The 144,179-nt window shown below is 37.3% G+C and overlaps 3 protein-coding genes and 1 long non-coding RNA gene across 11 annotated transcripts; 2 read left to right on the top strand and 2 right to left on the bottom strand.

The window, feature by feature from the left end:
- Nucleotides 1-38,838: 38,838 nt before the first annotated feature.
- On the bottom strand, nt 38,839-83,009 carry LOC125692435 (uncharacterized). Of its 6 annotated transcripts, none has more exons than XR_007376652.1 (10): nt 82,947-83,009; nt 70,188-70,449; nt 59,646-59,783; nt 59,421-59,547; nt 59,128-59,220; nt 58,801-58,981; nt 48,418-48,594; nt 45,291-45,610; nt 41,371-41,475; nt 38,839-39,315 (listed from the first exon to the last, which is right to left on the bottom strand). It is a non-coding gene; the product is annotated as an uncharacterized LOC125692435 (long non-coding RNA). The 6 variants fall into 6 exon arrangements; XR_007376653.1 differs by lacking the exon at nt 59,646-59,783 and adding an exon at nt 49,580-49,670; XR_007376651.1 differs by lacking the exon at nt 59,646-59,783.
- A 12,805-nt stretch (nt 83,010-95,814) lies between these two features.
- On the top strand, nt 95,815-102,807 carry CTSO (cathepsin O). The gene is made up of 8 exons (XM_048942942.1): nt 95,815-95,992; nt 96,819-96,924; nt 97,173-97,306; nt 98,407-98,574; nt 98,984-99,105; nt 99,532-99,695; nt 100,113-100,205; nt 101,062-102,807. Exons 1-8 carry the CDS (start codon nt 95,855-95,857, stop codon nt 101,094-101,096), a joined length of 960 nt encoding a protein of 319 aa, XP_048798899.1. The 5' UTR covers nt 95,815-95,854; the 3' UTR covers nt 101,097-102,807.
- A 173-nt stretch (nt 102,808-102,980) lies between these two features.
- On the bottom strand, nt 102,981-115,577 carry TDO2 (tryptophan 2,3-dioxygenase). Its single transcript, XM_048942940.1, has 12 exons — nt 115,465-115,577; nt 115,022-115,127; nt 113,996-114,086; nt 113,060-113,130; nt 111,678-111,805; nt 108,184-108,370; nt 106,835-106,942; nt 105,747-105,858; nt 105,570-105,627; nt 105,202-105,281; nt 104,555-104,645; nt 102,981-103,743 (listed from the first exon to the last, which is right to left on the bottom strand). The coding sequence occupies exons 1-12, from the start codon at nt 115,497-115,499 to the stop codon at nt 103,590-103,592; spliced, it is 1,221 nt and encodes a 406-aa protein (XP_048798897.1). The 5' UTR covers nt 115,500-115,577; the 3' UTR covers nt 102,981-103,589.
- Nucleotides 115,578-115,684: 107 nt separating this feature from the next.
- ASIC5 (acid sensing ion channel subunit family member 5) lies at nt 115,685-138,309 on the top strand. 3 transcript variants are annotated; one of them, XM_048942933.1, is made up of 12 exons: nt 115,720-115,831; nt 122,261-122,374; nt 123,954-124,167; nt 127,010-127,316; nt 128,910-129,141; nt 130,381-130,500; nt 131,302-131,451; nt 131,989-132,136; nt 132,830-132,886; nt 133,712-133,880; nt 136,310-136,401; nt 137,020-138,306. In XM_048942933.1, the coding sequence occupies exons 3-12, from the start codon at nt 124,128-124,130 to the stop codon at nt 137,217-137,219; spliced, it is 1,515 nt and encodes a 504-aa protein (XP_048798890.1). In that variant the 5' UTR covers nt 115,720-115,831; nt 122,261-122,374; nt 123,954-124,127; the 3' UTR covers nt 137,220-138,306. The 3 variants fall into 3 exon arrangements, with proteins under 3 accessions (XP_048798889.1, XP_048798888.1, XP_048798890.1); XM_048942932.1 differs by lacking the exons at nt 122,261-122,374; nt 123,954-124,167 and having other exon boundaries at nt 115,685-115,831; nt 131,305-131,451; nt 137,020-138,309; XM_048942931.1 differs by lacking the exons at nt 122,261-122,374; nt 123,954-124,167 and having other exon boundaries at nt 115,685-115,831; nt 137,020-138,307.
- Nucleotides 138,310-144,179: the final 5,870 nt, after the last annotated feature.

Below are 144,179 nucleotides of genomic sequence, written 5' to 3'. Positions count from 1 at the left end.
TATACGGCATGGAGTTTGCAGAGGCAAATTGGAGCTTTAAAATTATTTTTTCCTCCTAATATTACTACACTGCAAAGTAAATGTGCAGTACAAAAACAACAACAACAAAACCCAACAACAACACCAACAAATGTAATGTATGTCTAGGAGTAGCTAAGAAATTACATTCTTTGAATCACAACTACAAATTCTGAAGGAATTATGGAGCAAGTTTTCAGAGAAGAAAGCTTTCCAACTAATCTGTAGATTGGTTGCAGGTAGCTCTTTTTGAATACTGACTGTTTCAGCTGTTTCATTCTTTAATAATGTTAAGCCAGATAAAGGGCAAGGTCTTGGGTTTACCTTAATAGCTGCTTGTGAATATGGTGCATTTACAAACAGCGTTCCTGCCTGCAAGGAGAAAACTATTCAACAGTTCCATTCAGCTTTATTTCACAAAGAGAAATATTTGCAAAGAAGCTGAAAAGAATTCATTTGCAATTTTATACAGATGACTACAAAGTTTCCAAGGAATATCCTTGGAAAGTATATTTATATTTAATTGGAAAGTCCAATTAAAACGTTAGACATACTCTGAAGGAGCAAAAATGCCTCTGGTGTCAAACTTCAGAGACTGACTCTAATACATTTGTACGGCTGTTACTTTTCAAAAATGAGTTTATAGTCATATGAAAAAATAAGTACTTTGATGTACTCTGATTTAAATATTACCATGTAAGCACAGTTTGTCTTAAAATGCATTCCATATTCTTGGAGAACTGAAAACATCTCATGTTATTTAGAGAATCTTCTGGTGCACAGGATGTATATCACTAAAAAAGATAAGCTTCCTAAAAGAGAGAGGAGGCAAAAAAGCTCCCTGGAAAACCATTGAAACTTTTTAGCCCCTCCTGGATACATGTTTTATAATACCAAAACCTGCAATTCACATTTTTGAGCTATGCCTCTGTTGTTCCCATTATCAACAATTGCATTATGTCAGCCTATATTTCTTTCTTTAAAAAAGCAGAATTTTGTAGCTGCTGCATCAGTCATACAGAGACTTGACTGGGTGCGTTAAATATACCTAGAAGAAAATTAACGTATGGATATAGCACTTGGCTGACAGTTAGAAGACTCACTTTTTCATCATCTAAATGTACACCACATAGTTGTCATAATAAATCAATTCTGTATGCCAAACCTCTTTCCAGTGGAGTAAAAGGATTTCAGTACAGTATCCAACTTCCATGGCAGTTGGAAAGCAGTCAAGACTGATTGTTGCTTGCTCAAATAAGACAACCATTTCAATGTATAGAATTAAATTGATTTTATACCAGATTTCAAAGCAAAATCACAGCAAAAAATCAAAGCAAAATCACATCAAAAAGCACCAAAATGCAACCAGTTCTGTCAGACACTCCCACAGACAAAAAGTAATCATTTGGTACCAATAACAATTTACAACAGCAGTTGCTTTGAACTGACATTTCAACAAGGTGATAAATAGGAAAATTAAAAGTACTGCACAAGTAGTTTCTCTGCTGGAAAAAGAAAGTATGGGATGGTACAGACTTGCACTTTCCAGGCACCATTTATACATAATTAAATAGTACATGCTGTGTCACTTATGTGGAAACTGTAGATACATACAGTCAGCCAAATTTTGAATTCTCTACTCAACATAAATGCAATGTTTTTATTTCAGTGACGAGACAGACATGTTGAAGAACATCAAATTATGTTATGCTTATTATGAAGAACAATAAAATACTGCATTCTTCATTCTTTTCTGCACAAAGTATTTGCACATATATTTATACCTATAAACATAACATGACACAGGATTCTGTTTTAACATCACTCAAAATAATTAAGTAATGTGTATGTGAGTTATTCAAATGCTCTGGTGACCATTTAGGTTAAATAAAATGTCTTCCATTTTCCTTCCTGTTTTACCCCACAGCATCCTCTCCCTCCCAGTCCCTCTCCTCCTTCCCCCCATCAATGTATATAGTATTTCCTCCTTCTTTCTGAATGACATATGGCATTATAGGTAAATTTTTAGAGATCACAGATAATAGGTGATTGTTACTGAAATTGTCAGTCACTCTCCTTCCCTACTCCCTGTTACATTGGCTCAGCCACCTTGTAAAGTTTCACCTTAAAAGACAATTACTCCCTTGAGCCAGTAAAGTTGAGCTCCTTAATACATAGCATATCACTTCTGAAACTCAAGTGGAACTATTCAATGAACTGAGATGCAAGCCTTTCCTCATTACAACTCCTTTTTAGAGGATTTGTAGTGAAATATTTGGACAGATTGTAACAATTATCTACCTTCTACTACTACCAGAAGTAGCATGCTTGTGCTTTGTGAATGATTCCTTGTATCCGTAGCTCTTTACACCAAAAGTTTCACACGTATGCTTCCAAATGTAGGCTATCAAGACTTTTTACTATTCTACCTATAATTGTAACTAGGTATCTGGCCTCATAGATTTGGAGCATTTCAAGCAGTAACAAAAAAAAGAAACAACAAAATTACTGTACAGTCTTGGCACAAAAAATTCACAATAGGCAAATCTATAATAATCCTTCCTCTGAATCATCAGAAGTTGGGTTCTCATGAACTCTGCCACAGTAGCAATGCTTCCACACTATTGCTTCTGTGATTTGTGTCAAGCCAGGTCAGTGTTTCTCACTTGAATAAGGAAAAAAATTGGGGAAAATTAAGAAAAATTACAAAATTTAAGAATAATTGATAATTTTTCTAGTGGAGAGAAATGGAAAACTGAAGGAGTCTATGTGGTTCAGCATAGCTACTAATTCACTAATTAATTCACTCCTAGAATGAGACGGTAACCAACGATACAGAGTTATTCAAGGTGGTCAAGAAAACGAATAACTGCAAGGAGCTGCAATTCTTCCCTTACAGTAACCGGACATTGTGGCAGTAAAGTCATAGCTAAAATTCAGTAAAGTGATACACAGTGCTGTGCTACCATCATATGCACATCATAATCTGAATGTAAACCTACCTAGCACTGAATTGAACCATTGCTTTCTGCCTCAAAGCAGCTTATGGTACAAACTCACAAAATCTGTCATCTGATATTCTTTAAAAAAAGAATTCATTTTCGGAGTTCCAAATCATTTTTCTAAGGTCAGAAGGACACTACCTGCTTCATGTTTTAAGTTGTTGTTAAGTAGTTTTAAGCACAGAAAATCCACTCAAGAAATTTGCTTATGTTTTTAACAGGAAAAAAAAACACTAAAACAGCATAACCAAAAGACTACAGATTACACTCAAAGGAAAGATAAACAATACAGCACATTTTCCACAATTATTTGCAAGAAGTAATTTCTTTATATGTGGCTGTATATATGGAAGAGAACACATAGAGCACTGGAATCACTTCTCTAGAAATTAGATTGTCTGTTTAACATTAAATAGGAATATTCTTATATACTTTGTACTGGTATTGTTCCCAGTTCTTATTATATGCTACACACTGTAATTCAATAATCAAAAGCTAAATACATATGAATAGCTTTCATCTGAAGCTTTATAAGCATATATAAGCATATATAAGCTTTCATAGCTTACAAAAAAATAAAATTAAAAAGTTCAGCTCTTCTGTTTTGAAATGCACGCACTCTTGCACATTTGAAAATAATCAAGTGACTATTCTTCTTAGCGCTAATTCCTTCTATCAAGTTGGGTTGTTTTATCTTTTAATTATCCTTTTCCTAGGTTCTGACATGACAAGGATAACAGAGAAAATGGTGTGCAAATTCTGCACACTCCTCTTATTTTTTCTTAGCGCTCCAATATTGCACAAGTTAGAACAACATTTATTCAGTTCTCCACAGACAGCATTACTTGAGACAAACAACACCCATAAATTTAGTCCTCAGAACTGACTCAGCAGAATAAGATGTAATATTGATTTAACGCAAGTAAGAAAAACAATCAGGGTTTTTACTACATTTTAAATCACTTTTGAAGGCTACTGGTAGCAAAGACTTCTCTGTTCTCAACCACAGGTTCTGGTCTCTTCTCATAAAAGCACCACACAAATGAGAATCATCCACTTCTGAATTAAGGCTCAAGCTTCCATTTAATTTTTCCATTGGAAGCTGTGCTTTCTGTGACACATCTCTGAACGCCTTGAGATATTGAGATATATCAGATTGGAGAGCAAAATGCCTATTACAGTAGTGTATTTGGGGTTATTTCACCTTTCTTACTCTTTTCTAGCTACTTTTGCTGGACATATCTTGGCTTTTCCACAGCTCCAAAAAGCACCGTGTTGAAGGACTGCTCAATACATACACAGAAGACAAACTAGAAAAATTGATAAAAAAATAAAAAGGAAATATGGAGTGCATTGCTCACTAGCAAAGCAAGTTGGTGACTAAAGCAATTAGATAACAAAACAAAAAAATTCCAGCATTATGTAGTATTCCTTACTGCAATCTGAACCCTTTGATTCTTGCCCAGTGTTAACCAATTGTTCATCCATGATAAACAGTTCCCTTCAATTCTGCTGCTTCCATTTAGGTATTTGAGGGGAAAAAAAAAAAGCATTCTCTGAGATTTTCTCTTTAGGTCAAATAAACCCAGGACACTCCATTTTTATTTCTAGAAGGGGCTCCAATAGTTCTGCTCCTATTTCATTTTAATTTCTACAGTTTTCAAAATGTTGTGCATTGGTGCAGCATGTTTTATATCACTGGCTGGTTCGAATAATGATTATACATTATATGTCTCAACAAATGCCTGGATTCCATGATGCCTGATTTTTACAATACTATCTAAAATGTGTGCATATAAAGGGTCTACTGATGCTGAAAGTAGTCCTATAGGTTTGCAGTGACCGAATGACTTCGATAAAATTATAAGTTAAATGTATTTCTTCTTACATTAAAACCAAGGTGTCATAATGTGCAATAAGAAATGCCAGTTAATGTGGTTTAATGTCAATATACTGTCAATTTGATCTGCAATTTAAAGGCATACTTCCAATTATTTTGTTAATTACAAGTGCAAACACTAGTAGATTGAAGCAGATAAGTCACTAATAACACTAAATGTCCTACCTATTTGATGTTTAATTATGGCCAAAGCTAATTATATCACAGGTATGGAAAGCTCCAAATAAATAAATAAATAAATAAATATCAGCCAACCTACTTCAGAGAATGTCAGAAAATCTTTTCTTTTTTAAATATAAAACAGACATGGATTCATTTTCACTTGGCACTTCATCTTAACACCACATGGCTATTACAAGTTTAAGATCTCTTAATTAGTTTAAAACAACAGCCAAACAAAAACAGAACAAATAGCTGTAATCTAACTTAATGCAGGTTACAAACATATATTACCAAGTTCCATAGAGATAAGCAAGGAACACTTCAGGAAACAGAAGTTTTTTTCTGACCCAAACGTTGGGTCTTTCTTCTCTACTAAAGCTTTAAGTTTTAACAATCCAAATGGATGAGATGCTCCTTCTTACTAGGATGCAGTTTGGATAAATCCATCCAAATTTCTTCTTGCTTACACCATGTAACATGAATGAATAAGCACATAGGACACTACACCTTGCTCCTGTGATCCCACTGTCCATACTGTAAGTCTGTTTAATATCCACTACCGCCCTGTTCCCAGATTGCATCTTTTGGAAAACACAGAGCAACACGACTGGACTGGTGAGAAGCACTCTGTGTCCTGAGGGTTTAGTCCTAAAGATACGTACATCATTCATTTTGTAGCTCAAGAGCCTGTCTTTTCTAACTCAGGTCACTACCTGCTGAATTCGGAGTGGTTTTCAGGTAGATACTCATAGGCGGATGAAAGATCAATTCTTCATGGCATTAGCCATCTAGTTAAATAGCACAAATTTGCAGGTGCAATTCTGAAGCTCTCTGAGGCCAGGCAGCATGGAGAAAATTTGAACTGTAACTCTGAAAATCCAAGATTTGACTTATCTTTACAGAAAATTTGAAGTGGAGCACTGTTCTACTGTTCGGATGTATTTGATAGATACTAAACTTGAAAATACAGAAATAGAAAGGAAAATTAAGTTCTGCATCCTGATAGGTTCCTCTCCTGTTACCATGGCAACCACCCTCGTACTCAAAACAGACAAGGCACTTATTTCATCCCCCTGTCAGACAACATTTGCATTTTATTACGTTTGTACTAGCTGGAACATAGAAACTAAACCCTCAAACAAAATTAAGTCCACAACTGGAATGATAATAATTAAATCAAATTCAAAATAAATTAATATACATGATAATGAGTATTTAAAAAGTGAAATAAGAACTTGTATTTGAATGCTATGAAATTGCATTTATTGATATCAGCTGGAGAAATGAGACTATGCATATTCCACCACTGCATCAAAGACAAAATTTCGTCATGATTTATTTTTCAAGCTCCTATCCTATTACCAATCAGATTTTCAGATGTAGTGCCTAAATTAAGGCATCCCTGTTGTTTTCCTGGGGCCAAATTTTGTAGAAACATTTGGGTGAAGCTGAAATTTAAGACTCCTTTGGCTTTGGTGAAAGCTGAAATGTCTCTGGGTTTGTTTAGATTAAACTCCAATTCTCCTTCCACAATACTAGAGGGATTCAGAGTCAGTGTTGCTCTGCAAATCTCTAAAGCACATCACTAGCTAATCCAAGTTACGTTAAACGATACATAAATTTGTTAGAAAGCATTTTAAAATTACAGCATCAAATTAGAACCACAGTTAGTACACTACATATTAATTTATTTCCAATGAGAAGTATTCCTATTTGTTCTTGATTACTAACAAAACGGCAATTTTTGAAATTCCTTTCAAAATTTTACATGGGTTTTGCTTGAGGAAAGACAGTTCAAATTCTGAGCCTGACTGGGAAATGTTCCATTGCAGTTAAGTTGTTCACAAAGAAAAGTGAAGAATATGGCTAATAACTTCAATGATTAGTGAGCACCATATGATTGCTCCATCACAAAATATGAAGAGTAAGAATAAAGATTAAATTTTTCAGATAATTATCCATGTAGAAAGAGTACGTTGAAAACATATGTTAAATCCAAACAGAATACACTCACACATGCCTTTAGCTCCAATAAGCATTCCATCTTTAAGAGCTAAAAACAATTAAAATGTTTCATTTCTTTTTGACACCAATCCTAAAACTAGAGCACACTGTATGCAGCATTCCAACATTTTACATTTCTTTCAACTACTATCAATAGCCAGTGGCAAATGAAGATTGTGAAGTCTTTACTTCTTCTTTCTCCTCTTTATTATACCCAAATTCTTCTTAAAAAGACCTTTAATAGTAATTTACATCGACAAAGGCAAAATCATGATTTGCCAACAGGAATTTAAGTGATAGTATTCAGTTCAGGAAACAGTAACAAGGAAGACATATCTGTGCTGGCTGCATTATGTCCCAGTATGCCCAGTGCTACTTTTCTCTAGTAGCACAGTAAATGCAGGCTCTTGTTTATCACTGGTGAAGACGCACAGCTGATGGTGGTGACCATTTTGAAAAACCACGTTTGGCAGCTAAGAATGTGCTCTATTAAATAGTGTTATTGTATCTTCTGTAGTTTCCATATACATATATAGAAATATAGAAGATATTGCATTTGGAGCTATCCATGTAAATTAGCCACAAAAATAAACCAATTAATTACATTATCCAAATCTTTGGAAACAATTCTGGAAACCATTAGTTCAGTTAACCAGTCTCACAGTATGTTCATTAGGATTCATGTCTTAGGGTGTGAATCTTGTGTCAGAAGACTGAGTATTTCACAGCACCTTATATGCAAAAAAGGGTATTTTGTTTTTCTGACTGTTCGTCTCCTCGTTTAGTCACTGGCCTTTCTGAGACTTTATGTCTTTACAGGAAACCTGAAACTACAAACTTCTACTACTAGAAAGTTCATTGAGATGGTACTAGTAAGAAACAGAGGGCAGAAGGAAAAATTGGCAAATTGGAAATCATGAAGTATTTCATGTTTTTGTATGTTTTAATAATGCTTTTCTAAAAATTGCCCTGCTAGATATGCGGGCATGGCACAAAAAACGAGTTTATTTATTGATAGTGATGGCTTTTTTTCAGTGAGATTTTGTTCAGTTTGCTCTACCACACCATGGCACAGGAAAAGACAGAACGAAACAAACATTCTAATTAAATACTGCCAACTCATCAGATAGAGAAAAAATATAAATACATTAAAACAAAAAGAAAACAAAAAAAAATCACAGGACAGAGTTAGCAAAGGACTGACGTAAACAATATAATTTTGCAAAATTGAAGAGTGCCTAAAAAGTAACTCGGATGAATTTGTGCAGCTCAAAAATAATTGACTGCATGAGGAAATCAGAGGACACTGAATAAAATATTACAATTCCAACATTTAAATATGTATTTATACTTATCTATATCATGAACTTGATATAATACAATCTAAAATATATTAAAGCAGCAACTTACATGCGCTTAAGAAATTTTTCTGATAGTTAGCATTACTTAGCCCTTAGCCATAACATATCACCAGCACATATGAAGTATATCTACAGTTTACTGAATGTGTTCTGTGGTGCTTTCTTGCTAACATAATAAATAACCATGGAGGAAATAAGCATTATGTAAAACAGCTAATAGAACAGCTAAAGGTTATTACTTATGGGCAAGAAAAGATTTCCTCAGATAAATCTTTGACAGGGAGTAAAAGAGGCAGCAATATCTAAGCCTTCAAATTCCAGTTGCTATAGCAACTGGCTGTATTTTTAGCTATCATAACTTCAAAAAAGATGTAGAGAATATCAGTGCTGGTCTGTACCCCCTTTTTCCAAATTAAAGTCCACATGTTGCTGCCACACTGAAAATTCTAAACAGCAAATATAAAACAGCTCGCATGTCATTTTGCCAGCTTGGCCTTAAAGCAGAGGAAAAAAAATTTAAATTAAATCATTTTACAGGATCACTTTACCTTCTAATAGGATTAAAGAAAAATTACACCTGGACCTTTAACCTTCATGGATTTTGCTCCATTTAGAATCGTTCTATTTTTCCTTCTGCAGGCATTGGTAGTCACAATTTTCTCAATCTTTTGTCCTTTAAGGTCATAAACATTTCATTCCCTTCTGACTTTTCAGCTCACAGTAATTTTTCAAGTCCCAATTTATCATGGACAAATAAGGAATTAAAAGGTGGTAATCCACGCTATCAAAGAAAATTCCCTATTAATTTTCTTTTGGATTGGGTATAAGTAGACAAACTGTTTCTTGTTTAGGAGAAACTTCTCATCATTTACAGAAAATCTTCTGCAAGACAAGTTGTCCTTTAGATTGTTTTCAGCTTCCTTCCTATTTCTAACCCTCACAGTGTGCTGATATATTGCTGAAATCCTGTTTCCTAACACCTGCAGAGGGGGCCAAGACAAATGCTGATCTTGGTCTGTTACTTTCATTCATCATACTTGTGTTAAGTTTTGCCTTTTTTCTTTTTTTAGGATTTATTTGTTTTTAACCAAATGCTTACAGCCCAGGAATCAAAGCTACGGCAAGGTAAGAATAGAAAACAAGCAGTCTTGCTATTCATAATAAAAACTCCACAACTGCATCATAATCACAGAGAAGGTGCAATTTGTATCTCAAAAAATTGGTAGTTAAAGTCAAGGCAATCATCACAAGTAGAGTATGATTTCTCATCATCAGAATCTTAACCACAGCTTAAGCTGCAAAATGTTACCTTCCCTGTGGCCTTTCTCTTCAGCACAGCAAAATATCTAATCAAAACAAGATCCTTCAAACATGGCTGCAGCTAAAATCTGAGGACACAAATGCCTCAGATGAGTCAAGTGGGTTGCTGTAAAAACGCTGCTATAGAAATAACAAGAACTACTGAGCAATACACAAATCTGCCACAGAATCTGCCCTGCCTAGTTTTAGCCACAGGCTCAGGCAATTTCCCTTTGGGTTTGAGCCAGTGCTACTAAGGAGAGTCAGTACTAGTTGTTCTATTTTTTTTTCCCCCTTCCATTTTCTTCCTCTACTAGTAGGAAAATTTTTAATGAAAGCTTGCCATCTAGGATTAGCAGAAGTAACAGTGAGATAAGTCTGCCAGATATGTCTCACCTGACTTTATATTAGTCTACAATCTGTCTTTAGATGGTGACACAGAAAGCAATCTGTATTTTAAGATTTAAGGGTATTTTTTCCTCCCCAGTGTTTTAAAAAGATAAAGTACTACTGAAGTACAAAAGAATACATCATTTACATTGAGTTTTATAGACAGCCATAGAGACTTCTAGAGTAATCAGAAAAAACATAGGAGTTTGTGTTCTAAATTGAAATGAGCAATTATACACTCCAAGGTTGACTATAAATAAAGACTACAGGATGAGCGAATGGAAAGTGTGCCAGCATCTTTCAGCTTTAAGCCTTCGGCTTTTCAAATACAGGCCAAATATATGTCTACATCTTGCTAGCCTTCAATTATATTTTCTGACTTGCCACGAGGATTGAACTATTTTGAAAAGTCATACTTGGCACAAGAACGTAGGGCAGAAATTGGCTCTTGAGAAATATTATTCAAAGACCATCTCAACTCAGCCAAATTCATTTGTGAAGTTCAGTGAGCAATGTCATACAATAATTATTTGCTGAACTTAAAATGAATTCACTTTGGCACCAGCTCTCATCTGTTTAATTCCTGAAAACAAAATGGAAGTCAAGATTTACTTCTAGGAAGCAGTTTCTAAGTGCTTAAGAGCAATTTAGCAACTTTCACTGCTCCTACTCTACATCCTTTTCAGCAGGCACTGCTTCTTGGATGAATTCTTACATTTCCAAGCAAACGCTTGGAAAAATATATGCCAGATATTTGTTCATACATGAGTAAGGCTGAAAGTAACAGCTGAAAGTAAATCAATGGAGGAAAACACTATTTCATCACGTGTGCTTCAATAAACTAGAAAATAAGATGACCTGAGACTTCATAACATAGTCGTACATACAAATATATTTATTTTGAATAATGTGATTTAAAATCCATGGAATCACAGATTGAATTTGTGCGGCCAGAAAATGAGAACCAGTACAAGAAACTCCATGATACTATTCATTTCTTAAGATTTAAAGTCAAGCTGCCTATTTGAAACTAGTTTTTGACATCACTGTGTAACTAAAGATCAGAAGGAGTACCATATGATTTAGGCAAGACGACAGAACAAGCATAATGAGGATGACAAATACTCAATATTTTATATTTACAGCAAGCTATTTGCAGTTAAATTTATGCAAAGGAAGAAAAATCAACTCTCAAAATATGGGTTCAGTGGATTTTAATAAGTGCATCTGAAAAAGTAGTAATCCACATTTTTAAAGAAAGCATTTTTCAAAAGCAATCTATCAGTATGTCTGTTTTACAAGGGATGTATCCACGATACACATTCGTTTTTTTTAATAGGACAATAAATTCCACAGGCCAGAGACTTTATTTTCCCACATCCAAACCACGTCATTAAAATGCTAGGAGCAAAGGTGGCTGTGGTTTTGTGACAGAAGTGGATGGACAGCAGCTCACAGCAACGCTGCCTTGAAAAAATCATTTTCAAATTCTGTAGGAGTCGGAATCTAGATTCTGGCTTTGCTTATCACTTCTTCATACCCCGATAGTTTGAAATTGTAATTATATGAGAAGCTTATATTAGCTGCTTGTAGTTAAGAATCAAGATTATTAACAATCAAAGAGAATCAAACATGAGAAACTACTGTGCTCCATCTACGCTGACTTGTGTGAAAGCACAATTTAACTTGTATCAGTGGAGGCCTACCGATGAGTTCTGAGAACTGATGCTCCTCGTGAGAAGTATCACCACTGTTTCCATAGTGCCTGGGTACTTACAGTGCATTTGGGAGAAGGCTCAGCAATCACCCACAAACAAAACATACATCTCTTCAACCTAACATCAGGGCACAAAACTATAGCTTTTTGTCTCATCTTCCAAGGCTCAAACATTTGTGGCATATTAGTAAAACAGAAAGAGCAGGAAAAAAAATTGAAATTTTACCTATAAAGGAGAAGTAAATTCTATAAGTCTCTGAAACAAGACTCTTATGTGGAGTAAGGAAAAACAGTAGAACAGAACAATTTACACAAACCACCTCCTTTTGTTTCCTTAAGCCAAAAAAAAAAAATATATATATATATGCAAATAAAAGTTCTATTTGTTCTAGAAAAAAAAATCTTTGATCCACAGCTGAATGCCAAATTCCCATTTATCAGAGCAGCATGAATCAAAGCAGGTTGTTTTGTCTTGCTCCCATTGAATTTTGGTTAAGGCTTTGTTTTCCCTTAGTTGTCATGGAAACAGGCAGAGCATATTAAAGCAGATACAGCATTGCTGACAAAAAGAAAAAAAAAAGTTGTTTCTATTCAGGGTGTCCTAATAAATGCTTTGGAAGTATTAGGAAAGTGTGGCACTCATACACAGTATTTAGAAGCGTATTTTTTAGAATCAAACGCCCAGCTACAGTTTAGTTAAATATTTCTTACTCTTCACACAACTCAACGAATCACCATTTTAGCACATCCCAGTGTTTGCAATGAAACGTATCTTCTACAGAAAAAAGTAAAGAGTAACAAAAAAGAAACTCGGGGAGAAAGGGAAAAAGACAAAGAGTGACAGAAACAAAGATTGAAAAAAGAATGATGCACAAACTCATTGATTCTGTTTGTAAATTCTATCACTTTTATACATAAAAATTCCTTGCCCTTACAACATTTCAGAAAAGGTGCAATAGCCTACTGACATTCCTACCATGAAAAAACTCCCAAATTCCTTTTCTCATGGCAAGTTCTTACTCTGACTTGTTAAAGATTGAAGGGTTATAAAACATATGGCTGTCTAATGCTGTCAAGACAGGTGAAGGCTGGAACACTCAAGGTACTCCCATTAAAACAGCCATGGAACAAATATGCCATTCATTCTGCTGTGCTAGATTTTTCCTGAGAGTTGTCACCAGCTGGATTATTCCACACCCAACATATAACATCTCTTTCCACAGCATCCTTAGCAAAGCCCTTCAGCGTGAGCAATTTATCCATCTGCTCACCCTCAGCATAACTCTCTTACCTCCTTTTTAGACTTCCACTGTGGACATCCCTTTCACTTTTCATCCATGCCAGTGGAGTCACTGAATGTTGTGAAGGCTGTGAAGGAGAGATCCTCGCAGAGCTGAGCAAGATGAAAGCCAGACACTGAGTAATGGGTGGGGAGCATGAGAAACATAAGTACCAGCATGCTCATCCGAACAGCTATGCATCCTGTGCCACGTGCTTTGTCATTCCTGCCCCTGGAAGGCAGCTTCTACTACAGCAATCTCTTTGGAAGAATCCCAGTAAGCTTTAAGCCACCCCATGATCAGCAATTTTAGGTCTGCTTCAGTTTTGTCCTCCAGGTGAGACACTTTTGAAATCACCTATAACCTCCATTACAAGCAGGAGGTTGTTAATTGTAAGAGATATCCCAGCTGATACTGGCCCTGAAGAAACTCCTCAAAAATGTCACAACCTGGAGAAGATGCAGCCTGATCAAAGGCAAATGTGGCATGAAGATGTCATGATGTGGGCTACACCATGCAGGATTGTGAGGGACTCATTTGCTTTCAAAAATTAACCATCATCATGAATTCGTCACCCATGAATCTGGGGTTACCTTGAATAACAAGATGGAGGAAAGACTTCCTTTTGGTTCTTACTTTTGGCATGGCAGAGATGACGCTCATAAAGTGGACATTATTAATAGAGAGGAGAGTATTAATAAAGAGGAGAGCCATGAGAGCACTGCCCAAGGATATCCAATAGCACTGCGCAGGCAGAGGAAAGCAAGATGACCCTTGTTCAGGTCCCTCAAGAGCAATACAGTCAGTAAGGCCATGCCCTCTTCTCTTCTGCAGCGTTCTGTTTAAAGCCACTGAACTTGAAGCTGGCCTTGATGCTTGCCATTTTCAAAGAAACATTAGGCAAATCAACCATATAATTTTTCATATAATGCTGCATCTGCAGAGTTAGGAGGCCTTGATCAATAAGTAACACATCACTAACTTGCGCTCCAAGAGTACTTGCACACTTAGATAAGAAAGTCATCTCTGAGTCTGAGAATGTCAGATTCCAGGATTAAGAACATCTATACACGAAATACCCACGTAAAATAAAGAAACCCTAAAAATCAAATTCCTGAATGTGGAAAAAATAAACTGTGTTCTCTTTAAGTTTCTGCAAACATTTGTATCGATTGCAGTACAATGGATAAATAACGTGGATAAAATCAGAACCAATGTACAAAACCTTTTACATCTTAACAAGAAGATACAGCCTGTTGCTAGCAGTATAAGAATCCTCTTACACCATGGAATATACGCTCATGGAAAGATGAGTGGCAATTTATTATAACTACAGTTCTAATATTTAATCATATGTAACAGGACTTAAATCTCACAATACCTACTAGGATGGGATGAAATCCCATGTTTTCTTCCTATGTGTTTTAGAATTATAAAGCTTTTGAAACTGAAACATGGAAGCTATGTCTCAAAGTTAATAATTAACTTTCAATTTGTTTATAAAATAAGAAAATCAATGTAAATTTTTGAAGACTCTAGCTACCTAGCTACAAAGTTCTCATCAGAAGTGTATTATCCTGCAAAGGAAGGATTTGATAATGATAGAAGCATTAAAAAAATCATAATTACAGGATGCAAATAGTTGGCATTTAAATCACTTGGAAATTAATATAGGAGACTGCTTAAATTCCGAGATGCATAACCCTGGCATAGATACTTTAATTATATACTCATGTTTTTCCACTATATGCTGTGCTCTCAACTAATCCAAGTAAAAGCAATTCAGAGCACTAGGATAATGCAGTTAGCAACACTCACAACTTACTGCTAGTGAGATTTTGTCATTGCTAATCTGAAGTTCACTGTATGCTCATAACACTGGTTTTAGGATTCACACAGGATTACTGAGGATATTTTGGTTTCACAGAGGAACAGAGGCAGCATAAACACTGTTGTTAGCTGTTTGCTAACTGAAAAGTAGCTATTGGAATGTGGCCTCACGATCTGCCTAACTGGAATTTGAAGTCTGCCCATAACAGACAGCAGTAGTCCTTAGAAGAAGTAAAGACTTAAAATTGCTACTCTCCTATGCCCGGGCTGTCCTCTGAGTTAATATGCAGCGTGTTAGCAAAGCAGACATCTGAATTTCTATTTTTTTTTTTTCTAGATGGAGGCCACTGAATAGACAATACATTGTTCTAGCTCTTAGACTTCACAAAAGCCTAAAGTTACATTCAAATTTTATTATTCTTAATGCGTGTCTCATGTTCACATCACCAAGTAATTATTAGCAATATTTTCGCAGTGAATGCCAGGTGTAATTTGAATCCCACAAACAAAAACACATACTGCAGACAGTGGTTTCACTGAGAAATATAAGCATCTTATCTGCGTACAATTTCACGGGTCTCTGTCTATAACGAAGAAAACGTAAACAAAGGGAAAAGTAAAAGCATAGTGAAACATCTGCTTTATTTCCATACTCTTCTAATTTTTGTAGAGTTTTGAACAGAACAAAAAAATATTTCTCTGCAAATAATTCAATACTCTATTGAAGTGGAGATGAAAACGAGTCACATTCCGTATTTTGTCAACAATTCTCAGTTTGTAAACTGTCTGTGAACTGATAAAAACTTGTCTTCCAAAAAACAAACCTTCAAAAAAAATGCAAAGTACAAACTAAAAAATAACCTAGAAAAAAAACTTTAACAATTTGCTTCAGACTACCTTACAAATAATACAAATACATGTTCAGAATCTGAAATTCAGATTATGCTCAATGTCAAGGTGAATCACATCACATCTCAGTTCTTTAATAGCATAAACTGTGTGTGTTGCAAATAACATCTTATTTAGCCACATTTCTCAAAAAACTTCCTGAATTTTCTACCAGCAAATTCATTTTTACCCTTGCAAGCTTGAATGCATTCAGTGTTGTAACTTCTCTGTGTTGACTTGTGAATATAGAAACAAAATGCAAAATTAATATAACATCTCTTTCCTATAGGTAATTGTCATACGTGAAGTGGTCATTAGACAGGATTCTTTATAATTCTGAATGGGGAAAAGATTTACAGTCATACTAGAATACAAATGCATTAAAATATGGAAGCACATGCATATTAGCTGATTCTATTTTCAATATAATTGGCAAATTAAAAAAAAAAAAGCATGACAATAAGTACCTTGACATCCTCTGACTCAGCTAAGAAAAATATTTATTTCACATTTAAAACTCAGTATTTTATATATTTTATATATATGAAGTATTACTTCTGTATATTAACTAAAAGTAAAAACATGGCTGCTCCGGCCTGAGGCATGGCTAAGGACAATTTCAGAGATCCTGCTATTTCCTTATCAAGCAGCTAGCTGATCACTTCAACTTTCCATGAAGTTTTTATTAATGCAAAAATTAAGTGTAAAAACAACACAGCACTGTGTTTTGGAAGTATTTAATTTTGAACTATTTGAATAACAAAAATGCTAGTGAAAATGCTGCAGTGGAATCCTTCCAATGATGTTTAACATTATCTAGGACCCTTCAGGCAGCTGCAATGATTACAGTAGCTCTGGTAGTTGCATAATTAATAGCAAATGGCAAATGATGACATATTACCTACACCAGCTCTTGTTGTAAATCCCAAATGATAAATTACTGTAACAGATTTACCTAAAAAACAAATAATTAGAAAAAGTATTTCTCTGCAGGGGAAAAAGCAAATGAAAAGCAACGAAACTGCTTGCAGGAAACTTAATATGCATTATCTACTCATACCAAATACTATACTGATTTTTTTAAAAAGCCTTTCTTCCTGTAATCTACATAAACCAGAATACAAATATGCTTTTAACTTCTAAGATCATTCAAATCAATTTTCTCACTCACTCCGACAGATTTCTGAGCCAGATGGATGTGGATCAAGAATGTAGAAACATATGGCAGAGAGGGTAACCAGTACCCTCCTAGATGCATAAAATGACTTGTTTCAAAAATCTAGGATTATAAATAGTCACTCTCTCATATTTTCATATTTTTAAAAGGTTGAGTTTTGCAGGACTGTTATTTATTTCATTTTTCTTCAGTGAAGTACTGTCATAACGGAGTTGAACTGATAACTGCCCAGAATAATTTCAGTGCTTAGCTACAATATTTTGGGCAGAACAACACAGCAAAATCATTCTAAACCACCACATGCTCCGCCACTCTCAAATAGTGAAGAGGTTTTATTTCACTCACTGTTTAATCATTACAAAGTGTTGAATGTTGTCAACTAGAACCAGAAACAAAGGGCTTTGCTTTAATTTACATGTGGCAAACGATATAGAGATGCACTTCCTTTATTCCCCCCCCCCCCCCCCCCCCGAAATCATGGCTTTAGAATAACTTCTGACAATTACTTTGCCATGCACACCTCACTCCTCTATTTGCAGCCCAGCCCAGCAAGCTAACTCAACAGATCACTACCTAATTCATCTTCACTACTGAATGGGAAAAGCCTGTGTACTCTCCTGCTAATTCCTTCTCCAGTGTCATTCTCCACCTGTCCATCCAAGTATTTTTTCAGGGCTAGCTTTGGGAAATAGACCACATCACACTTGAGTGGAACCAGAATGCTCTAGAAGAAACCTGTACCTTTATTTTGTTATTTCCTCTTGATGTATTCCTTATCAAGCTCTTACTAACAAATGTCTAACCACCACGTCAATTAGCAACAATAAACCAAGAACATAGCACAAAAATTCCTAGCAGCATAACTAAGCTAGGTAATTCTATGGAGTTTCAAAAGCACTTAAGTATCTGAATATCCATGTTTTCATCTTGAATTGCCACAGCAATAAAGCAGTTAATGCCTTGTCAGAGAGCTACACATGCTTTCTGGTCTATACTTGACTCACTGTCATTGGACAGAGTAGAATCATAAAATCATTCCAGTCGGAAGAGAATCTTAGGATCAAGCCCAACCTGGCACTACAGATCAATTGCTAAATCATGTCCCTAACTACCACGTCTATGTGTCTCTTAAAGATCTCCAGAGATGGGGACTCCTTCACCTCCCCGGGCAGTCCATTCCAATGCTTGACCACCTTTCCCAAGTAGAAATTCTTCCTGATATCCAATCTAAAAAGGCCCCTGACACAAACTGAGGTCACTTCTGCCCCTTGCCTAATGGAAGCTCCTGCTTTCTCCTCTCCTGTTTGCCCTCAATGAAATGACTATTTGCAGATGGGTATGTATTTAGCATATCCAAGCCAGCTTTAATTTAGAGAGTTTAATCAAGCAGCTGTGAAACACAGGACAAGTACTTTAGACAGTTGCCTGCATAGGCAATCAGGGAGATAAACAAGCTTTTGAAGAACAGGTGACATCCTGTGCTGCTGTAGTTAAACTAGAATTGATAGACCAATCACACTTTCTAAACACAGCACAGATAAAGTCAGTATATCAATATCTGCAAATGGACCCAGAAGTATCCAAATAATCCTTCAGAAAAACTGATAAAGAAAAAGCACACTTGCACTTGATCCCATTTCCTATACTTCTCTCTGAAGTGCCTACATGGTCAAATGGTCTTAGCTACCCCTCTTCACCACTGATGGGCATATGACATGGCACAATTATTCTGTTGTACCACTCCCTGTTCATAGGAAGCTTTGTGCACTGGCAGCTTCAATAGAGCAGCTTCCAATGAAGTTGAAGGAAAGTGATTGGTGAAATGAGGTGTGAAGACATGGAGAGCTAGACTTCACCCTCCTTTAACTCTAACACTGCAGGGATGGGTTGATTTCATCACTTTTGTTGTAGGTTGTAAACAGTAATGTGTAAATATAACATTACTTCTATGGCTTTGCTGTAACTACAGATTCGTTCCTTTGATGTTTCTTTCTTGATTTAACTGGCAAGCTGAAAAAAGCCATTCCCTCAGGGATGGCATTTTGAGGAATGGAACATAACTGAGCCAAATACGGTTCTATCGTTTGATGTTAATTTACATACTTCTGGGCATTAGTATTAGTAATGTTTTTGAGGAAATCACCTTAAACCAGGCATGTCCAACCTGCCCTGCAGCTGCTTCCTGCATCACACTATTCTGGTGGGGGCTCTGCCCTGCCAAGAGGCCCAGCCTGGCCCTGTGTCCTTTCCCATCACTTAGTGACAACCACACACTGCTGTGCTATTAATGCCATCTGGATTGAAACCAGGAGACAGAGAGGGTGCAGTGCAATGTCAGCTCAAGTTATAGCAAATAATTTCATGCATTTTGATAAACAGTCCCGTGAAGAGTAAAAAAAATATGCAGTTGTGTTTTCCATTTTGGCAAAGGCATTTGAAAATAGATTTCAAGATGACTTAAAATGCCAATTTTTCACTATATTTATGATTCAATTTCAGTTAAGATAAACACATTAGCTATCAATTTTCAATGCATAGACTTGCAATCAGATATTCAACTCAAAGAAATATCTGATCACCAATTACTAGATTCTTTAAAACCTCTTACCAAAGGAAGAAATTCCTTACTTTATAATCATGTCTTATTTATGTCACCACTTTTGGGCAGCACAGTATGTACATTTTTGAACAACTGTTTTCAAGAATAAAGTATAGGAAGAGTAAAGTTTAATAAAAAAATCTCTGACAAGCTCCTTGAGAATTGCAACCTTTCCACTGAACCAGACTGATGCATTAATTTCACAAAAATGAGGTCAAATACCCCATTAGTTTTGTTGCTATGTTTGAAAATATGTATTTTTTAAATATTTTTATTATATGCATTAAAGTTATTACACCTTATATCCATGGTCCAAGACGGTTCCTCTTCACTCAGCACAGCCCAGGCAAGCCAAAAGATTGGATGCGCATGCCTCAAACAGCTGTAGCCATAAGGCTTTAAAAACAACGTTGAAATATGATTAAGTTCTTGCATGTTCCTTTTTTCCCCCCTATTGTATGACAATGACTGGGCTTAACATTTTAAATTTTCATTGCATTGTACAAACAAGGTACATAATGGTGAACATATCCATTTTTTTTTTCATTATTATGATACAAAAGACAAGTACTCAAGAGTATAGAATTACAACTTGCTAGCAGTTAACTACAGGTTACCCAGATTTTTTCTAATTGACTTGATTCTACAAAGCACTGTGTTGTATATGTACTGCAAATGTTCTTTCTGAAATCAGTGTTAAATCTGAGTTTGGACATTCATACAAGTAGCTCATAAGCTGAGGAAACAGGGTGGTTTATTCACATGGTTACTTCTACATTAAGCAGGATTTGCATGTATGCAGAAAGTATGCTATGTTCTGTGGGACACAGAAAGGATTGAATGTATTGAAAGCCTTGCTGAGGAAAGAAGTCCAGATGTTTCCAAACAGTGTAGAAAACGATGTTCATTATTTGGACATTCAATACGATAAAAAGATATGTGAATTCAGACCTCTTTCCTGCCAATTTAGTACTACATGCATAATGCTGTTCTTTCTTTAAGCAAAATGATAGGCTTTTCCACAGCCATAACACTGCCAGTCTTTGATTTTTTTGGCCAAAAAAAAAAAAAAAAAAAAAAAAAAGATAAATATGAGAACAAAGAATCCCAGATTACAAGGTTAAAGTGTCTTCTTTTCCAGACAGCTCACAGTGATTATCTGCCCCCTACAATTTCATGTGTAGAATACCACTGTTTTCACCAAAGTACAACTGTGAAAATGCAAAATTACATATTTTATGCAACAAAATGCCCCAGGTAACCCCTAAAAGCTTTTTACTACCTCTGCTTGTGCCAGCAGTATTATCAGTGCTCTCCGGCACACAGCAGACATACTCCTATTATATCATGCATGGATATTTTTCACATAGGTTCTCAAAGCAGATGTTCAAATAATCTGTAACATTCCCTCAGAGACTGCACGTTAAATTAGTGCCTTCAGGTTGGTATCACTAGGTAAATTTCTGCTTCACAGGTGAGAATTGACAGACTAATGCATTCAAACCACCTCTTTTACTTTTCCCTTAGCAATATTTAATTTAAAAAAAATAATAAAAATAAATTTCTCAGGTAATGATGGTACAAGAAAAAAAAAAAAAAAGGATCAACAGCTAGGTAAACTGATGCTGAAAATGTGAAAATGCAATAAATCCATAGTGTAGAGAAGAACGGATTATTGTTTCTTTAATCAACTGGCTTATTGATGGAAAATAATGATTTGTCAAGATCAATACTAGCTCTGTGCTAGGCAGTAATAAAAAACTCAAGTGCTAGGAATTATTAAAAAAGGAAAACAAAAAACCCACATCATGAAGTGATAGCAAAAACCATTATGCTTCTAATCCCCTCGAAAACTGTATGAAACTAAGAAAGAATATAGAAGAACTACAAAGAAATCAAGCAAAGGGAAGTAATGCTTTTCATAAAAGCAAGTGGGTAGCATAAAACTATTCCACTTGATAAAAAACTAAAAACCTAAAAATCATAAAATGCATGGAAATGGTACACAGCTGACTAGACTACATACATAAACAGAGGCTGTGAATAAAGAAAATGATCAACTGAGAGACACAGGCCTGAAACAAACCAAAGGATGTGATTTAATGTACAGTGCTATACTGAACAGTGCAACTCCCAGTCAGAAGACATTGTGGATGCAGAAAGTATTGTGGTTTAGAAGGAAGAAAATGCAAGGAGAAGCGTTAAAAATTACTAGAGAGAGAACCATATCAATACTAAACACACAAATACATAAGTTGGATCGAGCTCAGGAAATCCTGTGAACAAAGGTCTAGTCAGAGAGCAGAAGAATTCCTTCAGAAAGTCTCATTCTGCTCATTTTATTTTTTGTTCCTCTTTAAGGCACCAGCACATGCCCCTTTTAGGTCAGGATATCATGCTACACAGATCCCTGCACTGAACCAATATGGCCATTTTCACATTCTAAACTTTTTCAGCAGACAAGGATCAAGTTTGACTAAGTTTATCCTGAAAAAGATAAATCCCTACAGGATGGAATTTAAAACTAAACAAGGAGATAGAAAGGGATCTAAGAAAGTAGATCTGTGTCTAGTACAAAAAATACTAACACTAGTACAATCAAACTTTATTGTCTGGTCATTTACAGGGCAAGAAGAAAGTCATATTCCATGTCCTTAAACATTCCTTACACCAGGGAGAGCAACTCAAGAACTGAGAAGTTTCCAGTGACAGCTTTAACTAGACAGACTGAGAAGTCTGCCTTTTATTGACGGGTATAGATAAAACAGAACAATGACATGAGATACAACATGGCACTGCCAGTGATGCAATGGTCAGAACATTCACATGGGAACTAGGAGAACATTACCAGGCACTGAGTTGCTGATCTCACTTGCGTTGTCACAGGGTGTGAATAATGCAATAGCTAGGCAGACTAGCTAATAAGTTGCTGCATCTGAAATACTGCTGCACTGAGAGACATGAATATTAGCAGCAGCACAGCACTGCCTGGCTGCTGGATGTATGCTGGTTTGCTTTCAACACTCAGGAGACGGGAAAACAACTGGCATGGAGGAACTCTGAATTTTTCAGATTCCAGATGTATTTCCAGACTACTAGACTGTTTACAGACTTATCTGCCTCTAATGTGAAAAATTTTGGCAGGTCTTGGGTTATTTCAGTACAGATCTGGGCTTCCTATTGAAGCTTTGGGGACTGGCTCCTGTCTGAAAGTTTTGCTGTTTTGACAGGTTGGTGTGCTACACCTACACCTACTTTTATGGACTGTAACGCTGTCAAACAGGAGCTCGCTTCTGTTTCTGAGATGTAAGAATACACATAAAGAAAAAAAGGAAAGTCTGCAAACACGTGCATGGGCATAGCAACTCTAAAGCTAACTTTTTCTTTCCCTGACTACAGGCATACAATGCTATTCCAATATAGTCAAAGAGAGTTGCTACCACTGAGAGTTACAAAAGGCATTCTTGCTAAAAACGAAACTGAAATATGGATATGTAAAGATATATTTTTTAAATTCAACTAAACAAAATGAGTAGTTGTCACAAGAATATCTCACCGTTATCTGTTAGAATTTTCCAGTATCTGCTATCTTAACAAATAGGTCCTCACATTTTCTAGCACCACAGTATTGCTTTTTATATTATGGCTCATTTTGGAGGTTCTTTGCTCTAGGTCCTTTTGAAGTCTGTGTTGCTGTCAGAAGCCAAGATCTCTAACAGCTGCTGCCAGCTCTGTGAAGTTTGTTTAAAACAAAGGATGTTGCTTAGCAACATCACATCACACACTTGGTACCCTACAGTATCTCGCATTCCTAACTGCTCTGCACATCCTCACAACTTAAAGGGACACTGACAAGAATGTACACAAAAAGTGTACTTAATTCTGTCCCCCCATAATTAGATATATGAGGTGAGAGAAGAAAAAATTGAACTTGCTGTCAAAAACACAATTACTTGAACTTCATTTTCAGCAATGTTTAATTTTTATCCCAAATCAGTACTGTCTGCTTTGAACTGACTGCAACAAGACTGATGTTTAGCTTAACAGTACAGTAAAAAGCTAAACCTTCTTGAAGAGTTTTGATTAAAAAAAAATATATTACAATGTGTAGGTTGCTTCAAAAGTAATACCTCCCATTTATTTCCATGGAAATTGCAACAGATACAAAGAGCTCAAGAACAACACTTAATAGAACAAAACCTCAGCTAAAAATCCTTGTTTTTCAACACACTCACCACCATCAGCTATGCATTTCCCAGCAATAAACAAGAGCCTGCAGTAAACAAGAGCTATGCGTGTAAAAATCTGCACCAGTGGAGGTAACCCATTGTCACTACCCACTGCTGAAATGCACCACTGACCCCTGTACTCACATTTACTGTTTGGTCTTCATAAACGTTCAGCAAGCAATGATGAATGTCATTGTGTGCCATCTTTCTCTGTGTGGCAAAATTCAGTCACACCTTTGCTATCCAGCCTGTCCAGATCCCTCTGTAAGGCTTTCCTACCCTCAGGCAAATGAACAGTTCCTCCCAGCCTGATGCTATCTGCAAATTACTGAGAGTATCCATCACTTCTCTGGGAAGCCTGCACCAGGGCTTCACCACTCTGAACAAAAAACTACCTCCTGTAATCTAATCTAGACCTCCCTTCTTTTAGATTAAAACCATACTCTCTGGTCCTTTCATTATTAGGCCATATAAAAAGTTGGTTTGCCATCCTTTCTATAAGCTCCCTTTAAGCAGTGAAAGGCTCCAATGATGTTTCCTTGGAGTCTTCTCTTCTCCAAGCTAAACAAACCCAGTTCCTTCAACTTTTCTTCATGTAGACGTGCTCCAGTCCTCTGATAATCTTTGTGGCCCTCCTCTGGACCCACTCCAACACTCCACACCTTCCCTGTACTGGGAGCCCAAGGCATGGATGCAGTATTGCAGATGGGGAGTCACAAGGGCAGAGTAGAGGGGGACAATCACCTCCCTTCTCCCTGTTGGTCAGCACTCTTTTGATACTGACCCATGACACTGTCAGCCTTCTGGGCTGCAAATGCATGCTGCTGGCTCATATCCAGCTTCTTATCCACCAGAACCTCCAAATCCTTCTCTGTAGGGCTGCTATATTAATCCCAAAGCATCATGCACCTAGAAGCTCATAAGCACCCAGATCTAGTTCTAGACATGGCACAGTGGTATTGTCTTCTCTTGTGCTTAGTAAACTTGTTTCCATCCCCACAGACTTCTCAGAATTTCTCAAAGCTGGTGTAAGGCCTACTAAAGTCAGCCAGCAAGTGGGATCAGTGTACTCATAAATTTACCCATCATGCCACTTCACAATGTCCCACTGAAATTTCTATAGAAAAAAAAAAAAAAACAAACCACAATCACCTTTACTATTAAGTTTATGCTTTTTTAAGTTTCTTTATTAAGTTCCTTCATTTCACACAGTGCCATGTCTCTGGCTATTCTCACTCACCATTGTTATCTGATTTACAATTCCTCTTCTTCATTTCTCCTTTTATAAATTGATCTTTTCTCCTCTTTATCTTATACTCTCTTGCACTTGTTTTAAAAAAAAAAAAAAAAAAAAGAAAATGAGAGACACCCATGCACAAGTTTAATGCAAGTTCATTCCTAGCTCTGTTTCTATTGGACTCAAGTGAATGCATACTAGTTGCAATTGTGTAAAAACTGAAGCTGATACTGCTCTGGAAATGTCTCTAAAATAAACAGTATTAGCTTTTTTGGAGACCATTCACAGCTATTCAGTCTCTTGCTAAGTCACAACATAGCATTATAATCCATATTCCTTTCAATTTGAACACATTACCCAAGATATTTAAGGATTTTCTTCAAAACAGGAATTCAGCTGAAACTTACAACTTTCTGCAATCAGCTTTCTTTACAATTAAGAAGAAATACCTTAAAAATTCCTGTTATTTCAAGTAAACTCCTTCTAGGTGGATGCCCTTGAGGGAAATGCAGACCAGAAACAAGAAATGAGAAAGGTACTAGGAAAACCAAAAGGAATAAGGAGGAAGAAAGACATTAGAAGAGGCGAGGAAAACTACTTTGCTCTAAAGACATTTGAAGCAGAATTTGACAGATGAAAAATACCTACAACTGAAAAATAATGAAAGACATAAAGCATCATTACCACCATCACAGCTAGCTTCTTCTAGCACTCACTTGAGCTTTTTTGCTTTTGAATTTATTTACTGCAAGAGTACAAGAGAGGCTAAGAATTTACAGAATAGCCTTCAAAGATGATAAAAGTTGCTTTTTATTATTTATTTTCCTCCACTATGACATGTTCAAAGCTCAGGAATTTAAATAGACATAAGAGATGTAAAAATTATGCAAATGCATATGGAAATTGATTGCAGCCCTCAGACACCTGGAGGGTCACCAGTATAACTGTTACTGCACAGCATTCAAAGTTAGAGATTAATAAATAAAAAGATAGTGCTTATAGCACAGACAAATGCAAATAAAGTTATGTATTTGTGAAGGTATTAGTCATTATACTTGTTTATGTGCATATCATGAAATGCCATTTTCGGAAATATTTTGCTTCAGAAGTTCATAACCTTTCTATATAATTTATGACCAACCAAAGCAAAAGGTGAAGCTACATAAGAACACTGTAAGTAAGCTAAGGTTTGGACTTAAAACATTTCTCTTGGCATGCATAAGAAATACCTGACTTTCACTTCTACCACTTTTTCATGAGCTATAGCCTGAGTATCTGAGCTAGATTTCTACATTTCTGTAACATTTGAAATTACACAAGTAATAACTTTTCTTACAGTATTTCAGGTTCCTTAAATCGTGACTATGAAAATAATATTTCCTCCACATTGCAAACTTGTTTTGAAAAGTTTTAATGTTAGCCAACGTGAAGCCACAGTAAAAGAAAACAAGGAGATTGCTGTCACTTTGTTCTTCAAAGCCCCGTTCACTTGTTCAAATGATTTAACAACAATGGTTTGCATTTGTCTGGCTTTTTTTTGTTGTTTCTTTGTTGATTGATGCTATTTTTAATAACGATTAATGCGAGAAATGAAAAAGGTATATCCTAGAACCTTAGGAACCAGGATTGTGAGAAAAAAAAAAAAGCTGAGAAAGTAGACTGAAGCACTACTTGGCTTTTTAAGTTTTCTGATATGAGGTCTGGGAAGTGAGAATTTTTACCTCTTAGAAGGAGTGGTCATTGTTCAGTGGAACCTCTTCCAGAAACAGTCATTGAGTTCCTCACCCTTATTAGAAAATCAGCAAGCACAGATCAGCTCTCAGATCTACATTTTGTATTTATCTCCCTTTCCTTCACCTCTTCTTGCTGTCAGTACTAGATCTCATCCTTAGGGCAACAATGCTCTAATTTGTATTTTACTGCAGTCTTTGTATGTGCAAGTATAACGTCAGTACTCCCTCTACAGATAATACCAGTATGAGGAAAACGTAAAGATTTAATCTGTCGTCACAAAGCAGATTCAAATAGGATTGTGTTCAGCCTCTGAGTTACCCACATCTTGTATTTCCCCAATGCAATCTGCAGCAATAAATTTTATTACATGTAACTTGAAACATTCAAATTAAATACACCATAGTACTCCTGGTGGAAGAACCTACCAAAAATCCCAGGAAATTCTTTATAGTTTTTGAAAGCAAGCCAGTCCCTAAGGCTTTCTCTGCATTGTGGCCCATTCCACAACGATTACATCACAAGAGTGCTCGTGTCTAAGATTTTTCTACATGATGACCAAAACAAAAACAAGAGAAAAAGGGAAAAAAGCTCACAAAGAAAATAAGGAGAAAGAATTATAAATATGCATTTGTTCTAGCACATTCCTATCACATCTAATCAAATTTCTTCTCCCCCTCAGTTCTTTTTCACGAGGGAATGATTAGCCCTCAGAAAGTTGAAAGTTTGCTTAAAAAAAAAAAAAAAAAACAACTCTTTTTTTCCAATCCTCATCAGATTCTCCAAAGAAAACTCAAGCATTTCAATGTTACAAAGTCACTAATTGACAGCTGTTGTGAAAAGGGTCATCATACCTCTCTTTTTCACCCATCACTGAATTGTATGTTTCAGAAACAACTGTTACATCAACATCACATGTAAGAGGGCTCTGATAGAAGTTAAGAACCCTTATCTGCATTTATGAGCAAAGGCTTGTTTTAATTTGTCATTTGAGCTACCTGCTAAAAGAACAATTAAAAGAGATTCCTTTTTTCAACTACATCAATTACATAAGCAGTTACACTTCATTGCTGTTCATAGGACATTTCTCTTGTACCTGAAGACTTGCAACCTATTTAACGACCACAGGAACTTGGGTCTGGATATTTAAAGCAATCTTGGTTTAACAAACAGTTATATTTACAGAAATGCAGCAAAATAAAACAAAATAAAGACAGTAACAAATGCCTTAAATGTAGACATAGTTAAAACATGTTACAAATGGGTTCACGCCAGCATAGGCCCATGAAAGGCAAGTCCTTCCTGACCAACCTGATCTCCTTCTATGATTGAATGACCTGCCAGGGGCGTGTGTATGAATGAATATGTATATGAGTATGTAATGAATATACAGATGCTATAATTAAAAAATACACAGGAGTGTGACTAAGCAGGCTATTACACCAAAAAGAATAGATAGAAAGCTTACCCTCATCCTGGGCTCACTGGAAAACTCCAAAAAGCAATCCTTCCCTCCCACCAGTCAGCTCTTAAATGGGTCAAGGCGAGGTGCAGCCAAGATCTACCCCTTCTGGCAGCACAGGAGAATTGCCTTCACCTGTGCTCCCAGGGCTGACTTATTACTTGCCTCAGGTGGTCAATCAGAGGTTCAGGCTGTGATTCCCATACAGCATGAGAGAAGGGTTGTTGACATAGTCTACCTAGACTTCAGCAAAACCTTTGACACTGTCTCCCACGATATTGTGGAGAAACTGGCAGTCTGTGGCTTGGTCAGATGAGGTCCATGTTGGACGTTAGTAAATACTTCTTGTCTGAGAGAGTGGTCAGGCACTGGAACGGGCTGATCAGGGAGGTGATGGAGTCACTGACCCTGAAGGTGTTCAATAAATGTTTAGATTTTGTACTGAAGAACATTCTTTAGGAGGGAAATATTGGTGAAAGGTGGATGGTTGGACTGGATGATCATAGAGGTCTTTTACAAACTCGGTGATTCTGTGACTCTATGAATATAATTCACAAGATCTACTTATTGTTAGAAAAGCAAGTTAGCTTCAAAAAGTAATAATCTTGAAATCAATTTTGAACAAAATACTACACAAAAGAGAGTAAAACACCAATCAATGTAATTTAAATAATCTCTTAATATCTACTCCACCAACTCACTTCTGCTTTTTTCTGCTATATTTATTCATATAATTTGCAATATGTAAACATAGTTTGAAGATTTCTTTGGTTACGTTCTATCTCTATGCTGTAGTGTGTGTTGCTGTTATTACTGTTAGTAATAACTATTAATAATAAATTTCTTTAAGCAATGCTGTAACTTGTGCTATATGGTTACATTTTTGATCATGCAGATAGAAATGTAATTGTAAGTGAGGAAAAGTGTATGTACTCTGCCTCCTCCACGCTTTGTTCCCTGGACAAAAACAGAGTAAAAAGAACCAGTGTGATAATGGACTGTCAGATTTGGTGTGGCATAATGTCCTGATGATAACCATTTAAAACATAGAGTGCAAATACATTTATCCAGCTTTTGGAAACACTGCCTATAGTACAACTTTCTCCGGTAACAGCAGCAGCGAGAACAGAATGTCAATTAAAAGCACTGAGCCATATTTTATTTGTATAATCCAGGGGGGAGCATTTAGAACATTCACTCTGTTGTATCTGAAGTGACTATTAACAGTATTTCTCACGGTTACAAAGATAAAAGGACTCATACTTTTCATTCTCCTAATCCCATTTTCAGAGTGTCAGCTCTCAGAGTCAGTCAGACAGTATTTCTTATATCTGGATTCTGCACATGCATAGGAACAGAAAACTTTTTTTGTTTTTGTCCTACAAAAAGTAGCTGTTTTTCTGTATGGGCATTAGATTCTCGAGAAATGAGGATAAGAACGTTGTACATAGCAGTGCTTTATCTTTGCATTAGCCAAGGCTATTTAGGGGTCTCCTGTGCACTTTCAGCAAAATCTGCTTATTGGCCATAAATACGTATTTCTAGCGCCTAGAAGGAAAGATGAATTGATTCGGCCCAGGATCTCTGTTTGGACTCAGACTACTCTCAAACTTGAGAAGACATCCAGCGTACTTGTGAATGCCACAGTTGTAGTAGTCTACAGATGACAGGCCATTAATTGAATACAATAAAGAATCTTTCTTTTCATCCTTGTAGTTCAGTCATCACCTTCTGCATAGACAGCAAGATCACACAGTCCTCCTAATTTTTTAACAGATAATTCAAATCAAAGCTGCAAGAGTATCAGCTAAAATAGGTAGACAGAAAGAATTAATTTGTGGAACACTTCTTTGTGTTTTCTCGTATTTCTCATGCAAGTAGGTTGAGCAGCTGGTTTATCTTCAATGTCATGCTGCTAAATGCTTTAAAACATAGTTGTTAAGTAATGGCACTCTTCTCATCCTCAGGTAATGTAGTCATTCCAAGATGCAAAACAGCTCTGACAGATCAAGTAGCTGCTACATACATCTTTAAGACTGACTCTTAAGGAGGGAGGAAAAGTTAGTATCTGGAAACAAGAATTGTCAGTCTCATGGCATATTTCTTTAATCAGCATGAGGACTTGCTCAGTATGTTTCCTGATATAGGATATACGGTCTGATAATCCTTAGCCAAGAAACTGACTGTGGCACTATGATCTTGCTGCTGATGTGCACTGCATACAGATTACTTGAACTAAATGAATCTCCTCCATTGTGTTCTATTATGCACTTCACAGAGATGAAATCAGACAGCTGCCTTTGCCAGCTATATAATTCACTTTGTAGGCATCTAACCAGAGTTCATCATATAATCATTACTAAGTAAGAATGGAAAAAATACTAAAAGTACAAACAATATAAATTCACCTTCTAATTCAAATTAAATTGGGTTAAATCACACTTCTGATGAGTCTTATTCATCATCACTGTACATTACCCTAGTGCCATTTCCCCTTCATTATTAATGTTTTGGCGCTGTGTACTGCCACAGGCTGTGAGGCTCTGATTTTCTGCATGTGTCTGACTGTGTTTTCGCTCGTCACTGGAAAAGTAATTTCATAGTCCCTTCAGATCTTTATCTAGATGCTTTCACCCAATCACAGAAGGCCAGTGGACTGTTTGGGCAAGATCTTCCCTTGGTGAAGCTGAACTGGCCATCTTGGATCACCTCCTTGTCTTGCATGTGCCTTAACATAACTCCCTGGAGAGCTGTGAACTTCCCAGGCACAGAGGTGAGGCTCACTAGCCTGTAGTTTCCCAACTCTTCATTTTTCCCTTTATTAAAAAGCAGACAGATGTTTTCCTTTTTCCAGTCACTGGGGACTTCACATGACAACCATGACTTTTCAGATATGATGGTGTGTGGCTTGGTAATGACATCGCTCATTTCCTTCTGGACCCTGTAATGTATGTTGTCCAGCCCCATAGATTTCTACACATTTAGTTTCATGAGATAGTCTAGAACTTACTCTGTTCTTACAGTGGAGGGAACTTTGCTATCCTGACCTCTTCCTAGAGGTTCAGGGATATGACAGATGTGAGAAATCTGACTGCCCATGAAGACTGAGGCAAGGAACTGGATAACGTCAGCCTTCTCCATGTTTGCTGTATCTAGTTCTTCCTTTTAATTTACGTGAGGCTGTACACTGTCCTTGATCTGTCTCTTCTGATCATAGTACCCGTAGAGTCTCTTGTTAATTTCCATATCCCTTGCCAAGTTCAATTCCAGCTGTGCCTTGGCTTTACTGATCTGGTCTCTTCATGTGCAGATGGTATGTTCAGAAGAGAATTGGAAAATTCTGTAGAGGGAAGAAGGATAGATGATTTAGAAGACTACAGCTAGCAGTGCTTAGCAGCAGGAAAATATTCAGTGTTCTGGATCTGTGTTTCAGAAAGTACTTTCAAATACGGAAAAAATGGCTAAATTTCAAGAAGTGATCTTCTTTCTTCGTAATGGCCACCACTCAATAGCCACTTAAAATTTAAAAGCCCATAAAATCTGCCATTAGATGGAAAACTTAGAAAATAGAGTAGCACTGTACTTTCAAATACTGCACTGGTAATTACATATTGGATGGCATAGCTACTGCTGCTTATTGACTTCTTTGTTCTTCATCTGCTCTAAGTGCTTAAAGGATAACAGAAAATGTCACTGCTTTCCCTGAAGGTAATTGGAAAATCTAATTTATCTTACAGACTGTCAGTGAAGCAGAGAACAATAAATTAGGGAGTGTATTTTTCTGCTCTTCATGAACTATCACCTGTTTGCAAAGCAGCTGTCATTGATGGCAGCATTTTAAATTAGCAGTACACGTGCAAAATAGCATGTTAGTTAAATTTGGCTTCAACTATACCATTGAGTCAAAGCTGATCTGAAAAATTTGCAAATTGTAATGGTATTTATATCACACAGGCATTTCATAATTTTGAAACTTCTTATTACTGAAATACGTAATGACTTTCAAGTGCATGTATGTACAACTTTGTTACCATTCCATTCAAAATATTGTAGGTCAGTAACAATACAAACATGATCATAAATATAAACTTAAAAGTATGAATCATTGACCAATTACAGAAAACTTAGATACTTTAGATAAAAGCTAGTTTGATCTCCCTCTAAAAGAAAAAAAAAGAAAAAAATTGAGTCATCTTTAATTTCTCTGCTTTTTTTTTTTTCTGATAATAAAAAAAAGCAGACAAAAGAAATAAACATGAAAGCCTGATTTGTGGAAGACCAGCCTTCCACCAAAGCTGTAGAAGCTATACCAGAGTAAACTTTGTGCAGCAAAAGTAGAATTAACTGAAAACCTGCTTGTTTTGTCTTTATTTTGATTTTAATTTATTATGTTTGTTTTGGCAGGGTTTATCGGTTTTGATGGTATTTCTGTTGAAGCGTGCAGTGAAATGCATCATATCTTGTAGAGGGTGCTCCCCCACCCCCCCACCTGTAAGTCTGTGTAATTTACTCAGGGGTCACGGAAAGAAAATTGGAATTGATTTAACTAGGGAAGGCAATATAGCTTAAGAATTACTGAATTCTTAAGAATTACTGAATTCTGAATTACTGAAAGCAGAGAGAGTAAAAAAAAAAAAAAAAAAAAAAAGTATAAAAATATTTTTCATGAGACCTTTGGAAGAATATTGAGGCTGGAATCCAAAGAATAATGCATTACAGTTTCCTGTAGTGTTATGTAAGGTGTAGAACAGAATAGACTAGTAGTTTGTGCACGTGCAATTTCTATTTGACTTTCCCTGCTTGTTTTATTTTTCCCATATTTAGAATCTGCGATTTCAGGATGTTTCATTCTGCAGACTCCATCGCCGTGCATCTTCTTGATGTCAAATCTCAAAGCACTGACTACACAGATGCTATAATTATTTGAAAGGCCACGCATATTTTCAAGCTTTTTTCATTCCTTTACTGAGGGACAATATATAACATTTTACCTGTTGAAGAAGAAAGAAAATTGCCTGTATGCCCTATTAATGAAAAAACATTTACTTTTAGGATTATATTAGTTGCAGTCAAGAAATATTAAAATGCCTGGACATGTAAAATACCAAAGACCAGAAAGTTTTCTGAGAATTCCTCACTCAAAAACAGGTGTGTGATTTAAAGGGCAGTTTTGCAGTGGTGCTTTCTGTGTTTTGTGGTATATGCATATCGGCCTGTGTGTACTTAATTTAGTAGCTGCGACAATCTGTGCTGAGTGTTATCTCCATAGATTTCACAAGCGTGTACTTCAAGAAATTAAGGGTAGGTCTGAATTCTGAAATTCATTCAAGAAGAAATAGAAAAGCTAACGATTACTCAGTTACTTATTTGTCAGTAGGCTGACAAATAACGTATGCAGAGGACAGCTGAAAGCAAATATCAATACAGGAATTGACATCACAGCATGTCTCCTTATAGAGTTTTGAAAGAACATCAAGACTGGAGTGAGAAGGGCAATGGATTACAGCCTTCTGAAATATTTATGTTGCAGGTGTGCACACAGCTACTGATTTCAAAGTGTGCTTCTGTGATGTGGTTGGGGAGAAAAAGTTGGGAAGCAAGGAGTGAGTTGTTCTGACACAATTCCACTGCTTTCCCAGGAAACTGAAGTTGTGGAGAGCTAAGCAAATGGAGGGAAGTCTGTCTGTGGAGTATGGCAGGAAACAAAAGCTACAGCTCCTATGTGAGGAGCATAAGAAGGTTGTCAGATTGTCCCCTGAAAGGAGAAGGACAGAGGAACTCCACCCAGCTAAAATTTATGTTAATCATGAGCTTAAAGGGAAAGCTACATCTCCATCCCAGGTTTCATCTGCATTTCTATGCTGATGTATATATTTGCATATGTAACACGTATATAAATAGTTCAGATGTGTCTTCACTGAGTTCTGCTAAAATCTGTCATTGAATGTCTGGCTCAGGTGCTGTGCTAGTCTTTATCCGGTCCATTTGTACTCTCTTCTGTAGAATAGCTCCCAAATCAGGACCTCTGCAGTTTCTTCCTCACTGCTCCAATTCAAAGAATTCACTAAGCTTATCTGCAATAATCTCATCCTTTCTCAGTTCTATCTTTATATCATGAATAGCAATTGATATTGTAGGCAATAGCAGGTTTTTCCTCCCTGAAGCGTTTGAAGAAGTATTTAAAGCCAGTTTTCATCCCAGTATCTCATTGCTCCTCAAACTCTTTTTTGCCCTCCCAGTTACAGTTTCAAATTTAATCTGCTGGAATTTAAGTCTTCTTCTTTAGTCCGCATTTGATTATTATTATTATTATTTTATATATGTGTATATTCTACAGATTCTCTTCTTATTTCTTTCTGGTGCATAGATTTCCAGCTTTTGAGTGGAAACATTTCTGGGTAAACTGCTTCAAATTTTCACTAGCTAAGTGAAAATTCAGGATTTAAAAAAAAAAAAAACAAAAAAAAAAACCCAAAACATTAAAACATAAGAGCACAACCAGCTTATTAAGTAGTATATGAAAATCTGTGTTGACATTTATGAGCAAACCTTATCTTTAACAAAAGAACTCTGTGGAAGTAGAAAAAGAAGAAACAATCTAAAAGCCATGAGCACATACAATTGAGGATAAGGTGATTTTAAACAATCAGTTGAAGGAAAGCATGCAAAAAATTTACAGCACAAGCTACAGACTTTGTAAGGAACTTTCCATACATTGTCTTTCACCCAGCTTCACTTATGTGTGTCATACAGTACAAATATAGTATTATATTTTACATCCATACCATTTTTACATCTAGAAAAATGTTTCTATAGACCAATGCAGGGGCATGAGTTAAAATCATATTTCTACATCTTCTGCCATCTGTGTATGCATAGACAGACTGTCAGCTGACCTCATATTTTTGTAGTACACTGAATTAGTAGCATGAGTTATGTAAATTCCTCCAGAAGCAGAAAAAATGCAGTGAATTGCCCTTTAACACTGCAGAAATAGTAAGGCAGACTTTACAGAAATAGCTGTGCTATTTTTATCATGCCAGATAGCATGTGAATAAGTTTCACCGTATCTACAATAAGATATGCCTTACCTATAGAGTTTGAGGATCAAGTGTCAGAAGAGATCTGTAAAATAATTATGAATTAATTGCTATCAAAATGAATAATTTACACTATGGCAGAGACAAAACAGATTTCCTAGGTTTTATATGGCTCTGCTAATACTGATACACTTATACCAGAATGAGGACTTCTGTTTTCTGGGGTTGAGTGATCTGAATTTTCTTGTTGTCAGTGCTGGGGAACACAATGACCAACTCTGCACAGAGAAAATGAAACTGGCAGACAGTCATAGCTGTGCCTGGATATTACAAGATCGGGGTAACCTGACTTCATTACAGTGCAGAGCAAGTCCAGATACCTGTCTCCAAACCTATGACAGAGCTGCAGATTGTAGGACTCCAGCTGCTGAGGAGAACAGAAAGGGAAATAATAATTAATTTTAAAAAACCACCAAAAACACACAAAACAACAACACAAAGAAGAGGAGCTTTTGCTGACTCTAGAAACTACTGAACTGGATAACGTTGGATAACACATCTCCAAATATTCCAACTCATTCTCTTCTTACTTAATTGCTTTGGAAACAAGAACTCAAAGAAATGACCAATAATTTGTAAATTAAAGACAAGGCTGATCACCTAAAATCTCTATAAATATTTTTATCGTTGCAATTTTCTTTTCCTTAGAATGTAGATTTTGTCAAACATGAAACTGGAACACTGGAATAAATGCGCCCTTTACACAGGGTCTTTTTCAATATCTGTCTCTAGCACCAAGGGATATTTGCTTGAAGTTTCTTATCCACAGGCATGTAATGAAATGGCATAGCTAAAGCATGTTCAACGTTTCACATACACTACAGGACAGGAAAAATGGGGGAAAAAAAAAAAAAAAGCCAAATATTTATTTCTGAGAGAATGCAAGCAATGCTGCCAAGCTCAGCTCTGCCAAGTGCTGAAGACATGAGTCGGAAGTACCAGGTATAAAAACAAAAACAAACCCCTACAAATAGAAATCCCATTTCCACAATACCAAAGGCAGTGAGTGACAAGAACCCTTATGAACAAGTCCTCACCTAGCAGACACAGAAGTGGTCCTTTATTACACAGTTTGAAATGCATTTTAACATTTCTACATTCAATCATCAATAGCTTTTCATGGCTTAAAAGACAAAATTAACAACATGATAGATAGCTAATGACTTAGAGAAAGATATTTTCCACTTTTAGATCAGCACATTAACAGAAAGTTAAGACATTGGCTGTAGTCTTGAAAAGAGCATTCAGTGAAAATAGAGCAAGGAATAAAAATGAATGCCTGCCCTTCTAATGTTATGAGATGTTGGAAATCTTCTAGATGCCTGACAAGTCAAATCAAGGAAACTGCAAATACAAGAGGCTCTACTAAAAAGACAAATCAAAGCACAGAAAGCAGATTACTGTGCTGCACTGACATATTATCCAGCTACACTGTTCAGTTAGGTACTGCAAAAACAAACTCATGTGAGCAAAGTGGCGGACTTTGCATTGTTCAGAAGGCTAGTAGGGGGAGTGCCTGGGTTTCAGTCTCAGAGCGTAAAGGAGTCCAAGATGTCTGGTTGCTCTTCAAGAACGAAGTCACATACTCACTGCACTTGCCAGCAAGAGGTAACAAAGTGAAGACTGGATTGCTGGATTGCCCAGAAGCTGTGGCGTATCAGCCACAGCCCCACCTAAGCCAAGTAGTAGCTGTCTGAATATCACTGCCTGGATCACTCCTAGGAAATACAGCAGCATCTGCAGCCAGCAAATTGATAGAAGCAACATAACTTTATGGATGAGTGGCAGCAGGGAACTAGTTTACTTAACTGCACTGTAGGGAAAAGTGATCAGTGCCCAGCTGACATTTTATGGGCCAAATTCTCAGTTTGGTTTTACTTATATTATCCCCATGCACATATATGAAATCTTGCAGTCGTAACAACATAGCTAGGTAGTCACAAGTTCAAAAAAGCAGTGAAATGCTCTAGAATTCCTATGCCTCAGGATCTCACACATCTCAGCTTTCTGAAGTCTTTTGCTACCCCTTTAAAAATCTGCTCTTGCATCAATACCAGGTAAAATACTTGTTTGATAGCTCTGGCAGCTCCTCTTTTCTCCCCCACATCATTCGGTATTCAGAAACTCAGCAATCCTTTTCCTACATATGTCTCCTGGAGTGCCTATTTTCTAGGCATTTTCTGAGCTTACTTGGCATATAAAGTTCAGGCCATAACATACTGGAAAAAAAATGTAATCATGTTCTAATAACCTTGTCCCCAAAGTACAGGTCTTAGACTACAGCATATAGCTTCTACAGCATGTGGCCATAAACCAACTTTTCCCTCAGCTCCAAAGAATGACTCAGACACAAGAGTGGGGATACTTCCCCCAGTTGAAACTGGTCTGCCAGGCACCCAGAAGTGTAAAATTCATTGTATCAGGGGGGCTGACACAGAGGAGCTCACACCATTGCTTGATTTAGGAGAGACAGGAAAGCTCAGTGAAAGTTCCACATTTCCAGGCTTGTTTTTGTGATGCATAACAACTAAAAATACAAAATAGAAATAAGTAGAATTATGGAGAGATGAAAAGAGAATTATGAAAAGAGAATTAATCCGCAGAACATTAACAGGAACCACAGGACTCAGTCTTTCTAGTTAAGAAGGGATCAAAGAGAAGTTCTGCATTAATGTGGAACGCATTAATGTGTTGTACAAATATGACTGCCTAAAAGTAGTATTCCACAAAGCACAGAAAACAGAATCAGTCTTTTGATAAGCCTTTTCATGCAAGAATTTCAAAGCTCTTTACAAATAACTGAAAACCATACAGAAAACCTATCATGTAGACTTACTCTTTTTGTGCTTCTGAACTAACTATAATGAAATGTGTGAGGGAGGTGAGAAATTTGATGGTTAGAAGGCAGGTTATCACTAAATAGTTGTCAAGTAGATTAGTTCAGACTTGAAGTCTTTTCCTTCCCCACGCAACCAAGAAGTCCCATTTTTTAAAAATAAGAACTGGAGAAAAAGAGGAATTGTATTTACTGTAAGTTTGCTACTCTGCAAAACAGTCAGTGATTCTTAAGATTTAAAACCACAGCGCTCTTCATGTTAACTACATCAAGATTATCAGGATGAGTCATTCTTGTGAAAATATTTACAAACAAGCTATCGGGTCTTTTAAATAAATTCTGTTAAGTTTAGTTGAGGAAGATCTTAAACAGTTTAAATTATGAAGTCCAGCAACACAAAGTAATTAAGAAAACAATTCCAGATAAGATCACAAGTGCAACACCATATCCAAAACAAGTGATACTGCTTGCCCTTTGGCAGAGGAGGCTGAACGCTTCAGTTGTTTAGATGAAGACATAAAATTCTAGGTCTCCTACTTATCTGGTTTATCATGAAAAATCACAGTATATGAGGTTTTGAAATTATCTTTTTGGGGGATATTTCAATATTTGCTAGTCCAGTGAGAAGATAATTTTGTAGCTCAAAGCTGTGGGGAAGATTTTAGAAGGCTTAGTCCCCCTTTTCCATACCTATAAAATGAATGTGCAAACACCCATCTTCTCCTTTATGTTTTGGTAGGTAAGCTTCTTCTGAATACAACACATTGGTTTTGCACCCAGACAAGAAAAAGAAACGACAGGCAGCCTACCTAAGAAAAGTCATTACTATGCCTTGATGTCAAAGAAGTTGTCTGCTGCAGGACATCCTTGGTTTCCCAAGTCTCAGATGGGGAGACAGCCTGGGATGTGCCATGTTTCCTCAAACCTTCGTGGGCCATCAGGATTTGCAGTGGAGCACGATGTAGCCCAGAAAAGGACGCATGATTATATTTTCCCTTACATAGAAGACAGATGCAAATGAGACGTGCACCAGTGCAGCAAAGCTTCCAGGAACCGCTGCTGAGATCCAGAGCCAGAGAGGCAAGCAACTTCACTTCAAACAAAAGGGAATAACAATCGGCTTTGTAAGTATCAGTAACTGCAAGTTGGATTTTGAAACTTAACTATTGCTTAGTACATTGGCCTTGTAAATGCACACAGGTCACAGACTGCTAATACCAAGATTTCAAAGATCTCAACTGATTTAGTTTATTTCTTCTTAGAAGAGCTGGGTGTGTCCATCACTGATGAGAATAATTTCTTTCTTAATCTGTAGAGGTGACTGTATGAAGTCGTATTTCCCCTTACACCTCCCTTAAACCTTGGTGTTCATGTTTTAGAGTAATTAATTAAAAGGCTTCAATATATATTTAATCTAGATACTGATAAAATATCACCTACTCCTGAACCTCTATGCAAATAAACTTACAAAGAGGAGCTCTTCAAGTTTCCTTTCGGCTCTAGCATCTTGGCAACAGAAATTTTTAAGCACGTCAAACTACGCAAGAAGTATTTGGGTGCTATGAAAGGCTAATTATAAGCTACACCTAGAACTCATTTCATTACTATGATTAGAATAAACTAATAGTTTTAAATATTAATTATTAGTTTATTTTGACATGAATGGTAAAGTCTTGGATGCTGAATTTATGCACAGGACAGCTTAGCAAATAAATTTCCTGTTTCAAGAACAGAATTTTCCAGGCAAACTGCTAAAATAGTTATCCATTCTATTGCAAGAATTGCATGCGTTATATTTAGAAGTCTTAGAAACTGACTGTAGGTGATCACGTCTATATACTGATAATTTTATGAAGTTGCTTCTTGTTACAACAGCAAAAAAAATATTTCTTAGAACATTCCTTCATTAAAAACCACATCGACTACCTTGTACTTCTGTCTGTAAGACAAATTAGTGCGTAACTTAATGCAAGCATATTTGATGGCTATCATTTTGTCCTTTTCATAGGTGGAAAATGGAATAGAAAACCAAGACAGACAAGACAAAACTGTAGAACAGATGTAATACAACATATGTATAATACATATATACATATGATGCATATGTATGAACCAACATATGTACACATGACTACCGTATTTCTAGCTCAAAATTCCTTGCAAGTGTGAAATGAGTAAACACAAAATTTTTCTTTAACAGTAACTCAACAAAATTTTAATCTAAAACCCTGGAAAGATCAAAATTATCTCAGAACAATTTATACTGAAACCACCACCCATCTTCAGTACCTGGTCAGTACTAACAAGGGTAAGAATTTCGGTACAGTGTGACAGTAGATCATGGTATGTTCATATACATATATACATTTATAATGAACTGAAACAAAGTACAGAAAGAAAGCACTGAGTTTCCAAAAATATATTAGCTAAAAATTCACAGGGGTAGAGCTGCTGGATAATTTGGAGAGAGAAAAGGTTAGCAAACAATGCTATTCCTATTTACATTAAGATAGAAATGAAAATTAAGATGAGTTGTGTACAACACTGAAACTGAATTATTTCTGCATGCAGGTTAAAAAGCAACAGTTTTAATTACACAATAAAACAATTACCCATAAAAGCAGAACAGGAAAGACTGAGAATTGCTGCAGGAAAATAAAAGCTGAAGGCTCAAGATTCATTTTTGTAGGAATTCAGAACATTCTGAGCAAGTTGCTCCTTTTGCTAGCTCCTTTGTTTTCCTCTGTTGTTTTCCTTAAGTCTAAAATAAAACTGATGGACAAGAAATGCTAGTGCAATGCTATTATCAACCAGAATAAACCAAGCACACTGCTACTAACATTAGGAAAGACTGAAGTGTACCCACGCATAACTAAATTTATGGTACTGAGAAGTAATAATTAAGGTGATTACTGTAGGAAAAAAATGACCAATTATGTAATATTATAAAATTAAAAATTATTATGAAATAATTTAGGCTACTTCCAGGGAAAAAAAAAAAAAAAGAGAAACAGGAGAGAGAGATCGTCATATCTCACATTATTACAGTGAAAAAGCTTAGCTTCAGTTTTTAAAAATTTAACTGACCAAAAAAAAATGTCATTTTAATATACTGTACTGTCATATGACAAAGTTTAAAATGTTTTACCTGATGCATCTTTGTAAGTTTGTAACAAAAAGCAGTCTGGTAGGTTGAACCTTAAACTCTTCTGAAGTTGTTCAATTAATATGGTATAAATGGGTTCAGGCTGCCCTGAAATGGGTTGGCAAGAATTGTTACTTTTATGCCTTAAGATACAACATAGAGAAAAATTAAAATAGAGTTGAATCACAGAATCACACAGAATCACAGAATCACCCGGGTTGGAAGGGACCCCATATTGACCTGGTTAAAATACACTTAATACACTTAAAGTTTTTAAACACTATAACAAAGGAATGTTGGTTTTTGATTTTGTTTTTTGTTTGTTTGTTTGTTTGTTTTGTTTTTTGTTTTTTTTTTTCTTTTCTTCACATAGAAATTCAGAATTAAATAGACTAAATGCTTGGGCAATGAAGCCACTGAACTAAGGACAATTGTCCAGTTGCTGTAGGTGAGGTAAGACATTAGCAGTGAAGTGATGAGACTCAGGAAAAAAAATATTTTACTGTGTGGATAACTCTGAAAAGTTGGTTTTAAAAAATTAAAAGTGACATTTAAAAAATATATATGAGCGCAGATCGTGTGCTTACACGCACAACAAGCTTATGGCACAACTGCAGTGTTTTGAAAATGTCCAAAATGTCATTTAAAAAAATTCATCAAAAAAACAAATGCAATTAGCAAAAACAAGGCAGATCACCAAAAAGTAAACAAAAAGGCAGAAGACCATTTCAAGTAAATGAAGACCACTGTGAAGAACCACAGAAGACATTTCAATACCACAAGGAATTACATTGGGAAAGAGAGATGTTATTAATCACACATGAAATCCCTTTTCTACTCCTTGTTTTACAACACAATCTTCCATTGGCCTTACTGTCAAAGGTGAGTGACAGAGGTTTGGGATATTCCTTTAAGCATTTTCTTTTTGAATGTATAAAAGGGTTGTTATTTCCATGCATGAGAAACGTGAGGTCAAGAGTGACCTAAGTTCTCTCCATAGTCTTTGTATCAGCAAAAGCAAAAAACTCCAATCTTAAGATCAGCAGATGAATGATGGTATGACTATTATTGTCCTGAACCTGCTACATTACCTTTTACTACTGCTTACTCTTCAAGTCAAAGAAGAGTAGTGGAGTACAAATTAATATGCATCTGATTTTAGTGATTGTGAACATCCATAATTTATGACTGAAGTCAATGGAGTCTAAGTTTTTTCAACATCAGAAAGCAATCCTTCTTTATTCATACCTAGCTTTCATCTCTGATTAGCACAGACATTTATCAAGTTTATTATTTACATATTAGTTATGATAAGAAATCAATAGTGACTGAGAGCGCAGAAGTCCCACATATTCTATTCCACATAATTAGTTATTTTGAACAACAAAGTCTAAATGGAAATATTTTGATTCTGAAAAGCTACTGTACATAGACATGAATCATGTAATGACGTTATCCATGATTTCTGTAACTAGATCCAATAACTAATACAAAAGCAAAAATAAATCATTTCATCCTTTTATAATACTGTGCAAGAAAATATGGACTTTCCAGACTGTATTTTAAATGAGAACTCTAGAGATTCACATGAAAACAAAGTTCTTAAGTGAAAACTGGACATAATAATGTTTTCCACACTGAAAACTACAGGAACACTCAAATGTATTTCTACCCACCTTCCATATTGTTCAGAAAGTTTTTCCTCATATAAAATGTTCACCAGTATGTCTTTATTAATTAGAAAAGAATGCATGTGTTGGCACTGTGTTAGCTGTTACAGTCTTCTGTTCATGAAAAATTTTAATGATGGCTAGCATAAGGAATGTGGAAATAAGATTTTTCTTTTACTATTCTCAGTGCTTTCTAGAAGTAATGTCATTTTCTTTTCAGACTTTTTTTTTTATTACCAGCAAAAAATGTATCCTTGCTTCTTTATCAGAAACACTATAGCGATTCTGCAACACAAATTAAAACCAAAGTGGATTATCAGGATCTTTCCTAATTCAAAGAGTCGAACTTGATGAAGCAAACGTGACTTCCTAGCTCTTACAATGAAGAGGTGTGTGCTGAAATCTTAAAAAGGCTTTCAAGCAAAAGAAAACAAACAAAAAGACTAATTCATTTCAGGGCCTGTAGTAATTTATAGAATATATTCAGTGTTTTACCCTTAGCAGAGTCCTCCTTACACAAAGAAAAATGTCACCTAGAAAAATAGGTTAACAGCAGGCCTTGTCTCTTTAAAGATATTGCTGCTGCATAAGATGCATGCAGTATTATTTCTACAACCTAATACTAATATATAACCTAATAACCTAATATACTGCAATAAAGGAAGTTTCAGGGAAAACCCAAAAAGTCCAAAAAGAAAGTGGCTGTCAGACCTCTTTTAAATCCCTCAATACTCTGCTTCATCGGACTTCTATTTCTCTACAGAGTACACCTGGTTCTATTCTTGCTTATATCTGCAGTGACTGTAATTATGCCTCTGTCCACCACATCAGCCCAGAACAGCAAAACATTTTTGAACAGAAATACTCAGAAAATAAACCTCCACCAACAAAAACAACAGCAACCAACTGCAAAGAATAAACAAAAGGCCCCCTCATACCCCTCTAACAGGAGAAGCACCACCCCTAGTTAATGCCATGACAACCTTTAATTTTTGTGCCAACTGAAAAACACTTTTTTTGTTGTTGTTGAATGGATGGAATGACAGTATGCAATCTTGCCAAGCAGAAGATGATCCCATGCCATAGCATGTAATTAAAACCACATGGTTCCCATAGGAACACACCAGACAAACAAATACTTCAGTGATGGGCACAGCAAAGGAATATCAACAGAACATGGTAACTCAATGCTTAATAAATGTTGGTCATAAGGGAAAGGTTTCCAGAACTTTTAAATAGTGTGAAGGTATGATGAGTAGAGCCTGACTGACAAAAAATATTAACTTATGAGTTTCATTAGTTTTTCCAGAATTAATATTTTTTTAACAAACCCACAATGTGTATAATAGACAATTACATGTTTTAAAATGCTTTTACTGAAGAATTAATTTTACGAATTATTGCTTTTTTTTTTTTCTTTCAGATTTTCCTTCCTTCATACTGATAGAACAAATTGTTTATTCTGGAAAACCATTTCAGAGTATCCTGCATAGGACTTCTTCTATGCAGGTGTTATTTTTTCATCATGCATCTGACTAAGCTGTGCTTCCACTCCGAGTAAACCCTTTTAAACACTGAACTTCCTGCAACAATCATAGCTGCTCAATCAGCACAGACTCCTCTGAGCAAGTACAGTTGATATTTGCAGGTTTTCACGATATCCTGAAATCCCATGGAAGTATTGCAAGGTCATTCTTTCTGAAAAGTATGGAGGAAGCCAGAGATGGTGGGGAAAACACAGGACTGAAGGAGAGGAAGAATAGGATATGTCCAGGAAACTGTCTGTCATGAAAATGGCTGTCATTTATATTTCAACTTTCTGATGAAGCCTCTTAACATAGTTAAATTATTCTCTATGATTTCTTTATACTAACATACTTTTTTTTTTTTTTTTTTTTTTGCCATGATAACAGCATTGGAAATCTGTAATGCTTTAATAAGCTAAAATCTGTCACAAGAATTAATAAAAATAGGGGCATGTTTTGAATAGTCTACTCACTGCTGTGTCTGTACTTATAAAATATCAGTAAAGGAAGAAAAATACACGCAGGTCTGCAGCCCATAAATTTTAGGGATTCTTTCCTAATGACGTATCTTTGCCTAACAGAAGGGGAGAAATATCTTTGTGAAAATGGGTTATCCACCTACATAGCTCTGGCACAAAGACTGAGCAGTACAGCAAGCCCTTCTCAGGAACTCTGAACGTTAGTATGCTTTTCAGATATTCAAATCTGGCTGGATTTATGAACTCACCCTTATTAGCCTGTTAGAAGCATATTCAGCTCATCTTCTTCCTGCTATGCTTTTCTGATCGCTTCTGCTGAGAGGATAACAAAAGCTGCCTCTGACAACACTGGACACTCCAATCTGAGCTGAAGGCTGCCTGCTAGAACGGGTGTTGGGAAGCAACAGTGCGCAGTGAAACTGGCAGTTGGATTCTTCAGTTCATCTGCAATACTTGTAAAAACCTGAGCAGGAGGACAAGTAGTACAGCTCTACAGCACAAACTGAGCAGAATTATAGTACTTTTGTAAATATTTCACTTCTTCGAACCTTGAAAGTTAGAAACCTACCTGCAAAACAAAGACAAATGGTTGATACAGGCTTCCTAAACGGCTCCACACAACTTAGCTGCAAAGCTAGTTGCATAAAAATGAGTAAATAGCCAAAGTTATTACAATTTTCATCTCTTTCAGTTCCAGCTGCAGGCTTGGACACAAATTTTGGTACATCACTCTGCATTTTTATTAGGCAGTCACGTAAGACTGAAATTCACCTCTCCACTCAAGAAGACGGACACAAATGCATGAATTTTAGTTCAAAGGCATAACAACAAATATAAACCAGCTTTGTAGTGAATGGCTTAACTTAGATTTTCTTCATTTATTTCTTCTTTATAGACAAACCTATAAAACTCTATCACGCAACCACATTATTTCTTCTAAATGCCATGAAAGCACGTTAGAAATCATTAGTTTTCATGGCTTGTTTTCTGATAACAGTGAGGACGACAGGGTACAGAATTTCCAGTGTTTCTTTTCATTCTAGGGATAAGATCTTCCAAATTAGCAAAGAATTGTGGATGTTTGATAGTGCTCAGGCAGCCCAGGAGTAATCTGGGAAGGAAAGGAAAGACTTTGTGACCAGAGTAAGATTTTTTTCTCCAAAAATATCTGTTAGAATCCTTCAGATTCTGTACATAAAGTATATAAATGCAAGGATATAAATGCAATATATATAAACGCAAAGGATTTTATCCAGATGGAAATACTTTTATTTCAGTAATTTTTAGTAAGAACTAGTCATAGAGTTAAACTGAAGATCATTCACAACACTGAGAGAAAAACCATTATCAGTAGTGTTTCTAACCCACATACTCCAATGGCAACACACTCTGCATAAAATACTAAGTTCAAAATGTGGATCCTTTCACATGGACCCAGCTTATCAGGCAGTCACAAAGGTCTTGCTCCCAACTCAGAGCTTACATGCTGTTTAAAGGTCCAACTTAATGTCACCTCACCTCTGATAGATGTCATCCTTAGTCGAAACTGAGATGAGCAGGCAATTTGTCTACCCAGAATGAACTAAAAGCAGGTAATTTGTTATGCCTGTTAGGAGAGACGTGGCAAGGTATCTCATCTCTCAGTCTACAGCAAAAAGCTTTTGAAACATGTGATAGTTAACTTTTAAAATGACCAGAATAAAGAATAAGGGCTGTAAATCACAGAAGAAAAGCAAGAGGGAAATTAGTGTTTCATTTGCAAATTCAGGTACGACTGATGTTCAGAGAATTCAGACTGAAAGGTGATGATTAGAGTGAGTACTTGTAGGTACTCATTTTCCTTAGAACTGCCACAGGTGTTTACTTTAGAGTATGCCAGCTTAAATGAATTTCACAATAAACTGTTCATTTATGAGATGCGTGCATTTCTTCCTGCTGAAATGACCTCATGTCACTGTTGTGTATTTAGTGATAAGAAGGTCTCATTCCAGCAATAAAGTCATGTGGAATGCATTACTCAAAGGCCTATTAAGTATAAAATATTCAGCATTTATTTACCAAATTGAAAGAACAGAGTCCTTAAAAGGTTAGATTGTAGTGCAGAGACTAAAATATATCTAGTATCCCATTGATTTGACAGTCTGCCATAACTGTCTCAGATAGTCCTAATTAGAACACAATACATACACATATGCACACACTCACACACAAAACCTTCTGGGAAAACATTACCAATTACTTAGAAAGAAAAAAAAAAAAACACCAAAAACTGCTTATGAGAAAATGCTTTTGACAGCTATTACACAGACTGTTATAATTCTGCTGGATACCTACTGTAAATGGAAGGTATGCATCTTCCTCAGACTAGGAAAGGTAATGTTAGATTGAATAAAAATCAGTCAGCATCTTAGTTCTATCCACCCACACAACACATTGCTGACTTCAGCTTTTGCTGAACTTTTCATCTTGAAAAGAGGAGGAGGAAGACTGCTTGCCATTTCTCTCTATCAACATAACCCATACAATTTATTCAAATAAGAATCAGCATTCAAGAGGGGAGAAAATAAGAGGCTTTCATGTCTTCGTCGCCACTGAAAATATAAGAGCTCCACCTTGAGGCAGAACCTAGAGGATATCAGTACGAGGTGCAGTAAAGCTCAAGTGTGACAACGATCACATTAAACTAAAAAATAATTTGACATTATCTGAATGTCCTTGCCTTCTTATTTTCTTTGCACAAAAGAACCCACGTGTACACATCTGCATGTTTTCAGACAATTTCAGCCCCAAAATTAAATTCATGTCAAACACGAAGTTTAAAGAAGGGCTTCCAAGCATAATAGAATTCAAACAGAACACAGCCTGACAGAAGTATTCCTTCAGGAATGGGAAGTACTCCAGTTTCTCTTTCATTAGTGTACAGAAGAAAATTTCGGACTATTAATAATCTATTCCTCCTAAATTAGCAGTAAAAAAGATTAAATATCAATTTTTCACTTGAATAAAATATTCTGTATTCATTTTAAATACATGGAAAAGCATTGTAAGTAATTTGCTAGTAACTAATTTGCTAGTAAACTGTGAAAGCTTCAGTACTCAATATCAAATTGCTGCTTCTTCAGGCTGCTTCAGCATATATTATATTTTGAATAACAACCTATAAAGCATTTAGAATCTTTCTAGTTAATCCAAATTACATCAATTAGATGAAAAAGTTAAGGCATATCAGAGCCCCCCTCACATTTAAAAGGATGGTTATCAGGATAGCAAGATAGATTTTTTGTAGTACTAATGCCAGATTTGGTTGAAGATGGCTGATGTGGTTGCAGAGCCGCCCTCCATCATATTTAAAAAAAACATGGCAATCTGAAGTACCTGTGCAGGCCGGCCACAAGCGGTGTCCCTCAGGGGTCGGTCTTGGGACCGGTGCTCTTCAGCATCTTCATCAATGACAGATGATGGCATCGAGTGCAGCCTCAGCAAGTTTGCAGATGGCCCCAAGCTGAGCGGTGCAGTCGATGCATTGCAGGGAAGGGAAGCATCCAGAGGGACCTGGGCAGGATGGAGAAGTGGCCATGTGAACCTAATGAGGTTCAACGAGGCCAAGTGCAGGGTGCTGCATTGGGTCGGGGCAATCCCAGGTATTGATACAGACTGGGGGCAGATCTCCTTGAGAGCAGCCCTGCGCAGAAGGTCTTGGGGTCCTGGTGGATGAGAAGCTGGCCATGAGGCAGCAGTGTGAGCCTGCAGCCCGGAAGGCCAGCTGTGTTCAGAGGAGGCACTGAGATGAGCAGAGGACTGGACCAGCTCTCCTGTGAGAAAAGCTTGAGGGAACTGGGCTTGTTGAACTTGGAGAAGAGAAGGCTGCGGGGAGACCTCATTGTGGCCTTCCATTGAAGGGAGTGTATAAACAGGAGGGCAAATGGCTGTTTACAAGGGTGGATAGCAATAGGACAAGGAGGAATGGTTTTAAACTGAGACAGGGGAGGTTTAGATATTAGGTTTTGGATATTAGGAGGCAGTTTTTCCACCCAGAGGGTGGTGAGGCACTGGAACAGGTTGCCCAAGGAGGCTGTGGATGCCCCATCCCTGGAAGCAATTCTAGAACAGGCTGGATGTGGCTCTGGGCAGCCTGGACTGTTGGTTAGTGACCCTGCACACAGCAGGGGGTTGGGACTGGATGAGCATTGTGGTCCTTTTCAACCCAGACGATCCTATGAAGAGTACCAATAAACGGAAACAGTATTTGTAGTAGAACAGCAGAATGAGCTGTACTTGTAAAAGAAACTGATGACAAAAAAAAAAAAAAAGATCATTAGTGAAGTAAACAGCTATAAAGCAAAGACAGCAGATTAGTACCTAACTTGAATAAAGAGTGGAGTTTGCTGTTTCAGAAAAATAGAAAAATGGACTGACAGACTGAGAACTATGTAAACATGCAATAAAGTGAGTTTACAGATAAGAAGAGAGATTAAAAGAGGCTTCAACTCTGTATTATTTAACTAGTCTAGAGTTCTGTCATTAAGATAAACCTGACCTTATCTAGTACTCCATCTAGCGGTTGGAACCTTGCCCAAAACAGGGGGGCTGGAACCTGATGACTCTTGCCTCTTCCAATCCAAGCCATTCTATGATTCATAGGGAAAAAAAAAAATAAAATCCTTGGGCTAAGTCTTTGAGTCTATCTTTATTCTCCCATGTACAGAAATTCTTGTCATGACCCCACCAGCACTGATAGTTTGGTAGGACTGCAAATTTCAATACTGTTGTTGTTTCATACTGTAGATTAACTGAACCATTTTATAACTTATTTGCATCAACTAACCTTTGAAGCCAATGAGAGACTTCATTTATAAACCCATTTGACTAGTCCCAAGATGACGGGAACACGAATCAAACTTTCAAACTGGATAAGCAGGAGCTACAGACATTCCAAGATTGTTCATTAATTTTTAATAACAATCAATATACAAAATGCATTTCAGTTCTCTTAATCGTTGATAGTCCAAACTGTGACTCTTCTCAGAAGTTATAGGGTAAACTTATTAACTCTGTGTTCCAAACTACTAATTTCTAATTTTGTTATCATGTTATCATGATGTAAAAATGCAGTACAAAAAAAACATTTAGGTTGCATTTCAAATTATAGATGCTGACTGAATTTTAAAATCAATCTCTTTTATGGCTTATTTTAATAAGTGAAACAATTTTAATTCTATAAAGCTGAGCAGCCTCATATAAATTTAAGAGTGCAACAGATGTTTCTGCTGGCTCATTTAGACTGCTTCTCCTCACATTCCTCTCAGCTGATGAAGTGCCCTTCTCTGTTACAAGGAATTCCTCTTACATCACAGTGGTACAGCTGGTTAAAATCACCATCTGTTCTCATAAATGCCTGGACTGTGTTTAGCCACGCTATACAGAACTTGAGAATTGGTACTGAAAGCTGGAGACAAACTCTTACAGTACACTGGATGACATCCGAACACATCCAACAGTTGAGCAAAGGACCAAATACTATAAAAAGTCAAGGTAGGATTGATTTTTTTTCCCTCCAATCAATCTTAGTTTGCTTTTTTTAAATGGCAGATCACTATGTTATTTGTAAGAGAAGGGAATAGCCTTCTTAAAATCTCTTCCTCCCATGCCTCCCTCTCCCCTTATCAAAAAAGGGAAAACAATTACACTGATAAATCCTGTCCTGTTTGGCAGACTGTAGTAAATCAGATTTAATTCAATAACATTCTTTCTGTTGCCACTGCCTGGCAAACATTTATGCTCATCACCATTTATTTCTAGAAATGTTTCAGGAGCTCTCATGAGGCTCAATTAACTTCATTGTTAAATGAGCCAGTGAGACAAAACACATTAAAACCTTTTGCAACTTAACTCTCACTGCCCACAGAACTCACTTCTGTTACGTGCTTCAGCTCTTCTATCTACTAATATTTCCACTCCTTGGCTCTTGGCTGTTTGAGCCTAAACATCTGTTTTCCCACAAATATATATGTACCTTTTTCTTTTTCCACATTCAAGAATCATTTACTTTGGTAATCACCTAATCGAAGAAAATGCATGTATAGAAGCAGTAGCACTGAAACATTTCAACATATATTAAGAAACTTACAAGTGCCACCTTCCTCACATTTGTTCACTTGTGCTGGAGAAAGATGATCATCCACATGGCAATGAAAACCACTGAATACAAAACTGCAACTTAGCTACATTCCATTTTTTTGTAATGGCAATGGAACACCAGAGCAATATTGCAGATATAATGGAGATCTGTTTGGTTAAGACACCATCCAAGCACACTGAGAGTGTTCTCTTTACTAAAGAACTCTGCAAAATGTCGTGCTTCACACTTACACTCTGTGCTTCATTTCCACCTCTTCTTTCACAACAGCAAAGATAATCAGCGTGTAGATTGCAAAGTGATTACAACTTTTCTTGGACAGTGGAACAAATATACATGGATAATAATATAACAGTGTATATTATAAGCATCTCATATGAAGCTCTAATTTTATGGACATTTTTTCTTGGGGATTCATCCTTACCTTCTAAATATTAGACAGCTTTGGCACAAAATATAAATTCCTTTTTTTTTTTTTTGCCAAATAATTGCCCTCATGCACGTTAAGTTACATGAAATCTGGAAGGCAAGAATGGTTCATAGTGCTAAAGGATCTAGCCCATGCATAAGTATGATGGTTAGACAGATTTTCTGTAATTGGTCTCTGTGGCACAGAACACAGTGAAGCTTCCTCTTCACAGAAGCAAATGAATGCTTCTATTTTTCTGACTTTACTTACTGCTTGTCAACAAAGTGAAAACTGAATTAATATCTGATTTCCTTAAAGGAGAACACTTATGAACAACATGAGCAACGCATAAAACGTTTTCCTTAATGGTACAGAGTGCTATGAATATTCAGTTTTTAATGAACTGATATTAATTTCTTATTGATCAAGAGACAGAGGTTAAATTTTACAACTAGTCTGAAGTAGGAAGAAGGTGAAATTAAATTCTATTCAAATGCAATACTTAGTCCTTTCAAAGCTGTTTCCTGGATTCTAAGGTTCAAATAATTACCGACTAATTACAATTTTATTTCACTAGACTTGTTAAAATTCTCAGCAAGTACCTACCTTTACATTTATAAAGTAAAAAAATATATATTTTTTCAGGACAATATACAGATAATTCACCTTTTCAATAATAGACTCTTTTGAAGGAAGAAATCATGATTTTTCTCTCTAAGATTTTTTATAGATATGTAGATCACTCCAGAGTTGACGAATCCTATATTTTTTTTTCCCCCCGTGGAAACTACAACAGATGCAAAGAGCACAATAACACCAATTTGATAGAGCAAGTTCTCAATTCCAAAACATAGCTATGTATTTTCATCAGCAGTAAACAAGAGCCTGCGTGCCACACGCATACAAAACTGCACTAGCAGAAGTCACCTACTATTGCTGTCATTACCCACCACCCCACTCCACTGTGCTCACATCTGCTACAGAATTGCAGGGGCTGGAAGGGACCACAAGACATCATCAAGTCCAACCTCCTGGCTAAGTAAGCTTCCCTACAATAGAGAATTTCAATGCTAGGACATTAATACCAAAGAATGAGTTTTGCACAACTGGAATAACCAGAAGTTTGTCAGTTCAAAAGGAATCTACCTTCCATTCTTCTAGGAGATTTTATTAATGAAAAGCACGTTACGTAAAGCAGAGGGAATTACATATTATTGCTTTTAGTTTGGTATTGTTTATTAGCAGACTTGACTTCTCTAGAGGAACAGACAGATTTATGTCAATAATTAAAATTTAAAAAATAAAAGCACCTCCAGCAGACATTCATTTGTTACTATCTGATCAACTACATGTATATTCTAAGTGAACAATTTTAGTGTAATTCTCTGGTCAGTGCTGGCCATTGATTTGAGCTACATCCCTGAGTGTCAGTTCATAAATGGAGAAGATAATAGTCATCATATCTGCTTGAAGTTATACACACTTCAAAGAAGTGTCCTTGGAATTACAGTAGTTCCTTTAATTCTAGGAGTCTGTCCTACTTAAATAAGTGCTATTGGTAAGTAAATGTCTGACAAGTCTATCAAAACACAGGCAGAGCTAACATTAACATTTACAGTAGTGTCAAGATGTTGAGTCTACCTGTCAGATGGTAGTCTTGGCTAAGATAGATGCTTAAAACAAATCTACTTGCCTCCAGCTCTCCTCTGGAGTAGTGTAACAATCTTATTGGTGAGCCAAGAACCACATATACCATACAAAAAAAAAGATACCACACCTTGCATTTTGTTTCAGTAATTGAGAGAAAGCTAACTCCACTTTTGTTACTTTCATTATCAGCTCTGAAATATTTGCTTCCAGCACAAATTCAAATTCTCCCTTCAAGTGTTCAGAAAATATTTACAGAAGTAATAAATTTAAAACAACGAATAAGACATCTCCCAAATTCAGATTATCAAGATCATCAGTTTACTGAATAATTCCACTTAAAATTTTGAATTTGTTCTTACAAGGCATGTCTTTGAACCAGTCTTACCCACGTTATCATAAAGATGGTTGACGGTTTTACGTGGCAATGCTACTTACATATCACAGGCTTACCTCTGAAGTAATTGTTAGGATATTGATTTGTAACAGTAACAGAACCAGGAAGATCATTTTCCTTTAAGAAATGCTATTTTGCAGAGAGAGGTAAATTCAGAAATTATTAGAGGATTGCTCCATTCTGAAGTATTTAAACAGCTAGAATTCAGGCTACAAACACAGCACTTAGAGACTGGTATTTGGCCTATCACACACTTAAATTGAACCTTTAGAACTTCACAGATTGTTCCAATTTTAAAATTTTCTTCACAGAAAATTAATGGAACTCACTTTCTGATTACTGTATTTATTATGATGCAGCAGACTCTCTTTGCAGGTCTGCCAAAAGACTGCAAATAATGAAGCTGTAAAATGCATTGCTATATTTAATTTAAAAGCCAATTATTACACACAAAAGACTGAAGTTCTAAACTATAAAAATTTTATACGAAATGTAAGAAGGGATGTCAGCATAAAGAAGTAGAATACAGAATAGTGTGAATCTTCTAAATGGAAATATTTCATTGTATAGACAGGATTCAAATAGCGGCTTAATAATAGTTATATAATCAAGAAAATAATTATTCTACAGCATTTCCTGAGAGATGTGAACAACTCTTTGTTAAGCATATTTTCTTTCACATCCATGAGAATGCTGCAGTAAATTTAGAATGGAAGATCAGCTATTTTCAAATACCTTATCAATCTCCCCAAAGAATGACATAATTAAAACAGAAATTCTGCTTGCAATTTTTTTCTTCATTAATTCCAGATTTAAATATAAAGTTCATTATTCAAGGTTTTCAATAATCTCGAATCAGGGAATCAAGCTTAAAAAAAAAATAAAACTCGTGATTATCTGAAAAGAAGCATCATAATGTGATACGACCTTGCTCAAACATCTTGAGTTTCAAACATTAGTAAAATCAGTACTAATATTAGAACTGCAGGAAGAATATTATTAAAGAGTATTGAACAACATTAATGATTATCATGTATTTTATGATAATTTTATTGGCTAAAAGCTTGGTAAGAGAGCAACTATTCTGAAGAGAGACACGTACATCTACAGTGAATTAGTGGAGCCCCTGCAAATTGCTGTGGATATCCAGGCAACCATTCATCTGCTGCTATTAAACTAAAAAAAGAACAGTTACCTTGGCAACTGCTGTATCTGATATTACACTGTGTTATTTCTAATACAAAAAAAAAAGAAGAAAATTTTCATGGTCTTAGGACTGGGTTGCTGAGGCCAAATGAGTTTCATATTTTCATTGGCAGTGTCATTAGAGATATCACTGCAGACTTACTAATGAAGCTCTCCTGATTTTCAAATAAACATGAATCGAAAGCGTTTTCATGATATTAAATCAAATGACATCCAGGTACATTCTCCATCTTTGGAGAATCATTTGCTAATATGAGTGCTTCTCCAAATGCAATGCCTCTTGTTTCATTCTGTCAGCCCACGATGTCAGAGGCAGCTGTCAGTAGCACAGCAATACAGGTTGAACCTTCCCACCAATGCTCCTTTACATGTTGCTGCTGTGTGACAGATGTCAGCAGAGGGGCAGTTTGACAAAATGACACCTGACCTGGTAGTGCAGATGAAGCAACGGTGTGTCACTGAATTCCTCCACGAGGAAAATCTTGCACCCACTAACACTGATTGATGCTCACTGAACACTGACAGAGATCAAACAGTGGGTGGTGCATTTCAGCAGTAGAGCAGCATGAAAGACCAACCTTGTTCCAGATAGTCATGAAGAACTTGCTATGGCATAAAAGAAAAACAACAACAAAACAAAGCATAGCTAATGGTAGTGACTGTGCTGCAAAATAGTGTTTTGTGACTGAAAATTTGCTCTAACAAATGGTGTTACTGTGCTTTTAGCACCTGTTGTAATTTCCATGGAAAAAAAAGAGACAGCACTTTTTGAGTGATGTCTGTATACACAACATAGGACTTGAAAGGAGGATTTTGTTTCCTTAGTACTCAAAATATACAATTAAGCTACATATTACCAACCAAAAATAATCCATAGAAAGGAGATCAGTGACTTCAGGACATGTGCCTTTCCCATGGCCTGAGGAAACTTTTGGCATTAGATGGACATAAGCAGAAAAGAGTCACTTCCTTAGCCTGCCCTACAGCCACAGGGACTGCTTTGCATCTTCCAAGCTGCAAACTAAGGGCTAAGCAACCTCTGCCCTTCCTGCAGCCAGCACTTCCCTGATGTACTGCAGTGTGTGTACAGGGAACCTTGGGCGGCTCTTAGCTCTCCCACCCACTGCTCCTTTCTGTACTCAGAAAGTAGTTGAGTACGGAAGAGGAGTTGAAGTACTTGTGTCTTTAAAATGAGAAGAAAAAGCCAGTCTGAACTCAAATACTTGGCTTACCAATATCATGTTTTCAAAAAACTACTTACAGACATTTTAAAATCACCACATACGAGCCCCAAAACGATGCTTTTAAACATCAGTCCAACTACAGTTAGCTCAAATTATCTAAGCTTTTTTCTCCCTGAGTATAGCAAAGTGATGCCTCAAATTTAATTTACACAATAATTATTAAACTAGATTTCTCTGAAGACTCATACAATACATTCCATGTTTCCTCAATAAATAAATGGTTATTGCATATTTTACAGTTTATACAGAACTGTTTGGAATGGACTACAGGATACTAACTACGGAATCATTTACTGACCACATCACACAAATATCACTCGTGGGTTAGAGCTCAGGAGATTTTAAGGAGTTAAAAAAAAAAAATTATCAATAAATTACCTTTCCCAAAGGAGTTTTTATGGAGTCTGAAAATTAAGAAATTGAGAATGAGGACGTGGTACATCAAGAATTATGATACAGGATACAAAAGTTTTCTTCTACTAATGCCACTGATCTGTCAGTTGTTGATAGTGCAGAAAATAGCTTTGGTACCTGGAACTTGTCAATGCTGTCAACAGAGACAAGTGAGGCATTATCAGATGGACATGGCGTGGAATGTCTCTTCTGTTGAAGGTCTGAGGATACAGTTTGCACATGGAAGCCTACCAGTAATTGTGGCCATGGAACTATTCATTTCACAGGTTACATTGGTACTGTTCAAAATTATTTCATCCCAATGTACACCTATAGTCAATGAAAATCCTAGCCTGAAACAATTTAAGCTTTTTGAGGGGAACAACAAAGTCAAACAAGAGGGCCCCATCTAACCTACCTCAATTCTTTCTCCCACGTGAATGAGCATTTGCTATGAGCATATTACAGTTCAAAGCTTTTGTTCAGAATTGTCCATCATCAACATTTCACTAATTTGCACAGTCATCCTAACTCCATAAGCATACTCCTAGTGCAGACAAATTCAGACAAAGGAGATCACCTTCAAAAAACATTAAAAATTAGGAAGATGAGTCAACATTTGTACACTTCTGATCTTTTAGATTAAAGAGGACTGCTTATTTCCACACAAAATGGAGATTATTGGTCTGACTGGTTTCATAGGGCATTACAAAAAACAACTACTTTTTCTTCACAGTATATGCTACGGCTTCCTTTGATGGGGGGAAAAACAGAATGACAGTAGTGAACACAGCCTGTATTCCAGTCTGATAAACTACTAAGCCACACTTCCACTGTTTGCAATATTATTAGAAGTGCTGTTTTGCACAATCACTGGTGCCAGAGGACTCAAAATCAAATCTGAAGTCATTACATAAAAATGATACTGCAGAACTCAATTTTAACTTCATTAAAAGGAAGAAAACAGCTGACAAATGGAGCCATCCACTCTGATGTGTCTCAGCTTCAAATAATGCATGAAACAATTGGAAACTCAGCCTTAGGGTTGCTGCTGCTCCTTTAAAAGTAGTCAGTGGTACTTACAGAGTTAAAAACACAGAAATGTAAGACTGCAGAATTAAAAAGTTAGCAGGAAGTCGTGAACCTCACTAAAAAGCAGGTTGAAGCCAAAAGAATTAATACTGCATGGAACCTTGAGCAGCGTTTGAAAGGGAAAAGCGAAGTCTTTTGTTAGCACAAAGCAAGGACAGCACAGCGTTGCCAGAAGGATTACACAGCCCTGAATAATTTCACAAAGTTATGAAATAATTTTAGCAAAGAACGAAACACAAAGAACAAAACCTAAGTAAGTTTTCATCAACTGGCAAACTTTAACATTATCAGCTTGTTCTTTCTACCCATTTATAAAGCCGGTCAAACCCACTTCAAAGCATCCTGAAATCTAACATCAATCTCTGCTATGGCATATATCTTATTTCTGCATTAATTCTTTTGAACTTGCATCTAAATGCTCAAGACAAATGCTTCAGAACATGACTCGCACAGCGTAAAACACTGCTGCTTATTATAAAGTAAACCAAATTCAGGTTGTATTGTTTTCCTGTTCAGTATCTGATCTTTTAAACCACTCATGTGCTTTACAAGCTTCAGATAAACTACATGTGTTATTTGTTACCTCCAGTGAAAAAAAAAAGAAGTCAAATATCTGTCCTGTCTTTGTGTACTCCTTATACAGCACTGGCCCATCAAGAAAGTAGACCAGGCTTGGTTGCAGCACTGCTTCAACATCAACAGAAAAAAAATAAAGCTCTCTCCTTAAAATTAATAACAATCACTAGCTGTCTCTGGAAAACCACATGAATTAGAAATTTTAAACCAACCAGTTTTACAGCATCCTCTGATTTCGCTGCCTTCTACACAAGCCATTCTGACATCATAACTCAAATATAATATTCTAAGGGAAAGAAAAGCACACTTCTAAACTACAAGCAAGGTTATGAATACTTTTGACTAATTTAAAATAATTTATTCCTTTCAGGCTATTCGTACCATTAAAAATACCACTGTTCCAATTTCACATTAATTCATACAGACTTGAGGCAGCACAATTCCTTTTCAGATACTTCTCATACCCCCGTCCCACTTTTCCAAATATGCATATGGCTTATAGTCTGCATAAAGTCATATTACATACTTTGAGGTCATCTCCTACCAAAAATTGAGGGCTTACTCCAAATCTGACAGTTTTTAGGAACCCAGAAAACATTCCTCTAGGAAGAATTTAAGTTAATTATTTCTTTTACTGAAATTGTTCAAAAATTAGTACCTTTTCTGCTCAAGTGTTCATCTATTTCTTCTCTCATGCTTCACTTGAAGTCACAATTCTGCTTACAAGACTGCAATCAATTCTGCAATAGTCAATTACAGTATCTCAAAGATGTAGGCTTTGGTGAATAATAAAGCAGTCAATTCAACCTCCTGCAGTCCTGCTTCTTATTTTAGTATTTCTGAAAATTACAAAAGACAAATACTCAGAAAGCCAGTTCCTACATCATATTTTATTCATGGGATCAAAGGCAATTTTCAGATTTTTAACGCAAGTGCTGAGTTGTCGCTGCAATACTCACTGCAGATTAACCAAGAGTGATTTTACCTGCACCAGTGTTGACTATGGTTGTAGGACACCAGGGAACTCTGCCAGAAGTTCTGATTTATGCTGACTGTTCACTGGCCGCTGTGATTCTTACTAAAGTGAAAAATACAATGAAAAAATTGTCGCCAGTGAGAAAAACAAACAACAAAATACTACAGTTGTAATTTTTTTTTTAAGGCAATGTTTCAGTATTTCAAACAAAAAAAAAATATCCACCAAATAGATACTATGAGAAATGTTACAGAAACTTCAAAGCTAACACACGATGGAAACATATATATATTTATTAGCACCTAATTCTTTTCCTTCGGTACTTAAATCTGCAGCATTACGGTCATTTTGCCAAAGTCAGACATCAGAAGTGTTGTTTGGTTTCCACAGCCACTTTCTTTTACTTTTTTGATCCTCACAGGTGAATACCTACAGAGAAGAGTGATGGAATCTGGTCAGATTTTGATAGAAATTGTGCTGAAAGAGTCTCCTGATGTTCTAAATGAAGACAGCAGCAGCACAATTACCTTGTAGTGACTTCTTTTAACACCAAAAACTAAAATGAAATTGTCGTCATGAAATCCCTCCATTATTCCCTGGAACAATGCTTGAGGCATTATGCCTGATTCTGTCATTATCACAGCTCTGCACCTCATAAATGTAAACTGGGAATAGAAAGAAAGATGGTGCATGATATTAAAATCTGCCATTTTGAGAATAATGTTTCAAAACAGATCACAGGGCTCAGATGATGCCTGCCTGCCAGTTCTTGCAGCTTTCAGTATCAGTTTATAACATCACCAGCAATTTCACTGCATAGAATCAAAAACAGGCAGGTGCTCCTGTTCTCCATTTTGGCTCACCTGGAAGATATAGCTCATCAGAATGTTGAACCCAGTCCATTGTTTTAATTGCTTTAAAGCAAGAAAAAGAAGCATCCTTACTAAATTATTCCTCTTTGCCTCATGCAGTTCGGCTGTGCATCTCTAACACAAGAATCCCAAACTATCCCCTCATATTACATACAGCCTGGCAGTAGCAAAAATACATTATTTTCTAAGTAGTTTTCACAACACAAAAGCATTAAAGCTGCTCTTGAAAGAAGATATTCTCAAAAGCAATTTAGTTTACAGAGCTTTTCTCCCACACTTTGTCTCCTTTCCATGCTTTCTTAAAATGAAATGTTATACACTCTTACTCCATTTTCGCAGTTACCCAGCTAAAGAGGTGAACATGCCAGCTCCATCTAGTTCATAGATCACAGCTATCTTTTGGAAGCAGGTGTAAATTCGTTTTTGTTTTGTTTTGCTTTGTTTTTGCATTAAGAAACTAACTGAAGTGAATCTTGCATAAAGCATGGGGCTAGAGCTGTACACACAACATACAAAAGCACAGAGCTTAGCAAGGCCTACAGATTCTGCACTGGACACTGAAACTCCTAAATGCTAAGCTTTTACAGAATTGAAAAGCTTCTATTTTTCTCACTGTAATTCCATTATAAGTACTGCTCAGAATCCAGTGAAACTTAAAAAGTTACACCACCACCAATACACAAAAGCCACTGATAGCAAGCAGAGAAATCCATTGCACGTAATTTCAATCGAAGTAGAAAAAGGTTCACAAATGAAAACCCTAACTCAGGAGTACCCCACGTTAGAGCTGTGTAGGCCTATTTTTATTGTAATCAATTCTTCTTGAAAAGATTGCTCACGGTTAAAAAGCTTATTTGCAATCACTTTGACAATATGGCTCTATTTGTTTAAGTTTCATAGGTAGAATCCATCGCTACTCTTAGTATTTAACTATAATTGGATGATATTTATTCAGCTAGAACATTTTTTCTGACATTTATATTACCTCAAAGGACAACATCACCTTTGGAAATTCTATTTCAGATTAAGCTAATTGAACTTTTGAAGGCATGGAAATCTTGTCATGAATCAGCATGGCTGTTTATGACTTTGAAGGGGTAACATATCATAGAAATTGACTTCTTTTCAGCCTCAGTGAAAAGGAATCAAGTTGCATGAAAAAATAAATTAATTCTAGGCAAGACAGATCCCTAGAGGTACATTCTCTAAATGCTGCACTCCCATAACACACACACTTTGAAGACAGCTTTTTTTGTCTTTATGGAAAGGCTAAAGCTATTCTAAGCTAAAATTTATTGCTTTTATTGAATATCTCAGTCTAATAATGAAAGCATTTGAAGAACTAGAATGTATAGCAATGTATACATTATATGCTCAAGGTAAATCATTAAGCGTATGGGGAAAACTGAAAAGCTTTGGAAAGTCTCTGGTGAAACTGATTGTGGAATATAAGCCAAATTACCTGTAATTGATAGAGCTTCTTATTTAGAAGTCATTAATCTAAATGCAGGTCATGTGAAGTAGAAAACAAGCATTAAATACAATTTCCTGAGTGAAAAGAATGGGTATTCTCTGACCAGCCACCAGCAGCAATGTACATTGTTTACAAGAGCACTAAATAGCTACAGAAAACAGTGCATGAATCACAGAGGTGTGTTTCTTCTTAAAAACTATCTTTTTCACTGTCTCTTACAAAGCCCACCATCAGTTGTTTTTTGTTTTGTTTTTTAAAAAGCAAGTTGTTACATGCTATAACAATACCATTATTAACATGAAAATTAGAGGTTCCAAGCCCTTTAACTGCAATACCAAAGAGGTTCTTTCTGTATGTGCTCAAATCCCTAGAAAACTTTAAAGTCAAATTAGGCACTGCAATACCAGATAGTTATCACAGTCAGGCATCCCAACCCATAGCTGAAGCCTGAGTTCTTTTGAGGTTCTGGCTTTATAAAAGTATGTTATTCCTTTGTATGCAAACTTGATGCATAAAATTAAGCTTTCCATGGCATGCAAAACAGTGTATCAAGTTAGGCCACATAATATTCAGAGAATAGGACTGTCATTTTTGTTCTACAGGAAAAGTCTATTCAAAAGCTATTTGGGATCAAACACACTGGTTATTTCAATTACTTTGGCAGTTTGAGATCATATAGCAGCTGGTAAATTTGTGACAGGTCTCTTGATACAGTATTTACACATGCTTTTAGATATCATATTTTCATCAGTAACAAAAACTTTCTTGGTACTACTCTTCCACCATAAATTTTAGTAAAATAGGATATGAAAGAACAAGTACTTGCCAACACTAAAATTAACAGCCTTCCGTTTCAGTATACAGAAATGCAATTTTACAGCCCATTCAGCATAAGGATGAAAGATTGCTAGAGTCTACTAGAAGAGTATAAGTTACCCAATACACTCTTGTAAAATATCCCCAAGGACTACAATTAGTCTTAGACTGGTTGGGTTTGGAAAGAAAGCCTAAAACTGTCATTTAAGTAAGGCTGAAAAGGAGCTTCCAAAGGAAGAGGTTGGTTGCCAAAAATTTCATAGCTCTTGGTCTTGGGTTAAGGCTCAACTGAGTTTCTAGGTTTAGGGTTGAGAAGAAAGGCAGTTCTTACAGCTGCAGCATGAGTAGGGCTAAAAAGGGCTCCAAACCAGGGAAGGCTGCTGCCAAAACAAATTCCTCTGGGTCCCAGTTGGTAGAATAAAGATTCACTGAGGACCTGAGGTTAAGCTTGGCAGAGATATTCTAGGGATATTCAGCATGAGTAGGGTCAGAAAGGGGCTGCCAATGCAAGGGGGGCTGCCAAAGGAAATCTCCCCCAACAGCTTCCTCCTCTGGACCATATCTGATGGTCTTGGGTTAAGGCTATGGTTGGGATTGGAAATGGGTTTTAGAAAAAAAGAGATTCCAGAGCTATGGTTTGTCTCATAATATGGTTCTGCATGTTACTGTAATAATCTAACCAATTTCACAAGAGTTTCCTATTTCCCCCAGCTCTTCAACGGCATCTCAATTTTGATAAAAGTCCCTTTCACATCAGCAGAAACAAGCTCACGGACATTTTCACATATGTAACCCTGAACTCTTTCCCCCTATACACTTAAGCATTCTCACAATCTAAGGATTTAAATTTCCTAGATATTTATAGCTCTGCAGAGATATAATCTTACTAATGAATGGCCTAAGATCAGAAGGAAGAAAAAACACAAATCGTGAAACCTGAGATAGCTGCCAATTTTTTTTTTTAATTTATTATTATTATTATTTTTAATAAAACACCTAAAATACTGATTCTCTCATAAGGAACTTACAATTCTATTTTTCGCTCTCTTACATCCGTAGATCAGGAATAACTCATGGGGAATGGGAAAACTCAGATCAAGTCAAAAGTTAAAGAAGATTATAATACACTACCATCAAGATTGAAGCATAGAGAATAAATTAGTTCGGGAAAGCAATGCCCCACCAGCTGGCATTAGACAGAGAGTAAGAACCTTCTACCTGTTCATTCTTGTACCTTTTATGAGTAATAAGATTTCAAAAACAAACTCATAACTAGACTTACAATCAACATAAATTTAATCTACATTGATTTTGACAGATAATAGCAGACCAATGAAGCACAAAGTTCCTCCATTTCCCTTAACATCAGGGTCATCAGCACGCCAAAAAGCTTAGGAAGTTCACATTTCCTATATATTTCCTATATATTTCCTATAGGAAATATATAGGAATATATATATATATTTTTATATTTATTATATATAGGAATATATATATATATATATATATTTTTTTCTAACAGACTTCTTGTTAATTTATCAAAAATATTTATCAAAAATACCTCTTATGCTTATGGAAACGTTGAATAAGAATAATACAGAATATTACTTCACAGAATAATACTTCAGCATATATTAGTATGAACAAATTTCTATTCTCTTCATAAGCTATGTACAGTTACACTCCTATTATTGCTGTCTCCTGCCTAGTTATCCTCTTTCTCTCTCTGCATATTTTACAACCAAGATGGAAAGAAAGATGCAAGTTGGGTAAGAAAATCACACACAACTGATATTTTATATAATCAAATAATTGTTTGAATTAGAAGGAACCCTTAAAAGCTATCTGGTCCAAATACCCAGCAATGAACAGGAATATCTTCAGCTAGATCATGCTGCTCAGAGCCCCGGCAGCCTGACCTTGAGTATCTACAGGGATAAAGCATCCATCACCTCTCTGGACAACTGTTCCAGTGCCTCACCACCCTCACTGTGAAACACTTTCTTTATATCCGATCCCCTCTTTTAGTTTGAAACCCTTTCCCCTTGTCTCGTCACAACAGACCGAGCTAAAGAGTCTGTCCCCTTCCTTCTTATAGATCCCCTTTTGATACAGAAAGGCCACTCTCACGTCTCTCCAGGGCCCTCTGTTCTTCAGGCTGAAGCTCTCCCAGCCTGTCCTCACTGGGAAGGTGATTCCATCCCTGGGATCATTTTTGTGGTCCTTCTCTGGACGTGGTCCAACAGGTCCACGTCTCTCTTGTCCTGAGGACTCCACATCTGGACACAGTGCTCCAGGTGAAGCCTCACCAGTGCAGAGTATAGAGCAGCTGTGAGATTCCCCTCCACATGCTGACCACACTGCTTTGGATGCAACCCAGGATATGGTTGGCTCTTTGTTTTGTTTAAACCTTGCAAAGCTTCCACTTTCTAAATCATCTCAGTATTTACTCTTCTATTTAATTATTCCTATTCACTTACATCCTGGAATACTATTACCTAAACATCCTCGTCCTTTATTATATAAGAAATCATGAATCTAAGTTGACAACGTACATATTATGGATTAAGCCAAGATTTCTAAATGCTTTCTGACTACTTCACTTCTCAGTAGTCACCAGTAATTCATTTACTTTCTTAAAAAAAAATTAATTTCTGAGCTGTCCAAACTCTAACGTCATCTCCTAAATTTTCAATTATACGTCCTTCATAAAGACATTGTTTTACATTCATTTTTCTAGCATGTATTCAGCATACTAAACAGCTTCAAATTCTTGCTCTAGTTTTTACAAGCCAAGAAAATTATTAACATAAATAAAAAACTGGTAAAGAATATACACATTAAGCCAGTGTTCCTACACTTACGTCATTCTTAAATATGTGTAAATAAGTAGAACTAGAGTCTTGATGTTTAAAACAGGGTTACTGAAATGTATGGTTATCAGACAAGAGCATTAGATCTCTTATTCTTGCTTAACCTGAAAACACAAGCTCTCAGGTAAAATCTTAAGGAAGCATTCTGCAAGGACAGATTCAGGAACCATGCAAAACAGATGAGAAATGGCTTGTCCATTGACCACTCTACAGATTCTCCATAAATTAGATGAACATTATAACCAAAAATACAATTTTTAAGCTTAGTTCAAGAATTTACTAGCTCTTTAAACATTTTCTATCAAAAGGCATTTCTATCTTCATCTGGCTGTTGTCTTTTCATTAATATGTCATCATCTTTCCTGACCTGCTGAAAGACAACAGTTGTTAATGACAGCTGTCAAGATTTGTGTCAAGCAGTACTACTGAAAAAAATCACAGCAAATAATCTTCAAGAAAATGATCTTGTTTATGTTGTGATCTATTGTATACTGTCTTTTATCCAGCGACTTAAAAAAAAATAATTCACAGATTAAATTGAATCATGACCCATAGTAAAGTCACATTCTCACAACAAATAAAAATGCCTCATTCTAAATGGAGGGAGAAACATTTGATAGCTAAATACCATTTCCCATAAGAACAACAGCACCCATTGACTATGAATGATGACAGACCACTGGTATTAAAGTCTGATTCCTGAAAATGAATTTCAGGATCTACTTTGCATGGCTTCAGTTTCTCAACAAGAGAAGAAAAAACAAAGATCTTTCTCCTTGGGCTAGCTGTATTTTTTTAATAATCAAAGTAATGATTTAATTATTGTGATGTTTGCTTTCGTTTCAGCAATCTGTCAGAACTTCTTGGTTAAACTTTTATTCAAAGGAGCTTAATTCTGTATTTTATAAAAAATAAATGCCATGATCTGTAATTTCACACAGGAGACTTGGATTTAAGACACTTAAATGATATCTGGATTAAATTGCTTCAACATGAGATATGTAAGTAAGCAGCATGTCTCACATACTTCATAATAACCTATTTGTAGGTTGACTGTCTCATCCATTCTTCCACAAAGGCAGCAAGTCTTCTTATGGTCATCTCTATGCCTATGACTTCCTCCAGAAGCTTGACAGCTTTATACATTTTGAAACACCTTTCCAATATTCTCTGTGTAATAGTTTCTGTTATAGTGAGGGAAAGTTATTTGCACATTAAAGAAGCAGTAGTTCTGGGTAGCTTGGGGCTGTATGTTTCAGTTATTCAGCTACACCAACAAAAAAACACCCTTATATAAACTCAATGTTTTGATTGCTCAGTGTATGGGAACTGCTGAATAAGGCCTGAACCTCTGATTGACCACCTGAGGTGAGCAATGAGTCAGCCAGAGGAGCACAGGTGAAGGCAATTCTCCTGTGCTATCAGAAGGAGTGGAGTGACTGCCAGTGGGGAAGGATCTCTTTTGGAGATTGTTCCTCTTGGAGTCTTCTCAGTGAGCCCAGGACAAGGGCAAGCTTTCCAACCATTCTTCTTTAGTGTGGTAACTTGTTTAGCCTAACTTTCCTGTATATCTTTTAATTATGACATCTGTATATTCATTGATTACACAGTCAGGTAACAGGCAACCTTCCTGCATTTCTCTTGCAGATGAGTAAAGCCAAGCCAAACCAAACAACAGCTCCCTTTTCAGTTTTCTTTCTATTTTCCCTAGACAGAAGTGACCCTGAGACAACTAGTGCCTTGAGACAGTAGCAGGTCTTTTCCCTCTGTACTAAGAAATCAATGGTAACATCACTGAAGAACTTATTCCCTTTTAAGATGTGATGGCTTCTTCCTTCATAAGAAAGGATAAAAGTTAGCATGGGTGTTCACATACAGCAGTCTTGAATACAAAGTTGTGCTACAGATAATCTATGTTCCCTAACACAATTAACAAATACGAAGGAAATCTTACATTCCCGGAATCTTTTGATAACAGCTGACTGATAAGATGCTTTCTCCTTCAGTTAAAATGTGTTTATAGCGTGGAAAGTGGGTCACAAGCTAGTAAGAAACAGCATGCTAAAGTAAAACTAAAAATGCTGCTGCACGAACTTGAAGAAAGTAGAACACTCACAATCGAATAGCAGTACTCTTTCTGGGTCATTTTTCAGGTAAAAGGGAGGTACAATTACAGTTGTGAAAGTACATTCTAAGGAATAATGACCCCTGCCAGTAGATCAGTGCCTTCTAAGTTACACTAGGCACAGTAATTGCACTGTCACAAGCCTGTAACTACTGTGCTTTCATTTTATTTTACCACACAACAAGAAACAGAAACCTCACTAACTCTGAATACACTGCAAGACCCTGCCAAAGCCTTTACCTAAAAAAGCCATTTAAAAAAAAAAATAATTTCTTATAAAAACTTAAATTGTCTTTGTTAAGCTTTCTACAACACACTTTTCACATGCTATATTTCACATGAGATAGAAATAGTTTGTTGAGCTAGAAATATTTAGATTGGAGTAGTAAAACTGTTCATGCTAATAAATGAAGACTGACTTCAGGAACCATTTGCTTGTCACTAGTTCAGACACCACTGTACTGCACAAAATTATGTCTGTACATTCTGATTAACCATTCCTCAATCCAACAAACTTTAACATACTCAGGATCTAGACTGACAAAGACTCAAAGAAAAGACACCTACGTGTAGAAATTCTTTACTGGCTACAATTGTTCTATTATATTTTAAAACTCCCATGCCACATCCTTGCTCAGATACTATTGAGCTTAGTTTATCCTTTATGGAATACTTCATTCATTCTTTATTGAATGTCTAATTCAAATCATAGAAAAACCAGCATATCCACAACCTTGTTCCTAATCTCCTCTCTATACACCTATAAGAGACTGCCTCCAGTATTTCCAACAGTCCATTTCTTTACCTGCTCACATCAAAAAGAACCCACTGCCAAAATGGTTTTAAAACATAGTTTCATTAATTCTTTCCTCAGACATATTAAAAAATTAGATCTGCTATGGGCCATATATACCTGACAGCCAGGCATTAAAGTACACCTATATTTAACTTTCTGTTTTCCCATCCCAATTGAAACATTAGGCTTAAACATTTTAACCAGAAAACAGAATATGTCATTCCCTTGGAGCTTGGGCTTAATCATGTCTTAGTGGGTGACATCACGAAACTAAGAAGTAATGTGACATTAAATATAGGAAAATGCAGACATGCTCCTAGGACATTCTAATATTCCTTCCAATAAAACTTCATTGATGGTTAGTCAAAATTAAATATTCTCATTGGAGACTCTAATTATACACAGGCTTTTAAAAAAAAAAAAATCATATAGTTCTTGCAGTGCTTGCTCTAGGGATTTCATCTATGCAGGCTACATGAAGCACTAGCATAATCCCAGTAGATGAAACCACCTCCTGATAATTAACATGTGATAATCCACTGGAGTGCAATTTTTTCCAATTGAATTATTAGTACTTAAATTTCCTTTACTCACAATCCCTTCTGCTAGCGTGTGGTTAATCACTTACATTAGAACCTCAATTTCTGTTACACCATAGTGCAAAATGAAGCTCCAGCTCTTCCCACGGCAGTGCTGCCAAAAGGGAGGTGGAAAGGAACATTGCACATAAAATCAGGTTGTATATTCTGTTGTGATGTTTGTAAGCCAGTTATCTATCTAAATGCAGCCCAAAAAGGTAAATGTAAAAAGTCAGAAATTTAAAAGAATTGCTGCTTTTATAAGCAACAGCTTCTTGCTTAACAGCAAGAAAGTTTCACTTTCTTAGGCTTATCAGCTGCATGACCACAACTTTCCTAAGACATCTATTAATTTTACTGCAGTGCTAAGTAACAGATCCTTTGTGGCTCAGAGACATTTCATAACAAAGGCAGTTTCAGCTTTTTAGCAGGACTGACAAGACTGACAGAAATTTTATATTTTACTACAAAAATCAGTATTCACATTTTGAAGTGAACACATCTACAGCAAATTCTCCTGTTCCCCCTTGTGCCTGAGACCTCACACCCAGAATAGAAATTAAATGCAAAGACATGAAGAAACTATGAATCTAAAGAAAAAGTACAAGGTCAACAGTACCCTCTAGACATTCAAAATTCTCTCATTTGTGTTTCTTATGTACACCACAGCTCCTCTGAAATTACTCCCTAGCATAATGGCTTTACAAAACTGTCAATTTCATGCATTTGAGAAGTTATTCAGCCTTCATATTGCTTAGTACGTGCCAAGGTTGGTAAACGGGAACAGTCAGCACAGATTTATCAAGGACAAACCAAGCTTGTTTAGACAACCTGCATACCTTTTCTCATAACATGGCTGGATTTGGGGATGAGAGGAGAGCAGTGGAGAATTCAGCAAAGCCCTCAGTGGTGCATCCCACTGTGCTCTCCTTTGGGATCTGTACTGTTTTAATATCTTTCTTGATACAGCAGAACATTCACTCATTGAGTTTTCAGATTGCACCAAATTGAGGTGACATCCCCAGCTGATATGCAGGAAGGCATAGCTGCAATCCACAGTGAACAGGGCAAGCTGGGGGAACAGACCACCTGTAATCTCATGCAGCTCTGCAAAGACTAATACAAAACCCCATTTCTGCATAGAAGGAGCTCCTTGCAGTAACATAAGCTGGGGGTGACTAGCTGAGAAGTGGCTCTTTGGAAGAAAAAAAAAAGATGTTGGAGATCTGTTTAAAAACAAAACAAAAGCAAGGCAAACACAAGGCAGTAGTGTGTCCTGGCAGCAAGGGATGTCAAGAGCATCATGGGCTGCATTAACATGATCACGATTAGTGATTTACTCTCCCCTCAACTCACCACTCAGACCCTATCTATATATCATTTCCAGTTCAAGTCCTCCAAAATGCAAGCTCAGCAGAAGGCTACCAAGGAGACCCAAGAGCAGCTTTCCCTGGTGAGGTTATCAGAAAGACAGAGCCATAAGAGCACAGAGCTGGAGAATGACAGACAATAAGCATAAACAGAAGAACACTAACCTGAAAGACTTTTTCTTTTAGGGCAGTTTGAACAGGCTGTCCACGGAGGCTGTGCAGTCTCCATCCTTGGAAGCTTGTCCACATGGATGAAGCCTTGAGCTGACCTCAGGACTGGACTAGCAACCTCCCAAGATACCTTCCAGAATTAATTATGCTATGATTGTCTGAAATCAATTCACCAGATCACTCGTACGTATTGTCCAATACAGATCGTCAGTGCAGATGAATGTGACCCGAGAGTAACACTCCAGGTATTAACATCCTATGAGGAACAAGATAGTTACCAAAACAAAGAAAATGCACTTAAAAATCAAGAAGTACAAAATGTTTATAAACTACCATTGCATAATACACCTAATAATTTTAAAAATAGGAAGAAAAAATGCATGATGAAATGCAGAAAGTATTAAGATTGGTACAGATTCACCATAAGAAAGATTCCTATAGTTTGTAAGATAAGAAATACATTATCATACAATGGCAACCACAACAAATGCAGAAGTAGCAACAAGAAAAAAATATCTGTAACAAGATATTAATGTGGAACAACAAAAAAACCCACCAAGAAACTAACTCTCTAAGATAGCTATCAAATAAAATGAGAACATATCATTTTAGGGTTGTGAAGAATATTATTCAGCGAGGTTTACATTTTCAAGACTTAATTTCACTAACAGAAGGATGTAAAGAGGTGCTTCATTGGACATATAAAAACAAGTTCTGTTGTCCAACAAGACAACTAAAATTTATTTCTCTGAATATTTCTATTACTCAGTTAACAAATAATAAACTCACCAGAAAATGAAAGGAATCAAAGACTTCATACACACATATTTAGCAGCATTTACTTAATACTGCAGTCATAATCTTGACCACAAGTCTGCTCCCACTCCACTGAAATATTAGTTAAAACTAAGAATTATTCATATGAAGTTGGTAAAATCCATACACACAGCCCCACATAGCTCTCCCTAGGAATGCATGACATTCATTTGCTCTTACGTACAACTGTTTCTCTAAAACTATCTGGACAGCATGCACATAGTCTCCAGAGAATTTTTCATTTTTATGTTTAAAACACCATTCTACAGACACTATTTCTCCTACTGAACCGTGACATACAAAAGAATCTTATAGGAAAAATAATTCCAGGAAAAAAAATAAGAGCTTCTTTATATTTTATATTTGACATCACTCGGCAATTAAAAGCTGTTGAAACCAGATAGCATTCATCCAAGGGAGATGCACATTCAGGATGATATTGCTAGTTCAAGTAATAAATGCTGCACGACCTAAACATTAGTATTCAAAGTAACCAATTTTGTATCTTAATGAAGAAAGTTTAAGAATAAAAAGGCAACTCATGGAAGCATTTCAATAAAAGGATTCAAAATCCATTGGAATGAGTCTGAAATTATTCAATGGAGAATTATCACTTCTTGTTGCCTTCAAAGCTTTTAAATTATTTACCTTCACTTTGCATTATTTTGAAAAACAGTAACAGACAAAAATAAAGCTACCCTTTGTGACTACATGAATGCAGAGGGTACTTTGCAGATGCACTGTATTTTAACAGCATCTCAGTGCACGTTGCTCATGGTGCCAACACTGCAGCATTTTGCTTTAATAAAGGCTCTTGTTACAGGAAGTAGAGACAGATGTTCTCATTTTGCACCTGGTAGAACCTGGTAGCTTGTTACCATTCACTGCCTCCTTAAATCATTCCCTTAGGTATAAAAATCATCAGACCTATTTCCATTCAAAATTACAAGTATTATAAGGAAGCGTGTTAGAAATCTGTGAGAGCGGAGGTTCAAATTGCCTTTAATCTGTAATTATAGCAACAACTGTGAATATGAACTCCCGAGCATTTTGGAGGAATGTGGCTTTATAAATATCAATCCTTTGTTTTTCTGGCTACAGAAAACAGCCACTCAAAATTGCAACAAACCAGTAGGAGGTGGGGGGCAGGGGATACACGTGCAATATTCTCCTCCCTTATATTCTGGACAATAATAAAATTCCTAGTTTACTCACAACAAATAAACCGCATTACCTTCCATCCTCTCACGTACAAAAAGGGAATTCATTAAGGTGAAGTGAATAGATCACAAAACACATCTGACAAAGTCTACCAGTGCTTAAGCACAAATATGAAATAGTTGCCCTTAGTGTCTCAGATCAAAGAAAACACATTCGTTTTTGATATATTCATCACTGATTAGTAGAAACATTGTCATGTAGTATTCAATTCAGTGAAGTATTCAGGCATTTACTTTAAGTATATGTTCAGAATCTAATTGAAAGTGATTATCCGTATGTAGAACATTAAGCACACGTTCAATGCATGGAGCTTCAAGATCTTCAGAAAAAAATATTTAATTACGCTGAGTGCCTCACTGAATTTGAACTTTGGATTGCAAACAGGATAGTGTGTTTCTCATACAGCTGAACATTTTCCCCTAATAATTCTTAATTCTCTATCCACATAGTACCAATCATCAGCCATTCACTCAATCTGTGGCATCCTGCTATTTAAAAGGCTATAGGCACAATGCACACAAACACCATATTTGCCATGCCTTCACAAGTGGGACTAAGCAGCGAGGATTCACAGAGCATTGAGTGCACAGAAGTGCTCCTAGGAACTGACTGGAGAGGGAGGAAAAGTGAAAAGGGAACGTAACACATCCGAGCACGCGTGCTGCAAAGAAGAACACATTTGTCAGAGGAGTTACAGTACACACAAGAGCATTCTAAAATGCAAAGGATGGGTTTTACAAGTCTTTTACAGACTTATTGTATGCTTTGCACCACCATTTTGTATAATCTTTGCACTTGATGGTACACATCTCCTCTACGTTTTCTTTCAGGAGGAGTTAAAGTAAACAACTTTAGGAGAGGCATTAGGTCAGCACATGCTCTAAGAATTTGAAGGTAGCTAAAGCTGCTCCAGCCCTCACTTTCAGTCTTAAGGCAAGATAGAAATATACATGTACAGTGTAAACAAGTCTTTATTTCAATCCACATTAATACTTACCAGATGCAAGGGGATCAATGAAACACTCTGAGGCTACTGTTGTGGCCAAGTCTAATCTCTCAAGGGACTGCCTGAGAAATCAAACCCTTATGCTCATAAAACAAATAAGCTTGTGTGGAACTGTTCTTAGTAACTGCAGAATTCAACTGCTGCGTGACTCCTGACCATTAAAAACAAGCAAATACTGTTCCACCTTCGATTTTCACCCCTAAAATAATATCTGAATTTAAGTATTTAAGTCAAAGTAACATAATTCAACATATTTACCGTATTTGTTAGAATTTGGAAGTGACCAGAAGGAGACCATAGGTGTTTTTTTTAACACCCTTTTCATTTATTTCAGAAGTCAAACAGGTGTTTCTTTGCAACAAAAGAAACTCCTCTGTTAACTTCTGCAGCAATTCCATAAACTGTTTCGGCTCACACACAACTTCAGCAGAGCCTCACACTTATGCTTGGTGTAAGGTCAACAGAGAAATATCAGTGTATAAAATGAAAGGTGCCCTGTCAAAAAATAGCATAAGTGATAATCAATGCTCTTGAGCCCTTGTGTAATGCAATGGAGCAATAACAGCAGAGTAGCAAAGTCCTAGTCCCAAGTGAGGATTTGCTCACATGCACCAGCCGTAGGCACAGAAATAAAGGAAAGAAACTGCTTACCCTTTGGAAAGCCTCAGGTATGCAGGGATCTCCAACAACCACTTACTGAGGTCTGGGAAGGGGCAGATCCTGTTTCCACACCTTCCAGTCACTCAGGTGCACTGCATGCACTGAGCTCCCCTGGGTTGGCCCTGCCTTCCCATCAGGTGGTCAACCACTGGTTCAGGCTGTGACTTAAGCATTTCCACTACACCTTGTAAATATGAAACCATGGAAACAAGGAGATCAATGCAACCTGACTCTACCTGCTGTAACATGAACAGAAAGGAACAATTCTTCTCTATCTGATTCAGCTTATACTCTCTTTTAAGTTAGCAACATATATATATATATATATATATATATATATATATATATATATATATATATATATTTTAGCAGATGATAAAGCAGAATTCTTCATTTCCATCAGAGAAAATAATACAAGGGCAATTCAAGTAGCTCCAAAAAATATGAATGCTGGAATGTAAAGAATTGTCTTTACATTTGCCACAGAATGAAGGATTTAGATAAATGTGCACAGCAAATTACAGCTCAAAGCTTGTGCGATTCTTAATGCGTGACCATAGTATACAGTAGGGAAGCCAGTAAAGTGAAAATAAGCTTAAGCAACACAGATGAGCATCTCTCCTTTAGCATTTTTGCCTGATAATTGCTTAACGGCACATTTCATTTTACTTTCTATGTAGTAAATGATACTTTTATGACAGCTTTAAAAATTGAGCGTTACAGATGCAAGTTGTTGTTCCAACCATTAAAGATAAATTAAAAAAAAAAAAAAAAAAGAAGAAGAAAACAAGCACCAAGTTCTGGTTTCAGAAAAAGGGCTCATTTGCTCTTGAAACACATACAGGATAATACACTAGAAAATGAGTAGAGATTTCCTAAGATTTCCTTCATCAGTCCCTTTGGAAAAAGACATGATTTCAAAATCTGACTTCCTAGCATCAAGGTATTTAGGTATCACACTTCTCAGAAGTGAGCAAACATTCAATTTAGCTTTAGTTAAGCTAAGCTAAGCTTGCCACCTGCTTGAGTAATTGGCATTTAAAATACAAACTCAACAGAAGCATTTGTAATAGTTCATTTTACAGTACATTTCCTTTCCTCTCCCCACTAACAAATTAAAAATATCACAGGGATAGTAGGGAATAGAAGCTATAGGCCAGTTGGGGCAAGAAAAATTTGCAGGTTAAGTTTCATAATTGTAATACTCAGCACAATCACAGAACTTTTTCATATTACCTGTTCCCTTTTGCAAACAATTTTTTCTTCTCTTTTTTTTTTTTTCTTTTTAATAACCATGATGTTTCTTAAGCTATAAGAACAGATCCCAGTAACAAGCTGGCTCGATCAGTTCCTGCTTCAGTCCAGATCTTGCTCCCAGTTTGGTATCACCACTAGTATATTAGTAATATGCATTCTCAATTGACATGCAGATGTATGACTGCATCACCATCTCATGCAAGATGACTGGCATCTTGCACAGGAATGATTATACACTGGAAAAGATTGGCCACTGAACAGGAAAAAGACACTAACCTGTAGCCCGCTGCTTCTCAGCATGCTTGTTTGTAGCAGCAAATAGCAGATCAAGCTTTGTTCTGTGCAGGTTTCATATTAGATGTCTCATCTACAGTTTGCATCAGTGGATACAAGACAGCAAGTCGAGATTTATGGATTAAGAGAGTAATGGCACATCTCATTGTGCAACTACTGAGGAACTTTGTGCCTTCCATACACACAGAATAGTTTTCTACTGAGTAAGGAATGATGATTAATGGGCTACTGATGTACAAGTATTTTAGACAGCCATTAGAAGGGAGAAAATAGTGATCCAAGGATAAAAACCTTTGATTTCTAGAAACCATCCCTGTTGCAACATTACACCATTCCTGTGATGAATAAACACCCATTCTGATCAAATATTACGCAAGGATGCCTGCATTTTTCTGATTGCATCCTAATAATTAACTATTTAGAGAGAGGAAATTTTCTCGTGAAGAGATAAATAATGAAAAATAAGTGCTTACATATGAATTGCTTTGGTTTGTTGCTTTTTTGTTGTTGTTTGTTTGTTTTTTAAGCCACAAAACCTTATTTTTCCTTTCCACCATAATGGTAGAAGGATTAAAATGTACTAACCTACAGTCAGAGCTGAGTGGAATCTTGCTGCATCTTTTTCCCAAAATTCCAGAGACTGGCTTTCACAAAACAAAAGCAATCAAAAGAAAAATAAACACTCTGAAAAGCACAAACACATCTGCTCGGACAGCTAAGAGAGCAAAAGAAACATGAATACTGAGATTCTAAACAGCTTTCTAATCTCACAGCTAGAGTAACGTAGATGTTTTCACAGATACAGCCACAGCATTTCAGTAGTATGTTAATCCCACCTGAATTTCAGATTAAGCAAAAAGATGCAATGCTTGATCTATATTCAAAAGACTATTACAAATGCAAATATATCCTGCAATCACCCCCACTGTCGATTATTCTGAAGGAAATCAGGCACTGTGGATAATTTCAGAATAATAATAATCAGATTGATAATAATTCATCTGTGGAAGGCATTGCCCATAGTCTTAATGAACCACTCCTATGCTAGAATATTGATTGTAAGAAAAGCTACGCATACACTATAAACAATTTAATGAGGCATGAAACAGCAACATAAGGTTATACCTTCTTTCTTTTTAACCTTGTTTCCCAAGAAACACGGTCCTTAGGGAAACTATCCCTTTCCAACACAATTCCAATTTATATATACACTTTACAGGCAGTTTGTAGGATTTTTCTTGCTGCTATACCTGTAAGTTCAGGAAGGCAGCTGTTGCCATTTGTTCTTCCAGTTTGGGATAGAAACATCTCTTAAGTGATGAGAACATCATTTCCCCAGCTGGGCAGTTTTCAGTCCCACCACCGATGCCTTTATTAAGCATAATTCTGGACCATCCCTCCTCCTCTTCCCAGAAGCTCTCCCCAGCCTATCTCAGACTGAAAACTACACCTTAAATACCATATTACTCTTCATAACATCTTCCTGTCCTATTCTATATTTCTTTTCTTCTCTTCTTACAAAGCATTCCCATATCAGTGACATCCTTTCTTCCTCCAATCCAAGCCACATCTTGTCTCAAACAAGTTCCCCAGTATTCCTTCCAGTATCTGCTGCTCATTTTTTGTAACTTTTATTATACACCCTCTTGTCCCCCAGACACATTTACAGATTAGAGAATCTTTCAAAAGCTTCCACCACTGCTGTCAATTTTGCTTTCTTGCCTGTAATCTGAGATACATCTATCATTTTTTCTAGAGGTAACACAAGAAATCCACAGTACCTCGTAATCACAGCAAGCTTATGTAGCGAAGTATAAAAATATTGCTCATAACTATTGTACAGAAAAGTATGAAGTTCCAGGAAGAAAAAATATTCTATATTACAAAACAGCTGTAGGCAGAAGTAGTTCCCAGTTGTGCACGAGAAGTGACCACAGAAAAATAGCTCATATAAAAGAAATATGTCTTCATATTTTTAGAACACTTTTTTCCCCTGTAATTTTGAAATACTGGCTGTAGATTTTTTTTTTATTTTTTATTTTCTTTTTTGTTTCCCCTTCCCCTCCCTTCCCCCCCCTCCCATCCACTAATTAGCTGAATTGTTTCAGCAGAGAAATAACAAATGAAACATTTCCAAAGCATAAATCAGACTTGGTATTGCATTTGCATGAAATTCTGAGCCAACACAGGCAAGTTTAGCTGGCTTAAGACATGAGAGGTTAGATACAGCCTAGGTCTCTGGAACCCCAACAATGTGCCTCATCACTAGAATTTACTTCCATCTTTGCTGTAAACCAAACTCAGGAAATATGTTTGTATGAGAGGTTTCTCATTAGATAGAAAACATTTCAGGTTGAAGTCAACAGTAATAGCATAAAGAGTTGGTTAACAGTCTATTGCCAGTGTGGAGCTCTGGGCAAGGACCCTGGGCTTCCCTGGGGATGGTGGCTGGTCTTCCAGCCATCTGGAGGAGTGAACCACCACCTCTTCCTAAAGCAAAGGTACCATAAAAGCACAGGTGAAAATCCACTGGCTATGCTCAATACCACATTACAGCTTCCTGTAACTTAGAAAGTTTTTTTGAGTAAACATTACCATCAATTTTTTTAAAGTATTGACTTCATGACAAAACCGGCTGATCTTAAAAAGAAGAATTAATTGGATTAGTAAATATTTATTGATCATTTGACTTGGAACCACATTTTCACAGCCTTTTGAATCTCATTAGCTGGGAGCAAAAACAAAACATGACTCCACTTTGTACACCTGCTGAACCAGCACTCCCACTTGAAACATGTTATTATCAGAGCTATCAACGTAACTTAAAATTGAGACAATAAACAGCAAGAATATGCAAGAAAGAAAGAGATTGACCTATAACTATAAAAACCCTACACAAATTATCTGCAGTTAGTATCAGTTGGTCTCTCTGTACACCAAGGATGGAAGAGGAACCGTCAACATCTGAAAGATGTTGACTTACAATGCACCACTGTTTGTACAGTTCTCTGCCAAGGAGTTTTCTATTTCCAGCAAATTTCTGTTCTTTCTCCTTCTTTGGTCTGAAGCATTGGAATGGTACATTCTGTTTATCAGAAGTTTTTGGAAAATGATATTAGTACTGCTGTCTGCAAACAGCACTTAACAGCACTTAACTGGGGGCTCTGTTTTAAATTTACAAGGAATTCCAGCAACTTACTGCTATCCACATATAGCCTTCTAACCTGACCTTGATGTAAAATTTCAAAGCAGGGAAAAGGAGAAAGTAACAAAAAAAAAAAAACCCTTTCACAATTTCCATCTACATATACTAAGCTTAAGACTCTCACAGAAGAATTCCAATTAATGTGTTTCTGAAATACAATTAAAGTCTGAAAAGCTACTGTGAAACAAAAGTTTATTTTCCTCTTCAGCTGGCAACTACTTAAGAGACAAAAATTCTAGACTTCTGGGCTAGTCAGCTGTGGAAAAGATATGATTGTAGTCGTATGAAAACCTTCCCACTTTGCAGCGTCTCATGGAATTTCTCATGGGAAATATAATGAACCTTTAATTCCCATGGAAAAAAGTCAAATGTTCCAAAATTTACAAAAGCCAAAGCATTGGCTATTAAGTGTGTATGGAAGTAGAGGAAAGGGAAGGGAAATAATTTGCAAATTTTTGCTCTGTGTCAGTTATCAGGAGTAAGAAGGTGGAGTGCATTGCTGTACTTTCTATTTACTCAAGCAAAGAGAACGATGCAAAAAGTGCAAGTGAGAAAGAAAATGGGCAAACCTGCAAAGTCATACCATTTTGCACCTAAGCAGAAATTTTAATCCTAAAAAAAACAAACAAACAAACAAACAAAAAAAAAAAACATTTTGGCAAACAAGGCACTTTGCTTTACCCTAACATCAATGACAGAAGGCTGGGGGAATGGACAGAGGAGAATTAGTGGCCAGTCAGAGCACACTGCAGAATGCACACATCAAGCTTCTTCATGCTGTAGCACTTCTTCCCCAGCTCATACACATAACAAAAAGGAAGTTCAAAGAATAGGTTATAGAAATGTGCGTTGATGCCATTCTCCCATCCCATGTAAACTTTTTTGTTCTGTTTTTTTCTATTTCTCTAACTACTCATATTGCAAGTATTGCATTGCAAGTACGTGCACCTTTAGAGGAAGGATATAACAGTGTCACCACAGAATGGCTCATGGAGATGCAGCAAAGGACTTCGGAAGTATCTGAAATTCATTTGGGTCCTCCCACATTACGTGAGTTATCAATTAACTAATTAAACCATTCTATTCCAGACCTTGAAAGGTCAGGTCCAGTAAAATGGAGGACAGACACTGAACAGCAGAAGATCCAAGGTAATAGCAGCCTTAATTCCTTCATAATAAACAGCTTTATCAACTTTTTCGTCAGTCTCTCTCCTAGATAAATGTAGACAATGAAAAGTAAATCAAACACAGAATATTCAAATCAGTGCTTTAACTACATTATTAATGACTAATTTAAACAAACACCTATTCTGATGAAAGAAAATACCATGATTTTGAAAACCTGCCTTATCCTACTTGATTACTCCATTTCATAAAAAGTTGAAAAGTACTAAAACGCTGGCCAGAAAAAAGTTTGTTGAAAACACAGAAAGATTATTAATCTTCTGTTCTATTTAAAGCAGATGGATGTGGTGAAACTGGGAGGTAATAGGTGTGTATAATCAAGATGTTATAATCACAATTGTATAATCAATAGATATCAAGATGTTATAATCACAATATAATCAAGAGAATTAGGCAAAGTAAACAACGATCACAAAAGAGAATAAGTGAAAGAGCTTACCCATCGGCTGAGCTCACCAGAAGACACCAAGAGGGGTGATCTCCAGAAGAGATCCTTCCCCTCTGGTAGCCAGCTCTTAAATAGGTCTAGGAATTGCCTTCACCTGTGCTCCTCTGGCTGACTCATGGCTCACCTCAGGTGATCAATCAGAGGTTCAGGCTGTGACTCAGCAGTTCCCATACATAGGTGTAAATGTCAACACTTAGGAATGACTTTAAAAATAGAAGTTCCTGCTAAAAGTGTCACTAGTTGTAGGAGATACGCCAGCAGATTCACTTCAGAGGTCATGTCATTTTATCACTGCAGCATATAGAATGAATACTCTAGTGCAACAAGCAATATCAGTGTTTCTTCTTAAACTGTTTTGTTGGGTTTGCCCTTGGCTTTTTTTTTTTTCCCCTCCATATACGAGTAAGCTTCGTAAGAGGGCTCTTGCCGATATAGCTAATATTTAAGAGGGAAAGGAAATTGCATTCTTAATGATGCTCCATCACAGAAATTTCCACTGAGTGCAAAGCAGACTGGGAAGTCAATCAAAGGTCAAGCCCCTGAGAGGTCAAGTTCCTTGAATGAACACAGTTCTGACGTTTAATTGTTCTCAGGCAGAGCTCTGCAGATAGGTCAGCAGTGAATTTCATAGCTGACAACATCCACAGAAAGAAATCACTCCCAAGGCTGAGATGGCTATGCACCACTTAGCAACAAGATGAAAAAAATAAGTAACTGTGGAAAGCAAGACGCTTTTGTCTCACCATTTAGAAATTTGTAAACAAAAAAACCCACTTGTATCACTAATGCATCTCACTCTCAAAAGTCACTGAAATGCACAACGAAAATAAAAGAGATTGCACAACAAAAGAGATTCACAGAGATACTACAAGAGAATGAAGAAGTGCTTGAAATAATATTGATGGTAATAGCAACCTAAAAGTTCAACTTATTTCCAATAGCTGAATGACTAGAAATTATCTGCCCCTTCAAATCAGTATATTAAGGGACTGGACAAGGCACGTGGATTATAAAATTGCCACTCATGCCCATGGTTGGCACTTAAACCCCATTCTTGACTCCAAAGCCCATAATACTTTATGACATTTCAAAGATGCCTAACAATCTTAAATGGGTAAATTAATGCATATCAGAACAGAATGCTCTTTGGAAAAAGTGGCATGCTGTTCAGTTGCAATTTACCAGCTTACCTTTAAAAAGAAAGAGATGAATATGACAATGGGAGTTTTTTCTGAAGATGGAATTCCAACTCAACTATACAGAAGGTTATATAATTGCTAAGAAAACTTAGGGCAGTGGAAAAGCAGGAATCAATTACAGAGCATTATAACACCAATAATCATCTGTAAAATATGCAGAACCATGCAGGCACCTTTGCATAGCATCCTCCTTCCATGTGGAAAGTGGAAAATAGAAAATAAGTTTTCTCTTTTCTCAAAGCCTGAATCAAAGTACTCATTCTATTCACTTGCTCCTAAGCAAGTAATTGACTTGTACTGCTCTTGTAGATTAAAAAAAAAAAAAAAAGACAAGAAAATAACACATTGAGTAAATTAGCAACAGCCCTCAGAAAGTGCTAATGAAGAATCCCTTACTTCTTCAATTTTCATAATGACAGGATACATCACATTAATAATTCTGAATTTTGAGAACTCCCAACCCGCAGCGCCGCAGCCCTAGCCTGCATTCACAAGGTAATGTATTTGCATTCAGATTGCCACCTGTGTACCTTTATTACTTAGTGATCAAAGAAGGTCAAAAATAATCAAGTATGCAAACCAGCTCCTAAGCATGACTATCTGAAATGTTTCCTTTCTGTTACACAATCGTGGAAAGAATATAATTTCCATCAGCACACCACTCTAGCAGTCTTAAAAAGAGATACAAGCTTTCCATGCAAGACTGTAGCTGAAAACAGAAGAAAAATATAATGCAAAAAAGATTTCGTTGTATTTTTCAGCAAAATATTATTTATAGCCATACGTAAGTGTTGTACCATCACACCAGTAAAATGAGTCCCTTGGTTGCTCTTGATGACTTGAGGTGTCCCATAGGCAGCCATCAACTTGGTGAGTGCCTTGATGGCGTATCCCTGGTTTGCTTTTGGTACTGGATAGGCCTGCAGTAGCCCACTTGCCATCCATGTACCAGGCACCTTCAGGAATGGGATATTCCCTATCTTGATTTCCCATCTTGAAAGGGACTCTTCTCTGGTGGAGTGACCAATGTTTCTTTTGGTACATCGCTACGATACATCACTGGACCTAGGATCTTCTTTCAGTGCTCATAAAGACAGACTACTACTTTGGCTGAGATAGGTGCCACCGTCTGTGCTTGGGCCATCCCCGTTTTAGGAAGCTGGGTCAGATCTTTCACCCACCCCTTAAATCAGCAGGGTGGTCTTAACTACAACCTCCCATCTGGAGGCCTCAGTTACAGAGGAACGGGCATCCACTGTCACATTCTGACAATTCTGAAACTTTTGATTGTCCTTCAACTACCTCCGTGGAAGAGGACACGATCAGGCTGGCAACCAATTTCCACAAACTGAATTTCAGCTTGGATTAAGTCATTAAACACATAGCAATTGGGTAGATCAATATGACAGGAGGATCAGCACAATAGAAAAGTGCTATAAAGGAAGGAAAGAAGATTGCTTACCTGTATCAGAAGATTCCAGGTTTGCAGGAGAAAGCTCCAGGGAGGGATCTCCAGAAATAAATCTTTCCCAGCGGCAGTCAGCCCTTAAATAAGGTCTAAGAGAGTAAGAGAGGTGCAGCCAGCTTCCACCCTTTCTGATCACGCAGGTAAATTGCCTTCACCTGTGCTCCCAGGCTAACTGGGTCCTTTCCTCAGGTGCTCAATCAGTGGTTCAGGCCATGACTCAAAGGTTCTCATACACTTGGCTTTTTTTTTTTTTTTTTTTTTTTTTAAACTTAGCAGACAACAATGTGGAAAGGGATAGCATGAATTATTCTTGAATTACATCCTATTCACTGAGAGAAAAAACACAGCACAGAGAAACTCAGCAGCTAAGCAAAGACAAATTCTTATCCAGTGCATATGTATTTGGACAACTTCTAGTTCAACAGCATGGATGTTGTCCATGGTTTGGACAGGTACGCCATTTGCTGAGCTAGCTGGATGGCCAGGCCCAGAGAATGATGTTGAATGGAGTTCACCATCCTGTCCTCTCTAATAAATGTACTGATGACCTGGATGAGGGCATTGAGTGCACCCTCAGTAAGTTTGCAGATGACATGAAGTTAGGATGAAGTGTCGATCTGCCTGGCAGTAGGAAGACCCTACAGAGGGATCTGTGCAGGCTGAGTAGCTGGGCTGAGGCCAATTGAATGAGCTTTAACAAGACCAAGTGCCAGGTCCAGCATTTCAATTCCAAAAACCCTACCCGTTGCTGCAGGTTTGGGCCAGCATGGCTAGAAAAACAAATATGAGAGAAGAACCTGGGGGTGTTAGTAGACAGCTAGCCAAATATGAGTCAACAGTGTGACCAGGTGACCAAGAAGCCCAACAGCATCCTGGCTTGTATCAGATACAGTATAGTGAGCAGGATTAGGGAGGCAATCAACCCACCCACTGAGGAGGTGTTTAGTATTCACCTTTAAAACTACATTTTGGGTCCCTCACTACAGGAAAGACATCAAGGTCCTGGAGTGTGTTCAGAGAAGGGCAAAAAAAAGCTGGTGAGGGATTTGGAGCACAAGTCTTACGAGGAGCAGCTGAGGGAACTGGAATTGTTTAATTGAGAGAAGGGGAGGCTCAGGGGAGACCTTATTGCTCCCTACAACTACCTGAAGGGAGATTGTGGCAAGGTGGGGGTTGGCCTATTCTCCCATGTAAGCAGCAATATGATGGAAGGTAATGAACTTAAATTGAGCCAGGAAAGGTTCACATTAGATAGTAGGAATGATTTCTTCTCAGAAAGAGTGGTAATAGATTTAAATGTGCTGCCCAGGGAAGTGGTGGGTCACCATCCCTGGAGATTTTCAGTAAAATTGTAGATGTGGAACTTAAGGTCATGATTTAGTAGGCATAGCAGTGATGGGATGACAGTTGGACAAGATAATCTTAGCGTTCTTTTCCAATCCGAATGATTCTATCATACTTTTCTACATTACCAATTACATGCAAACATACCATGAATTAAATTCCCAAATTAACCAATGTAGGCGTGGGCATGATTCCACACAAAGAACTCATTTTGTCAATTTTGTTTGCAGAAAAGACTGAAATTCTGGGAAACAACAAATTCTCAGTTACCTACCCACACAAGATTACTTTATAATGTGCAAATGAATCAAAATAATATAGACTCCGACAGCTCAGAAGCAAGGGCAAAGAGCTTTAAAAGTATTTCAGTCCCAGGTGTATAAACAATCTGTTTGTTTTCTCTGTTATTGCAGGGAAGGATACAACTTCCTGTCTGAATGCCACACTAGCATGAAAATCATGTTTTGTTTGTGCCAGAACACTTCACACTAAAGACTACATACATGAAATACAGTGATCATACTTTATATGTGAAATAAATGCTCACACAACCCAGGAGTTATAAAAGTAGACAGTAAAAAGGTACTGTTTTAATTAATTCATAGACATTGTTTATATATACATATATAAAATGTGTACATAAATAAAAAAAATATGTTTGCCATCTCAAAGGTAGTATCACAACAACAAATGAACACATTTATTTTCTAGTGGAAGCTGAGAAAGTCTGAGGGAATTCTCCAACATAAATAGTCTCCCTGAATAAATATAACGCTGAAAAGTAATTTTACGTCTCAGAGCTATCTGGAGAGAAATGAAGCTGTTGGCTGGGACTACACTGAACATTTTTTCATTTTAGCTTGATCTGACAAATAAAAGATACATTTAACTGAAGGAGGAATGAGCATCCATAATCAGGTAACTATGTCATACACCCCTTAAGGCTAACCGCTTGCAAAACAGCAACTGGGCTTTCTGGAGGTGCTTTTTCTTCCCCTTTTTCTTTTTATACCATTCCTAGCAGATCATGAAATTTGATTCCAAGAGCAATACACACTGGAACTACTCTGGAGAACATAAGGTTTAAAACAGGAACAACCAGGTGAGGTTCTCTACTTGAGTTCTGAGTATTTTCAAAGATGAAGATTGCACAAATCCTCTGGATAATCAGCTCTTTTGTCTAACCATCCCCAATATGAAACTTTTTCCTTGTATTAATTTGGATTTAACCTGTTTTATCATGGATATGATGCTTCTTGTCCTATCACTGTGCACCTACTAGAAGAGTTGAGTTTTGTCTTACCAAGATAAGCATCAGATAAACTAAGCATCAGATAATTTCAGACAGCATAAGACCCTCCCATGGTTTTATCCTCAGGCTAAACAAATCCAACTTTCAGCCGCTCCTTGCATACAACACATTCTAGTATCCCTGACATTATTTTCTCCAGAGTCATTCTTGTATATCAACGTGTTTCTTGTACTGGGGAGCCAGAACTAAACAGTATTCCAGGAGCAACTCACACATGCCAAATAGGAGAGAATAATCACTTCCTTCAACCAGACTTTCATGTCCTTGCTCTTACAGCATAGGGCAATAAATCCAACTTTTTGTTAAAATGATATTGTTTGCATGAACTAAGGTTCATTGACCTGGAATTAGGTTTAAGAATGAGCTCTTTTCCTAAGACTGAGTGTCTTGCATGCATTTAGGCTGATGTACTTTTTCCATAGTTGGCATCCTTTACTGAGACACACTGATTTCATGCATTCAGCTCATCCTCTGGAACACTAGAATTATCTTCTGCAAAGTTTCAGGTCTCCGAACTGCACTCTTATACTTTGTTATCAAACTTGGCTTCCTACAAGGTGTTTGTGTGAACACCTGGGCTACAACACTTACTCACACCTGAGCATATTGCCGCTCATCTTCATGGCAAAACAAGAAAGTTGTTCACTGCTCTACTGTCACACAAAATGGAAACACAAAAGGCCAACAGAACCTTTCAATCACACAGAGAAGAACTCGGATTTTCACCCGTGGACAAGATAGACATGATAGAAGGCTAGGTAACTGCATACCATCTCATAAATCCCGGAATTTGCTGGTAGCCATCTGTGGGAAGACTGCTACAGACCAACTCTCAAATATTATGAGATTACAGCAACTTGATTGGTACAGACTTGGTACTGTCACCTCACAGCCAGGATATAAAGTAAGTAGCACTTGTTGGGTTTATGTTTGTCTTATTGTTTATTTTGTTGGGGTTTTTAAAATTTATTTTATTTTTCACATTCTATCACTTACTTCCCTTTTTCATTCTTTCTGCCCTTTGACATTTGTGCAGAAAGCAATATTTCTCACTCCTCCTCTGGCTCAAAAATACTATATTCCTTAATAAGCTTCTGGCCACCAAGTCAAATCAAGCTACTGTGTGGAGGGGGAAGAGTTGGAAGAAGCTATATATATATATACATACACATGTATGTATGTATGTATACATTATGTATATATATATATATATATATATATATATACATACACATACACTTGGATATAAGCAGACACCAAATTTGCTTCATTCACTTTGCAATGATATATATTGTACTGGAAATTTTATTTTAGATATTAAATACAAACCACAGAGTTTAATATCAAAATGTCTGATATCTGATATACCAGCTAGATAGAATAACTAGACAGGAGTGCAACAATCAGAAGTCTGGTACTAAAACCAAATGCATAATTCTCCATTGCTTTTTTCTGTGTCCATACAAACAATGAGAGTCAAACAATAGCATTGTGGTAGGACATATGACAAATCTGTCACATGTCCCAAGGAGATTTTACTGAGATGTTTCAGTCTTCTTGAAACTGCAGCATCCAAATACAACTTTGTGACCAGAACTGAACTTCTATGAAGACCCTGCAGAATGATCCCAAGACATTTACCAGAAATATCTCTGGAACACATCAACCGTTCAAAGACAGCAGAATGGCCACATGGTGCTGACTCCCTGTTCTTACTTCCTCTTCCAGTAATGCATCTTAAAAGGAAAAGTGTCACTTCATCAAATTCCTATTTTGCCTAATTATGTAAGACAATGGACATTCCAGGAGAAAATTCAACCATACACAAGTGTTTTTATAAATGAATATACTGCATCTAAAAGTACCTATATATAATGTCAGGTGTTTCAGTATCTGCTTTATCTAACACCTTCCTACAGATAATCATACTTCAAGGAAGTTAAATACTAATAATCGGTATGGCTTTCTTGCTACTTTCAACTTCTATTAGCTTGCTTATCTATATCAATATGTATTTCTACTTCCAATAGGCAAGAAAATTTAATGAAATTACAGTAGTGTTTTTAAGGCAGTCATTTAGAGGTGCTGATTTAATAAAAAGAATCCATTTTGAGAACTGCAGCACTGAAAAGATAATGCAGAACATTTATTTCTGCAGACAATGCAGTACTGCCAGCCTGGCTCAGCCAGTAGCCCTTATGGAGTGAGGTACAGATTTATAGTAATAAGGCTGCACGTACAGGTTTTCTAACAGAAGAACAAGAAAGAAAAGGAGGGAAACAAGGAACAGAATCACAGAATTGTAGGGGCTGGAAGGGACCTCCAGAGACCACTGAGTCCAGCCTCCCTGCAAAACAGGCTCTCTACAGCAGGCAAATAATAGGCAATCATCTGAGACATGGCGCTCCAGGCTGTTAAAACAGGAGAGCATTCTGAGTCCTAACCTACACAGAACTCTGTGGCAAAAGGCAGCAGAAAGAAGTCACAATTCATAGCACTTTGAACATGACTTGTTAAGAAGCTACAATTAAGATGAATCTTAGCATACTTATTCATAAGACCAAGGAAATGCAACTGGATCCAGCAACTTCTGTCAGTTCTTAGCCTGCACACACTTGTAGATACATCAGGCTCTTTCAAACTTAGTCCTACTTCTGAAAGGGAAGCCTTTGAAAAAGCTGAATTCTTCTCTGACTTGCTGTTCTGAACATCATATTTTCTCCTGGAAATAGATACAACACAGACCTAGGATATGAAAAAACAAGGCAATTTTAGGAATTCGGATATATTAAGCTTCATACAATATTAGAAACCCCACCACATAGCTCACTTGCTGATCACAGAAACAAAAAAATGGAAAATTTGATTTGGCTTTGCTGGCTTTTTTGAAAAACATTCCTTGGTGAACCAAGAAAACAGACATTTCTGAAAAAATAAATACTTGCTTCAGGGAAGTAGTGAACTTAAAAGTGATCAAACCAGGGCTTCACAGCTGCTGATTTTTTGTGCAATCATTGTTTATTCTTTACTGTAGAACTCCTATAATCAAGGTATAAGTCAAATCAGCCAGGAAGAGTTAACAATTTGATTATCAGTCTTGCTTAAACAGCTGGACTATAACAAATCCTTCAAAAAGTAGGTGCTTCCATCATTTACTTACTCCTGACCTTACGATGCGTTCCATTTGGCACACAAACCCCGAGTCAAACGTGAAAGGTATTACATAACACATGAGGATCCTGCCTGCTTTAGCTCTCCAGTTATATACCGATTTTAGGAAAGCTAACTTGTAATGGCACAAGAACAGTTTAACCTCTCCTGTGGAAATCTCCACAGCTGTCCATCTGAACCTCCCTTAAAACTGCAGTGCTTACATGGTACAGTAGATTATAAGTGAAGAAAAAGAACTGGAAAATAACATATACAATTTTATCTTGATAGCACATTATGTTTGAACGAAAGCCATTCATTGCAGAATAAAACACAAATACACTTAATGAGTGCCTGCATAATACGTACAGTACTCTGCAAGAGCAAAATACCATTTTCATCCCTGCTGCTACATGAGTAGGACATGCATCATACTGTCATGGTTTTATGATTTTTGGTTATTGGTATTCCATATCATAACATCATGTAGTGCACTGGGAGTTAAAGAGTTAATGGTCCAGGTCCAGGTACTTGTCCCAGAAGAGAAGAACTACTGCACTCCCCAGAGGACTGTTTGCTGTTCTGCTGTCATTTCTACTCAAGGGAAACAAATAAAGGCTTTGGTTAGGTCACCTGAAATTCCTTTTTGATTGTCTGGCTCATCTTGTTCCAACCGCACGTCTCGCCTCAGCATTACAGTAAGGCTTTGGCTTTCAGACACTCATTATATTTATTAGCTGCTATTATAATTATACTCCATTATACCGTATTACAGTGTGTTGCATTCCGATATCTTATTCAGTAAATTAGTTTGTTTCTCCTCACATCGTTGCTGCTGTTTTATTTCGGGGCTCACCTCCCTACCCTTTTCCCCCCATTTCCCCTTTTCGGAGGCATGGATCTGTAAGTGCCTCCACCCCACTAGTCACAGAACTGGGCCAAGCCAGCCCATAAACAGAGTTTAAAGGGATAATACAGTATGTAAATCAACTATTAGATCAAACCTTGGAATTCTAAGGAGAAACACACCACTCTTGTGCATTTGATTCAACTGAGTATCTTCTACTTACTATTCTACCTGAATACCTTCTATTTACTGTTCTTCTTGGATACTCTGAGTCCGAAGTCCTTTATAGAGTCAATTTTTTTTTTTTTCAACACAGTCCCTACTCTGTCCTACTCAAATGATCCTCCATAAAAAAAATGTGATTTTCTCCTAAAAATTAATTCTTAACATAATGAAGTTATTATTATGCTTTCTATCCTTCTACATCCTGCCTGCTGAACAGTCAACTTAGTACCGTGTTTTATTAGTGATACAACTGCTCTTACTACATTTTCATCCTTGCTGGTTGAATGGTTACAAGAATCAAATTGATCTGACAACAACTAAGTTGAGAAGTCAAAATTTCTATCTTACCAGATTCACCAGGAATAATCACCAGATTATTGAATCAGAATTCAACTACTAAGCCTGCATTAAAACCACTCCGTATTTCTTCCACACAGTTACTGAAAACTACGTCAAAAACCTGGAGTTCAATGTTTCAGTGAACCAACTGCATTTATAAGGATACTTTACATAGAAAGTAAGGAGATATTTTTAGATTCTGTCATCTTGTTTGCTTCTCTTTCTATTCTCCAAAGGTTGTAATTCAGCAACTGCAAGATTATTAAGAATGAAGTGTTCATAGACTAAAATCCACTAGAGTGTTTTTTAATGAATTTAAGGAAGGCTAACCAGACAAGCCAAAGGGGTCTGCAGCTTATCACTTACCAAGCTTTCATGTGCAAGTAGTTCTATTCTAACTAGGTACTATATTCACACTTAAGAAACACCTATTTACAGCAGACCACATGCTGATCTTTTTGTCTTCATATTTTGATTTGCATCGGAGGTTAAAAAAAAAAACAACAACAAACCTTCCCTTTCCAAGGTGATCAGAAAAAACAAGTGAACAAAACTACATGGGATGCTGTTTTAAATAGTGAAGAAATTGTAGCACACTACAAACTTAGCTCTTAAGCAAGATGGCATTAAGCCTTAATCTCAACTTCGAGGTCCTAAGAAAAGCTTAATATCAATAAAAAGGACCATTGGTCTCAGCATCCCAATAAAACAGTGAAGGTCTTCATTTTTGCCTGTGTCACCTGGTATCTCTTGAGTACAGGAAGGCTCAAGTAGGGATGCAGGAGGCTGCCAAGAGTTCAGTCAGTCCAGGCTGCTGGAAGATGTAACAGGGACTTGCCATAGTGGCTATATTTTGGCTGGGAAGGAAAAAAAAATTAAAAAATTAAAAAAAAAAGAAAATAAAAATAAAAAATCTCCCTATGCATTTGGCTCCATAAAGAAAGGATTTTTAATGCTTATAAGGGGACAATCTCACCTCATTCCACAACTACAAGATAGATAGTGCATCCTTAAGGAAAAGTGCACCCATACACTTGGCTTTATTGATAAGTATACTGCTTTGTGTTCCACCTACAACACAAGGAGTCCATGGCTCACAGCTAAGGCACTCGAGTTGCAGACTCCAACGTAACATACTCTTCTTAATAATGTCCTCTGGTAATCTGAGTTCAGCCTGGTAGCAAGGCTATACAACTTCTTTAGCCACTTCAAAGAGAAGCTCTGTTCAAATTAAATGGAAACATGGGTCACACATCTCCTTTCTCTACCTACTGACCTGCCAACAAAGAGCACCGTCTGCTCCAGAGCTGTAAACTGCTAACAGGATTCTTCATGAGACAGCTCAGAGAATATAGTGATTGCTGAATATACTGACTTCATTAACACTTGTTCATAAATATCACGCCTCCACACCCCAGCAACAACCACGCACAAAAAAAACCCAACACATTTCACCAGCAGAACATTAGCCTAGTGACACACTGGTAACAAACATTTTGACAAAGCTAATGGGCACAAAGCATAGGAAGCTGCAACTTAGCACTCGTATAAGTTCTGTCTTGAAAAGCCTGAATGCATATTTATTTTTTCAGACTATATATTCCTTTAAGAATTACCTCAAGGTATTTATTAAAAAAAGATGTTAAAAATTACAGTGATATTCTTCATTTTAACTGAAACTTAAATGTAGATGTAAAGGATTTGACATGTAATCCAAAATTAAGCAGAAACTACTTTCCTTCAAATTCTAGCAAGTTGTGATCTTGTACTCTGACTAGTGAGTTAGAGCAGCAAATGCACCATAGGTGCTATGTGCATGGCTACACGTGAAAAAGCAGGGCAAAAATGAAATGTCAAATGCTTTTTGTAATGCAGAATGTACTTCGAACTGTTTTAAAAGATGACCTTTTCAACGACTGCCCTGCCTACTAGAAAGAAGGGCTTCACGTTTCATAAATTCTTCATGTCCCAAGGAAAAGCTGAGCTACGAGAAAGTTTTGCTCTTAAGAGGGTAACACCTGCCACAGTCAGGATTTTCAAGAGATTTTCTAGTTTCCTCTGGTCAGCTACACATGATAATCTATAATATATAGAACAATAAATGCTAAATTAATCATAACTGCTTTGTAAGATAACCTACAAGGTTTCTACTTCCTGAGCAAATTAGAGCAGAAGTGCCATATCCTTATGGACCCAAACAAGGCAACTTCAAGCCTCAGGCACCAGGAAGCATCCTTTTAGAACCAGGATTAAGTTTTGCTAACGGAGAAAGTGTGAAGTAAGCTGCCATTATGCTTCATATTATATAATATACAATAAAAATACAATGAAATACAATAAATACTTGAGGAATCGATGAAATTTTCTTTTTCTCTGTATATAACAATTCCTGAGATGCTCTAAATTTTTCAAAACAATGTAATTTAATCATCTGGGAACCTCTACCTACACAGCATTCATTTTACATCAGGACAATTCCACATTCACTTCAAAGGAACTCTTCCTGGTTTACCCTACCTTCAGTCACCACCAGCACCAAACAATAACTGTGGAACTATATTTTTGTATACAAAGGAGCAGCTTAATAAAACAATCAATATTTATTTGAAAAAAAATAATAATTTAAGTGGGGAAAAAAAAAAAAGTATAATTACAAGCCCAGGATGGACTTGGCTGCCTGACAACTTATGTGCACATAGTTCTTTTCCTTACAACATCTTAGCTCCCAAACATGCTCAAATTCTGATTCAGAGGATGATTACATCAATGTCAGTGGAGTGAAAATTATCTGAAGCCTTGAACCATTTTGTCCTTTACTTTGGCTCCAGATTTTTCATCAGTATAACAACTCCTAAGTCCTCCTTATATGGCACATTCCCACTGCACTTCTTCCTAAGTAGCAAATTCAGTTCTTACAACTGAATAGGAAATAATCCAAAGTAATGAGTGAAAAATCTATGTAGGATAAACACATTTCTAAGCTGCACCTCTTTCTCCTTCTACTTGAATTTGGCAAGTCCTCCTGTCCTCTCACTAGACAAAGATGCTGATGTATTCAGGAAGGATACATCGGCAAATTAACTGGAGGATTTAGAGAAATTTACCAAAGGATATTCTGCAAAATAGCACTAACCGGAGCACTTCATCCTATAATTAAGCAGCCAGCCTTCTGCATTGATATTTCACTCCACTGAAAAGACTGAAGAGAGAAGAGGAATAAGAGAAAAAAGTTGGAGACTCACTAGAATTTAGGACACTCAAGTGAAATACAGAGCCATGCTTGAGAAGGAGGTCCTACAGTTATTTCACTGTTTGCAAAGGAAGATAGAATCACAGGATGGTTTGTGTTGAAAGCTCTTTCAGATCCCTCATTCCAACCCCCTGCTACAGGCAGGGACACCTCCCTCTGGACCAGGTTGCTCACAGCAACCTGATCAGCAAGGCTGATAAAAGAGGGCTTCAGAATGCTAGCTGCAGCAGTGCTGCTTATTCACCTTCATATTGGCTTAAACAGGACCAGATTTCACCCCAAAATTACAATTTTCATTTTTTTAATTAAACATAATAATTGTTACCACCGCAACTGTATTTAGACAGCAAAACCACTGCAAGCCTTTAAATGAGTAGAAGCCTTAGGCTTCTTCTGAAGCTGTATTTCCCTACAAGCCTTTTGAAGACAAGGCGCTCAGCTCCCCCTGCTGCAGGATTTAGATTATTTCTCCTTTAGCAGGCTGAGGACTGCACAATACAAAGGGATTCATTTGCCTTTTAAACATTCATTCTTTAAACATCCTCTACTGACATGGAAGGCCAAAGTCCATGTAGATAAAGTGCAGGGGACACATCACCCCAACAGGTGAATTACCACTTGGTTGCCACATTTCACAACTGCACCCACCAGTGGCACTACCCAAACCTGGAAGTCCAATCTTCATCTCAGAAGTCACTTATTGTACTTTTTCCCAGTTTGCCATGGTAATTACAAACATAGGCCAAAGTGCAGCAAGAGTAACCCATGAAAATTCACTGCGAGGGGAGAGAAAAATAAATGTAGTCTAGTAAGTGTAAGTATGCTGTCTAACTCTGTCATACTATGAAAATCCTTCTACTATACCAGTGTCAGCTATGGATCACTTTAAAAATGGGAATTTTGCACCTACTGAGAAACAGGTTCTGTTAATACTGGAATACCTCATTCAAAGCAAGTGTTTTTAAACGAATTTAGGGATTCCAAAACATATACATTATTGCTGCTTCTTTTAGCATGCTTTGGTAGAAATACTCATTAAATATTTCTAGCAAATAGCAAGAGCAGCAAAGATATAAAATGCTATTAAAAAATAAGCATCTACCAATAGAATATTCAATAGAATTCCTGGGGGAAAAAAAAAATCTTACAAAGTCAAAAAAATAAAAATAAAATAAAAAATAAAAAATAAAAAATAAAAAATAAAAAATAAAAAATATAAAATAAAAAATATAAAATAAAAAATATAAAATAAAAAATATAAAATAAAAAATATAAAATAAAAAATATAAAATAAAAAATATAAAATAAAATAAAATCACACAGATCATTTGCCTGGGGTGACCTCTATATTTTCTTTTATCTTTATGAAGCTGGACTAGATTTATACCAGAGTAATTCAGAACAGAGCAGGGGCTGCCTGCCTGTCGATATGCTATAAATCTATATTTTAACGTGAGCCTGTTTCGGATACCTTTAGGATTGCTTATTTCTATTTTTTTTTTTTTTTTAAGGAACCGCACGGATTGATATTACCTTTCCAAAAGTCCTCTGCTGCCCTCATGTGTTTCACAGCAAAAGCAGTTCTACGCCACAAATACGAGCTCCTTAACCAGCAGGATAGACTGGAAGGAGCTGTTGGTATATCATAAAGTACTGTTTTTTTGTTTTTTTTGTGTGTGTGTGTTTTGTTTTTCACTTCCTCTGGCACATTGTAATTCCGATAACGCAATCTTACTCCAGAGAAAGTTTCCCATTGCTTTTTAATAGCAAAGCCACACCGGGGGGATACACCAGGCAAGCACCGACTGAGCCATCAGGCACCTCCTCCAACATGAGCTACCAGCATAAAATAAGATACTTCTTGGTTTGTTTGTTTGAAAGACATTTTCCAGAAGAGAGCAAACTCGGGTACGTGAAACAGGAGCGGGGCACCTCGTTGCCTCAGAGCTAGGAAATAGACACGACAGAACGCGCTCCCCACACCTGAATGAGGAAAAGATGCAGAGAGCAGAGACGGAGTTGACTCAGGAGCAGCACGCGAGGGAAGCGACGGATCACGCCCATACAGCCACGCTCCTGCTTGCTCCTCACTGGCCCCTTCACATGCTAAGAGCTGCAAGCCGCGTTTCTGCTATCCCAAGAAACAACTACGCTCTCTCTCCTAAAACTCTGCAGCCATCACCACCACCACCAGCAGCCCTCGCCCTTTCCTGCCTCGCCGCCAGCGGCTGCAGCGCCCGCACGCTGCACTGCCCTACTCCTGCACAGCCATGCAAACGAGAAGCTCGACCCCGCCTCTCCCTGCAAGCAGCCGGCCGCAAACTGTGCCGACGTGGGGGTGTCTCTTGAGACCCCACCCGCTATGACTCGGCAGCCGGGGGCGGAGCGGGCAGGAAGCCGGCAGGGTGTGGGGTGCGGCCGGGAGGCCCGCGGTGATGATGGGGGTGCTGGTGTTGGGGTTGGCGTGCTGCCTGCTGCGAGCGGCCCACGCCGCGTTCCCGGTGCCCGCGGGCGCTATTGGGCGTCCTCCGTGGAACGGAGGAGGACGGGAGGAAGAAGCGGCGGCGCTGCGGGTAGGTCACTGCTGCACTGCTGCACTGCTGCGCTGCTGTGCTGCTGCCCAGTCCCTGCTGCACTGCTGCCCGCTCCTTGCTGCACTGCTGCCCCGCTCGCCGCTATGCCTGCGGGTTCCTTCCTTCCCCGCTCCCGCCGCCAGAGGGCAGCATGACGGCAGTGGCCGGCTCCCCCTTGGGTATTCCTTGTGCTGCGTACACGCTGTGTTAGTTCTGCGACATAAATCGAAGCGAGGTTAAATCTTATCTAAGGATGAAATGTTTTCACGCGTCTCCGTGTTGTGCTGCCCGACAAGGGGCGTCAGATGATTTTGGCACCACTTGTTGTCAGCTTATTTTGTTGGTCTTATATTGATTTTATACCATCTGTGCACTTTGTGTGTTTCCTGAAGCTAAAATTAGTCTAATCACTTTCAGACTGGCTTGATAAGAGCTCAGGGTGAGTCTGAGCTGAATGTGAGCTCAGCAAGTTACCAAGGGGGTTCTGGCTGTAAATTGTGCCAGGGAGGGAGGTTCAGGGTGGATATGAGGAAAAACTACTTCTAATAAAGAGTGGGGAGGCAATGGCACAGGCTGCCAAGAGAGGTGGGGGAGTCACCATCCCAGGAGGTGTTGGTGGATGTGGCACTGACAGGAATGGTTAGTGAGCATGGTGGGGCTGGCTTGGTGGGTGGACTCAGTGATCTTAGAAGTCTTTTCCAACTTCAGTGGTTCTCTGATTCTATGGTCACGTTTGCTGTTGGTAACCTTCTGCTCTTACAGTTGCTGTTTTTTTTTTCACTGCTGCTAACTTAATAACAGCCACAGTAATTTTGTTTTCATTCAGGAAAGTGTGAAAAGAATTAGATTACTGAATTCACCATCAAATGATAATGGATCTGCTTTCTATGGAAAAAATCAGTTTTCTCACCTCTTTCCTGAAGAGTTCAAAGGTACAAAATTATCTTCATGTTTCCCACACGGCATATTTCTGTTCTTTCTGAGACTGTAAGAATATTTAAATTAGTTCTGGACTGTGACGACTGCGCTATGGATTTGAGAATCCTGTGCCATTTCATGATTGTAACTACAGATCAAAGTTACCAATATGGTTTCTAGTAAAACGGGTTGGGTTTGTGTTGTTTATTTGTTTTTGTCATTTGTTTAAGCAGATTTATAAATGTTTGTGTTCCATGTTCAGCTATTTACTTAAGAAGTATACCTCACAAACTCCCCAGATACATAAAAGTGCCAAAGGGAAAGGAAAAACCTTTGCCAAAGAAGTTTGACTGGAGGGACAAGAAAGTCATTGCAGAAGTGAGAAATCAGCAGACAGTAAGTGGCAGTGATTTCCTTTTGCTGATTCTCAAGCACAGGTTAGAGACAGTTCTGGGAGGTGCATCATAGAGCACAGTGAAGGACAGGGAAGGATCAGCGCTGCCTCAAGACTCTGAGCTCTGTGTACTGATAACAGCCTTCTATGAAGAGTGGGCTTAGGTATAAAGCATCGCAGGTAAAAGTTGTTAATTGTACAGTGGTTAATTGTGTATAATACATTTTGGGGGTAAAGTCTGCAGATATTTTGCACCATGAGTGCTTTGTGATTTATTTTTTTAATTTTTATTTTTTCTGGAGACTGAAGCGTGTTCAGTACTTGACCTCTTGTCCTCTGTACTCCTGGTTACAGATCTGTTGGAGTGCCCATGGCTAGTCAAGACCCATGCCTTTACCACCAAACTCCTCCATGGAGGTGCTTTCATGGCAGGAAAATAGAGCCCAACTGGTTACATCCCAGATAGGCTATAATCATCTGGTACACTTAACAGGATAAGAAGCACTCAGCTTTTGAACTCCCAGTACCTTTCCTTTGTGCAGTGTAACCTAGGAATAAGCTCTGTGCTCTCTGTTTAAATCACCACGGTTTAAAAAGTTGAGAAAACTAACTGTGATATCAATTAAGATTTTTTTTCTCTCCCATTTAATTTTGGTTTACTGCTGCTTAAGTTGTAATCTAATATATTTATATAAAATTCTTCAGACAACAGAAAACCACAGGCTGTCTCCTTAAGTGCATCCTTTTCAAAAGCGTAATAACGTGGTTAAAAATAATTTCTGCCCGAGTCTCAGTCTGTAATTAAGAAAATACATATCTAGCACTAGAAAGTGTCACTAGGCCTGTTTTAAAGGGCTGTTTTAATGTTAGCAAAAATGAGTCATGAAGGAATCATTAAAATATGACACCTTTAATTCATTTTTAGTTTTCACAGAGTAGCACAGTAGGGATGAAAAACAGTGCCATATTTGTAATGCCATAAAAGTGAAGATAAAAAGTGATGTGGTAAATGAAGGTCGTTGGAAAACTCTTTATACTTCCAGTTTTCCATATGGTGTTAAAAAAGCAAAGCTGACTTTTTTTTCCTCCTATCTTCTTCCAGTGTGGAGGCTGCTGGGCTTTCAGTGTTGTGGGTGGTATAGAGTCTGCCTATGCAATTAAAGGAAATAATCTGGAAGAACTCAGCGTGCAGCAGGTTATCGATTGCTCGTACAGTAATTATGGTTGCAGTGGTGGTTCCACAATAACTGCTTTGAGCTGGCTGAATCAGGTTTGAAACTTTCTATAAATTTTGAACCCTTTTTTTTGCACTGTTTTTGTTTGCTTGTTTCGTTTTGTTTTTACAGGGGAAGAAGTGATGGGGAAGAGGGAATATGTGCTTTACGGATCATCTGATTTTTGTTTGTGTGTATATGGTTATTTATTTAACCTAGCATTGTTAATTCAAGCAGTACTGAACTTGATTTGAATTTTACAATCTATATATGTTGCTTGTGAATGCAATAAATCAACCCACAAGGGATGAGAATCATACTCTTTGACCATTGAAATCAACTGAAGCAATAGCTGTACAGTACCACTGTAGAAGAGGCCATTTATGCAAGGCTCATTCTTTGGATTTGAGCGTCCAGTTTTGACTGGACTGAATCAAACACATTCATTCATTAATCTCTTTGCAGACCAAAGTCAAACTTGTGAGAGATTCAGAGTACACTTTTAAAGCTCAGACAGGACTGTGCCACTATTTCGCTCACTCGGATTTTGGAGTTTCAATAACAGGATTTGCTGCATATGATTTCAGGTAACTGCTGTTGATTCTTTTTATTTGCTGTACTTTCACTATACTGTTCACTAACTGGAGTCAGCCAAAGGTTATGAGGTTAATTTCATCTGAATGTTTGAAAAATGAAGGGGCAATAACAATATACATTGTTTTCTAATTGAGAGGAGTGGGGCATAAGATGTACATGGTGCTTAGTATTGCCCACTTGACCAAGGCTTTTTAACAGCGTTGTATCTTTGGACTGGCACCTGATCCATAGTTTGTGTGCCTCTTGTTGTAGTGAATAAAATGTGTATGTACTGATGTATGTTATGTGATGTGTAAAACTCATAAGAAAAAGCTTAATTATTTGATTATTAAATTGTACTTCAGTAGATTACTGCCTCTCAAATTGCTTTACTATGCCAACTTTAAACTCTGTGTTATCACTCACTGCTTCCACAGTGGTCAGGAAGAGGAGATGATGAGAGTACTTGTTGACTGGGGACCTTTGGCAGTAACAGTAGATGCAGTTAGCTGGCAGGATTATCTTGGTGGGATCATACAGTATCACTGCTCCAGTGGAAAAGCAAATCATGCTGTACTTATCACTGGTTTTGACAGAACAGGTATGTTTACATCAACTGAACTTCTAAGTTTTGTTTTCTCATCCTTGCAGCTTGCCTCCTGTGAGGCAGGATATTAAAATCCACAATTTGAGAACTGAGCTGGTGTCAGCTCAATTCTGGAAGTGCAGTCTCATTCCAGGAAATTCTTCTTTTCCGTGTTCCTTTGGTTTAGTGAGACTTGATGTCCCTGTAAAGACAAGAACATGGGTATCTATGTCCTTACCCTAACATAGGGTATATCCAGTCTTACACTGAAGTGTTAGTCCTCTCTATGAACAATAGGAGGCTTCTCTGTATAATGTCATCCAGTCAGCATCCTATGAGATATTAAAATGCTAATTAACTGTATAGAATGTTAGCATTTTTATACCTCTTAATGATCACATTGTCTCCAGCTGCTGAAAATGTATTTTCCAGGTAGCATCCCTTACTGGATTGTACAGAACTCTTGGGGCCGCACATGGGGAATAGATGGCTACGTTCGTGTTAAGATAGGCAGCAATGTCTGTGGTAAGTCTGAAAAACAATGCGAGTGATAAAGGCCATGTGTTGTTCCATGTAAGTAAAGTGATACAGTGGGATCCTCACAGAGGAAATACAAATCATTGCTACGTTTTGAATGAGGTTAGATGAGTTCAGATTGAAGAACAGCAGTCATTGGTTCAACCTAGCCACGTGGTTGATTGAAAAACATCACACAAATGTGAAGATACATAATAATAATTGAAGTATGACAGTACCTTACCATGGAGAGGTGATGGCGTTGGCAGGTGCACAGTTGTGTATCATCAGCCTAAGCTAATAATGTTGCTATACGCAGCGTAAGTAAAACAACTGTGGATCTGGTCAGGTGGATGCACATATGTAAGTTCAGCAAACAGATATGGAAAGTGGATCTGGACGTGCTTCAGAATTGTGCACCATGTCTGTGACTTTTTGTGCAAGGTACGGAGGTACGTCCTTTTATTGCGAGCTCCGTCTCCTCCCTCTTCTGCTGTTTGCATTTCTTGACACTTGAGTGGCTTTTATATTGTTAAATACTTGTTTTCTGCCAAGTTTCTGAATCTAGAGCTAAGACAGGTAAATCTGCCATGCAGGGATTCTGTGCTGAATCCTCAAGACCTTGAGTTTTGAACATGAACGCAGAGGAAGAAGAAGAATAGGTTTCAACTACAAACAATGTCAGGCAGTGAAGAAATAAGAATTGCAGCTGTTTATTTTGGTGTTTTTTCTGCTGCCACCCTATGCCAATACTTAGTGCATGGAAGGGAGGGGACATAATATGAATATGAGTTCTGATAACTTATTTGGTGACACGTCTCTGTTTCTAGTATTCATTACGTTTTTTTGTTTGTTTCATTTATAGGAATAGCAGATACAGTTTCATCAGTATTTGTTTGATTCCGGCTAAAGACTAAGGATTATCATTTAGCATACACTGTGTATGGAGATTTTACTTCAAAGCAACATTTCCTAAAATAAGAACAGACTGCACGAAGAGTTCCTGCTTTTTAAGCATGACAGGAAGTGGTTGGCTGGAGTTTTTAAGTGTGTTTTTATTTGGCACGTGTGTTATGTATCAGCTCTCCCACGGAATGAGAAGACTTCAAATCAACCACAGAGCGTGCAGAAGGAAGTTGCAAAGAGAAATTGAAACTGCTAAGGTGAACTTAGGTACCAATTACTAAAAAGTACATTCCTTTAAAAATTCTTTTGAGAAAAGAAGTGACAGCAAATAAGAAATTTGAATCCACTAATCAGTGGTATGATGGAGTATAATCAAAATGCTTTAAGCATCAGAAGCACAATGGTTGTCTGCTTTTAACTAGGAGAGGAGGTTGCTAGGAGATAACACTTATGTTTTCCTACCTGTTTTGGCTTTTCTAGCATCTCTGGTTGACACCTCTTTTTGTGAAATCCTACATTTTTCTCTAAAGCTAGATGAACAGAGGAGTGAAATAGCCATGAAGCAATCTCCAGAGCAGCCAGGGTCTCTGTAATACTATAGTCCTTCTATTTCAGTCTTTCTCCTTTTGTTGGGTAGATAAGAATTCAGAGATTTTTGAAGTAGGAAGGTGTATTTTGAAAAGGGCCTCAAATATGGTAGTCTTCTGAATTAATTTGTTAAAGGGGTAGGAGAGCAAGAAGAAAACCGTATTTGGATGAACCAAGGCCATTCTAGTGGCTTATCATCATCTCTGCCCTGCCAGGACAGAAATGTTTGCAACCCAACCATTCTGTGCTTTGGTAGCTCTCAGTTCCACACTCCTCTTTTCTCTACTTCACAGCTTACACTGGAACAGCTGTGAAACAAGTGAAAAAATTATCTATCATAGAAAAAAAAAGTCTGGCTGTAGATAGATGTAAAGTCTTTGCCACCTTTAGAAAGTTAGGAATTACAGCATATTCCAAGTAGAGCAGATTTCCCTACAGAAATATTAAACTCATGTAGGAGAGATTTGCTGGGAATCATAAGGTGGTTCCAGCTTTGCTGATTTGTGTAACTACAGTTGGAGGCAAATGTAACTAGAACTGACAACAAGCATTTCTAAGATGCTCTTGACTCTGTCATCTGGAATGCTTTACCTGTGTCCTTTATTGAGCACTGTTACAAAAAGCTTTGAAGCAATTCTATAACTTTTGCACTTGCTGTACTCTGCTAATGATTAGTGTAATGTTTTTATAACAGATGCCATGAATGTTCATCATTGTCTTGTATTGTCACCTTAATTCTTTTTCTAAGAGTCATTATTTTATGTGGGGAAAAAAAAGACCTAAGTGCTAGATGTCCAGTTCTCTTCCCATCTCTAACAAGCTTAAACTTCAGAATAACAAAAGGGGAAGCATTTTGTGTAATATGACCGTACCTTAGCAGATTACAGACAACAAACAGCACACTTTCCTGATGGGATGGGATAAGAACAGCTAAACTTCTCATTTGGCATCAGAGCAATGTGTTTTTATAGCAGTATCAAACATTGAAGGTCCAGCTGTGCTTCTGATGTGGTACACAACCAAGCCTGACTAGAGCACAAAGATACAGAACTCCTCACCAGAATTTAAGGCCTGCAGAAAATGTGTTTTCCAGAGAAGCATTTAGCAACAGTGCATCTAATGAGAAGATGACACAGCTTTATCCTACCCTGTGGTCAAAGTTACCTCACTTTTATGATGCAACAATTTTATCCTCGTTTCAATGATATTTTGATTAAAGAAATACTCTAAACAGCTGTCATATTGTTGTGCAAATGTTATGCTTGTTTTAGAAGAAGACAACAAAAGAACAACTTGAATACTGCTTTATTTGAAGCGTGAAGTAGGCATTTATCTCTACTATTCTTAACAGTATTTCTAAGGCCTTTATATTCTTTTGTAAGAAAATTCCAGAGGCTTGGGTTTCCGCAGATTCAGGATATTTGTTCAAAATCCAGCTTTTGAAGATCATAACCTGAAATTTCTTTTGGAACTCTACAGCTCTCTATCATCTTAAGTTGATGAGAATAATTACATCTTCAACTCAAAGTAAATTACTAACAGCCATTAAGTAAACTGACAGAAATATATGTACATATAAGATGTGATGATGATAATCTGTATAATTTTTTCCTGTCTCCAAGTATAGATTTTTAGATAAAAACATTCAATTTAGCTAGCCATTAGTTTGAACTGGATTTTTTTTCTTTAATAGAGCCTGAATCAGTGCAAGATTATTTTCTCTACAGACAATTAAATTTATTCAATAAGTCAAGTGGAGTATTCACCTAGTTCTGTCGTACATAAATAAATATTTACACACCCACGCTGATGAGAACAGTTGCTATAGTTCAGGAACAGTATCAGGAATAGTTCAGGGTGAATGTTCTGAAGTTCTTCGCAGCAACCAGTCTAGATAGTTCAGTCAGAGTCATCACTGCTAAAATAGGAGCTGTCACAGTATTCTGCTGTATAAAGGAATTTATGAATCGTTGGATTCATCTTTGGTATCCAGTGTCTTGGCACTAGAAATGTTGAAAGATTGAACAAATCCACGAACACCTTGTACCTGTCACTGGAAAAGACAATTGGAACGATTGATGTTGCTGTGCATGCCAGCGGAAGGGCCACAATTTTGAAATCCTCAGGTACCATACCCTCACATATTTAATAATGTTTCTGCACTAACCATTCTTCTCTTTAGTATTCCAGAGTTTAAGTTCAGTTCAAGGTTCAGTCCTAACTGTCTCTAGAGCACAGCAGATAAGATTTAAAGGAGCTACTGCTGCATCTTTCTGCTGAAATGCTCAAAATTTTGTCTAAGTTCTGACCGTTCAGGGAGTTCTGTGCTCAGTTCAAAACCATCCACTAAAAAAAGAAAAGACAGTTCCTCCGTTCTTTTAAATTCCTTCTCTGCTTCATCCAACAGAAGATGTTCCTGATTTTCACCTGCACAGCCAGAGGGTATTAACTAAGTTTATGTATCTTAGTTTATACAGTTAGAGGTCACACTAAGAAATAAAGAAACTCAGTTGCACAGCATGCGGGACTAACTTTCGTCCTGCATCGCGTATTAACTTGGGCTGGAAAGCACACAAGGTAAACAATATTAATGCTGCATTATTTCCTATCACAGTAATGTCTAATCCCTTGACTGAGAATTGTAAATGCACTTTGCATGAGTGATCAAAGCCCTTTGCCACAAAAGACTTAGAATTCACGTGTATCAACCTGATATGTAAATGTACAACTTGGATGGGAAATGCTCAGTATAGTCCCGAAAGAGGAATGATGGCTCTAACTTTTAGTGAGCTGTCTGAAATCTATCTCCCAGCAGTACAACATCCATGAACAACATCAAGGTAGGTAAAAGGCATTATTCTTACCTCACTGTTGAGCGCAAGTACTGGTAGCCTGATGATCCTCCTGTGCCAGCCTTACTGCCAATCATTCTGTGCACCATGCAGACATGGTTATCTAAACAGTGCATACAAAGGGCATGGCACATAGCCAGCGTTAAAAAATAAACAAAGGGTCACATCAAGGTGAATACTGCATTATCAGAGGCTACAGAGAGATGAGCTACTAGATCTTCAGCAAGGTAGGAGTTAAGTATGCCACTCAAGTCAGCTAACATAAAATGATTGTTAATACAGAATTAACACATCAATTTGTAGTTATCTAAAGGTAGGTAGATCGGGAAAGGTAGGTAGGTAGATAGGGAAAGAGCAGAAGGAATATTTCCATGTGAACAGTCATCACGGTGAGGTTTTGGGAAAATATATTGCTATCCCTAAAAATCTTTCGCTTAGCTTAAAACATGTCATGAAAGTGATAGCTTTACCTATATATCTACTGATCACAGAGGAAGCTGCTCACCTTTCCTCTTGGCCAAAGTACAAAAAAAAAAAAAGTTATTTTTAAAGGACAAACTCAGAAGCTCAATGCTAAAACTCTAGGTATGAGTCTCAGAATGTGAAATAGAACAGTTTACTTAAATCAAAGAGTATCTCAATAAAAGAGTGCAACTTACATCTCCATTTTGTCATGAGTACGTCAATATCCATAAGAGAGGTGAGAAGCTGAAATGGAACCTGAAAGCGGGGCTCCTCTCTTGGAAAATGAAAGAGAACAGTAAGACCTCTCATGATGAGCTATATATTTCTAACTATCACTTCAGCAACAAAAGACACTCAACATGTGTTTTTTCCCAAGCTGGTATTGAAATACCAGTAGATATTCTAACAAGCACTTTAGCCAATTAAGTTTTAATCTGTCTTTTTCAATTCTTGGTTGGAAAATGCTTTAAAACTTTCTAGGACACTTTGGATAACAGTTCGCTTCCATCTTTCCAGCTGCCAACAAGCACTGAAAGTACTTTGATACGTCTTATAACATTACCTGTAGAAGTAGATCATTAGGGCACCCTTCAGAGCTTTATAAGACAGTCTTCTTTCTCCTGCAAAATACAGATATCTTTAGTTTGTTGCTGGTTATCCTGAAAATGTAGTGCTATTGTGTGATTATTCTGTATTTATCATATTTAAAAATTCAAATATGTATATTAATATACTCTACCTTTACTAAGCAGGTGTTCATGCCGTTTTTCATCAAATAATGAAAGTAATATATCCTTCTGCTTTTGAAATTCAGATAACAAGTCCTCTTTTTCTTCTGATTCTGGTTTGGCCTTTGATATTTAAATCAAAAAGAAGGTTGGTTTTGTTTTGTTTTTTTTAGAATTCAGTAGGGAAAATCAGGCTTTTGAATGACCCATGAGTTAACCTCTATTTTCATCTAAACACTCTGTAAGTTTACACTTTAAGTGTAAGAACTGTATTGTCAAATAAGGTGGGCAAGTCACTGAGTCACTGTTCTTTAAAAAAAAGAAAGAAGAAAAAAAAAGAATTACCAGAAACTGTGCAATTAAATACAACGCAATTCATATGAATAGATGTTCAAACAAACTAACATCACTTTTCTTTACATCTTCGCTTTTCTTAGAAGCTTCAGAACTAAGCTAATCTTAATTCATTTGGAGTCTAATTATTTTATTTCTTAGTTTTCAAGGCAGAAACAGGACATTTTGCACAGCTATGGGTTAGAAAACTTAACTAGAAAAGCTGGATAAATCAGAAAGCTGTAAGAATATTCTCAGGAACTTAGTATATTCTTATGTTATACTGTTTCTTCAGTTTAAAAATGTCCTTGTTATACCTACAGGCTTTACAGCACTTGGGGATAGTTTTTGTGCTTCTTTGCCAGTGTGATTCAGATGGTCACACAGCAGCTAAGTGCCATGTACTGTGAAGTAGTAAAGGTCAGTATACAGTGACACTCCTTACTTGTAGGCCCAAACTTTGTGGAGTTTTACTCTGAACTTCAGATGCAAGCATTCAAGGTGACAGTTTCAGTAAGATTAATTTTCTTCCTGTGATACTTTCCCTTTTCTTTTGTGATCAAAATAATCCACATTGCACATGCATGAGGTGTTCCTAGATGTCAAATTATAGACTTACTGAGATTTCCTGGTGATTTTTATGCTTCTTGCCAACACTGACTGCCAAAGATTAAATGAAGTGAGAAACCAGGAGTGGGCCAAAATGCCAATTAAAAGAACATGATTTCTAGCTGTCTCTGCATATAGTTGGATCAACAGAACATACCTGTACTATGGCAAATTCCTCTTCCAGTCCTTTTAAAATATTCACTTCAAATTGGCCCCAGAAATCAAATCCTTCTGCCTCAAGTCCTGGAGTTCTTTCCAGCCATGCCTTTAACAATAATAATGTGTTCAACTATTCATAATGAAAACACGATACTCTAGAATTACAGTTTATAGCAATATAAATTACATTGCTATAGTTCTGGTTTATTACTCATGCAGGTGCAAATTAACTGGAGTAAGGATGTCCACATGGAAGATTTGTGCCTGTATAATGATGCCATGCAAACACACACATAGGTTACAAGTTAAATTATCAGTTAGAAGATAAATGCTCTCTTGTTAAAACTCATTCCCTTGTAGACTAATGAAACAATGTTCTTCCACATATACAGAATAAACTAAGATAAATGTCAGAAAATATAGAACCATCTGCTAGAATAGCCGGTTTTTATCTGATCAGCATGAATACTGTTCACACCATCTGACATTAGCTTATATCAGAATGTGTGATGTAGATGAAAGATGAAAATGCACATAGCAGTTAGCAGCCTCTTTGATTTCCTTTTAACAATAGTCATGAAATAAGGAGAAAAAAGTCAAAATCTGCATGGTCACACTCCTTTTAAAGATAATTTTATTTAGCTCCTTCTTATCCAAAGACAACCAGGAAGAGAAGGAAATCTACAAAGATTTCTTACACATTCTGTAGCGGGTGTCATCGAATGAAAGCATAATTTTTTCATAGAGACATAGTTGTGTTTATTGAGGTTTATATTACATTGTTCTTTAGAAGTTTGCATGTGAAAAGGACAAGGGAGTTAAAGAAACTGCCGTGTTTGAGCAATGCAGTTTTCAGTCAAGGACATTAAATCAAGGTAAGTTGGAAAGAAACACTTGTTGACCTTCTTTCATTTTCATTTTGGGTTGGCATTTTGTTTTTTTTTTTTTTTTTTTTTTTTTTTTTTTATAGCCTAATACTCCTCACCAACATTGGAATATTTAAAAATTTTTCTTCTATAAAGGTTTGTAGTTATGAAAAACAATGCAAATGACCCGATACATTAATATTTGTAGACAACTCGGATTTCTGCAATGTCATTTACTATTTACTATGCTAAGTTATGTTTTTCAGACAAGAGTAACAGCTGGGAAAAAAATAATCAGTTGGTTTCATAATGGCCAACTCTTTCATACCAATTTTGATAAGAATTCAAAATGTGATTTACTTGAAACCTGTCAGCATTCTTGCTTCTCTCAAGGAAAAAAGATTATCACTTATAACAGCGAAGGACATTCTCAAGGGAAAGGGTAAAACATTTAAGCAAGGTCTCAGCCAAATATTATTACCTCCACAAGTTGCAGAAGCGTTGGTTCTTGCTCTGATTTCAGCAGTAGTTCATAATCCTCTCCCTTGAAGTTATCACGATAATGCCTTCTGTTGTAGGGGACCCTCAGGCTTTGGGGAACACCAATCTTGTTCTCTAGCAAACGAAATTGCAGGCTCTGAAAACCTGAGGCCGGGCTTAAGTAGTCTCTTTGGGAACAGAAGAGAAAAACATACAAAAATATAGGATATTATTTTACCACCATGGAGTTCTTTGGTTCTCAGCTGAATAAATAACTATGTATCTCATATTTGAAGAACATCAAATAGATAATTGAAAATTTTGGTATGCCTGCAATTAGGGGGCTAAAAAAAAAAGGAAAGTTGATACATCAGTGCATATACAAACATACATATACACACATTTATATTGTGTTTTAAAGTGGCAGCTCTGTGAATGTGTTTCACAAAAGAAAAATCAGTGAATATCATTTTCTTTCTGGACAGCAGAAGTAGCTTTTACCCCAAATAAACATAAGAAAAATTTCAATATCTCTAAAGTGCCATTAAATGCCTTTTAAATAGGCCTGTCATACCTATGAACAATTGATATGTATGAAATAAATCAAACTTACTAAATCTTTTTCAAAACATTATTCTGAAGGATTTATTAACAGGATTCTTTCTGGGCTGAATTGTGTGAACACATTATATGAACTGATTAATGAAATTGATCCGGAATCCCACATTGCTAGGTAATTGTAACACACTCCAAACTGCAAATAGAGGAGTTAGAAAAAACAGGTAATATATCTGTTTTTGTATTTTCTTGCTTCATATTACTGTATGTTGTTGAAAAATCATAAGCAATGACTCCTCAGAAGATTAGCAGCTCATGTATTTCTCCTGCTGTAGAAGACACAGATGTTCCAAACTTCCAGTGGAAGCCAAGTTGTATTTTCATGTGCTTTTCGGTTAGAGAGCGCTAAAAGACAGGGGAAATGGTACTAAAGCAATGCAGAAGGGGGAGGGATGCTGGAAAGCACTAAGTGCACGAGTCAGGCAGGTCAGGGACACAGAATGGAGTAGGAAGACAGATGGTGAATTGCATATGAAGATGTCAAATGGTAGTGGAAGGAGCTGGTTGTGAGATAAGAGGTAAGAAATGCCATGTCAGAAGTGAGGAAAACCAACTGATCCCAAAGATGGTCCGTGAAGAAGGCAGATGAACTACAAACAAGTTGACCGAGCAATGTGTTGGGCAGCTGAGAGCAGAAGTTCTTGGAGAGGAATAAGAAGAAAGCAGCATTACTTCAGACTCTTGAAGCAACACTGGGAAGCTAGGAAATACTGTCCGCCCAAGACAGTATAATGATGTATTTGACAATATATAGAGAATGCACTTCTCTTACCACTTTCATGATTTGTCACAGAATATGGCTGCAACTGCAGTGGTAAGTTTTGAGTAAATTGTTAACAGAACCAGGAAGCATTTCTACTCTTCCTGCTGGAATTTGAATTTTTTTTTTTAAATTATTATTATTATTATTATTATTAAGTCTGAAAACATTTAACACAGCACATGCAAGCATCAGAAGTTAACTTGTATTTCACTGCAAGGTATGCTGGTCTTGCAATCAAGCTCAGTTGACTTTGCTCAGTAATGCTATGTTTACCTCTGACACACGTTAATTGGAGAGCTGGTCACAAGAGATACAGAGAAAGCTGAAGTCCTTAGTGACTTCTTTGACTCAGTCTTCACCAGCATGGGCTCTACTCACACTGCACAAGTTGAAGAAAGCAATGGTAATAACTGGGAGAAGGAAGATCCACCCTCTCTCAGTGGAGATTAGGTTCAAGATCATCTAAAGAACCTGAAGGTGCACAAGTCCACGGGACCTGATGAGATCCATCCATGGGCTCTCAGGGAGCTGGCGGATGAAGTTGCCAAGCCAATTTGAAAGGTCAAGCCATTTGAAAGGTCATGGCAGTATGGTGAAGTTCCCAATGATTGTTTAAAAAAAAAAAAAAAGAAAAAAAAATCCAGGGAACTACAGGCCAGTCAGTCTACCACTGCACCTGGCAAGATCACAGAGCAGATCCTCCTGAAGGCCCTACTAAGGCACAAGAAAATAAAGATGAGGTGATTAATGGTAACCAGCATGGCTTCACCAAGGGCAAGTGACAAACTTAGTGGCTTTCTATGATGGAGTCACAGCATGAGCACATAGAGGAAGAACAATTTATGTCATCTACCAGGACTCGTGCAAAGCATTTGACAGTGTCTCACACATCACCCTTGTCACCAAATTGGAGAAAAATCAATTTGATGGATAGACCACTCACTGGATAAGGAATCCACTGTCTAGATGGTCACACTCAGAGACTTGCAGCCAATGGCTCAATGTCCAAGTGGAGATCAGTGACGAGTGATGTTTCTCAGGGACGGGTGTTGAGACCAGTGTTATTTAACATCCTTGTAGGTGACATGGACAGTGGCATTGACCCTCAGCAAGTTTACAAATGACACCAAGCTGAGAGGTGCAGATCACATGCTAGTGGGAAGGCATATCAACCAGAAGGATCTGGAAAGGCTCGAGAGGTGGGCCCATGCCAACCTTTTGAAGTTCAACAAGGTCAAGTGCAAGGTTATGCACCTGGCTCAGGGCAATCCCAAGCACAAATACAGGCTGGAATGAGAATGACATGAGAAGAATTTGGGGTGCCAGTTGATGAAAGACTCAGCACGAGCCAGCAATGCACACTTGAAGCCCAGAAGGCCAATTGTATCCTGGCTTCCATCAAGAGAAGTGTGACCAGCAGGTAGAGCGAAGTGATTTTGCCCCTCTACTCTGCTCTTCTGACACTCCTCCTGGAGTACTGCTCCCAGTTCTGTGGCCCCCAACACAAGAAGGACATCAAGATGTTGGAATAGGTCCAGAAGAGGGCCATGAAGATGACCAGAGGGCTGGAGCACCTCCCTTACAGGGACAGGCTGAGAGAGTTGGCTTTTCAGCCTGGATAAGAAAAGACTCTGAGGAGACCTTAGAGCAGCCTTCCAGTACCTGAAGGGGGCCTAAAGGGAAGCTGGGAAAGAATCTTTAAGGACATGTAGTGACAGGATATGGGGGAATGGTTTTTAGACTGAAAGAGGGTAGATTCAGACTAGATATTAGGAAGGAATTATTTACTGTGAAGGTGGTGAGGCACTGGAACAGGTTGCACAGAGAGCTTGTGGATGCCCTCTCCCTGGAAGCATTCAAGGCCAGGTTGGATGAGGCTGTGAGCAACCCGCTCTAGTGGAGGTATCCCTGCCTATAGCAGAGGGGCTGGAACTGGGTGATCTTAATGGTCCCTTTCTAACAAAGTACTCTATGATTTTGTTCTCACCCTGTTGAGCAAATCAGGTACTACAAGTTGCCAGGGTACATGCAAGTCCTTGCTTAAATTCACAACCAGCTCAAAGGATAAGAGTTACTACCCCATGCATTACTATGGAGAAATAGTAAGTATTTACCTGAAATCAAAAAAGTCCAGTGCAGTCATGGTTTCCAAAACTGAGAACTGTTCCACAAGTAATTTCAGAATCATTGAAATTCTGTTCATTCGAGTAATAACCTTCAGCATATTCCTCTCATCTCTTACCTTAATAAGAAATAAATATAATGACCCAACAGAAAGCAGCGTTCTCTTCTCTATTTATTTCACATCTTTTCACTGTTATGCAACATGATAGCTTTCAAGTCATTTTCCACGTGAAGCCCCTAACAGCAAAACAATCTCATATTGAATAGACTCTGATTTTAACTGAAAGTATAATACTCAATTTTTTAAATCCATTTTTCTCTCACTGATTCCTATTAACTCAATCCTATTTTTATGTCCGAGACCAGGGCAAACAACCAGAAAATATCAAGCTATAAAAATGAAATATGAAAATTTTTTCCTTAATAGTCTTGCTTTGCTATTAACCTTAACATTGACATTTCAAGTTTTGATTGTAAGACAGCTTTCATTTATCACAAAAATAAATAAATAAAAATTATTCTATTAAGAATTGATTACGATCAAATACATTTTGATACAATTTGAAGAAAGCCAAGAATATTATGACTGCAGAGGGCAACAAAGAACATTTTCATCAATCATTATAAGGAAAAAAGACTCCTCCTTTCTGAAATAAAGTCTGGTCTACTTCAAGTTTTTCTTCACATACACAAACTCAGGTTGTTATTCAAGGTATTACATGCAGTCAGCATTTTTCTGTGAGCATTTTAGGTCTGGAGGGTTGTCTTGTTATCAGTAGTTATGACATGTGTATATGACATTTAGTGTTGGATAAATGTTTAGAGTTGTTTAAAATGCTTCTGTTATATTTGTCATTTTACAAAATTGTCATGTAATTATACATAATGATTTTGATTATTGCTCTTCTGTTGGATTTCACAATACATTGCTACTGCAAATAGTTTTGCTTTCATGTAGCAGATACTGGAGTTCAAAAATTCAAATAAAGGTAGACACTGACAAGTCAGCATAAATAGACCTGTTAGCCCATCTTCAGTTTTGCATCCAAGCGTGACTTATCAGCAGTAAAATATACCCAAATTATCTTCTGCAATTTCCCAGTACTGGTAGGAAAGTATGAGAGTATTTTGGCCAGTGAAACTGGTCTTGGAGAGGCATCTATGCAAAAGGTGAGGAAAATGGATTCTGTATAAGTGCACACTATGAGGATAGAAGAGCAATACAGCCAATGTTTTTTTTCTTTTGGTTGCTGTTCAAAAAAAAAAAAAAAAAAAAAAAAAGCACCAACCATATGTAACTCACATACATCAGGCTGGGAGGCAAAGAAAGAGGAGTCCTAATTTTACCAGAATGAATATTTACTTGACTTACATGTCCGTTCTGGAAGATCACCCGAACAGAGTCCAACTCCCACAGAATCTGCTTAAACCAAAGTTCATAAGCTAAAACAATAAAGCCATTGTTAGCAATAACTTCAGCATTTTTTTTTTTCTTTTTTTCTTCACAAAGATGAGGAAAAATTCTTACTTTCTGATTTGAAGTGAATAAACTACGTTTACAACGTTGGTGCATAAAAAAGTGCTGATATCAAAAAGTATTGCCTTTTCTAGTGTGTTGGCCATTACCAAAGCTATTCTATGAAGTAATCTATATCAAGAGCAGAAACAGAACTTTACAAAGCATACTTTCCACATCAGATAATAGATGTACAGAATGTAGATTACAAGAGGGGAAAGTGAAAAACTGAGGTACAACTTTAGCAACAGGACAGTGGCATCCCATTATAACCCCAGAGCTGCTCACAACTTCAATGACATCTACAGGTTTCGTATCAACAACAGGAAAGTGTCATTCAATCAGTGCCTGCAAACCATGTGGATATGAGCAGGTAGGGAACATCTACCCATTGTGCTGACTTCTAGTGCCTCTCAATGGGTAAAGCAGGATTGAAGTTTCAGAGAAGCCACAAACCAAAATATATAAAGCTTGCCTACAATAAACTGCTTAGCATCCTATTACTCAAGCTAGGAATATTTTCTCCACCTGAATTTCTATAGAAAGAGAGTCTCCAAACTCTTGATTTCCAAATCTGAACTTTACAGTTACGACTTCGTAAGCATAGAGTTCATTACAGCCTAAAAAAACATCCAGAGATATATACAAATATAAACACACATAAAAAGACAGATAATTGCAGCAACCAGGTGAAAAATGAAAACAAATTACACATAGCACTTGTCAATGTTAAGTAACTTCCTGCAGCAAGAATGCCAAACCACCATTGCTCTAATCCTCTCGCCTGCTTACCTTGATGCGTCACAATAAAAAGATGCTCATCGTGGATTTTGTTTCCTTTCTTTTCGCTCTGTAGCTCTTGGGCATTCAGTATTTTGTTCAACTTAAAAATAACAATAATAAAAGATTATTTGTAAAGTTCTCAATTCTGCTATTAGACACGGTGTTCCTACTGTGTAGGGCTTATATTTAAGGCAAAAAAAAATATAATCCAGTTTGTATGAGAAGCTAAAATAAATAGTTTCTTTATAATTTAAAAAAAAAGAAAATAATCTGAAATTAGCATTCAGGTTCATCAAGTGAAAAAGTTTGGAAAATCATTTTAAGATTTTTGAATACATACATAAAAAAAAGGAGAACACAAAATACACAGTGCATTCTCCAGATCTGATATCAATACTGACATATTCAGTGCAAGAGATTTCTGATAGAAAATTCTGTAACTGTATAATACGTAACTATGCAAGAGCTGTGATTTGAAGCTGAACTAGTTATTTCAGTTCTGGCATCAGTAATTTTTGATTGAGTCAAATTCATTATCTCACAGCTGCTTTAAAAGAAATCTTTGCAAGATTCTGTATTATATGTCAACAAATTAATTGCTTGTTCACAAGCACGGAGTAATTCCACTCATTTCAGTTCTTGCTGTCATGAAAATAAAAGCAAATGTCTAAGTTGTCTTATCACTTCTAACATTTTATTTTTACATATTTCTTGATTACTTCTAGCTGTGTTTTGGGTGGTTGTTGTTTTTTGTTTGTTTTCTTTTCATACCCTACATTACTGGAATGTAATTTTCCAACCAAATATTAAGGAGTTTCATGCAATAATTTGGGGAAAGTTGCACATGGCCGCCTGATTTGCAGAAAAACTGCCAACTATCAGATCAAATAAAGTATTGTGCTGCATCACTTCATGGCTTAGGTTTGCCAGTACAACTAACTACTGCCAGTGCATGAAGGAAGAAGTGCCAATCTTGTGTCCTTACTCAAGTCTTCCAAGCATCCAGAACAGTAAAACTCAAATCATTACACTTACTTGCAGGTAATCTCCATAGATAAGCCCACCTTTGCTGGCTTTATTTATTCCCTCCTGCGATTCGTCACCTTTCTCATCTTTCAAAGATAGGTTGCCAAATTTATATCTGAGAAGAAAAGCAAAAAAAAATATGTAAGCTATTTAATTAAAGAACTATTGCTATATCTGTCATTTCATTAAAATTCACTAAAATTCAAATGATGAAAAAAATGAACTACTAAAGCAATCTTATGAAAAAGAATGCACCTGACACGCACCTTGTCACAGCAGTAATAGCTGGTAGCATTAAATCTAGTTCATCACACAGCCCTTCCCTGAAGGTTCACTCTCCCTTCCCTTAGGGATAGCTATAGCAGTCTATTTACAGATAATCATTAATTCCTCTCCAAAATTTACATTAACTTTATATCTTTTAACACAAAATAAAGACAATAGTAACTCACAAGTATTTGTTCCCTGTGAAGGGGCACCCACTCATGGTTCCAGGGTCCAAACTCACTTAGCTGTGCTCTGGGGAAAAAAAAGCCAACTCAGTTAACCCAAATGTGCTGCAGCTGCCTTATATGTAACCTTATCTCCCTCTGTATACCAACCCCCCCCAAATCCTCTTAGCTCTCAGCTCATCTCTGCTATTCAATAATTACAGAATTGTTGTGGCACAAAGGTCAATAAGTTCATGTGGTTTTGGCTCTCTGATGTTTTGTTTCAAAAAAAAAAGAGTGGCTGGGATACTTGCTTTTTCCCACATGACAATTTCTGTTCACTTTGCTGTGTGGCTTTCCCTGATGGAGACCCTGGCTGGTGTAAGGGGTAAGTCAATGAGAAGTCTGCATGTGAATAAAGATAATATTTAATATTTAATTCAGAGATTGCTTAGGTAGATTTTTAACATGCAACCCCTCATATCAAAGCATTGGTATACTTCAAACTGTTAAAAAAATGAAACACGAAAAAGGAGAGGGAGAGGAAGGAAAAGAAAACTGATACTTCCATGGAAAACTGTAGTGTTTGTAAAGGCTTTCAAGCAATGCACTTATTTTCAAAGTGGGCACACATTCAGTAAAACAAGTAAAAGAAAAATATGTGCATGATACTATTCCAGAGGTTTAATTCATTACAATTTCTTGATTTTATTTCTTCCTGCAGAAGTTTCACTCTCATTTGTTGACAAATGTTACTCAATTCTGTCTAATCATCAGCCTAACAGACTATGAAGTAACGTGTTACCAGTGTGCGCTTCTTTTGTACCTGCCAGCCTGTTCTGAAAGAAGTTAAAGCTCAGTTTTTCTGTAAATAAAGTTACAGGGACCCTGTGAACCCAGGCCATTTACTCTCATGCATCGTGCAGTGGTATCCGTGTGCTGGATTCAACTGTTCCAGTCATTTAAGAGTAGATGGGCAACAAAAAAATATGTGGGTCATGGGATATATATCCTGCTAACTCAGATGCTGGATGTCACGCTAAACAAATATTAGCTTAAAACTGAGTTCTCACACAGCTGAGCTATAGGTAGGACTCCACTGAGGCAACTCGTAAGCAAGGTAAAGGTGTTCTTCCATCACAAGATAAAAGCTGATGGGGCAAAATAATCCTCATCACTCATTTCTGTACATCTGCTCTGGATGCCAGCAAGCCGAAATAAAGGTGAAGACTGTAGTATATACATCAGAAATTCTGTGCTCGAAAAAACACGCTGCTTCTACTGAAACTGCTTCATTAAGAGGCAATTGCCCCACTGTGATCTGCCCTGGTGCAGCCTCAAGACCTGAGTGCAGGATTGAGCACCATGATGTAAGAACAACATGAGGCTATTAGAGAACGTCTAAAGGAGGGCCATGAGGATGGGGAAGGGTCTAGAGGTACATGAGGAGCGGCTGCAGCCCCTCAATTGGTTCAGCCCAGAGCAGAGGAGCTGAGGGGAGGCCTGATGGTGGCTACAGCTCCCCACAGGAGCAGTGCTGAGCTCTGCTCCGTGTGAGGGAATGGTGTGGAGCTGTCAGGGTTGGGGCAGGTGGGGGTGAGGAATAGGTCTGCACCACAGGGCAATGGGCATGGCCCTGAGCTGCTGGAGTTCAAGAAGCATTTGGACAACACTCAGGCACAGGGTTTGGATTTGGGGCTTTTGGAGGCAGAAGTTGGACTCCATGACCCTTGTGAGTCTCTTCCAACCCAAGACCTTCCAACCCCATCACACTGTGACAATAACATAACCTGCCCCATCTACAGATCTCAAAATCAAAACGGGCAACCAAGGCTTGGTTTGTCATTTCCAGTTGACATCCTGAACCTCCACTGTGAAATCAAACTTCTTGTTAGCTTTCCTAATGTCACAAAGAAGGAGTGTGAATACAGTAAAGGAACAAGAACAGCTGAAAAATATGAACTCTTATCCACATCAGAGAAGCTAATGTGTTTCTTTGTGCAATTCAGTATCTTTCATGGGGCCCAAAGAATAATGCGTTTTCAGAGGAATGTTCTCTGGCTTGCAACAGTTATACTGCCTGCCTATAGGAAAGACTTTGAAGTCTAAGAGCCCTTTTAAGCTCTGTGCTTAACAAAACATGAACTGCAAGTTCGGGAAGTAATACTACCCTTGGTTGGTTCAGGGTTACTAAACTCCCAAAAATCTAGCTGGGAATACTGTCTGAATCAAGAGATACAGAAATTTCTGTTTTGATTCAGCAACTAACAAGCTGCAGTTAACCAAATAAATCAGCCAAATTGCAAGAATTTAGGAAATTAATCACAATAATTCCAACACGTTCAAATTCTCTGCTTACAGACCTCAAAACTGATTGATTCCATCACTCATTCACCTTGCTGGCTACATGAATGTGATTTCAGTAAGCCATCAAGGTACATAATGAACTTGGTACTGATAAATAGAGCAAATAAAAGCAAAGCTAACTTGTACAACCTGATTATGAAATTGTCTGTTGGCAGTCTGGACAATAGCACAGACTGAAAGAGCCACAAGGTCTGGCTCAACTCAGAGCCTTTATGTCTGTCTTAGCTGTAGACACTTCTATAAATGATGGAGAAATAAATGCCTACTCATGCTTCTGCCATACTACTCAAATGTGGGATCTAACCCTTCTTTGAGTGTTTTAGTCACCTTTCCCCACTGAGATTCTACTGCTCCTTTGCCATCTCTTTATACTAGCATAATCAGTCATTAAGGAATCTTGATCAAAAAGCTCCTTCGTATATATCTAAAAGCAAAACGTAACCTTGATTTTAACTAAATGGTATTACCTTCTTCTCAAAATGCACCATAATTACCCTTTTTCATGCTGAACATGCAGAACTAGGTAGAAGCAGATGTAATTACACACACAGCTTGCTGTTCACGCTGTGGATGACTGAGCAAGTCTGTGAAAGCCAGTCATGTGTGCATGTCCTTGAGATTTTCTCTTTTTTTTTTTTTTCAGTTTCCTTGCTTATTTATTTTTACAGCATGAAAGTCAGACAAAGACTTCTGTTCGTTCTGAAATGTACCAAAGGACTCTAACCTTCAGTGCAGAGAAAGTTCTGTTTTTTGATTGGGCTGAATACAAGACAAACAGTTAAACACAGTGGGGAAAAAAAAAAAGAAAAAAAGGCACATGTTCCAGGAACTGCACTTTGTGGCCTTTAAGCTGCCATGATCTTCATGACCAAGCATGACAACTATTAAACCCTTTTCTTAATCCACCCTCATCCCCCTTTTTTTTTTCCCTTCCCCAGCTGTGGATGTTGACTAGCTTTGTTCATCACAGCTGCAATGGAGTCGCAGAGGGGAGACAAACTGAACTTACACTGAAGGAAGTGAATTGTAAGAGCAGAAAAGGATCCTCCCTCTAGCTAGGCCAATGGGAGGTTTGGTGTAAGCCAGAAGTGTCCTGTATTTTGCAGGTACAGCTGTAGTAAAGAGTCCACTTGTTCTAACGTGAACTAATGAGGAGAGAGAAGTAAGAATGACTGTGTAACGTCAGAAATCCAACAAAAGTCTTCACTGTATTTAGAAGTGACTTGTTCACCTAATACAAATCTCAAGATACCCCACACAACACTTCCCAACACTTATCCCAGGAACACTGGGAGTTATTCAGCACAAATTGTTTTTATCTATGTAATAATACCTGCAGTGGGTTGGGTAAGCATAAAAGTTTCTACTAGAAAGCAGGTGTCTTGGGAGGAGCCCGTTAGAAGAATCAATCAATCAAACAAACAAACAAAAAGCAAGCTTACAGTGAGGTAGTTTCCCCATCTAATTTTCCAGTACTGATAGTGTAGGACTTCCTGTGATACCCGTGTCCCTGCATATAATAACCCTGACACTGTGAGTCCACAGCCCGCTGCAATGGGAATAACTGCAGTGCACACTGTGTGAAGGAGCAATTCCCTGTGCTAATTTCAAACCTCCTGCCAACTGAGTATTCTTAAATACCATTCACTACCAAGCCATAGCTTATGAGCTCGCAAGAAGCTCCCAGTCCCTCTTTTCTGCAATTGCTCAAATTAAGCTGTGTCTGTTTTGAAATTGAGCATTTAAAAGGTAAAACATCAATGTACAGATGTACACATGGCTAGTTTCATTGGTGAAAGAACTGATCTCTCAGATGACAAACTCCTTATTATAATAGTGAAATGCAGAAGCAAGCAGTATGGCAACTACTGGTAGGTTTTGGCTGAGAAGGTGCAACTGAATTTCTTGATTTTTTTTCTGGAACACTGTTGTCCTGTTCACTGGAAAGAGTTCCAAGAGTTTTAACACCACTTTAACCTTACACCTATACAGTAAATACTGTATGGAACTGAAATGATTTCCAGAAAGGCTTTACAAAATGTGAATTTTCTATTGTTTTGCTGTTGCTTTATAAATAAGTTGGTAGTCACACTGGTTGAACTGCATCTGATGGTTCATTTTATTTATTTACCATAAGCTCAATTCACAACACTGTTTTTGTGTATCCCTGATTGATTTTCTTCTCAATGCCCATTGCACAGCTGAAGCACCTAGTAGACTAAGCCAGAAAGAACCTTAGTGTGCTACTTGCTATATAAGAACTGAACGAAAATAACTTCCCTAGTCAAAACAATAATAAAAACATTACAACAGAGACTTGAATAAAGGCACAAAAAGGGAAGGTTAAAAGGAGATAATTGATACAGCACCAAAAAATATCCTCCTCTCAAATAAGTATTTTGCAATTTCCAAAACTGGCACTGATGTATAAAAAACATTTGAAATTAACAGCTTGTATCAAGAAAAAAGAAAATCTAGTGACTTGAGGCTTGAACAAACTGGCCTGAAGTTGATGCAATATTATTAATCCAATCAGGCATTTGCATCTGGGGGAGGAACAGAGCTCAAGGTCTTGCAAAGTACAAACAAAGCAAAGAGATAGTGCTGCAAAGATTTATTTTTTTTTTAATACTGTATTTGTTCTACTTCTTAAACACAGAGAACCATGTTGTCACTTCTCAACACACTCTTAACTCCTGATTACATCTTGTGCATCCCAGCACAACCCCCCCCCATCCCCTGCTGTCTATTTTGTGTGGCTCTGCACAATGCAGCAGGATTTCTTCCACATCACATAGTTTCTGACCCTACTCCAGTCAGAAGCATTGACATCAACGCTCCTGTGATCAAAAGCAGACTCTGCTCAGATTACCACTGCTCTTCCTACACCTGGATTTTCTTTACGTGCAGCACTCATGATGATTTTGCTTTTGACTGTTGTCTGCTGGTTGTACTCAGATGTTGCCTCAAGTGCCTGTTCTTGCAATTGCTCCAGAGGAACAATTTGTTTTCCTCACATTCTGACTGATCATTGATTTCCACATTATGGGGAAGGTGTGCTCCCACTGCTACTTCCAAATCTTCCTCCTTTCATCCCTGAAACACGTCAGTATTACCCAAAACTGTACACATAAGAAAAACGAGTTGTGCATATGTGTAAGAACACGTTGGTTGCCGTGGAGCTTCCCCAAGTCTAATTTATCCTCTTTTAACACCTCACAGCCACTCGCTCCAAAGTTCTATCCTTCAGTACAGGGAAGCTGTTACTTTTCCTTCCTAACACATGAAACTTGGCTACTAGTCAGGTGCAGTGAAGTCAGAACCTGAAGCTATTGCCATTGCCATGCGTCCACGTGGCTCAGCTCGTGCTGCTGTTTGCAGCTGAGCTGCCTAGCAAGAGCAAAGGGCTGCTTCAGGACAAACTCCAGTAGTAATTTGCTAATCTGATGCTATTCAGTATTATCATTAATGGCCTGGATGATGGAATAGACTGTACACTTCTCCAACTGACAAATGAGAATTACCTGGAAGGTATAATAGCATGCTGGCAGATGGGGGCTAGAATTCAAAATGATCTTAATGCACTGAAATAATGTGCAGTTTCAGTGAAGCAAAGAGTAGCACCTTTGAACTTCAGCAACGATAACCAAACCAGATTTTTTTTTTTAATTTTAGAATGAGCTGGATGTTTCACTTAAACAAAAATACATTAAACAGCAAAAAGCAGAACTGTGGCAATTCATACAGGCAACTTCACATAGCAGCTTTCTACGTGGCATGGGAATCTTCTTTTCCATCCGGCCTCAGAAAGGATGTCTGAGGTACCATGTCCCTGACAACACTCTCCAAGATAGATGAAGACTACTTGGAAAAGGCTCAGAAAAAAAATGGCAAGAAAAAAAAACCAAACAAACAAGTGTTAGACATAGAATTTTCTCTGAGTGCCTTTTCTGGAAGCCTAGCCCCTCACTGCTGATTCCCCTGGCACACCTGCTTTGAAAGAAGGAACAAGACAGATGCCTGCATTTACAGTTAGTTGCCATTTTGCACGTATCCCAGCATTTGCCATAAAGCAGCAGTGACAACACATCATAACAGATGGTGGTCACTTCTTTTTTCTTCTCATGCTTTGTTTTTGCTACTATTCTATGCATAGATTCAGTATGAGTACTTGCAGCCCTCTCTGTTGGTAAATAAGTGATCAGCTTCTATTAAAAAGAGGAAAAGAAGAATATTTTATGCAAAGAGCTTCATAGAATGAAACAGATGGCAGTAGGAAATATTTTGACATTTTATGGAAAAAAGTCCAGTGAAAGCTAAATATGTATGCTTGTGCATATTATATATAGGTATGATTTTCCTTCATCAGCCCCTAAGTTTTCTTACAGCATGTTCTGCAAGTAGGCTATAGAAATATAACTTATCTGGATATCTCATCTCTTTGTTTCAGCAAATTGCTACGTAGTCACATTGGGTGCAGTATCCTCTTAAAGTTGGCAGTATAATAAAAGAACTCAAAAGTACTGAGGACCGACTTCAAAACACATTGGAGAACGAAATTGCAGTATGTATGAATACAAAATTTGTGACCACCTCTGTCATCAGTTGGTTTTTCTAACCTTTACTGCACTAAGAATTAAAGACTGGGTGATTTAGATAAGTAGACATATATGACAAGGAGTGAATGGAAAAAAATAAGCTCCCTGTGACCAATTTACAGTCTTAAAATTGTAAGCCATTTGGGAACGATGAACAAATACAAGATGATTGGTTTTCACTCCCTAGCATTTGCTTAAGAATTAACATAAAACAACCATAAAAGAAAGAAAATTTGAAACTGATTTCTTTTGTAAAACAGAGAATACATGACAAGTTCATAAGCACTCTCTTTGTAAGACATTCACTTTTTAAGAAAGATGAATCAATATTTGCTGCGTGCAGAGTGACTTGCAGTTTGTACTTCTTTAACCCTATGCACAGCAGTATTAACAGACCAATATAATTTTGATTCAAGCAAGTTTTGACTCAAGCAAGTTTTAAGTGATGTAAATGCGTTGTTTGAGTACTGTGAATTAGAGTGCTTTGTGTTAATAGGAATCAGCAGATCAGCAAATAGCTGCTCAGCAGTGCATTAGGTACGCCTGAGTTACTTATAGATGTTGAAAAACAGTTTACTTTTAAGTACTTTACTGCCTGAGTGAATGCAAGTACTGCTCAAAGCTTACTGTGGTAGAAAGCCTCATTCATGAGACAAAAGTAACCAAAAGGAGGAGGCCATCTTTCCAAGAAGCTTTCCAAGAGTGCAGAAATGTGCTCTTCAGGCTGGAATGAGTAAATGGAGCTCAGTGATCTAACTTGCAGCTCATCACTTAAGCAACACTGCCAGAAAATAGCCAGCAAACTGTGAATGCCAGCAAGGCACTGAGGAACCAAGTTAGCACACCCAGGAACCCAAGCGTGCTGCAGGCATTGAAGTGGACCTTTATGAGAGTAAAAAAAAAAAAAAAACACCCCAAGATCTCCATCCCCTGCAGATCAGAAAGTGAATGTGACAGTTTTCAAATCTTCCTGAAAGACTAACAAAGCACATCTCGTATTTTAACTTCCTGTTATTTTCCACTGCCTTTCATTAGATGCCCAGTTGTTTACTAGAAATTGTTTTCAAACAAGAATACACTATTCACTCACCATGAGAGTGGTTTCTGTTTCCTCTGATGAGAAGTTAATGGAATGACCAACTGCATGCATCTTCCTCACCCTCAGGGTTAGTTCTCAAGAACTGCAGCCCATTTCTTGCTGAAGCCCACAGAAACATGAAATCTGCACCTGGTTATAAAGACAGCTATTGGAAGTGGGGGTGAGCTACATCCTGCTGCTGGTAGGAGCTTAGAGGCAGACATCCACTGCCCTCCAGGGAAAGGGTTCCTTATCTACTTAAAGAGAATGTATTCAACTTGGAACAGCACAGTTTTTCTGAAGATGTCTTTCTAAAACAAAAAGAAATTATGAAGAATTAACTTACAAGGTGATGCAACAAGACAGTAGACTGCATTTCTACTATTATTGGTGTAATAGGTACTTGAACATCTGATCCTGCCATAAAAATTATCTTCTCAAAACTAATCTTCTCTTTTACTTTGCAGACCATGTTATCTAAAGGAAAAACATAGCAACCCTGGCAGGTAAATTGCCCAGCATTGTGTCATCAAGTATCACCTCCCATTTAGTTTTCTATAAAAGCCATTAGCTAGCAATGATCACAGTGATAAGGCAGCTTACAGTATCCTTTCCCTCCTTACTGAAATAAGCACAGCCTCATGGACCAGCTGGGGAGATTCACTCAATTTGATGCTAAAGGTAAGTAATTGGATGTATTTAGAGTACCTCACCAAAAGTTTTAGTTACATTTGGGTGTTTTTGTCAGGACTGATGAAATGAGAAACACTGCCTCTCCTCTCTTGTAACCTTATCCAAAGTCATACATATCTTCAAAGTATAAAGAAGGGAGAGATGAAACAAAGCTTGCAGAAAAGTGTTTCTCTTAGGACATGAGGAATACTCTCTAGCTATTGGTCCTGTTTGCATGTAGAATAAAAGTATCACAACGCAATGACTTTTCTGAACGATGTCTTAATGTGATGACTTTTAGATTAAGGATAAACAAAAACCCTGAATCTATCCAGACTAAGTAACCTTTGTAAAGATGGCAAAAGCCACGTGTAACCTGCTTGAAATGACTCCTTCCAGATAACAACAGCTCTAGATGAAGACAAGCTGCTTTTTCAAGATGCTGTACTTTATTTCTTCTGTGAAAGAGCTCAGCTTCCCGTTCTTTTCACTGGGTCCTTTTACATCTTCCCACCCACACTAAATCAAAAGAGCCCATTACTATTACCTATTAGTTCCCCATTCAAGTGTTAATGGATTGTGATGAATTGTCAACTTACCAAGGTTAAAAAAAAAAAAAAAAAAAAAGCTTATTTAAATTCAGCTTAGCATTAAAGATAATGCGAATTTCTGAAGTTTTTAGACCAACCCAAAACAGTAAGTCCCTGTCCTAATATCTCTGGTTACATATGCAGATAACTTATTTCTTCTTTAAAAGCATTGGACTGAGAAACCAGGTTTCTCTGACCAATCATGGCTCTCACAGCTTCTTCAGCAGTCAGCATTTCCTGAGGCAAACTATCTGCAACTCATCCTTGAACGTAGGTCTGCCTGCCTTATTACATGCATGTTCCATATTTGCCTACACTGAAACATGCTGTTTGCTGCTGTATCTGGATCCCTCTGATTTACTTACCCCCTTGCTTATCCATCCTTTAACCTTTGGATTCTCTGTTAATATTTCTTTTAAATCCACATAATTATATTTTTTAATTGCAGAGTCAATATTAAAAGTACTTTATATCCTTACCAAAAGATACGCATATCAAACAATAAGTTATTGAGAGCTAAGACCTAACATTTGTCCAAGGCCTTTTTGTCTATCTATCATCAGCATCACCATTTAATGACATTGTACAATCATTTTAAATATAATTAAATCACTGCTTTTTTTTTTTTTTTAAGAGACCCAGACTGAGACCAAAGATGAATGCTTAAAGAAAAGTGTCTTCATATCCTAAAATCAGTGGCCAATATCTATATATCTATGTCTTGCAACAAGAGAACATTAAATTTGTTCCACCTATATGCCATACGGTACTATGGTCTGCAGAGAAAACAGTTTCTAATCATTCCTCCTTTGTTACAGTGTACAAAAGCACCCATGCCTAAACAGCTTTGCAAAGGATCCAATAGTCATTAGAGCTAGGAGAGAAACTTTTGAGCAGTTCTCCAGGAGAAATAGTCATAATAGTTGAAGTAAATCATACTAGCACTGAATTAAAATTCTTATATGAATGATTAAAAAACCATAAAAAGCTGTTTCCTTTCAGAAACGTTTTGAAATCCAGAACCAATTGGAATTTAATTATCACATTGCTCACAGGCCAAAGCAACATCTTTGGCAGAAAACTTGCACATCCTTTTGCTCCTCCTCCCAACTGTAACAACTTCTAGTAAATCAGTTTAATGAAGTTCATGTTTCATGTAAGAAAATGTGCCACACTTAAATCTACTAATACAGACCTAAGCGTAGGAGAGTATATTTCCTTTTGAATCTGTAACCCTCCAAGTTTTACATAGAAAAACCTTCAGTAATTTAAGGGTGAAAGTCTGAGAAATGCACAGTTCCCTTTTTATCTTTTAGAGCAAGCAGGAAGGACCAGGACCTTAATAATCAGATGTTTAGCTTTTTACAGCATCCTGTGCTATGTCAAAAATCCAATCTTTTCCATGGAAATGGAACTACTCATTTATATTGCTATGCTTAATAGTCACGTGGCATAAAATATTGCACAATATAGTCTGTTCTCAGGCAGAGATTATAGAACTGAGCTAATCTAGCATGCATCTTAGAATCATAGAATCATAGAATCACTAAGGTTGGAAAAGACCTAAAAGATCACCCAGTCCAACCGTTCACCTATTCCCAATAGCTCCTACTAAACCATGTCCCTCAACGCAACATCCAGTCTTTCCTTGAACACCCCCAGGCTCGGTGACTCCACCACCTCCCTGGGCAGTCCATTCCAGTGCCTGACCACCCTTTCTGAAAAGTAATACTTCCTCATGTCCAGCCTGAATTTCCCCTGGCGTAGCTTGAAACCATTCCCCCTGGTCCTATCCCTAATGACACGAGAGAAGAGGCCGACCCCCAGCTCACTACAACCTCCCTTCAGGAAGTTATAGAGAGCAATAAGGTCTCCCCTGAGCCTCCTCTTCTCCAGGCTGAACATTCCCAGCTCCTTCAGCCTCTCCTCATATGGCCTGTGTTCCAGACCCCTCACCAGCTTCGTTGCCCTTCTTTGAACACGTTCCAGGGCCTCAATATCTTTCTTGCAGTGAGGGGCCCAAAACTGGACACAGTACTCGAGGTGCGGCCTCACGAGTGCTGAATATAGGGGAACAATATCTTCTAGACAACAACATCTTCTAGAACTCTAGACTACCCTTAGAAAGAAGCCCACTAATCAAAGAGTTTATGACTCTTTCTAGATGCTCTCCAGCATCTTAATTACATAGCTCCCTTTCCTAAAAGCCATTTAAATGCTGATCTAAAAAAAATGTGTGTTTTCATTTGGTCAACACTTAGGAAAACTGGATCAGATTCGACTGTACTTAACAAAGAAACTTCTGCCACGCTTGGAAGACAGAAGGAAGTATCGTCAGGAGTTTGCCTCATCCACATCGTTCCATGGAGTGCATAAAATTGTTCTAACACAGAGCAGCACACGCAGAGTGCTGTGGCTGCTAGTAGTCACAGCCTGTCTTGGCATCGTCATCTGGCAGATCTGCAGTCGCTTTAACTACTACTTCAGCTGGCCAACCACCACTACAGTGATAGTTCAGCATGTGGAAAATGTCAAATTCCCTGCTGTGACTTTTTGCAACCTGAACAGGTAAAAGTTATGCTTGTTGCTTGCTCTTGAGAGGCTACATCTCTTTATCTGGCTAATGCAAAGCAGCAGGGCTCCATAATTCTTTTCATGAAGGCTGCAAAACACAAATCTGGGATCTACGCTCCACACCACTATTCAGCTAAAGAAGAAAATATGAGAATTTGGGAAGGCAGATTTTTAATCTCCCTCCATCTTCAAATGATGAATTACGCCCCAGATTTTTAATATTCAAAACCTGGAAGTATAAACATTCTTCCATGTAAAATCATAGCCAATGAGTGCTCCTTCTATAGCGCAACTAAGGGACAATAATCAGTCATAGAAGTCAAAAATAAAAGACAACATTTTCAGATAAGTTTAAATACAAACATCATACAGATGTAGAAACTTTAGGCAAAGCAGTTATTTTTTCTCATTAGTGCTCGCCCTTTGTAGTTCCAGCTGATGTCAGTGGGATCTGTAAGAAGAAAGCATTTGGTGTGTTCGAAAGCTTCACTAAAGCTAAAAGTAGTGGCCACAATTCAGGCGTAACTGCTTTTAAGAAAAGAAAGCAACAAATCTACAATCCAATTTTTATACGTAACATACAAGCAATTTAGAAAAATAATTTTACTCACATTGTTTTCTCAAGAATGATAAGTTCTGAAATATTCTACCTTTTGTTGCCAGAATCAACCAGAAGGTCCAAGTCCCAAACATCTGGTGCCTTTCTGCCTCACTGTTTTTCATTCCCATCACCCTATGTAAAGTCCTTCTGGGTTATACTGTAGAATATACACTGCAAGTAGAAGTTCCTTGAGTTGAGCATGCATTATTAAGATCTCCCATTCGTTCTAACTATAGTTGCAGCACATAGCAATAAAACAGTTGGCTACCAGTTGTCTGCCTAAGTGACAATTTGTAGCCACATCCATCTGCTGTTCCTGTTGTGCTTATTCTTCACTCCTGTTTTCAGGTATTATTTTCTTTGCTGGCAGAGCAAAGAGACACAAATCTTCCTTTGTCTTTTTAGCACATCCAACATCTCATAGTTCTGAGATTTCCAAAGGATTCTAGGAGAAAGGATCACGTTTTGTTCCTGCTACTATGGCACCAATGACAGAGCTCACAAGTAGGTTGACTTAGTGTCACAGTAACACAGGTACATGAGATGCACATAGAAATCAATTTTAAGAATGAAGGAACAGTTCTTTTTTTAAAAACAAACAAACAAAAAAAAAAACCATGGCTCCTCACGTAAACACAATTGTCCAGCTTTTAATTGGCTCTACGGTTCTGGCTGTTGGATGATGTAGATAGCCAATCTGTTTTGTTTATTTGCTTGTTTTTTAGTAGCCCCACACAACAGAGGTCTTTATATAGTAGTCCTGGGAAGGTATCCTTTTCTGTTCTCGTTTGAAAATGTTTCCTAGAAATTAAAACTACATTGTTTATCCATGTTCTAGAGATCAAAGTGCAAGCGTGGTGGACAGGAATGAGGTATAGTTTGAAAACAAGCAACAAACCACATCACAGAGTTGGCAAAAAGAGCACTGAAATTGGTCCAGTAATTCTGCAGAACCCCAAGTAATTCTTTCTCCTTCCCATTGACAGGTTTCAAGCTCATGCAGTGAGTAACCTTCAAATCATTTTTTTCCTTTGGAACATTGTGTCTGGAATTGTCCAAACATTTTCTATGGAAGACAAATATTTCCAAGAGCTAAATGGCTTCCTTCTTGGAAACCAAAACTTCAGCATTAAAGAGTTCACAAGGGAAAACGGATTTTATCTGAATGGCAGCACACTGCTAGAATGCGAATTTTTTGGGAAGACATGTCACCCAGAGGTAAATACTTTTGCCTTTACTAGAACAGAATGGAAAGGGAGGGGATATGTTGTTACCAGTTGACTTCAGATATCTGGCTTTGCCAGCTACTCCCTCTTTCCTTTACAGTCATTCAGTGGAAAGAAAAGAAAAATAAAATAAAATCGAGCTGTAAATCATTGTGAGGAGGAGCCCAGCTCAGCAGGACAGCCTACTGGACTCCCTGAGCTGTAGCATGGAATTTCAGTCTGCATTACTCCCTGCTCAATCCCACTTCTGCCTAGATAGCAGTCTTCGAAAACTGTTATGCCTTCAAGCTCCACCCAGCCATCTTCCTTATAAAAAGCCTATGACATTGTTTTGAAGGGAGTTTCTTTCTATGACATAGTTTTGCAGATGCGTTCAACTGATGTAGTTTTGTTCTTGAGATCAAGAACATGGACAGCCAGGGTAACTGCAGGCAGAGCCCGAAAGAATTCTAAATTAATATAGCCTATCTTCTGGAGTTTCAGAAGGTAACAAAAGAATGTGATCCTCCTCTGAATGTTATTTTTTCCAAAAAGCAACTCCCATTTTCAATATAATAGAAGAGTATATATATATATACTTATATATATTATATATAATATATATATATATATATATATATATGAATATTATATATATATATATTCAATATAACAGAAGAGTCGGTCCTACAAACCTTCAGGTTAATCCAGCCTTTAGATATGTTGTAGCTTCTAGAAATTAGTCACTAGTGAGTTCTCTTGACTCAAAACACTCAAGTATCCAATAGCTAAAATTAAAGCTACGGAATGCAGTCATATTAGCAAAGGTTTTCAGTTCAATGAAATGGTTTGGGGAAAAAATGCAGACATTTTACTCCCCTTATGCAATATCATACGTACATTTGAAACAGTCTCCACTCTCCACTAAACAACCGCTGGAAAAACTGAACTGAATGCATCATTTCAACAGCACATAATAGGTACAAAATCAAAACCTCATTTAATGATTTTGACTAGCTCATGGGCATTAATAAATTATGTGAATTTACCCTTTCAATTTCTATAGGTCATTTCTTGTAGAAAGGGATTTGAAATGCTTTTTCCATCTTTCCTAATTGTAAAATTTAGTGTTGCCTTTGGGGAAGATCTACAAAAAAAAAAAAGAAAAAACCCAACCAACAATTTTGATTCACTAATGCAAGTTCTGTTTTTCCCCCCATGTTATTCTTCCTTATTTTCTTCTCTTTTTAAGGATTTTGAACACATTTTCACTGAATATGGAAACTGCTTCACTTTTAATCACAACGACCTTCCAGCAAGAAGTGTGAGCTTGTCTGGAAGAGGCTTACATTTACTTTTTGATGTCCAACAGGTACAGCTATACTAATGATTTTAACATTTAATCATATAAAACCATCGGTTTATCTTGTGAGTTCTTGTTTTAACCAGGCATTCAGATTTCTTGCATAAAATTCTTTCTCAAGACTGCTCCTGAGTGAAAGTGTATTGTAAAGATCCAAAACTGGGTTAAAAATTCTGAATGACTGTTGACTCTGTACCAGCTAAATGGCTTTGAAAGCTGCAAGCAAGCACGTGTACAGTGTACCTACAGCTGAAAAACACCAGAAGTAATTTAATTTTATGCAAACACTTGAGGGTCTGGTCTTTGCCTTATCAATAGTTTCTGGCCTTATTAGTATTGTAATTGACAAAAATAAATAAATAAAAGCTGATGGAATACCTTGTGAGATGAGGAAAGAAAACTAAAACCTACAGTTATAGAAGAGTTAAATGTTCACTTTTGCTCACTGGAAATTGTAAGGGAGAGAAGTGACAGGATCTCAAGAGAACAGTGGAAAGCTTGTTGACACATGGGGTAGCAGCAAGCGAAAGGAATGAACCCTTAAGTTACAAATGAAGGTTTACCTTTGCCTCTTGCTTTTGAACATGGAATAGAAAAAAAAACCCTAGAAATTTAGAGTAACAGGAAGAAAACCCCGCAATATAATCAACAAAGGAAATTACAGTTGGTTTGTTTCCAAACTCTTCTGTAAATTGCTAGAAGAAAACTAGAGAAACAAGACCAAAAAACCATGGCACTATTTAAATATTGCTAACTCTTCAGAACGTAAGCAAAACCGAAACCGTTTTCAATAATTCTTTTTTGCATCAGAAGCAATTCACCGATGACCCTGCCCTCGGTTATACTGATGCTGGTATCACGTTTGTTATCCATTCACCCAAAGAGATGCCACGCTTTGATGGGTTAGGTTTGCTAACACCAGTTGGCATGCATGCGCAGGTCGCGATTCAGCAGCTGAAGGTAAGCACCTCGACCAAAGAGTGACAATATCAGTGCTCGCTGTCACTGGTTCTCTTCTGAGACACAACAATTAATTAGATGCTTCTGAAGTTAAAGTACGTCATTAAGAAAATAATTAATACAGTCATTATGAAAAAAATGCTTTTGGTGACATCGACGGTCTGCTTAATCTGCTTTTACTCAAGTTAGCATCCTGCAGTCTTACTGATGCAATGATGCCTTTGCAGCTACAGCAATAGCTGTCCATCAGCAAGTGCCATTAATATCAATGATTTATTAGAATCCTGGTATCCTCTCCTGGTGCTACTTGAAAAGACTACCCCACTGCCCTGGGCTGTCTGAACAGGTCCTGGATTTGCTGTGTGAGAGTGGAAGTGACTTTAAAATTCCAAAAGCATAAGCTGTAATTGCCTCTTAATTAAATCATGTTTCTGCTTTACATCTTAAACATGCTGCATTTAACACTTAAAAATATGGGAAAACTGTATCTATATTAAAAGGGACAAATGTTGGTCTTCTGTTATCAATACCCTACAGTCAATCATTCAAGAATACCCATGGGGAGAGTGCAAGCCTGATATCAAACTTCAGTACCAGGATATTTACACTACTAATGGCTGTTTGCAGGAATGCAAGGCCTGGTATATACAGGATTGGTGCGGCTGTTCACCTTTTATGCTTCCAGGTATTTCTTTGGACTATCATAATATGTAAATATTACATATATATATATATATATATATATATATATACATACATACATTATATATAAAGACTACCTTGCTAGGAGACATCCCACTGCTGAATGGCAGAAGTGATCTCTGCAGGATAACTTCAGCTGGGATATTACTTACATTTGTCTTTTTTTTTTAATTCTGAGATTACAAGCAAAGTATTTGGTCTACTGTGGACTTAGCTTCTGATCATCAGCCATTTTTAGACAAGAAAATCTTGAAAGAAAAGACTATGCCCCAGAGCTGTGACAGAAATTGTTATGTGAGTAATCTTCCATGAGGTCTGAAGTGTTTAGGATGTAGCTGGATTCCGTCCACCCCCTTTGATTTTTAATTCCAACACTACAACCAGAAATCTCTTGCCTTAGCTAGACAACATAAAGACTGAGCCATAACCGCAAAAGCAATCCTGGCTGTTACACAACAGTGATGTTCACTCCATCAGGGAGCATCCTGGCCCAGTCTTGTGCTCTCTATCACTATGTACCATTTTGGGTTTAGTACCTGCACTGTGCTGGAGTGAATTGTTATCTCAGATGTATAATGAGAAGTATGAAGTAGCACATAGGCTTTGATGATGTTATTTTTTCAGAACTAAGGGTAGGTTGTTCAATTAAGCTCCTAAAAGAATGTTTCTTTTTAAGGAAATGGAATAGAGTGTGATTTAATGAAGTCTTACAATTGTGTTTATCCTGCAATCCGTAAGTAATAATTTCATATCAATATTTTGTAAGCAAACCCCAAATAGCAGAAAATACCCCAAATTATTGAAAGTAATACTGAAATGGAGCACATCCCAGTTCATTTAATATTCTGAAAATAGAAATCAGATGGAATAAGAAGTTTGGTGACTGATTAAAAAAAAAAATAAAAAATGCCTGGATCTTAAGAGGCAATCTTTTTGTATATAGAATGAATGTTTCACATGTAGCTCATTCCCATGAGCAAATAAGCTGCACACAGCAGATATGGAATTTGTTAATCATCACAGCAGATTATCATTAATGGTATTTTCCAGAGAATCTGAGAAGTAGCTTCTCATAAATTTTAGAAATCCTCTTTTGCTTTGAGAGCAGCTATGCAATGTGAGCTCTCCCCTCTCCCCCTTCTCAAAGAAGCTGATAATTAAGAGAGTGTATAAACTAATTAGTTATTCGGGGGGGAAGAATGCATCAAATCACCCCTAGCAGACCTAGATGCCTCCTTCCTTCCAGTAAGCAAAAACAAGCTCAGAGGCAGAGGAAAGACAACAGGCACTACAAACAGAGAACTGTAGCACCCACCTCAAAAGAATAACTGTGTATTGCAGTTTATACTTCAGAAAGAAATTTTGCCTTTTTTTTCTTGCAGTTTCCTAAGTGCTAGTTGCAGATATTTGTTGCTTCAAAAAAGTATCCACGTTTCTAAGGATAACCAGTACAAGTCCTTATAAAAAAAGAAATCAGAAGTCATTCTGTAAGGTTAGAAAAGTCTTACTGCTGAGTGCTCTTTCAGAAACGTGCAAGATATTTCTCCTGAATTTTCAGATGATATAGAGGTAAAAGGATTATGTACAGTAGGAACCCACAACTCCACTTGCCCTGCCCCATGTGAAGAAACACATTACCCTACCACTGTCACCTACTCAAGTTTTGGAGGAGAAAATGCCATTAAATACATTTCTGCAAAGCTGAAGAAGAGTCCAGAGTACATCAGGTAATCGTTTTTAACAGCTTGCCTAATAAAGAAATGATCAATTACTTCTAAGTGTGCAAACAGAGTTGCACAATATGATGAGACCTTTTTAAAAATACACTCTTAAGTGTTATTAAAGATACTGTGAGATAATCAGTTTTGCCTAATAGATTGCATTGGAATTTATATATGAATATGTAGGTACAACTAAGACTCGTGGATCCCATAAACAAGTAACTCCAGTTTAAAAGCAATGTTCTCCATTACTTTTTCCAATGATCTCTTACAAAATTGAAATTCTACATAACTTTTCATAGTCAAGAATAAAGAAAGGGTAGGGTTATGAAATCCACTTACAGTCCACACAAGCAATCCATCCCACAGAAGTCAGTGGACAACCCCAAACTGTGCTGATAAACTGCCTGCCCTTTCTCTCAATGCATCAGCAAAAAAAAGCTGTGAAAGTTCTGAAGAGCTAGGTTCTATCACAGCAAAGCATAATACTCTTTTGTACTGTTAGTAAAACTGCATTAATACCACTTAAATACTAAAAAAATATTTAGAAAATATCTGGCACCGTATTCTCTTGAAGTAGAAAAGCAGTGTGATTCTACCCACGTAAAAGAAAATTCTACATAGAGGGGAAAAAAAGTGGGACTATACCCAAAGAAGAGATTTAGTGTGAAAATAAGTCTCTATGGTACTGACAACACATTTTATCCACGAAATTATGTTAGATCTTACATTATGCATGTAGCTGTGTTGCTCAGTAGTAGTGCTGAGCTAACATAACCTGAATAGATTTAAATTCATAGAAGAAATATCAAGTATACTTGTGATTTAATAAGGCATATGTGCCTTACAGTTATAATATAATAAAGTGATACTGAATTCCCTTGAAAAGCAAGCATCATCTATCCAGTACAAGGATTTCTATGTTGTGGGTTGTTTTTTTTTTGCTAGAAAGATACAATCCAGTTGACAAAGAACATTTAGTATAGTTTCATAATCCAAATTACACCACAGAGGTACATCACCTATACAAGCATTAATGCCAATGGTACACAAATTCATAATATCCACAGATTCAAGTTATACACAGCAGCAAACAATCTGGCTGATGAAATATTCATGAGTATTTCATTGCTTCAGTGACTTAAGGTTTGTTACTTGTAGAGCCAACAGTCAGCAGATGCTTCCATACATTTATGCTTGGACAGAAACTATATGAATATTAGGAAAATGACACCCATTATAATACATAAAAGATAATAATCCTTTGAGAACATTTTATCTTTGTTAATTATGTTATTGCCTGCAAACATGATGTACAGCCCCACAATCATTTAATTAGGCAAGAAAAAAAATACAGAACATTCTTCTGTTACCAAGCCTTAACCAATAGGAATTCAGCCCAAGTATTAACAAATACTTATTCTGAGCTATAAAACAGGTCCTGATTAATTTCTGACAGCAGAAGGGAAAAGTTCACTGCTTACTACCTTACTGTACACTGCCACTAGCAACCACGTGACACTTGTAGGAGGACTTAGTATTAAAAGCCGTGGAAAAAGGATTATTTTTATTACTCAGTGTTACCTAGATTTTAGAATTATCAACTAAAGGGACAGCAGTCACTCTGTGTAACCAACACCGTGTTTCCAGTGAACATCAGATGAATAAGCTCATCGCCATTTTCAACCTCCATGCCTGTAACTGTTCACACTTCTGACTAATATTCACTACATTCATTCTAAAATGTCGTGACGTCACGAGTGCAACTGGTTTTTGTGTCTGTTTCATTCCACTACTGTTATGTTTATCTTCTATTTAGTGGTTATGCTGTAGCCACGGCAACATAAAGATGAGCTCTTTATTCACACTGAATCATTCCACATGTCCTGCTCCAACAAAGATTTACCCACTCTTCCACTTTTGCAGCAGGAATATAATTAGGTAAGAGAGGCTATTAGCAGAGGATAGAACTAGGCATCTGAGTATAGGCAAGAGATTTTTTGCACAAATACAGCCATTGAAATTATCAGCATTACATAGGCATTTGCACATAAACAACAGCAGGAGGGTATATACCTAAGCACTGTCTCTGCTATGGCTTCAGATGGTTAACACTTCCTCTCAAGCTTATCTCTGCAGCCTTTAACAAAAAGGAGTTTATCCCATAGTGTGGATTTAGGCTGAGTTGCTCTTCAGGCTATGTTCTAATTCCTCCAATGACCTCCACTTACAACTATTGCTATTAGTACACTTTTTCAGGTGTTTTTTTTTTTTTTTTTTTTAAACTTTTTTTTTTTTTTTTTTTTTTTTTTTTGTAATTCCCACCTGATTGTCCTTTAAAAGGCACCATCACTGCGTGAACTCAGTCCATACTGATGGATGTTGGTAAGCCTGGACAGCACTCTCAAGTAATACTGCATGTATTTTATCATTAGGAATAACCTCGTGACTGTTGACATTAAATATGATGATCTGAGGTACAGAATAACTCAGCAGCAGAAGGCCTTGACCATACCTGAGTTGCTTGGTAAGGGAATTTTTAACGTTTATTGCTGATCAATTAAAAAAAAAATAATGTTTAAAACATCTGGTTTTTGTTTTTTTAATTCTCTCCCCTCCCAAGTCCTAGACTATCCAGGTTTATAAATAAAAAACAATGCCTTTTACACTATAATGATAATAAGCATATTTGCCTTCTGTTTCTTTTCCATAGGCCTGCTGCCATGCCATTAATGACCTACAGTAGGGAAAACAGTTAAGAATAATAATTAAATCTTGCAGTAGTTTTCATTTATACAACATGCTGAACTAACTGCAAGAGTAGGAAGTTTCTGGAATTCAGAGGGGAGAAGAAAAACATAGGGAGGAAAAGCAAGAGAATGGCTAAGAAAGCACAGAAGTAGGAAATATTTTAAGTACACATTCCACAGTAAAATATGTTGTTGTATGTGCTTTGTTTAAAATTAAGAAACACATTTGTCTTTTTTTCCCCATAAACATTCTTAAGAACAGTAATTCTGTTTTCATAAGGTGATGGATTATGTATTTTGAATTTATTAAGCACTTGAATTGTGGCAAGGTTTTGTTGCCTCCTAGACTAAACCAAACGCTTTGGATGACATATGTTTATCTTCTTCTCTCACAGCTGATGTAGGTGGTCAGCTTGGATTGTTTTGTGGTGCCAGTATGATTACAATCATAGAACTGCTCGAGTATATTTTTACCAATTTCTTCTGGATGTGCCTCTTTCTTCTACTGAAAGCTCCTGAAATACCTCAGTGGAATAATCCACCCCATGACCAACCAACACACGTGGAAAAAAAGAAGAGAATACAGGAATGTTAATGGCTTGGAGAGACAAAACTGGTTGTTTCTCCAACTTCCCTTCATCTCTAAAATATAAAGGAGACAGTAATACCTTCCACGGCACCCTTCCCTTGTACTCCTTATCCTTCCTGTTTTATTTAGTGCCTACAGCTATTTAACTGTGCTAGATAATTTTAAGGAAAGAACTTTGGAAAGCCTCACCTTCTTCATATAAAGAAAAATCTAATACTTACCTAAGATTTTATTTTAAATTGCCATTTTAAGAAAAAAATCATAGAAAAACACTACAGACATTCAATACAACCTTGTACTTTCGACTTATGCCTTCTGGCTAAAGAGAAATAACACTCATGCTAAAGTATTACACCAGAAGTTCCCTAAACCATTATAAAGATGTATATTGCTGTGCTGAAAAAAAGTAGATTCCTTGTTACTGACAAAGGCTTCATTGTAAGGCTTACTTCTTCCAGCAAAGGACAGTGTAGCTTTGCCTATCAGAATCAGGAAGGTGCCTAATATCAATAACTTCTACAGCAAATTGTCTGTTTGCCAGTAAATGGAAAATAGAAATCTCATGAGTCTGCCAACTACTAGAAATGCAAAACTGAGAAACTTAGAGCACACAGTTAGATAGCAAGAGGATAAACATAGGCCAAGTTCACACTGTTGGACTCTGGAGACAGCAAACAAACTTGCTTTCCCTCTATTCTTTTTAATGAGCATCCACAACTGTAAGACATACAGCAGAATTATAATTTAATCACAGAAAAGATTCATTTGTTAAGGCAATGGAGGTACTGACCTCATATTTTATAGGCTCTACTGACAGAGTTATCACTGCTGGAGGCAATAGAACTTATGGATGGCTCAGTAGGACTGAGCTGCATGATTTCAATGTTAAATGGATAAAAAAGATGAAATGCTTAATTTAATTCTTACTCTTGCTTTTAGTAGGATTTATGTGGCTTCAGTGCTGAATCATGCTTTCCATGTTTTGTTGTTCCGGATTTTCTTTCTCTAGATTATTGTTGTGTTTCCCTGTGCACAATATTCATTTTCACACTCTTGGGACCAGAGTATCAAAGTACAAGAAAGAAAGCCATATAATCTAACAGAGAGACAATCTGCAATGAAATTTTGTTTGGGGGGGGGGGGGGGGGGGGGAGGCTGGAAATGCTTTGAGACTTGTGTCACATCTTCTGAAAAATTTCACTGGCCCATTTCCCTTTTCTTTAAAAAACAAAAACCAAACTACATTCACAAGATTACTGTTGCAGTGTATGTGTCAGACATCTCTAAAGGAGCGACAGAGAAGTAGGGATTTATGCAAAGAGAAAAGGAATGATCTGGACTAAAGAACCCAGTAGCCAGGCTTGGTTCTTGCTTATTTGGCAGACAAATGGAGCACAGAATGGCCTGTGTTGGGTCAGGCTTTGGAGCACACAGTAGATCAGTTCATTGCAGTGCCTCACCAGCAGATGCCCCACTTACCGAAGGTTTCTCCTGCTCACAACCATGGAGTTAATTTCTCAGCATCTGATATGCAATTTCTCACTGTAATTTGAATCAATTTATTTCTCTCTCATGATGATGTATGAGCTTGGGATATATTTCTAAGGAGTTGCTGATGAATCTGATGTTACTCAGCCTGAACTGAGCAGCACGGTCTATGAAGTACAATGTTTAGATTAATTTCTGAGGTAAACAAACAAAAGATATATAGCCATTTCCACTCTGCATTAAAATAAGCTAAACAGTGAATCTCTTAAGGAGCTTACACAAGCATACTGATCTACTGTTAATTAAGGGCAAAGAAGAATATCCTATATCTTCACAATCAGAGCTGAATTACTAGACAAAAATTGCTGATGTTTGAAAGTAGACAGCTGATTCTGCCACTAGTCCTAACACAACTTTTTGCACTGTGTATGGATCGAGTGCTGGTAGAACTTTAGGATAACAGTGCTCCCCACCTAGGCAATGTGCCGTGGCAGCTTGATACTAACTCTGGGTTTCTTATGGCTCCTTTACCTCACTGCTGTAGGGTTGCTCTATATTCTAGAAATCCAGGGATTGTCAACCAATTCTAAGAACTCTGGACCAAATGGGTGCAATTGTTTCCACGTGGTGGAATTCTGTTCCACACATTTCACTTCCTATATCCTTCCACGTCAAATGCCATTTTGTCAGACTGTCCCTCTGCTGCCATCTGTCACACGTCAATGACATGTAGTAGGATACTGGTAGGAAGGTTCAACTTCCACCATATCACCACCATCCTCCTCTGCTGTCATGGGTTGACATGATAAAAATAGAAGGCATTACTTTTGGAGCAGCCCTGGTACAGCTTGTTACTGTAACTGTACCCCAAGTTAAATGCGTTCTCAAGCTAACAGCTGACATGTCTATTAAACCTCACGATACAGGAAATATCTTCAAGCTCATACTGTAGGAATTACTCTGCAACACTGAAACATGAGAAAGTTGTAAAGCACAAAACTCCAAACAAAATACTGCTGTAGCTGTTGGAGTAGCACTAGTTTGCTAATGCTGCTTCTGATCATCCTGGTCCTGTTAACTATCCTGCTCTGTATGCGTCTTCATCCACCAGAGGCTCACCTCAGCCAACTCCTCACTAGAAGCAAAATCACCACATGACAAAGGGCAGCTTGCTCTGAAGTCCTGCATGGCCATTCCCACTGTACAAACCACCAACATACTAAGCAAGGGTTCCTTACCCACCCTCCTGTCTCAGAACAGGGAGAGTAACAACAATATTTACAGCCTTTTTTAGGATTAGAAGTTTTTTTATACAAGCTTCAGAGGAATAAAGAAATCCACATGTTGATCTTTGCAGTCTTAAATACTGAAGCCCTTTTGCCTCTAGAAAAATGTTATCAGTTTGCTACATTAAGCCTGATCAAACGTGTGTTCACTTTCGCATTGCTAAACATAGGGTTTCCTTTCAAAGAAGTGACGCTGAACTTTAGAAGATTCCACATAGTTTTAGCACGCTTCAGGGTCTTCCATGGAAGAGATTTTTAGCTCACTCTGTCAAAATAAGTAGAAGCTAGCAATCACCATTACACCTCCATAGGTGCTTTCAATCTAGCCAGTTGTTTGAAGTCATGAACACCTAGATTTACATACACTGCATTCCCTGTAGGTCTCAAAGTAAGCATTGCATAGTTCTCTTATTGAAGGCTGGGAAAGTAAGCATTCAAGGCGGGACACTCTAGTGATGTGTATCAGTCCACCACTCTTTAAAGGCTTCATTTTAAATGGTGAGCCTAACCAGAGGTAAAAAAATAAATTAGGGTCAGTTACACAAATAAAGACTACTGTAAACAAGCTGTGAATTACACTGTTTTCTCAGGGTTGCTTATGTGCCATAAAGCATTCACTAAAAAACTTTAGTTTTCTTCTGTGATCATTCAACTAAACCCATATGCTCCCACAAGAACGACTCCATCCTTGATGCAATTTTGATTACTGACACTCCCAATATCCTCAATTAAGAATTCAGTGTAATAGTAATTTAAGAATTTAATATAATAATCTTCTCTGGGTGTGGCCAAGAGGTTTTTTTGTGTGTACCAGCTGCCAAAGAAAACACATTTAGAAAGCCTACTACTACTAATAACTACTTCTGGCTATGAGAATGCACTCTGGAAGATTTGCCAGTTGGCCACTTGGTCTGCTGTGTTTGTAACCTTTCATCAAGCCTTATTTTTCAAGACTTAGAAATCGTTAAAGACTTGATCCAAAGTTCAGTGGAAATTTTCCACCCTAAAAACACTAAACAACTTCAAGTCATATCCACACGAATGCACAGTTCGCTTATAGAGTGTGCATGATTTAGTCTTGAAGGCTTACACTGCACCTTGATTCTTCCTTGCAGTCTGAGTAAATTGAGTTTTCTTAGGTCATTTTAGTTCAAACTTCTGAGAAATGTATGAAGAAAGTAGTAAACAATACCCCACCTGAAACAAACCAGATACAAGAAAACAAAACTATTTAACTAAAGAAACATCTCAAGATGTTTGCTTTAAGACTAATGGTAAGCAGCTGCTCACTGTTAAAACAAGAAAGTTTAGCAAACAGCAGAGAGACTTCTACAATTCCAAAAATAAAAATAAAAATAAAAAAAAATTGAGGGAAACAAAGTGACATCATGCAGTACAGGAACATATTTATAGTAAGTGGAATTACATTGAGCTGGTGGCCAGTCGCTAGCAGGGCTTCATTTTGGGGCCCGACATTTGATAAATTATTTGGATGCAGGATATAAATGCACATTAAGTAAGTTTACAGATGAAACTAAACTAGGAGGAGTTGTTAGTTCCCTTGAGAGTAGAAAGGGCTGACAGAGAGATCTTAACAAATCAAAGGGCTGGGCAATCACCAACTGCATGAAGTTACCACTTTCAACTCCGGATATTTTGTGATTCTGTGACTTATTTGCTGAAGTATTTCCAAAGTTGTGGATGCACAGAAGGTCCTGCACTCTTTGAAAACTGTAAGGCATCTGTCTCGTATCTCAACTCAAAGCATCAGATTCAAAGTGCTGAAGTGTTTTGGAATATCTTCTTAGGCAGTCAGACAGTCACTGCCTACCTTTATCTGTTCTCATATTATCCATTCGCTCCTGTGTGCGAAGAAAGCTTGGATGCCAATGGAATAAAATTCTCTGCAAGAACCAGAAACTCAGCACCTCCCCTGCCTCCTTACATCTCCTTTAGTGAGATCCTCATCACTCACAAGCCACACTCTGTCTCAGGACAAAGGAGATACATCCAATAAGCTGCTCAGACAATAAAAGAACTCTGTAACACAATGGAAAGCACAGCAGAACAGCAAAGCCTTAGGTTGTAGCAAGCAAGGACTTGTTCAAATGCAATAGCCACGAGCACAGAAATAGAGAAAGGAAGGTGCTTACCTTCAGAAGGCCCTAGGTACACAGGAATCTCCAGCAAGACACCCTCACCTCCACTGCCAACTCTTAAATGAAGTCTGGGATTGCACTGCATTGCATTGCACTGCATGCACCTGAGTTCCTCTGGGTTGGCCCTGCCTTTCCACCAGGTGCTCAATCACTGATTCAAGCCATGTCTTAGGATTTCTGCCACACTATCTAAAGGAGACTTAATGCTCAGAAAGCAGCAAATCTCTTCCTGCTGCCGTAAGCAGTTTCCATCTCAGATCTTAATTGCTAATAAATCTTTTTGCACCGCTTCATTTGGTGATAGAATTAACCCAATTGCATAGCAGCCAAAAGAAAGCTGCTTTCTGTTATTTTTCACAGTTTTCCAGCATGTGTTTGTTCTTTAGGAATGGGAAATGTTTAGAAAGTTGTGGTACTACAACCTTTGGATTATGAATCTTCTCTTCAAGCAATTAGAACTCTTCTTTCTTAAAGTATGGTCTACTTTGCAATTAGTAAGTTGCATCCAATACATTTTTTTTCTTCAAAGAGCTGTGAAATGAACTCCTTGTAAAAGTAGCTTTGTGCTGCTTGGAAAAAGTTTAACTCATTTTGTTAAGTAAGAATATTATTACAGAATCCTTACCCAAAAAAAGTTAACAAGGTCAATGGCATTTTAATAATTTCCTACGTAGATATTGTAATATTTGATGTCCATTAAATGTCCATTTAAATGTTTGATGTCCATTTCCACTCGGTTATATTGCATCCTTTTACTCAGGATAAGCTCAAAGCATCAACTCATCCATCACAGATAAAACAGCTGTTTTGTGTTTTCCTAAACTAAAATGAATTGGATCGCAAGATGCACGTAATAGCATGAACACTGAAGGGAAAAGTTTGTGGTTTTCTTGGGTGTGGTGAGGGCAGGCAGGGTAAGAAGGGAATTCACAACCAAGTCAAAACAAAGCAAAGGAAGTAATCTGATTGTCCCCAAGGCGTTTGTTAATTGCAGCTGAAAAGTACATTTCACGCCCAGTTTCAGAGGGTGGTTGCTGGGTGAGGGTCTCTTGGGCACAGGACTGGGACAAGAGGCTCAGGAGTCTGCATTCATGGGAACCAAGGTGACTCTGATGTGGCAGGTGCCCAAAGCAGAGGACCAGCTAGCCAGTCTAGTCTTTTGTCCTTTGTTTCCATCCTCATAGGATATAGAACAGCTTTAACTGTAAGGATGGGGAGTGTCCTTCTACCAGTATGCAGCACAGTATAGGGGCTGCTCTCCTAGGAAATGTGGTTTGGGTGAAAGTTACGGTTAAGCCTCCTATAAAGATATAAATCTAATCATTAAACTAGCCCTTTGGTCCAGACATCCTCTCTTTTCAGCCTCGTGAAATGATAAACAGCAATCAATGTATGTAATTCTGTACTTTGACAGACAGTGTGCTGAAGGAAGCAAATGTTTCTGAATATTTTCCTGTATAACAAAACTTTTCTCTCCTTACAGTGACCGAGCAAAGCAGCAATTGTTTTCACAATCTTGCTTAGGAAGATAGTTCAGTATCTTAGGTATGCATGTTCTTCCAACTGCTATTGACATTAGATTTGCAGTCTGTATGCTACAGGACAATCATTTTGTAAATACTCGGTATTTTCATGAACGTAAGTAATTTTGACTATTAACTTTTGAGTAGTTTTCTCTCATGACAATGCCAGTGCAACAGATTTTAGCTACTTGTCACGAAAAAATGTCCCAGAAGCATTTCTGGAAAACACTTAATCAGTAAGTTCAATTTGTACAATAAATCTGTGTTCCTTGCCCCGAATTTTTAAGGAGAAGTGAATAATATAAGGGAGTATGGATATTATGCAAGTTCTGATGGCAGAAAGATGAATAGAGAGGATCAACAGGCAAGCATGAGAAATGCTTAGTCAGCCTGCCTGCAGTATCCAGAGCAATTCACTGAGTAGTGTAGGGAGCCAACAGCACCAGGAGCATGGCCCAGCTCCTGGGTCTAGGCAGCATCCACTACCAATACAAACTGGAGGATGAAAGG

The sequence above is a fragment of the Lagopus muta genome, chromosome 4, assembly GCF_023343835.1.
Source record: "Lagopus muta isolate bLagMut1 chromosome 4, bLagMut1 primary, whole genome shotgun sequence".
Taxonomy (NCBI): domain Eukaryota; kingdom Metazoa; phylum Chordata; class Aves; order Galliformes; family Phasianidae; genus Lagopus; species Lagopus muta.
Note: the sequence above shows the minus strand (reverse complement) of the source record. Positions and strands in the feature narration are given on the sequence as shown.

What these genes read in the sequence shown, in the direction of transcription:
- CTSO (XM_048942942.1), top strand. Translation starts at nt 95,855, where the DNA reads ATGATGGGGGTGCTGGTGTTGGGGTTGGCGTGCTGCCTGCTGCGAGCG. An exon ending in CTTTCCTGAAGAGTTCAAAG is followed by an intron (nt 96,925 to 97,172) that starts GTACAAAATTAT and finishes TTCCATGTTCAG; the next exon opens with CTATTTACTTAAGAAGTATA. An exon ending in CTTTGAGCTGGCTGAATCAG is followed by an intron (nt 98,575 to 98,983) that starts GTTTGAAACTTT and finishes ATCTCTTTGCAG; the next exon opens with ACCAAAGTCAAACTTGTGAG.
- TDO2 (XM_048942940.1), bottom strand. Translation starts at nt 115,499, where the DNA reads ATGAGTGGGTGCCCCTTCACAGGGAACAAATACTT. An exon ending in TCTATGGAGATTACCTGCAA is followed by an intron (nt 114,087 to 115,021) that starts GTAAGTGTAATG and finishes GTTATTTTTAAG; the next exon opens with TTGAACAAAATACTGAATGC. An exon ending in TTTTATTGTGACGCATCAAG is followed by an intron (nt 113,131 to 113,995) that starts GTAAGCAGGCGA and finishes TTATTGTTTTAG; the next exon opens with CTTATGAACTTTGGTTTAAG.
- ASIC5 (XM_048942931.1), top strand. Translation starts at nt 115,717, where the DNA reads ATGTTTTGTTTCAAAAAAAAAAGAGTGGCTGGGATACTTGCTTTTTCC. An exon ending in TTGTGTTTATCCTGCAATCC is followed by an intron (nt 132,887 to 133,711) that starts GTAAGTAATAAT and finishes CTGAATTTTCAG; the next exon opens with ATGATATAGAGGTAAAAGGA. An exon ending in GACCATACCTGAGTTGCTTG is followed by an intron (nt 136,402 to 137,019) that starts GTAAGGGAATTT and finishes CTTCTCTCACAG; the next exon opens with CTGATGTAGGTGGTCAGCTT.